Genomic DNA, 114,121 nt, shown 5'->3' on the forward strand with positions numbered 1-114,121 from the left:
GAGTCCTAATGAGTAGGTTGGATAATTGGCCTTATACATTGAGGAGACAATGGGATATTTTTTTTTGCAGTAATAGAAAAAAACTTTTTTATAGCATAATTCACAAAACAGAATAACTGGCAATTTGTTTATATCAACAGCTCTGGAACAAAAATAAGAGACCACATTGTCATGTCTGGTGCTGAAAGCACGTCTGTGTCTCCCACATCCAGCTCTATCTGCGATTCTCACAGTAACAACTACAATACCCAGAACGCACCACTCCATGACACAACACACACTCCCGATCACATGACACGTCACATGACGCCACCAGGAAGTCCCGAGTACTGATTACTCAGTGTATTTAAGGACCATGCTCACACTCACACCTCGCCGAGTATCTGTTTGGTAATCCTACAATACAAAGCGTTTCTCTTGCCCTTGCTATTTTCCGTGTATGATCCTGTTTTTGTTTTCTACCGACTTTGATTTTTGCCTGCTCCCTTGTGTTGGATTACCGTGTATGACCTGGACTGTTTATTGTACTCTGGATTTTTGCCTACCCTGTGATACTGCCTACCCGTGTATGAACTCTGGACTGTCCTCCGGTTATGGTATGGTTTCTCTACACTGTGCATTTTTGGTACTGACCCTGTTTCTGTTGACTACCCCTGTCTACTCTATAACTTTAATAAAAGTTATTTTATTGTATCTGCACCAGTCTCATTCCTGTCTGGCCCTGACAAGATACTCGGCCATAATGACAGAGACTGCGGATACAGAGTCTATTAAGTCTGGTTTGGCTAACCAGGGTCGGCTTTTAGGTCAGCACCAGCAAACGCTCGCTGGTGTGACCCAAGCTGTTGACGAGCTAGCACGCCACCAGGTTAACCAACAGCAGCAGCTAGCCGAGATTATAAGTCATCTCCGGGGTTTATCCACCCAGAACCCTAGCCCAGTGGTTAGTCCTGTAGCCAGCCATAACGAAACCACTACTCCCTTTTTCGCTGTGTGTAAACCCGAAGTCTATGACGGTAACACTGTGAAGTGTAATGGGTTTCTGCTCCAGTGCTCCGTGTTTTTTAGCAACTCACCTCCTGCTTCTGATAAAGCTAAAATCGGGTTTATAATTTCTCGGTTGTCTGGCAAGGCTTTGGACTGGGCTACAGCTATTTGGGAGAACATTTCTGAATCCAGCTACGACACTTTTTTGTCTATTTTTCGCAGCGTTTTTGATCATACACGCTATGGGCAATCTAGTGGAGAGATTCTGATTACCTTGAAGCAAGGTAAACTATCTGTGGCAGCCTTTGCTCTGGAGTTCCGTACGTTAGCCGCTAGCAGCGGTTGGAACGATCCTGCTCTCATCTCCATGTTTCGACACGGACTTAACCCCGAGATTCAAAGAGAACTTGCATGCAAGGACGATTCACTCACCCTGGATCAGCTGATCACTCTGTCTATCCGTCTGGATCAGCTCCTTTCCCGTAAACTCAAAGCTGTTAGCCACACGCCTGTGGTTCGCCCTGCACTACTCCAGTCCGGGAATCCAGTTCCGGAATTTGCACCTGCATCCATCTCTGAACCTAGGGAGATCACACGATCCAGACTATCCGTCACTGAGAGGCAGCGTCGCATTCGCCTTCATCTGTGCCTCTATTGTGGTGGTCCAGGTCATCTGAGGGCTAACTGTGAACTCCGGCCCAATTCTGCTCAAGCGTCTGCTCTGGGACAGCGCGTGGAGTGTACTCCACGCGCTAACGTGGTATGTACCCCTGTTTCTGAACTTAAAGAAAAATGTTTCGTGTTGCCTGTTATTATCACCACTCCAACGGATGTGTTTTGTGTCTCAGCGCTTGTAGATTCTGGGTCGGAGGGGAACTTTATCAGCCTGGATCTGGTGGAGGAGTACGCCATACCCACGAAGGATCTCCCTAGGCCTATCCCCATCCATGCCATTGATGGAAAGACTGTACGCTCCAAACCTGTGACCCAGCAGACTCTTCCTCTCACCCTTCAGGCCAGCTTTCTACATGTGGAACAGCTCTCTCTCTATGTGCTCCCACGCACGGAACATCCACTGGTTTTGGGAGCACCATGGCTAAAGACACACGACCCCGTCATTTCATGGAGCCTGGGAGACATCACTGCCTGGTCTCCTTTCTGTCGTGAGAACTGTTTATCTTTAAATTCACTCTCTTTGCAATCTACCTCTGTTGAAAGCCCTAATTCTGTAGATACCCCTGCTATTCCCTCCGAGTACTATGATTTTTCTGATGTGTTTAGTAAATCTAAAGCTACCGAGTTACCTCCGCATCGCCCCTATGATTGCTCTATTGATTTAATAGAGGGTTCTGTACTGCCCAAAGCTCGTGTGTACCCATTGTCTCGTGATGAGGAGAAGGCTATGGAAGAGTATGTTAGTGAAGCTCTGGCGCAAGGTTTCATCCGCCCATCCAAATCCCCTGTTGGTTCCGGTTTCTTCTTCGTGAAGAAGAAGGATGGGGGTTTGAGACCCTGCATAGATTACAGAGGCTTAAACGACATTACCAAAAAGTTCGCTTACCCGCTCCCGTTAATCCCAGCAGCATTAGAACAGTTACGTAATGCCGTGTACTTCACCAAACTCGATCTCCGTAGTGCTTATAACCTCATTCGCATCAGGGAGGGTGACGAATGGAAAACAGCGTTTTCCACCACCAACGGCCACTATGAATACCTGGTCATGAGTTACGGTCTTGCTAACGCCCCAGCCATATTCCAGTCCTTTATGAACGACATATTTCGTGACCTAATTAATCACTCTGTTGTCCTTTTTATAGACGACATCCTTATCTATTCCCCAGATCTCCCCACACACATACAGCATGTCCGCCAAGTTCTCCAACGCCTGAGAGAACATAGCCTGTTTGCCAAAGCCGAGAAATGTGAGTTCCACACGCAAAGGGTCACATTTCTCGGCTATGTTATCAGTTCCTCCGGTGTCCTGATGGACGATGAGAAAGTGACTGCCGTTACTAATTGGCCTGTGCCCCAGACCATTAAAGAACTCCAGCGATTCCTTGGCTTCGCTAATTTTTATAGGCGGTTCATCCGTAACTTTAGCTCCATTGCTGCGCCCCTTACTGCCCTCACTAAAGGGGCTGCTAAAATCCTGAAGTGGTCAACCGAAGCGGATCGCGCTTTCTGTGAGCTGAAAGCTGCGTTCATTTCAGCCCCTGTACTTAGGCACCCTAATCCCGAGTTGCCCTTCGTAGTGGAAGTGGACGCTTCCGAATCGGGTGTTGGCGCGGTTCTCTCTCAGCGTAGTGGGTCGCCACCCAAATTGTTTCCTGTAGCCTTCTTCTCACGCAAGCTTTCCCCTGCGGAGCGTAACTATGGGATAGGGGATAGGGAACTTCTTGCTGTGAAATTAGCTCTAGAAGAATGGCGTCACTGGCTGGAGGGGTCCGTTCATCCGTTTACTGTGTATACTGATCACAAGAATTTGGAATACCTCCGCACGGCTAAACGACTTAATCCGAGACAAGCACGTTGGTCTCTTTTCTTCTCTCGATTTAACTTCTCGATCTCGTTCCGTCCGGGAAACCGTAACACTAAAGCTGATGCGCTGTCCAGGGTTTACAGCACTGTGGACAGCGCATCCCAGCCCCAGGAGGCTGAACGCATTCTTCCTCCCTCTGTTCAGATCGCAACCATTCAATGGGAGTTAGACGATCAGATTCGCCAAAGTAACGCTAATCAGCCCGATTCTGAGGACTGTCCTCAGGGTAAAACGTTCGTACCCGTCCAGTTTCGAGACAGGCTCATCACCTGGGCTCATTCCGCTTTAACCTCTGGTCATCCTGGTGTCACACGCACGTTACAATTACTCTCTGCCCGTTACTGGTGGAATTCTATGCGTGCTGATGTTCACTCATTCGTTACCTCCTGCTCTGTTTGTGCGCAATGTAAAACACCTAAAACCCTTCCAGCCGGTAAGCTACTACCTCTCCCTGTACCTGAGAGACCTTGGTCGCATATTGCTGTTGATTTTGTCACTGATCTGCCTGTATCTGAGGGTTATACTACAGTTCTCACTGTTGTTGATCGTTTCTCTAGAGGGGTTAAATTTATTCCATTCCCAGCTCTGCCTACTGCCTTCCAAACTGCTCAAGCTATTTATATGCATGTATTTAGACACTTTGGTATCCCCGAAGATATTTTGTCTGACCGTGGTCCTCAATTTACCTCTCGTGTGTGGAAGGCATTTTTTGAACATCTCGGTGTACATGTCAGTCTCACTTCTGGTTTCCACCCTACATGTAATGGTCAATGTGAGAGGGTTAATCAGGAACTCGGGAAATTCCTCCGCACATACTGCTTCAAACATCCCACCGATTGGTCACAATACCTCGTTTGGGCTGAAATTGCACAAAACTCCCTAGTTAATACTACCTCTGGCCTCACCCCCTTTCAGTGTGTTCTGGGTTTTCAGCCTCCTCTAGCTCCCTGGACAGCGGTGTCCACTGATGTGCCGGCTGTGGATGAATGGATGAAGCGCAGTGAGCAGGTGTGGGAAGACACGCATCGTAAAGTCTCTGAGGTACTGCGTGTGTACAAGGAGCGTGCTGACAAGCACCGTGGTGACAGCCCAGACTACCAACCAGGAGATCGGGTGTGGCTTTCTACCCGGGACTTTAGGTTTGAGGGTAGTTGTAGAAAACTCCTGCCTAAGTTTATTGGTCCTCTTAAGATTTTGTCACGTATTAATGAAGTTACTTACAAGGTGGAGTTACCCCCTCAGTATCGTATTAATAATTCTTTTCATGTATCTCTCCTCAAGCCTATGGTCCCGGGTCCGCTCGCTGACGCTGCACCGGCTGATGTTCCACCCGCGGCTGTGGAGGGGGAGGGGTCGTCCACGTATGCTGTCCGGGAGGTGCTGGATTCACGCAGACGTGGGGGTGTGCTCCAATACCTTATCGATTGGGAGGGGTATGGTCCGGAGGAGCGTTGTTGGGTGGCTGCCAAAGACGTGCTGGACCCTGCCTTGCTCGTGGAGTTTCATGCTCGTTTTCCTGGTAAGCCTGCTCCTAGGCCCCGTGGACGTCCCAAGCGTCCTCCGACCTCCTCTGCTCCAACTCGTCGGGTTTCTCGCTCTGGTGAGCCCCGTCTGTCTGGCACCTCCGCTCCGACACCTGCACCTCCCGCCGGTACTCCCTGTCCGCCGGGTGGTCGTCGCCGGGGTCGGCCCCGTTCTGCCTCCGCTCCGGGCCCTCAGGGGGAGGGTACTGTCATGTCTGGTGCTGAAAGCACGTCTGTGTCTCCCACATCCAGCTCTATCTGCGATTCTCACAGTAACAACTACAATACCCAGAACGCACCACTCCATGACACAACACACACTCCCGATCACATGACACGTCACATGACGCCACCAGGAAGTCCCGAGTACTGATTACTCAGTGTATTTAAGGACCATGCTCACACTCACACCTCGCCGAGTATCTGTTTGGTAATCCTACAATACAAAGCGTTTCTCTTGCCCTTGCTATTTTCCGTGTATGATCCTGTTTTTGTTTTCTACCGACTTTGATTTTTGCCTGCTCCCTTGTGTTGGATTACCGTGTATGACCTGGACTGTTTATTGTACTCTGGATTTTTGCCTACCCTGTGATACTGCCTACCCGTGTATGAACTCTGGACTGTCCTCCGGTTATGGTATGGTTTCTCTACACTGTGCATTTTTGGTACTGACCCTGTTTCTGTTGACTACCCCTGTCTACTCTATAACTTTAATAAAAGTTATTTTATTGTATCTGCACCAGTCTCATTCCTGTCTGGCCCTGACACACATAAAAATGATGAGTTTCTTTGATTTTACCAAATTGAAAACCTCTGGAATATAATCAAGAGGAAGATGGATGATCACAAGTCATCAAACCAAGCTAAACTGCTTGAATTTTTGCAACAGGAGTAAAGGCATAAAGTTATCCAAAAACAGTGTGTAAGATTGGTGGAGGAGAACATGCCAAGATGCATGAAAACTGTAATTAAAAACCAGGGTTATTCCACCAAATATTGATTTCTGTACTCTTTTAAAACTTTATGAATATGAACTTGTTTTCTTTGCATTATTTGAGGTCTGAAAGCTCTGCTTTATTTTTGTTATTTTAGCCATTTCTCATTTTCTGCAAATAAATGCTCTAAATGACCATTTTTTTTTTTTTTGGAATTTGGGAGAAATGTTGTCTGTAGTTTATAGTATAAAACAACAGTGTTCATTTTACTCAAATATATACATATAAATAGCCAAATCTGAGAAACTGATTCAGAAACTGAAGTGGTCTCTTAATTTTTTGCAGAGCTGTATGCAGTAAGTAATGGATTTGTTTTAGTTAGATTATGTAATCCAAGTTACATTTGGAGACTATCCAACTCTGTCAACTGATGAAATCCTGTGCTGTTTCAGCCTTTATCAGGCATCTTAAATAGCTGTGGCTCTGATGGGACACCCCTGCTGTGTGTCGAGGTCAGATGGTATAATCTGATCTTCTATCACTTCCATGCTGTGTGTGTATGTGTGTGTGTGTGTGTGTGTGTGCTTGGTCGATCTGACAGCCTGAACACACATTTAGAGGCCATTCTTTCAGGAAAACCTCTCTCAAAGACACGTCAAGGACTTTAGAATGATAAAGCATTCAGCCATCACACACACACACACACACACACACACACGTACACACACACACACACACACACACACACACGTACACACACACACACATATGCACACACACACACACACACCTAACCCTAACCCAAGAACAAATAGAGAGCAAGCTCAAGGGAGTGATGAGCGTTTAGTCAGCAAAGCTGTGGCAGCTGCAGTGTGAAAAATCAATAGGGCAATCAAATGTGTGTGTGTGCAGATGTGTGTGTGTGTGTGTGTGTGCGGATGTGTGAGTAGACTTGATGTCCCCCAGGTACAGTGAGCCTCTTTCCATCACTTGCATCATCATCAAATGGTTATTTTACACAGCAGAATTTGTTCATTTCTAAGATCCCGTTCACATCCTGCATTACTTTGCATCCTGGGAGGCCTACTATTAAGTTATAAGCACAAGGTATGAATTCACAGGTGTGAACGGGCAACTACGAGACCGCACCATCCACCGTGCCGAGGAGTTAGCTCAGCATGCTACAATCAATTAGGACCCTGTCTGAAACCTGGAAGACTTTTACTGTAACCAGCCAGGAGAAATAATATAAGTAATATTGATAATTGTACTCGAATTGCCAGTGAAGTTTTTTTTAAGGGTTGAACTCTAAATTTGACATAATACACAACTAAATGAAATGTTCTATGTATCACATGTTTTAAACACATGTTTTTTTGCATGTAATATTTTTGTTATTACATGCCAACAATTGGATGATAACCATTAATTAATTTCATTTGATTTTGGTTTGGGGTGAATTGGGGCATCCTGGATTTGAATGCTAAATGGGCAGCTCTTCAATAGTTTAATAGTTTAATAATCCATCTAACTGTTTTTTGGAAATGTTTTATTATACTGTGCATGATATAAAAATGACATTTTATGATTTTGCAATAAAAATCTGATTTTTACCAGATTTTTCCAGATGTCAGCAATTCAACTTGTGATGAATACTGCACACTGTGTATTAAAGATTGGAGAAATCAAATATAGTCTGCTTTTGGTAGATATATAAAAAAAATGAAAACAGTGCAATATTGTATGGTTTAATTTAGCTTATGAGAAAATAAAATATCCTTTGGAATTAATAACATATTTTCTCAAAATGCATTTTATATTTATTTATTTATGCACTTATTTTGGTTTAAAATCCATTTTAAGCTTCAATTTGAAGCTGATTCTGTCTTTTTTGTGTCTTAGCTACATTAGCTTCATAGCTTTAGCATAAAATTCATGAAGTCTGTCATTGTAAGCTACCAGCAATGTTTAACTATATTAGCCTTATAGTTCCAGAGTAAAAACTAATGAACTTTGCTATACTGTAAGCTTCCTGAAGTATTTAACAAATATTTGCCTCATAGCTCCAGTGTAAAACTAAGCTACGTATTAGCACGTATTAGTTACTTTAGACTCAAAGCTCCCATTTAAATCTAATGAAGTCTGCTTTACTGTAAGCTTCTAATACTTATTGTCAGTAGCCTCAGCTAGCTACATTAGCTTCATTGTTTAAGTGAAAAAAACTACTAAAGCCTGCTATACCCAAAGCTACCAGCAGTGTTTAGCAATATTAATGTCATAACGCCAGTGTAAAACCAATGACGTCTGCTACACTGTAAGCTTTCAGCAATATTTAGCAACATTAGCCACATATCTCATGTAAAAAACTAAACCCTCACAAGCTCCAGTGTAAATCTATAATAATAATCTTATAATAAAAGCTACCAGACCTTGTTAGCAACATACTGCTAATATAAAACCAATGATCTTTGCTGCTGTAAGTTTTTAATCACTTGTTTGTTTGATTTGTGTTATTTGTTAAGCTAACCATGCACACGACGACTTTGAAAAGACTGATAGACTAAAGTCTGTCTGACAACCTCTCACATCTAAAGACAAGTCACAGACTTTTTACTCACAGACTAAGATTTTGCGAATACTGTGGATCTTTCAGGGTCACTGTTTGCAAGACTGTTTAGTACTAGATTCTTTGTATTATTGTATTATTGTATTTGTTATAATCAAATGAATGTATTTGTTATAATCAAATTAAAGTTTTTTGGTAGGATGTAGCTGACAGGTGGGTAGAAAATAAGAGTTCACGTCGAGCCAAAACTGATGGGAAGGGTCGAACTTTGGCAGTGTTTCTCTGTGATGGAAGGAAAGCAATTACTGCAGGACTGTTCCCTCGGCACATCAGTCTGACTTGATCAATGGATAACGACAGCGCTATGATTGATCACGTGGGAACATGAGCACTATTGCAGTAAATCTGCAGCGGCGGCTGTATTTTACCGCAAACCAGGCCGGCTGATGATGCAGGTAAGATGCTAAAGGTTGCTGGGTAATGCAGGCACTGCAGTGCTGGACGTGGAGGTAAAAGCATGCTGAGCCAGCCTGCAAACATCCAGAGCGTGTTCTGTTAGCTCTAGACCTGCTTCAATAATTCATATGAATACAAAAAGGCTGCAGAGTGTTTTAAAGAACTTAAAGAACCGTGTCTACAGCGTGAGTGTGTATGTGTGCACAGATGTCTGTACATGTGAGGTACAGCATTGCATTGCACTGCTTAGAGGAGTGAGGCTCTAAGCAGTGCCCACACACAGGTTGTCTTATTCCTTGTGAAGATTCCTTGTACTGCCAAACTGACAGGACTCTTTCTTGAGTAGATGAAATTATTGGCACCAGATCTTAAACAAGGAATGAGCTATAGGGGATTATACAACAGTTAGTTCTGAACTCACAATCTAAATGGTTAAGAAGTGTTCTAACCATGCTGATACTTGTGATAATAGCATATAGACAAAAGACATTTTTGTATCATCACCTCCAGCAGCGGCACCAGCAGCAACATTAGCAAGGCACGCTCTCCCGCAGCATGCAGCCCTGACTCTTCAATCCATCAGTTACCTTAGTCACAGTCTGATTGCCGGAATGGTAATCAGGCAGGATAAGCTAAGCTAAGTTAATGCTAAGCTAAAGCAAGCTACACTAACCTAACCACAGTCCTGCAGGTGCAGCTAGCTTGCCAACTAGCTAACCAATCAACACCCAGCCAGCAAACAGGCAGAAATGCTTGTAAACACACAGCTTTCACATGAATACGACTCCGCAGAGCAGGAGAGGTCAGTTTCAGCGTTATGTCCTAACATTTCCTAACATTTCTCAAACAACTTAACCCCCAATTTTGATTTCAAACTAATGTTTGTGGTGTTAGTCGGTATAAACCATACGCCGCTTTGTAGTTACAGTTCTGTTACAGTTCACTTGTTGTGGAACTACTTTTTGGCATAAGGCACAGTCTGTAATAAAGCATATTCATGATTCATTTTTGAGGGTCTTTTATTTCCTTTGTTCATTTTGTAAAAAAAACAACAGTTGTATATATAGAACACTCGAGGTTGTGTGTTATCATGAATATGCTGTGATTTTATTCGCGATAACACACTCCCTCTTGTGTTCTACTGCTAAAATAAAGCCCCAGCATTGAGGTGTGGAGCAATGGAAGAACTGTATTCTTCGAAATGTTGGTTGGGGCACCATCCAATACTTTTGGGATAAGTTGAACAGCTGGGACTTCTACTGACTCACTAATAGGATAAGACTTCCCGTTTCTACGGAACAGAATTTTTTTATACATTCCAAATTTCAAAGTCAGTTTCTGCAAAGTCATTCCATGTTTGTGACGTCATCATTGCAGAAAGTACCCTTCTGCAGACTGAAGCTCTTGGTTCGCGTGCTGGGTTGTGCCAGGCTTTTGGTAAGAAGCTGTTCAATAATTCAGCTGAACATTTTCTCCGAGCCTACAGTACCAAGGGTCTGCCTGCATTTCAGCAAGCATCAGTCTGCCATTATCACGCATCACTGAGCTAAAGGAGCCTCCATTCACCTCATTCATCTTCCACATTCAACCCCTAAATCTCTCCTGTACAGAGACTGAGAGAGAGAAAAAGAAAGAGAAAGAGAAAGAGAGAGAGAGAAGAAGCAAGATGTGATGGAATGGAAATAGAAAGCAAAGGAAAAAACGTGAGATCTTACATGATAAAGAGATCTCCTACAGTTAGAGTGGCACTAACATTATCATCCTGGTTTAAAATGCATGTTTGTGCATCAGCAAAATAGTCATCAATAGTGCTAGCAACTACCAGAGATGACATTATGCACATAATTACCCCTAAGGTAATCACTTTGCCTGACATATAGACGATGCCAGATAGTGGAGTGCCTCGGGGTTTAATTCTGAGCCCATTTTTATAACTTTCCTCCAGTGATTTCTTTCTCTTTTCTATTGGTTCATTTTCTTTGTGTTGGTGTCCATTTCTTTTTTAAAATTCTCTCTTCTTTTATCCCATATTCTTTTGAATCTATCTCTCTTTTTCTCTCACACTCATTCGCTCCCTCTCTCGCTCTGTGAGTCACACCTCATGAATTATTGAGTGTCTCTCCACAGTAGGGAGTGAACTGCACTTTTATACCATCTACAACTCAACAGAGAGGAAACGACAGAAATAGAGTGGGAGAGAGAGAAAGAAAAAGACAGAGAAAAAGAGATAGGGAAACCAATAAAACCAATGCACCTTACAAAACCTGCAACATATTTACTTGTTTCAGTACACAGAGCTATAGATGGTGTTTCCTGTTGTAAAATATAACTCTTAAAAATGATGAGTTTCTTTGATTTTACTCAATGGAATATAGTCAAGAGGAAGATGGATAATCACAACCATCAAACCAAGCTGAACTACTTGAATTTTTGTATCAGGAGTGGCATGAACTTATCCAAAAGCAGTGTGTAAGACTGGTGGAGGAAAACATGCCAATATGCATGAAAACTGTGAATATTCCAACAAATATTGATTTCTGAACTCTTAAAACTTTATGAATATGAAATTGTTTTCTTTGCATTATTTGAGGTCTGAAAGCTCTGCATCTTTTTCAGCCATTTCTTATTTTCTGCAAATAAATGCACTAAATGGGTCACATGTTCAGAAGGCCTGGTATTATAGCGTGGGGTGCAAGTTTGTACAATGCCAGATCACCTTTGTTCTATATTACAGGCACTTTGACAACCCAACAGTACTTTAATAAGGTCCTGCATCCATTGGCCCTACCTGTTTTGAACAGACACTCTGGTGCACTATTTCAACAGGATAATGCTCGTTCACATGCTGCTGCCAGAGCTGCCAAAGCTTGGACCTCTACAATTTCATTATGAGATATACTTATTTTTTTTAAATAATTCTTTATCTGTGTTGCTTATTTTTTGTTATCTACACTTTTATAATTTCTTTTTTTATTCAGTCCTATTCTTATGCTTAAAATGTTTGATATTATACAAATTCAGCTCAGATAGATAGCTGTGACTGGACGGATCATGAGTGTTTTTGTTGCTACAGGTCTGTGATGTATAATGTATGTCATGCAGTAAGTAAGAGGAGCATTAGTCTTTCATGAGGAGGAACTACATTATGGATTTATGATTGAAGACTAAACTAAGCTGATGTCTAGTTTGTCGTCTATAAGAACAGCAGTAATTAAATACACTGAACAAAAAAATCACTAACACACTTTTTTCTTTTCAATGCTTCTTTCCCACCTCCCTCCCTCTTTCTCACTCCCTCTCTCTCTCTTCTTAAGATGCAGCAAAGAACACACCCCACTTACAACAAAGGGAAGTGTTTATATATACAGTACACACACATATACAGCTCTGAAAAAAAATAAGAGACCACTTAAAACTGATTAGTTTTTTTTATTATTTTACCAAATTGAAACCAGGGTTATTCCACCAAAAGAAAAATGGGTTAGACTAGAAGGTTATATAAGGCTATGTGGGACAGAGATAATAAATATTTCAAAAACCATCAACCATGGCAAAATTGTAATTTAATTATTTATTTTTTATGCATTCTTGATTAATGGACCAGTCGACCAACAGAAGTCAAATTAAGTGTAATAAAATATTTTCACATTGACTCCCATTAACTGTTTTGCATGTTTTCCCTTAATTTTAATCAAAAGCAGTAGGTGGTGATCTTTCCATTGACCATTGCATCTCTTGTCACAGTTGGAGTGTTGGTAATTCTGTATTAAAGCAGAAATCTGGCCTCCATATCTCTCTTTAGCAGCTGCCCAAATCCCCTATCCTCCATCATAACAAATTTTAGCTCATGAAAGACATGCAGCCTCAACAGTCTGCTACAGCTTGTTATTTGAGATAAGCAATAAAAAAACGAATAATTATATAACATGATTCAAAATTGTGTACGTTAATCTAAAGCTGACTTTCAAACGATTTCTAAAACTGATTAAACCAAAAAATACTGTAAACTGCGGTCCAGTTTTCTCACCTACTATAAAGGATGGGATTTCATAGCTTTACATAAACATTTAGCTGTAGCATTAGTTTTAAAAAATATATTAGTTGAAAAAATATATTAAATATGTTAAATGTTTGTGAAGCATCCCACACATTTTCAATTAGGGATAGGTCTGGCATAGTATCTGTTTCTGTAAGGCAAGCTCTTGAGACGATAGCAGTATGTGGATGAGCATTGTCCTGCTGGAATAGCGCACCAAAGAGAGCTTACAGAAAGTGTAGGGCCACTGGTTGCAGAGTGTATAATGTAGAATAAAATGTAATGTAAATGTAATCTGTAGTACGTAAGTATGACGTTGGAAAAGTATGGCAGTATATCAACGTTGATTCATCTTTCAAAAGAACATTAGTTATGTACATACTTTGAAATAATGCATGGGTTTCTTTTTTTATTACCCTAACTGGGCAAGTCAACCAGCTGTTTTTTTCCATATTCGTTTGCCAAATGGTTCATCTGAAAAATAATAATAACAAATGTAAAGTCACTTAATTAGATTTCAGAAACATAATTCTATCAATTAATATATATATATAAATATTTTTTACAAACGTAATTCTTAGTGAGATGGTTAAATAGTTCTATCTGATGATTGTGTTTCCCAATATATTGCCCCTTCTCCACTTCTCAGCCCAGTCTATCACATAGGAAGCGGTGCGGGGTGTTTCATTGCCATGCTGGCAGATCAAGTCATGTTTCCTCATTTTCCATCAAGATATCCCTTCACCTGCAGCAGGATGATTTGAAAAAAAAAAAAACATGTTTAGTGAAATTTATTGATTTATATATCTAATAGCTATCTAATATTAGAAATGATTGCTTTAGTACATATAGTTTGCAAACAAATGTTAGAAAATGTATTTCATATTTTGGTATTAAACAGATTTGCGTGAGATTATATGTAGAGACTGCGCGTGTCTGAATTCAGCAGAGTGCAGCAGCCTCTGTCAAAGCTACTGGGTGCCACACCCTGCCCAGACAGCGGGGGTTACATGCTAAAGAGAGGGAGGAGGGGGAGAGAGAGAGAGAGAGACTGTGAAAGAGAGCAAGAGAGATAGAGAGAGTGAAAAAGAGAGAAAGAGAGAGAGGAGTGAAGAAAAGAACAAAGAGGTTAAGGAAGGGACTACAAGAGGATAGAAAAAGTGGAGGAGAGAGAAAGTGTGGAGAAGACAGACAAAAGAGAGAAAGAGATAAAAAGAGAGGGAGGGAGAGTAAAAGGGTAGGAGAGTGAAGGAGAAAAGGGAGGAAGAAAGTAAAAATTAAAGGGATGGACATGGAAGAGAAAGTGGGAGAGACAGAGAATATGCATAGGAAAAAGAAGAATGAAGGAAAAAAGACATTATGGAAAAGAAAAGGAACATTACAGGAGAGAAGTAAAAGGAGAAAAAAAGGAGAGAGTAAACGAAAAAAGAGGTAGGTAAGGTAGAGAATGAGCAAAGGGGAGAAAGGCATGGAGAGATTCAGAGAATCTGAAAGAGACAGAGAAAAAAGGTGAAATAAAAAACAACAGTATATAAGAGAGCGAGAGAGCAGGAAAGAAAAAGAGAAAGAGGGACGTAACGAAAGAGAGAATAGCAACATGTGTATAAAAGAAAGGGGGTAGGAAAGACAAATAAAGATAAAAAAGAAGGAATAGAAACATATGTAATGTATGAAAGAAAAATAGAAAGAAAGGGAGAGGGGGAAGAAAAATGAAAAAAAAAATCAGAAGGTAAAAGAGAGTAAAAGAATGAGAAAGAGACAGAGATAGCGGGGTGGGATGAAAAAGGAATAATAGCAACATGTGTGTGCAAAAGAAGGAAAGAAAACGACAGACAAATAGATTCAGAAAGTGGAAGAGAAAAAAGAGATATAAAAAAAGGAAAGAAGAAAAGCTGGTTGGGGACCTCCCAAATCTGACACTTACAGCAACAACAAACACACAACCACACACACACCAGACCGCAGAGCTTCTCCTGAATATTCATAAAGGATGTACATAGCTGCCAGAAACACTCCCTTGTGGATTCCCCCCTATATTACTGAACAGTGAAGCATCTGCCTATTGGCTTCTGATAGGAGTGTGTGCTGTGAGACAGGGGGTCTTCTGTTCTTATCTGATCTAAGTGTCTGCAGTAACTGACTGTACCACCCGGAGATTAGATTTAAACCCTCCAGTGCCCTGCTTTATTACTATTATTATCAATACTCTCAGCCCTCTATTGTATTTATTAATCAATGACTTCACTCCATCCAGACCACACACGCACTACAGTATTCCAGCTACAGTGCTGTTCAAACAGCGCAATGACTCCCCCTACAGGATATTCAGCGCATTCACCACTTACTCAGACCTTCACTTACTGATTGTCCCCAAAGTTTGTAGACATTGTTCGGAGATAAACACTGACGTGCCAAAAGTGATGGGACAGGAGTACGTAAATTGATCAATAAATCCCGCTACTTCCACCTTAAACGCTGCTGCTAGATTCACTCAAACACACTAGTTCCACCTTAAAAGTTGCCACTATATTCATGCAATCGTACTAGTTCCACCTTAAATGCTGCTGGTAGATTCACTCAATCACACTAGTTCCACCTTAAAACGTTGCCGATATATTCACTCAATCACACTATTTCCACCTTAAAAAGTTGCCGCTAAATTCAGGCAATCAACTTAAATTCTGCCGCTATGTTTACACAATCACACTAGTTCCACCTTAAAAAGTTTCCGGTACATTTGTGCAGTTACACTAGTTCCACCTTAAAAAGTTCCGGTACATTTGTGCAGTTTATATACACTAGTTTCACCTTAAATGCTGCCGCTATGTTTACAAAATCACACTAGTTCCACCTTAAAAGCTGCCGAACTTAATCACACTAGTTCCACCTTAAAAAGTTGGCGCTAGGTTCGCTCAATCACTCTAGTTCTACCTTCAATACTGCCGGTATAGTCACTCAATCACAGTAGTTCCACCTTAAAAACTGCCGCTATATTCATGCAATCACACTAGTTCCACCTTAAAATGTTCCCGCTATAACAGAGACTGTAAAATAGACTAGTGCGCTATAATCATGCAATCACACTACTTCCACCTTAAATGCTGCCGCTAGGTTTACACAATCACACTACTTCCACCTTAAATGCTGCCGTTAGGTTTACACAATCACACTAGTTCCACCTTAAAAAGTTCATGCAGTTACACTAACTTCCACCTTAAGTGTTGCCGCTACGTTCACTCAATCACTCTGGTTCCGCCTTAAATGCTGCGGCTACGTTCACACAATCAGGACTTCTTAGAATAGGCTTCTTTTTCTTCCATTCCACCTTAACGTTAACTGTCTCTCATCTTTAATAGACATGCATTCCCTCCACACATGATTTACAATGGGGATGAAACAGGTGTCTTTACAGTTCAAAAACCACGGCAGGTGCGCTATACATGATATAACAGATTAATAGTGAGTGGGTTGTGATAATGACCAGTGAAACTTATTTGAACTGCAAAATATTAATGGACTGAATCTCCATGATTCTAACACCAGTCCGATATTAGTTATGGAATGTGTGGTTGTCAATCTAGCTGTAAGGATTGTAATTGTTACAACATGTAATGTTAATGGTAGTTTAAAAGTGGAAAACAGAAGTGGAACAGCACACCCCCAACTGGTTCACTTTACCCCCTTAATTTCTCTGGTCTGTCTTAGTTTACCCCTGAGTTGGGGTAAAGTAAGACACAAGACCACTTTTTTTTAAAACAAACATATTTTCATTGCCCTTTGTCTTGAAGACATTCTGATAACTTTAATAGCTAGGAAACATCCTGAATTAATTGGAAAAATGTAAATTTTACTTATATATCATTGTAGCTCAGCTAGCAAGGGGCAAATGTAAAAAATGGCTCACATTACCCCACTCTCCCCTAGGACAGTTAAATGTTCACTCTTCAGAAATTGAATGTTCCATTTATCTGGCATCCACTCAAACTCTGATAATTCAAGCACTGTATTTCTTTCTGTTTGTACACATATATACATTCACAGCCACATGATATCTAAAAAAAAAAACTGTACTTAATTTCAGCCAATGGATGTGTGGACAAAGCTAAAGTGTTCCTTCTGTAGAGCTACACTGCCACCTGATGGTATATTTATTTCTACAGTAAAACAGTATAGAATATTAGACTTAAATCACAGTATGTCTCTGTGGATGCTTATGTTAAAAATGCCACACCTTTCAGCAGTGTGTTATCTCCGGAGCTCTTGTCTGATCATTAAACTCAGATCATGTTAAAATAATAAAGGCTGTCAACATTAACATATTAAACGTATTAAAGTGAATCACGTTGTCAAGTTCAGAAGGCAGATTTATTTTTATTTATGCTGAAACATGGATTAAATCTTGTAACACACACTTTCTTACACACACAAAGGTAAATTATGACTCACTCTATTATAATAAAAAAGGCTCTGGTCTGTTTGCAAGGCATTACACCACACTTCACAATTATATTTATCTTCCCCACAAAAATAAAGGGAGGTACGAGCATTTAAATCATTTTAAATAATAATGATTTTAATCATAATTTTAATTATGTTCATTTGTTCTCATATGATGTGTTATCACCAAATACAATATATATAGTACATTCAGATTTATTTCCACTAAATGTCCAATCAAAACACCTAGGTAAATACTTAATGTAATTTCTCTATTTGATTCAGTTGGCTGTATGTAAACATACAAAAGATTACAGTGTGTAATATGAGAAAGAAGAGTGATATACTGTATAATAATTATACATTTAGAAGGCTGCCAGTGTTGTTGACGAGAATACTGTCACGACAAATACAAATACAAAAACAAAAAATTAAGAATCAGTTTCTCTGATTTTGCTACATGTAGGCATATGTTTAAATAAAATAAACAGGTCGTTTTATTATTTAAACTAGGGGTAACCTTTCTCCCAAATAAAAATATTGTCATGCAGAAAGGGCTGAAATAACAAAAAAGATGCAGAACTTTCAGTCCTTTAAAACTGCAAAGAAAACAAGTTCATACTCAAACAGTTTAAAAATCAATAGTTGAATAACCCAGGTTTTTAATTCTCAGTTTCGTGCATCTTGGCAGGTTTTTCTCCACCAGTCTTACACACTGCTTTGGGATAACTTTATGCCTTTACTCCTGGTGCAAAAATTCAAGCAGTTCAGCTTGGTTTAATGGCTTGTGACAGTCCATTTTCCTCTTGATTATATTCCATAGGTTTTCAATTTTGGTAAAATCAAAGAAACTCATCATTTTTAAGTGGTCTCTTATTTTTTTCAGAGCTATATTTCTATTTTTTTATGTTGTGTTGATATTTTATGATACTTGAGTAATATATGAGGAAAAACAGCACATCAGTTGTATCTGGTCATGGTTATTTGAAAAGATCAGCGCCTTCAATGGTGACGTTCAGTGGAGGAACAGTGACCTTCATGATGATATTGTCCACCTGGTTAAAAAAGAAATAAACATAAGAAAAAAAATAATACTCTTTATCTTTATCTATCTTTAAATGTAAATCAAGAAATAAATACTAGCAATTGAAAAAAAAAAGATTCTTGCCCACAGGACAAATCAATGACCCTGACATGGTGTTGTGCTGTTACAAGTGAATCAGTTTTAAACACCTCAGTAGAGGGCAAAAACTGAAAGAAAAAAGGCTAGAATTCTTAATAAAAAACAAATATTGCTAAAAGATTTTTACGCTAAGGCGAGTTAGAATATCGCTAAAATTAGCCAAAATACCGAAAAGTGTAAAAAGGGTTTTCTCAGTTTTGCTTGTTTTGCGTCCACTCCCAGTCCTAATCTAAAATTTATTGTCATGACTGTAGTAAATTAAAACATGGCGTATTTTGCTTTTAAGAAGGACTTGATGAATGACGAGAACATTGCTATTACAATGTGTGCAGCAACAGATCAGAGAAGAGTTACTATCTCTGTGTACTATCTGCAAGGTGGAGCAGAGTTTAAAAACTCCAGCAGCACTGCTGCATCAGATCCACTTGTACAAGCACAACACACAGTAATACACTAATCACCACCATGCCAGTGTCACTGCAGCTCTGTTTTGTGATGGTCCTGACCATTGAAGAACAGAGTAAAAGTATAAAGTATGTAGTAAAACAGATACAGAACTACAATTAATTATTAATTACCATAGAACTACATAGTGTTCCTATATGATCAGTGGAGCTGATAAAGTATGTGTATGAATAAGAAAGACTTACTTCAATGATGCTGAAGGTGTTCATGTCCACGTTTCCTGTGATGTTCATTACAGACACTCTCTTCAGTGGTATACGGTGCTTAACCTTAGAGAACACCTGGCCATTCACAATCACCTGAAGAAATAAAAGAAAGACTTTTGTAATTATATATATAATAATATTGGATATATTTTACTCAAATCACTAATGCGTCCACACACTGTACCTCATAATGTTCTGGATGGATAACCATAAATATATTGAAGGTATTTCCTTTTCTAAGTGGAGCATTTCTGGTCTCCTCTGGTTTTCCCCGCTCTCCTTTTTTGAAGCTGTTGCAGACCACTGTGCATGTCTTAAATTGAAACTTGAACTGGAAAGCGATGTCACCATCTTCCCCTGACTTTGTCTTCAGATTTATGATAAAGCTGCAAGAGACACAACAACAGACATTTGGCTTTACTCTTAGAGCAATATACAATGTTTAAATTCATTGTTGATGTTAACAATTTTATTGGAAGTACACATATGTCCATATTGTCCCTAGTCACAGTAAAGAGATTGGTTTAAATGCACAAACTTGTCTAGTCCCTATAGAGAACTATTGCTAATAAATTAGGACTCTCTGGTGCAGGGCTAGGGGTGGGCTAGAGGGGTATAAAGCCACCCAGCACTAAACTGTGGAATAGAGGAATTGTGCTCTCTGGAATGAAGGCACAGGTGGTTGGATCTTGCAGCAAGACAATAACCCAAAAGTTAGGTTACTTTTCGTTTTGCATGATGAGGTATCATGATTACATACTCTTCTCCATCTTTGGGAACAACTCCTCGGAGGAACAAAGCCATTCCTGGTTTCAGCCCATCAGAAATTGCACCTTCATATGGAATAACCTGTGATTAAAATAAACATAAGAAATTCAGTCATGGACAATGTTTACACAGAGGAATATGGCAAATAGCTAAAATGTGATAACTTCTTTAATAAAGTAGAAGGCTCCATGTAGAATATCACTGCAATGGATGCCGATGGGCTAATACAAATTGGCAAACAATACAATATGTATAGGGGCATAGCAGAAATGTTCTATCACAAGTAAGGATGGCAACCCTGTACCTCTTGGCATTAGGATATTGGTAAAAATGCATTGATTTTCTTTTAGTACAACCCAAAATCCAAGCAAAAGTTTGGACAATATGGCAAATGCAAAAAAAATGCAAGGTTTCTTACATTTACTTTTACTTCAGTTCTGAGAGTGTAAACCCAAGATATTTTATGCTTTTGGAAAGTCTTATTAAAACATATATGGATTCCCCTTGAAAATATGTTGTTTTAAATCCAATATACATTGCCCTAAGATAGGCGTGCACACTTTCCATTTATGCACTTGAACTCCTCTCAGATCTTTGAATTGTTTAATAGTATTCTCTTGTTGACAAACTGGAGATCATCTGCCCATATTTGATCCTCAAATTCTCAGCCTTTTATGGGTACTGCTTATGTACAAAATCATCATTACTATCACCTGTTGGCGCCATCTGTTTGAAATTGCATGAATATATGTTGTTTTACTTTACTACTAGCGCTAAACTGCCCCTGAGACCAATTGTATTGGAATTTGATAGATGCCTGAAATGCAGAAAAGTATGTATGTACATGAACAAATGAAATGGGGTTGACCAGACAAAACATGAAATATTTTAGGTTCATACTGTCAGCAATTAAATAAAAGTTTTTTTCTCATTTGGGTTAGTAGATCTACCCCTTTACACACAAGAAACACAAAAGACTTCCTATACTATCATTCAGATGAAGAGAAAAAAAGATCACTGAACCAAGTAAGTTTTTTAAGGTTGCTACACATTTCAGCCTCACTATAAACGATGTTACTCACAATGTCGCTCACTCGATTGGTAAGCTCTGACTGGATAGTCGACAGACTCCACTTTGAAGTGCCCAGACTGGTCAGTATTCTATTCCTTAGCTCGATACAGAAAGAAGCACCGGGGTCACTCTGTAGGGAAAAGAACAATCACAAACTTTCCAGGACCAGTGTCTTTTTGTTTTTCATGTTCTCTTTGTGTTAAAGTCATATACTGACACATAACAAGCCAACCAAAACACGTACCTCTTCTCGTAGGGAGAAGACATCACTGGAGTCACTGGCTTCACTCATTCCCACATGACCAACTGCTCTGTACCGGACATGGTACTGGTTTTCAAACTGCAGTCCAGTTAGGGTAAAGGTTTCCTGTGCATCTGGGGTTACTCTGAATTCCCAGTTCTCACTATCAGCTCCTGAATCACCTGGTGGTTGTGTTGCTCTGTATTCAACTCTGTACTGAATGGTCTCTCCAGTCGGGGACTTCTGAAGCTTCAGGATCACATCCCTGTTCTGGATGCTCACACTGGGTTTAGCAGGTTTAGACACAGGCTGAAAGTTGTTGTCCTTCATTTGCCCGTTTCTGTAGAGACGGATGGAGGCTCCAGGATTGGAGGAGTCTGAGACTGGGTGTATGACAAATTTGGTTTTCTCATTTCCTTGATTGACTTCAAAAAAACTTTTGAAGAGGTAAAAGTTTCTTCTCATCTTCTCATATATTTCCGAATTCCTGAACCAGGCCTGAATGTCTTGATCACTTGTTTCTGAAATCAGGTTCAGATTTTCTAAGTCCTCTATCTTCAGGAACTCAGTTATGGTTGAGAGGTATGGGTCTTTATCCAGAGAAGTGAAGGAGAAGCATACTACTGTATCAACCATGGGATCAAAGATAACTTCGTCGAATTTAACAGAGGATGTTATTACTTGGACTGCACCAAGTTGGCTGGTGTAGGTATTCAACAGATTGAGTTCAGCGTGAATGTCGTCCAGCCACTTCTTCAGCTTGTTTGTGCTGAAGGGAGACCTTTGATGAATAAGCAAGATTTTTGTCAGTACCTCCATCTCCTTCTCATTTTGGCTACCCCGGATAGCAGGAAGGATTCTGCTCAGAGCTTTTTGGAACAACAATTTGTAGTCTTCCACAGATCTCTGAAATAACCGCAGCCTGTCCTTCACATCCTCAAAATCATTTACCATTTTGTTCCCGAATAAGTCCCTGACTTTTCTCTCAGCATTCCCCAGTTCCTCTAACACACTTTGTATATCAGATATCAATGTGGCACTGATTTCTCTCTCCAGCTTAGCAGCTCTACTGTCCAGATGTGTAAGAGGATAAAGCCAGACCCTCACTGGCACAGCATCATTCTCCTTTTGCCTTAGCAGAGTTGGCAGCTTCTTGTATATCTGCAAAGCTTCGATATATGTGGTGGGATTCTCTTCAAGCACACAGTCGCCGTAAAATGTACAGCTGATACTTTCAGCCAGTTCCGTTTCCTTCTCATTCATCTTCAGAGCTCCTTCTCCCTCAATGGAAAATGAAGGGATCTTCTTCACCAATACATTTAGATTTCCTTCAACCTCCTGTTTGTCTTCATAGTCTGCATTTGTACGATCAAACACCATGAAGACCTGACTTCCATACAGCACAGATGTAACAACGTGAGTGGCTGTCTTCTGCTCAAACACTTCAGGGTAGGTGATTTTGCCAAGCTGGGTCATAGTAAGCTGTTCAAATTTTGTTCTTTGGCTGTACTGCATAGTAACGCGGGACTGTTTTTCTGAGCACTTTTTGTGGTTTAGGTACTTTGCTGAACCTCCAACCTCCACCAGACCTCCAAAAAAGCTGGCTTTAAGTGAGGCACTCACGTCTAAGAGGCTGGCCTTATCAGAGAGGGAATCAGATGCAGAGAACTTTAGGTCTGTGTTGGGCTGTTTACGGATATCCAAATCTTGGGTTAATGATGCTTTATCCCAGAGAGTGACACCTGCAAGTAGTAGCAGACGACTTTTACTTTTAGACTTTTAGATCCACTGTATATCAAAACATCTTGAACTGCCACTGTGATTTTGAGAAATATATTTTCAAATTATCAATAATCCATGTTATTGTTTTTTTTAGCTCAGTTAAACTGACTCTGGTTTGTTTTAACACATGGTGTGGCACATAGAAGCACACTACAGGTTGCTTTGGAACTGTTGTTCTAATGTTGTAGCATCAGAAAAGATTGAAGAAGCTTTACCTGGAATAAAGGAATCGCTGCGACAGTCATACAACATGCCAGGGTACAGGGACCTTCCTAGGGCCGCCATTTCAATGGTTTTAGGCTCCATGACTCAAGGAAAAGGAACTGTCACATAAAAAAGCCATTAAAATGATTGGTTAGATTATTTCTCTCTTAAGAATATAATAAAATATTAACAGACTATAATGCAATAAATTGAGAAAGATATTTAGCATATTTTGTTAATGAATACTGAAGTCATTCAGTCTATGAGGGAACACATAAGAAATCATGTAGTACTCCTGATTTAAAGTGTTATATAAACTAAAATACTCTGTGAAGCATTTAGGTTCTGTTATCCGTTTCTGAGGCTAGCTACAAAGATGAACTATTGATGATCCTGTGCAACAGAGGTAACCTTTGCTCCTTTTTTCCTGGGGTGGTCCTGATGAGAGCCAGTTTCATCATTATGTTTTTGATGGTCTTTGCAACTGCACTTGAGGATGCTTTCGAAGTTTGTGAAATGTTTCGGATTGAATGATCATTATTCCTTAGTCATTTTTTCTTTATCTAGTTGAGTAGTTCTTGCTTCTCATAATATAGACTAGACCAGGGCTCACTAATAGGCGGACCGTGGTCCGGGTCCGGACCCAGACGTTGTCCAATGCGGACCCAAACCGATAAACTACTGAGAAGGATTTAAAGCAGCGGAACTTTTCTTGTCTTTACAGCATTCGTGCTTTTTGGCGCAGTAAACTCACAGACCAATCATGCGTTGTGTAAGATCACCAAACGCTCTCGTCAGTCAATAAGATCTGTACAGGCCGCTGACCCGGCTAGTGAATTGGAACGCAGCCGGGAAAAAAACGCCTTTATAAAAACATCGGGAGCCTGAGAACAGGCAGAAAAACGAGAACGGGCGGAAACTAAAGACACGCTGAGCGTGAGACATGGAAGAAATGTACACAAAATCTGGCCATCTGGCATTTTATTATTATTATTATATATTTTTTCATCATAGTTCAAACAACCTCACGGGTCAGATGTTTAATATATATAGTACAGGATATGGCACTGAATCATAACACAAGTTAAAAATGGCGACGATCCGGACCTTGGACTGACAAAATTTTCTCCAACTGGACCGTACTAACTTCTAATTAAATACCCATGGACTAGACCAACTAGGGCTACAGCTAATGATTATTTTGGTAGTTGACTAATCTGATTTTTTTTTTCACGATTAGTCGATTAGTCAGTGATTATTTCTGCCATGTTCTCCATCTTTAAAAAAGAATACAAACAACTAAAGATTTAAAACCCATTTAAATTAGTCAACAATGAAATATGTAGTCGACAAATTAAATAATCAACATTGTCGATTATATTGACTAATCGTTGCAGCCTTAATACCAACTCTACCCCTTCACAACTGATGCTCTCAAAAAAACACATTTAATTAATTTTAATGAACTCTTGACAAGTCAGCACAGCTGTTAACTGAAAGCTGAACATTCCTGGTGGCTTTGTCTGACAGCTGACTGAGAAAATGCAGCGAAGCCATCATCTAAACAAGAGGTTCTATTTTGAAGAATCTAAAATATAAAACATATTCTGGCTTGCTTAAATTCCATAGCTTTTTCTGCGTAGCTTGGATGACTTTGTTACTCATATACAATGAAGGAAATATTAAAATAATGTAAAACACTGAATTTAAGGTGTGTTCAAACTTTTGACTGGTACTGTATATCGCAGAAACACATATCACAATGTTAATGAACTGTAACATATGACTAGACATAATTACTTTAAGTTTATGTTGTGTTGGTAATATAAGTATAGTCAGAAATGTATTTTTGGGTGTGTAGAGCTGATAATATTACTATATATATTTGATATTATTATAGGAGAGTGAGGGTTGTGTAGATGTGCTGTATCACTGTATCAGGGTGTGTGTCCTGCTGCAGAGAAAGCCTGTACCAGAGAATCTCTAATAGAGAGGAGAATACCCACTCGAGATCCTCTTCAGGGTTTGCTCAGCCACCAGAGGATGCTACCGAGTGAGTCAAAAAATGAATGGGTTTATATGGAGCAACAAAGCAAAATCAGAGTTTATAAATGTTTGAGAGAGATAATTTTGAGGTGAGGTGCTGTTTGTTTGTTAGATCAGGCTGTAAATGAGAGATTTATAAGGGATAAGTTTGGTTAAAGTATTGAGTTTTAGGGTTTATAATTAATGGTGCTGCTGACAGAAAAATATTTTTATTTTGGTATCTGAACTGCTTCACTGAGCAGTGTTAGCCCTGTGTTACTGAGAGCAGTTAGCTAGAGTTATAAGACTTATTACAACTCTTCTGTGTTCAATACTAGAGTTTACTTATGCACAACAGCACTGTCTGCTGCTGCACTGCTGAGGAGCTGGGGCAGGTTTAATTTAGTACTGATCAGTCTGTATAAACTCATCTGAGGTAAAAAGGCTAGTCCATTTTCAACAAACGGACTGACTGCTAGGGGTGGGCAATATTACATTGTATACAATATATCGTGACACAGAAATATCGTGATATTAAAAATTCATATCGTGATAATAGGGCTGTTCTGTCTTAAAAGTAGTCTATTATTTACTGTGAAGCTTTAAGTGTATTTATTGTATAATTGTTTTAGTTTGCAGTTTATATGCATGCACTAAATATTCTGCAGTATTTTTTGCTGCATTATATTATTTTATGCTATATTATTTATTTTGCCTCATTATGATTATGCTGTTATACTAATATACTATATTCCTGAAATTAATTATTTTTCTGTTTTCCTATATCGGCGAGTATATCGCTATCGCAAAAATACCCTGAAATATCGTGATATTATTTTAGAGCCATATCGCCCATCCCTACTGACTGCCATAAATCACATTTATAAATTATAACCAAAATCTGACCATTTCAAAATATTTAGTTTTATTAACTAGCTAGCTAACAAGCCACGATGATGAACCGTTTATTTTGTATTAAATTATGTTTAATACCAAATCTTTTAAACTCTAAGTGCTTTAGGCTTTCCAGGTGTTTCCAGCATTAGCTCACCAACCAGTTCGTTATTATTAATCTCACAGTAACATTAATGCTAACGCTTTCCTGTTCAAAACAGTTTATTGTAGAAAACGCACGAATATAGGTATGTATTCTTAGCTTTCTAGGCATAATAAGCCATTATATTTTCCAAACATGAAAAAATATCCTGGTTTAGTAGTAAGTTGCTATTTTTAATTTGTGTTTTTAGCCGTTAGCTCCATTTACCCCTATTCATTGTGGACTCACTCGCGGGCTCCCTCTAGCGGTCTGCAGTAATTTTCAGTAATTTAATGAGATAAAATCTCAATACTGAAAGTAGTTATATAAACACGCATTTTGTTATTTTATACATTTTAAACGCAACTGTTAGAAAGATAAAACCGTGTAAAATCTGTATTGATTTCCCAAAATTATCAATTAAACTGTTTATTATGATAAATAAACGGAATTAATGGCTCTTCTGACCGAATGCGGCTGTCAGTAAGTAGCCATAGCTGGGTTAGCAAGTTTTTCCTGTTAAGCTCTACACGGGCTTTAACGTCCACTTTAAAAAAAAAAAACTAAGACTAAAGGAATGTAAGTGTCCTGAATTGATAAAGCTACTCGACGTGTGGAGTAAATATAGAGATAATTAAATTTCTTACTCTGAATCCAGCGTTTTCTCCAGATAATAAAAACAGCGTCAAGTAAAGCTAGAGCTGCAGCTATACTGAAAGTGAAACTTAACACTGGCCTCTCTCTTCCTTCTCTCTCTCTCTCTCTTTTACTGTCTCTCTCCCCCTGCCTCTCTGTCTCTCTATGTATGTCTTTCTCTCTTCCTGTCTCTCTCCTACTCTGTCTCTCTCTGTCTATCTCTCTCTCTTACTGTCTGTCTCTCTGTATACCTGTCTCTCTCTCTGTCCCTCACTTTTTCTCTCTCTTACTCTGTTTGTCACTCTTTGTAAATCTGTCTCTCTCTGTCTCTTACTGTCTCTGTTTCTCTGTCTATCTATCTCTCTTGCTCACTATGTCTGTCTCTCTCTCTTGCTCTGTCTCTCTGTATATATATCTCTTACTCAGTCTGTCTCTCTCTGTATATATATATATATATATATATATATATATATATATATATATATATATATATATATATATATATATATATATGTATCCGTATCTCTGTCTAGTTCTCTCTCTCTCACTCACTATGTCTGTCTGCTATCTCTGTACCTCTCTGTCTTACTCACTCTGATTCTGTCCCTCTGTATATATCTATCTGTCCCTCACTTTCTCTCTGTGTACCTGTCTCACTTTCTCAATCTTTTACTCTGTATATCTGTCTCTGTATGTCTGTCTTTCCCTGTCTGTCTCTATCTCAGCCTCTCTCTCTTTCTCTCTCTCTCTCTCTCTCTCTCTCTCTCTCTCTCTCTCAGTTCAGTTTGCTTTATTGAAATGACAGAATTACATTTGTATTGTCAAAACATTTTAGTCAAACAATACAGTACAGAAATATATTAATGAAAAAAAAAACAACAACATACAAATATAAAAGTGTATACAGCTCTGGAAAAAATACTTTCTTTGATTTTACCAAATTGAAAACCTCTGCAATATAAGCAATAGGAAGATGGATGATCAAACGCCTTCAAACCAAGCTGAACTGCTTAAATGTTTTATAACAGATAACAGTCATGCTGGCCAACCAGTATGGTATTGCTGGTCATACTATTACTCAACTTGGTCTTTTTGGTCATGCTTGAGTCACTAAGATTTGAGCTTAGAGCTGACAGAGTGATAGCAGGCAGTTGCTTTCTCAGAAACAGCTCAAAATCACATCCGAGTTACTATATACAGCCTTACAAAAAAAAAAAAAAAAGCGAATGAGACAACAGCATTATAGTAAGGAACAAACATGATATTAAGCATCTATTAATTCTAAACATTTAAAGGCTTATAGGCAACTATTTAGCCATTAGTTTATTTACATCTCTGTAAAATAGCTTTCACTCTGTATTGGTGCTAAGATTATTCAGTCTGTACATAGCATTGCTTAATAAAACCACACAGTCCTTTCTTTTGAACTAAATGCAAATCCCTGTAGAAACCCTGTAGCATCATGGGAGCACTTCTGTGTCTCTGTTTGAACATGTCACTGTGTGGTTCAATTAAATGGAATTGCAAGAATTTAAATTGTTACACATTAATTACATTTTAAACTGGTACATTTTATTTATCTGATTACAAATAACAAATCATGAAATTACAGTGTGGAGAATTTTTTTTTCTTGATTTTATTGCTTTAACAATTTTTGATTTTGCTATTTTATGATGACCAACAGTGCCATTCTGTCCAGAACTACAAAACACACAAAGCAGGGTTTATTCACACCCTTAACCATGCAAGTGGAGACTTACTGCCAACTCATAGCAAGAGCTGCGTGCATGCATGCACACACACACAAAAACACAGACAAACACACATTTACTGTTCCTGTTCATCACTCTGAGAGTAAGTTCTGGTTGAAGATCAGCATTCATTCATGGCGTCCTTTATCTTTCGGATCATCAGTGGATCAGTGTTGATACTAATCTTGCTAATGATAAGATGTGGAGACACAACAGGTGAGTTTACTTTTAACTTTGTTTAAGTTAAACTTGATGTTATGTTTAGTTTAATTTGACATTCTGTTATAAAACTATTAAAATGTAAAAAGTCCTACCAACTTAAATTGATAAAGTGTCCCATTACAGATTGTTTTTGATTTAAATTAAGTTTGTTTTCCTCCTTAACTCCTTATTCCAACCTAATTTCTTAGTTCTGAATCTCAGTTTAAGCAGCAATACATTTTGAGTTGAGCCTCACAAAAACAGATAAAACCCAGATGAAATCAACTGTCAATAGTGAACATGATCTTTTATAGGTAGTCTGTGTACACATAGTATCTTATATTTGTTTTAGTGTTTATTCCCAGCTGTAGGATAGAATTCCACCCAATTGTCCACAAAATGTCCCCAAACTACAAGGTTTTTAATAATGTACATAATGTAATGTATTGTCTACATTTGCCTTATAATGGTTTTGACTTAACCTGTTTTTTTAAGTAGATTCAACAGTAAATTTAAATAAATTGAACCTTGTAACTTTTGTTAACCTAAAAAAACTTGTGTTGAGCACAAAATAATGTCATTTTGACTTAGCACAGACTCAGTACTGACTTAGTACATTACTCTTTCAAATAACTAAATAATTTCAATTGCAATTTCAATGCACTGTGTAAGTTGACATCACTCAAATTCACAAATAAGAGTAGCTTCTATTTAGTACTGTAAGTTATTAATTAATCTCTTATAAATTTAACGACACAAACATTAATAGATGCCACTTGAGTCCTCTTGTCACTAACGCTCAATCAATGTCTATGGATAGTTGCTTTCCTTGGGCTTCCTTTTTTTAAATAATTTCAAATGAAATGTACTGAATGAAAGTGTTACTGCTCAAATTCCCAAATAAGAGTACTTTATTAGTTTGATACTCTCAGTATGGGCCAGTAAGCCTCTTAGATCTTGACTAAAACATTAACATTATGTATGAGTGGGCACTGTAGTCGTCAGCCAACATAAAGCCACACTCAATAAAGGGTTAACTTGCACTTACAGCCTGCAACACTGAGACCAGGGAGTCAACTATTACATAAGCTACATACAAATAAATCCTAAAGAAGGTAATCCAGGAGAAATGTCTGCACATTGCACCACTTAACACCATAGCAGCCCTCTGGGGTACCACATCAACTACCCAGCCATGCCTAATGAGCTATTAAGCAGCACCATTGCAACCACTTGAAATACCATAACAGGCAACTTGCAATAAAGCACACATCTAATGACAATCTCTCTCTCTCTGATTGTGTTTTTAAGAGCCTGAGTTGAACTGTATTCCGTCTATCAGAGTTCCTCGAAACACAGTGTGGACCTCTTCTGAAAATGAGACTCTGATGATCAAATGCACTGTTTTTACTGAACCCCACTGCTGGAAGAACTTACCAGTCTCATGGTGCAGAATTAATGATAAGAATGAATGCAGACCGATGACTGACTCCACCCACTTTTCAACAGCATGGAGAAATATTAGTGGGAGTCAAAGGATGTTTATTCTGATTTTCTGGAACTTATCCAAGCAGGACGCTGGGTTTTACAGGTGTCAGACACAAGCACCTGTATCCACTTTAGGACATGCTATCAGGGTGACTGTGACAGGTAAACAGTTAGTGTTATATGTATCATATGTATCATAAATGTATCATAAATTAAAAATATAATTCAGATTATTTATAATTGCTAAAAAAATATGATGTAACATTAATTAATTAATAATGTCATGTTTAGCTTCTGACACAGACTTTAAACATGTGAGCAAGAAAAACACAACAAAAGGTAAGTGCCCTATTTTTCAACAGTATTATCCTGAATTCCTAAAAAAAGGTTTCTCTGTTTTAAAATTATTAAGATATATTTGGTGTAAATTAACACAGAGCTTTAGCCATATTATCCATCACTGTAAAATAAATTAAATAAAATGCCTTGTGATGCAGTACTGTAATTTAATTAAAGCTAATTACTGTAATATTCTCAATTCAATATTTTACTGTAGAATGTAAAGTTTGCAGTTAACTACTCATAGCTGTGATGGCCAGTATTTTGCTGTATATTTACAATGTTACTATTATTATTTAATTATACTGAAATGTAAAATGTTTTATCAATTTAATGTATGTTTGCAGTTCTGCAACAGAATACATCAAATTCTAGGCAATTAAAACAAGTAATAGACCAAATAATTTAAACTGAACAATTATTTTATTTAAAGTGATATTATGCTTTGTTGGTATGTAGGCTGGGATGATAAACATGTTAAGTGTTCAATAAATATAAAAAAAATGTTTTTGTATATTGCATTTTTTAAATGTAGGTTATTTAATTTAATAGTGGTAAAAAAAAACAATAGAAACCTGTGAAAAAAAACGTTAGATGTTGTTCAGTTTCTGTTTCAGGCAAAACACGTTTTTTTTTTTTTTTTTTTTTTTTACAGAAATCAGAGACACTGAGCAGAGTGTGGTAAAGCAGTTCTTTCTGCTCTACTCTGTTCCGATTGTGGTGATTCTAGTGCTTTCTGTTCCAGTACTGATTAAAACCATCTGCAGGAAAGGTATTAAAATACAACCATTTTATATGATGTAATCCAATATAAAATCTATTATCAAAATAACATAAATGTAAAACGTAAATCACTGAAAATAAAATGTAAATAGATTTATAAATTATACTTGTATCTTTTTATTCTCCCCTATTATATTCAGAGTATTCTCTGCGAGACAAGGTAAGAATGAACGAACACTTGGTTCATTACTTTACAAATATTAATGTGCATTAAACTCAGTCACTGATTTGTCTGTAGGACACCCTCACCACTGTGTTTTATGAAGAAGCAGAAGATTCCAGTCTGCAGGAATAGAGCTTCCCACCGATTCCACTGCGAGAGCCTTCAACAGTGTCTTCAGTTATTCTATTTTATTAAATCAAACTAAAATCTTAAAAGTAAATCTTTAATTTAAAGAGAGATCATTTAATGTTTATCTTTCACAAACCAGTAATAATTTACATGTACGTCACATATGAATAAAGTGTTGTGTTAAATTGAAAAAGTACATTTTTATATATTTTAAAGATGTACGTTTGTGCAGTTTGTGTTTGAACGTCTTTCAAGTAATTATTATTTTAACAGCTTTTTTCACACATGCTCTGTAGAGTCTATCACACAGACTGGTGTGTGAAACTGAAGGCAGTTTACAGCGGATGTGGGTTTAATTCAGTCACTTCTTCCATTACAGACTATAAACAGGAAAACAAATAAAGGTCAAGTGGACAGTGTCAAGGCTTTGTCTCTTTTGGTTCTGAAGATTCACACCTTGAAAGAGGGGTTTGAAAAAACACATGTCAAAAATGCACACTCTCCTTATTACCTTTTAGATCTTGCATACAGAGCAGACACTCAAAAACTTTATAATGCACATAATTCTTTAAGCAAATGTATTAAACGAGTATAAAATTACAGTCATTATAATATTGCCTTAGTGAAAAAAAAATAGATTAAAGTACAATAAGCTTTGTTATGTTATAGTGCACTAAAGTGTACTAGTAGCCACATTATTAATCAGTATATTTAAAGAGTGCTAAAATGAAACAACTTTTTTGTACTTATTATACTTGAATTATATAAAAATAGTACAAAAGTATTACTTAAATTGTGCTAAGTGTACTTAACTGTACTAAAATTGAACTATTTTAAATATACTTAAGTAACCTTTAAACATACTACTTCATGTATGTAACCCCATATTTAAATATGCTTACAGTAAAATGATAATACATTTAAAAAGTATTACAACTGTATCACTATTTTACATCAGGTGTATTAGAAATGTACTAAGAGTTTATGTTAAATATATTTACAAATAAAAAGTAAAAAATATGCTTCTTGTTCCTGTCTTTTGTAAGTAGCACACTTCTAGTATACTTCATTGGGTATACAAATACATTTTAAATATACTGTACTTCAATTTTTAGTGTGTTAAATTTTATTTAACGCTGTATCCAATAATTTACTTATTTAAATTTTCCTAATTACATTTACAGAGCATTGGATTACATTTTAACTGTTATATTAATGTAATACCTAAATATATTTTTAAAACATTCTACCCATGTAGTAATTAAATTTACTTTCTAAAAAGTTACATGACACATTTAAGTGAATTAACACACTTTGCTAAAAATGTTCAAAAGCATATTAAAGTTTGGAGAAGAATACTGTATTACATTAAACTTAAACTGTACTACATAGTAGTCTATTTTTTTTTTTAAATACACTATATTGTACTTTTTAAGAAGTAGGATCAAAGTTTACTTTCAAACATTTGATGAAAGCATAATATTTATGTACTTTTAATATATTTTAAGTAAGTACATAAATCTGTTAGTATATTTACAGCATACTTAGACATTTCTCAGTATGTTTTAGGTACAATTATTGATTGACAACAATGATTATATCAGAATATTAAAACCACCTCCTTATTTCTGCATTCTTTATTGTTCATCTTATCAGCTCCACTAAATCACATTTCCAACCATAAATAGCCTGTATGGAATAAATAATCAGGTGCCTTCTTACTATTAATAGAGTACAAGAACTTAAAGGTACAGATTTTATAAGCACTACCAGATACCAGAAGATGGTGCTGAAGGAGCAGAGGCATCTAGCGTTCCATTTATATGTGTGTGTGTGTGTGTATATATATATGTGTATGTGTGTATATATATATATATATATATATATATATATATATATATATATATATATATATATTTATATTTATATACACACACACACACAACGGCTTGAAGAAATTGTTCATATATATATATATATATATATATATATATATATATATATATATATATATATATATATATATATGTATGTATTTATATCCCTTAAACCACATTTTTCATGTTACACTCACAGACTTCTATTTGCATTTTACTGAAAATATATGTTATAGACCATGATACAAATAAAAATCTGGAAAATGTGGTCTGCATTTGTATTCTGCCCCCTGAATCGATACTTTGTTTGGAGTATATTTAGAGTCTGAAATTTTTGGCAGAATAGCTCAAACTCAGTTAGTTTGGATGGAGAGCTTTTGTTAACAGCAAGTCTCACCACAGATGCTCAATGAAATGTAGGTCAGGACTTTGACTGGGCCTTTCTAACACATGAATATGCTTTCATCTAAAGCATTTCATTTTAGATCTTTCTGTGTGTGTAAGACCATTGTCCTGCTAGAAGTTGAACCTTTTGCTAAGACAATTTTAAGAATATGAGAAAACATTTCAGTAAAAGAATGATCAAACATTTAGAAACTCTGATTTTATTCAACTGCTCCATCTTAAAGTGGACATATTAGGCAAGACTCACTTTTTGAATGCATTTGTATTTCCACTTGGGTCTCGACTGCCCTACAAGCACTGAAAAAATCATCCAGTTTTCTGTGAGTCAGCTGAAAGAGTTTGGTGTCAGGATTCATTTGGGTCTGATGGTTGAGAACACAGCACACAGCAAAAATAGCCAGTAGACTTCGTCTGATGGAGGGATCTGTACCTACTGTCCAAAGCAAGTCAGCAGATGAGGAATATGTAATTACAGCAGTTAAGCGTAAACGTGGTATGACTAGCAACAGCTTATTAGCATAACAGTGACTGAATAGAGTTGGTGAGATCTCTTCATGTGAGATTGGTTTTGTGCAAAGAATTTCCTGAACAAGTTTTGTATCACTGATAAACCTATTCTAACTTGTGTAAAAAGAGGTCTAATATCTCCCCTTTAGGATCATTCATTTTTTAAAGCATTTTTAAAATTTGAACTGGGGATGGAGTCAGCTGACATCAATCAAATTAGTTACCCTTTAACTGGGTACTGTCCTGTCTGAAAGTTATCTGCTATTACTACTTTTTGTTTGCTAACAATTACTAATATGTCATATAATTAAGTGTTTTTTAATGAAGTTTTGCAAATTCTGTTGTGTTTTTTGTACAATTCAGTAAAAAATGAGAGAAAATAACAAGGAGCTGGGACAGGCGTTTGCATTTAATTAATTCAAATTATAAACTAATAACACTAATATAATATAGCTAGTATCTCTTTCTCTCCTATTATAAAGCTCTCAGAGAAGCTCTGTGGGCTGCTTGAGCTCCATATTGCAGGCCTAGCTTACCTTGCTGCCTGTGTCAGAGTCGAGCTATTAAAATATCCTGAATAAGACAGGCAGCTGAGTATATTTATCCAGGGTTTTCCTGCCGGCAGTGCTGGTAGGAATGCGCTGAAAGGCACTTAAAAGCGGTGGCTGTGTTTTCATACCGAGCAGAATAATAAACGGAGCTCCGCAGCGCTGCTGCTCCAAACGGCGGAGCTGCTGATTTTATGAATGACCGCTTTCATACCTGGCCCCGCCCCCTAACCGCCTCAGCCCCGCTTCAGCCAGGCACGCCCCTCCCTTTTGGAATGTGTTGGCACGACGCCTGAAGATAATTGGCCAGATCCATGGTGATGGGCGGGGCTTGAGAGAGCAGCGCGGGGTTAGCATAAATACAGTGTGAGCGCTGCTGAATGATAAGAGTCTGGAACTAACGAGCAGCACGAGGGACTGTCTCTCTCTCACCACGAGTTTTAAATACATTTATACGTTTTTATCCTTATTTAGCTTCATATTTTTCTTTTAAATATTTTTTTTTGTGTGGGAAGTTTAATATTTGGATTTGCTCGGTCTTTTGGAATTTTAATAAACGATTATGGAGAAATTGCTGTATTTCGTTGTTTTTGCGGTGGCGTCCGTTTGTTTGGTAAGTATGCCTGACTTTTTATTATTTTTTATTTTTTTTTTATTGTATGTATATTTTTGTTTATATTATTATTATTTTACTGTAATTTGTCCTATTGAGTCATTGGGTCAGTATTAGTACTTATAATAAAGTGCAAATAAAAGCTTACTACAAAACATGTATTCATTTATTGTAGTATAGCAGGACTATAAATGTAATAATAAAAATAATACATGAAAATAAATCAAACAAGAATTAAAAACCAAATAAACCAACCAAACCAACCAACCAAATAAAATTATTTAATATTAGGGGTGAATAAAATAACAAAAAAAGCAACTGTAAAACGAAATAAAATAAAAAGGGAAAATGAATTTAAATTACATAATTACTAAAATAAAAATAAACCAGAACAAATATGTAAAATTGATTATAATACATCAACTAAAACAGATGCAGGGTGAGTGAAGAGGTGGTTTAAAATGAAAAAAGAGCTTAAGAAGGTCAAGTAAACCAGTTAAAACACGTTTTGTTTTATTTCCCTTGTTTATATTGTGCATATATATATATACACGCACACACACTCAACACCACAACTCCCCAGTGGTCCATAGCTCCTCAACCCCTGAGAGGTTTATACCCCTCTGCACAGCCCACGGCTGGCATTAGGCATGATGCAAATAGATTCATGTTAATATGCTCCAGAGAGTCCTATTTTTTTGGCAGTATTTCTGTACAGGAACCAGACAGGCTGTGTGTGTGCATTTGCACTTTGTGTCAGCAGTTGGTGCAGTTTAAAGGGGCTGAATTCTTTTTTTATTTTCATGTCCACATTTTTCCACATCAACAAAGTTTTAAAAGATTGAGATTTGTTTTGCTTTGTACATTTCTTTCTCTGCCTTTTAGGATGAATGCTCACTGAGCACTCTTTTAGTGATACAAAATGTTGTTCAATTTTAGGAATTTAGGCAATGCATCATTTGGCTACAGATATATAGAACCTTTAAGATGTAATTACTTCTGACCACTGATCTGATTTTAACTGTGTCTCCACTATGTCTGGGGGAGGTGGCAAAAAGAAAAAGCAATATTTAAGTGAAGGTGGGGGAGTTTCAGAAATGATACTCTGTGTATTTGATTGAAATCATATACAGCACCTTTATGATGTAATTACCACTGACCTCTGTTCTGACTTTTGTATTGTCTCTGCAATTTCTGGGGGTGATGGGAAAGGGTAAAACAATATTTAATTAAAGAAGGCAGAGAGGGGTTTTAGAAATTTTAAATTTTAAAAATTGAAATCTCTGCAATGTCTGGGGGTAAGGGGAAAAGGTAACACAATATTTAAGAATAGAAAGCAGAGGAGATTCGGAATTTGTACTTTGTTTAGTGGATTAAAAACACTAAAAACATATAAAGCACCTTTACAATGTAATTACCGCTGACCTCTGTTCTGATTTACAATATTTAAGTGAAGAAGTTGGAGGGATTTAAACTGATACTGTGTATTGGACTGAAAGCATATACAGCACCTTCAAGATATATTTACCACTGTTCTGTGTGTACAGTATGTAAATTACCTCAGTTCTAGAGAAGGTGGAGAGTTTTTAGAGATAATACTGATGTTAATTGTGCATGTCGGGGCCAGGTTTAGATATCTACGCAATACATCTGTTAACCACAGTACTACAGAGGTCCCAGTAAATGGCCCACAAAGATAGGAATGTAAGTGTGTAATTGGCTCCTGGCGCCCTGATGTACTGTGACTCTAATCACGGGTCAGAGATAGAGACAGAGGCTTCAGTCAACCGCAGTGAACTCTAATCAGCACCATATCTGATCTAGACTGACAAAATAAAAGACCTCTCATTTTATCCACATCCACATTAAAACGTTCCCAAGCTTTGATTCTGTCCAAAACATCCATCAGCATGAATGATTCATCTCCTTCATTTCTTACTGCATGGCAGTTGTTGGTGGATTAGATCAGTGAGGGGGTTCTCTTTGGTGATTCATGAGCTATAGAGGGGTTTCCGGTCCAGCCTGTCCACATTTCTCTTCTATTCTGAGCTCCCAAAACACCTCATCCTGCTAATCATAGTTCTGCAGACTGTGATTACCTGATGCCTTCTTGGAGCTGGTGTACAATCAAACCACAGACGGCACTGGTGACCTCTGATTTTACAGTGATTAGTATTGTTTCTTTTTAGACTGTCTTTTTAACAAATTGTTTTATGTAACATATATTTTATTTTATTTTATTTCTAATTTTCTATAATTTTTTCTCAATTTAGCTAGGCCAATTCTTCCACCTCTTCAGCTGTATATCCCCCATCACAAGTGATGCTACAACACAAGTAGGGTGAAGACTAGAACATGCCTCCTCCGACACATGTAAATTCAGCCACCGCCTTTTTTTGAACTACTGCTGATGCAGCATTGCTCAGAGAAAAGAGCAGTGACCCAGTTCTAATCAGTCAGCCCACAGATGCCTTGTGTGGGGAAAAAGCGCCATCTACTCACCCAGAGAGAGCAAGGCCAATTGTGCCCTCTCGGGGCTCTGGCAGCTGATGGAAAGCTGCATGACCGGGATTCGATCCAGCACTCTCCCGATCATAGTGGCAGCGTGATATAACATTTCTTATTGACAAAAACACAGATTGCTGCATATTTCCCAATGTCCAATAAAAGGCTCTCAGAGGCTATTTTGGATAGTGTACCTCTTGGTGAAAGACCATTGAATGCTACACACAACACACTTAATGATATTTAAGATATTTTGCCCAGTTGACAGCTATTGAGAGGAGGCGCGTAAAAATACCACTCATTTTATTCACACACAAAAAAGGGGTTCTCACGCTTTGATTCTGTCCAAAACAGCCATCAGCATGAATGATTTATCTCTTCAGTTCTTTACTGTATGGCATTACAAGTGTGGTCTGATAAGACTCTAGATCCCACCAGCGCTTTTCCACCAAAAGAACTCTATGTAACAGTTCCATTGGTGCTTTTCACCGAACCAGCCTGTGTTTCCACCAGTTTTAAGGAAACTGTTAAAACGATGTCACAATTTGCACATAAGAACCTAGTATTCTTTGATTACCACCCAAAAAGTGACTACTGACTGCAACACACACAACACTTTAAGACATTTTGCCCAGTTGACAGCCTTTAAGAGGAGGTACATAAAATAATCTAATTTTACAAACAAACCAAAGAATTCCTCAGCTTTGATTACTGTCACTACTTCGTTTTGTAGAAACCTAGACACATAAGGACTGGAATCATTATTTTAAATTCGATTTCAATAGAATCTGTAAAAAAGCCAGTGTCCCAGTACTAGCAATGATAAAAGATAATGATACTGGGTGAGGTGGGTGTTGCTTAGTGTTTTTGTCTATGTATTTCAGAGGATGCAAGTGGACACTGCAATGGGTGTAATGATTGTTCCATGGGACCCAATACTAGACCATCAATACCCAATCCCCTCCCCTCTGTTTGCTTGTCTCCCAGGTCAATGCCTCCTGTCCAGCTGTGTGTAAGTGTCCTCCAGGTCAGCCGGTGTGTCCAGCAGGTGTGAGCCTGGTGTCGGACAGCTGTAGCTGCTGTAGGGTGTGTGCAGCTCAGCTTAACCAAGACTGCAGCGCCCACAAGCCCTGCGATCACCATAAAGGACTGGAATGTAATTATGGCAACGACGTGATGTTCGGAATTGGTGTCTGTCGAGGTGAGTGAAGGCCTTTCACATTAATTACATTATTGGCTTATTGTACAAAACATGGAAATAACTTTATTAACTTTTGCTGACCTCAGTATTACTCATTACTTATAGCAAGACGAGCCCATTAATTTGTCCACTTTACTTACAACACCAAATCAGAAAATTTTAGGACAGTTTTGACATTTATTTTATTGCAGCCAGTACAAACCAAAGATATTTAGACATCCCAAGTCTCCCGCATATAAATATCGGTGTGTAAATATAATGTGTTCTTTAATCTTTGGTTCAGAGGAGGTCACAGCATCCATTAGTTCCAAGAAAGATCAGAAATACTGACTTTGTTTGAGCACAATACATTTCAATCATTTTCTCAGGCATTTGTTACAAATGGGAGATCCCCTGCCCCTCAAAATCTCTGCCTTGATTCTGTTGATACTGTTGTTGTATCAAATCATTGAATTAAAAACACATGTTTAAAATCACATCATAATTAAGGTTTTTGTACCTCATTACTGGCCCTACACTGCCCTTGCCTCAACTTTTTTTGGAATGTGTTGCAGGCTTGAAACACAGGAATGAATGTATTATTTTAACAAAAAAAACTCATTATCTTGGGGTAATACTGCCTGCAATCAAATAAAAGCTAAAGGTAATGGAAAAAAACACTATGCTTTTAGTTTATTGGAAATTTCCATACTGTCCAAACTTCTTTAATTTTATTTCAGTTATGTTTTATTTACTGAATATTATAAATAAATGTTCATATTCAAATTCTAATGTCTAAATATGCTTAATAGTTAAGCATGTTAATGTTAATTGTTCTTTTAAAACTAATGTGTATCTGCTTTATTATGCTATTATTGTATGAATTTATTATATCAGCGACCTAAAAAAAACATTACCATTTATCACAGTTATATTCAAGACGATATATTGTCTAAAAAACAGAACAGTGACAGGCTCTAGCTGGAGTGCTGGTTTGGAGGTTGGTGTGCGTGTGTGGGAGCATGTGTAGAGCAGGTTGGGTCGGGGCCATGAGATGTAGTGACTGGGAAGTGAGCTGTTTCAGGACGTTATTTAAAGCCGGGTTATTTTTATGTGCAGCAGTATAGCGTGCTTCGAATAGGTAACACCAAGACGAATTACGGCTGGGCTTATTTTCGTCTACATACTCACAGCCCGGTACAATTCTTTTGAAAACTGACCAGTGCAGTCCGGGCTCCACCCATTAAAGTGCGCTGCTTCATGGGTCTTTTATTGGAAACATTGTTTGAACACTTTGAACTCTGGAACTCTGCTTAAAATCTCTATAAAATATAATATAGAGATGCTCAGATTTCCAGAGACCACTTTGGAATAGAGATGTTGGAGTCTGTAGAACATGTTAAAGATTTGTAGACCCTTTACTTTATATATAGTAAATCTTCAGCACATCTCTTTTTTGTAAATAACCATTTTTGTAGTACTGATGTTCAAGTGTAAAAAAACTTTGAAAAAGGATATTTACAGTACATACATACAATAATAGACATGTTATAACATATAATATAACATATTATAATAATAATGTTCCTAGGAATTTTACACCATTGGGAAGTTTCTGGTACCGTTTCTGTACCTGTATTGGCTTCAATACTGTATTTTATACATAGTATCTATATTATGCCAGAGATAGAACAAAACCTATGAAAAAGGTTAAATCATAGTTCTTTTTGTATCAGTAATCTCTACTGGCAGATACTTGAAAATCAGGCATTGTTATTGGAATTGAATGGGATGGAAAAAGTGGTATTGGTGTAACACTACTACTTGAATCCTTAGAAACCTTAGAATCCTTTACATTTACACAGTTTACAAAAATAATGGTTTTCTTAAAACTCCTTTTTTTTAAAGGGTAAAAATAAAGTTTTAGTACCTTAATGTTTGAGTGTTTAGAAAAATGATTGGGACATACTAAACTATGGTAGTAAACCCATCTTTGTCCTGTTGGAAGACTAAGATTTTAAACTGGAATCTCAGTGTTGTGGATATACGATCAAAGTTTGTTTGTTTTTTTGTCACCAGATGCTATACACAGACACATTATTGGGCGGAGCATGGGTAGTTCAATTACATTCCTATTCCTTCATTCCCACTCTGGGATCAAAGTAACAGCATCTGCTAATGGGGAAAATCACTCTGAGAGGATACACACGCAAATCCGTTTGCCCACAGTGAGCTCTGTGGACGAGTCGATTAGTCCACGGGGAGATATCTGGATGGCGCTGGTGGTCTGTTTTTGTCCAGGCCCACCAGAGACAGACGGAAATGGAACAGCATTCTACGCAAGTTGGGGATGCCAGTCTGATCTATGAATAGCTGCTTTTTGCATCACAGAGGGGATAGAATATCGCTCCCTCTCATCACCCCTCTTTACCCCTGCCCAGGTTTTCCATGGTCTTTGACCTTTCATTAACCCACAGACCCCTGTTACCGGCCTGCTTTGTGTTTTGCTAGTGTTTCTGTACGCTCGTAAAAATGCAGCTGCCCGGAAAGCAGTGCCATAAAAAAAATTTAAGAGAGAAGAAGTATCTGTCACACTTTTTTTATTATTTCTACATTTTTTTAAATCTAATTTTCTCACCAATTTACAAGGCAATTTACAAACCCACTCAATAGGACTCCCCCTATCACTAGTGATGCCCCAACACCAGGAGGGTGAAGACTAACACATGCTTTCACTGATACATGTGAAATCAGCCACCGCCTCTTTTCCAACTGCTGCGGATGTAGCATTACCGAGTAGCATCCGATACATCAGCTCACAGAAGTCTCGTGCTGCAGAAATCACCCTTTGGACTGATGTACAAAGAGAGCGCCATCTACCCACCCAGAGAAAGCAACGCTAATTGTGCTCTCTCAGGGCTTTGGTAGCCGATGACAAGCTACATAAACAGGATTCGAACTGGCGATCTCCGTATCTGTCACACTTGACAGACCTTCCAGATTCTAGGGGTTCTTACTTTCAGGGGCCAAAGAGCAATGTTTGTAAAAAAGACAAAACAATACACAGAAATGCTGGGTAGGATTGAAATTGAAGTGTATTATTTTTGGGTAGTGTACCTCCTGGTGAGAGATCATTGACTCCTAGTCAATTTGCCAAGTTAACAGATGTTAAAAGGTGGCACATCATTAGGCTAAGACTGTCTGTCAGCAGGACAGTCAATTCAACAAACTGCCTGCCGTCTAGGCCATCCATCGGCCAGCCACCACTGCCTTTATTTGCAGTTGTGTCTTAAAAATGAGAAACTTACAGACTTAAGTCATTTCATTCTTAGCAAACAACCTAGGTCCTGTTTTGGATCTGATAATAGTCGGATTTGAGTATGGTCATTTAGCATGACTGGCTTAAATACTGTTCGCTGTTATGTATGTGAATAAACCTTTAAATAAACACAATAGACAATATCACGATTATTAAATATCATTGAGGTCATGTCCATTTATTGTACGATAAGTCAATAATGTAATTATTGTGACAAGCCTACCTGCAGTATAAATCTTCATATCTTAATCTTCATAAGCATTGTTAGTTTCTCTGTTGGTTGCTTTACCAGTTAAAGATTTTCTTGAACATTAGATCTGAATAAAGGAGTGATTTGGAAAATTGTATCTTTTTGAAGTGTAGTGACTGTGACTGGTCCTGTGTTTGCAGCATGTTGCTGGGGAAAGGAGAGAGCCGAATGTTGTAATCAGAACCTTTGGAAAGTTCTGAAATGTTTCGGAATAGTCACAGAGTTCTGTTATATGTTATGCGGTCTCTTGGTCACACTCCAGCCACATCTGAGAGCGAGAAGGCTTTGTACGTACTTGTACTGTACGTGAGAGATCCAGACAGAAAGAAAAATCTGGTTTCCTAGCGTGCAAAAAGAACTTGGACATGTTTGTTATTATGAGAACGTGCTCCTTGTCCCCTAAGGCCTCACTTTGGTGTTTTGATGGTGTCAAGTCTTAAATAGCTCCTTTTCCTCACTGGCCTGAAAGAGCTGGACAGCTGGATGACTGTTGTTTATATCCTGAGCAGTGTCAGACTGTGTTGCTTCCACACACTTACAAGGCACCATGGGGGGAGGCCCCATAGGTCTGCAGAGGCAGGGAACACACCATTTAAACTCACAGCTCACGATTCACATTACATGCAATCGCAGGGTCAACACGTGCATGCATCTAGAATGATTAGCAGTGCAGTCCTATACTTTTTAAAGATCATCCAAGATGATAAAAAAGATGACTTTGACAAGATAACTGTCTAGTGCTAGGACTTCTGCAGATTTATACACAGTGCTACACTATATAGCCAAAAGTATCCGGTTGCCTACGTTGCATTTGATGATTTAAAGCTTGGATGGAGCTAATCAGCCATGAAAACCTATTTGATGAAGCACACTACACTCTACTGTTACTGAGCTAATCTAAAGGCTACATGTTTTTTTGGAAATAAAGTAAAGGTCCTCCACTAAGTCATAATTATGAGATGTTGAATCATAATTACAAGATCCCAAGTCATAATTATGAGCAATTATAGTAAGTCATGATTATGAGTCTGAGGGTATTATCTCATAATAATTACTTATTATGTCATAATTATGACCTACCATCTCGTGATTATGACTGTCAGCAATGCAACATAAAGAGCAATGGCCATTGTGTAAAGAAGTATAATGCTAATTTTACAATTAGCATACCCATGCACAGATATTAGTTTGCTAACCAAACGTTAATTAGCCAGCCACCTTGCTAGCTAAACGAGTGAGAAAATATGAACTTGCCATGCAATGTAGCTCCACAGTTTTCCAGAATTATTTATTTTATTCTTCTAAAGCTATTCTTTTAATACGGAATCAATGAAAATAAAACTATTGAACTAATGTTCCTGTACGACCCCATTCAGAAGCTGTTTTACAGATTAGGCTAATGCTAACTTCATGTGTAGCATGTCTTTAACCAAGCTTAACAACTTAATAATGCAAATAATTTTGTTTCAGTAGGAAACCAACAGAAATAAAACAAATTTTTTTTTGTCTAAATTTACACTATGGGCTGCTTACAAGAAGCAAAACTGCTGTTTTACAAATAAGGCTAAGCTAATTTTTAGCCTAATGATGTCTCACATGTGTCACACTGTTTTTAGAGGAAAAAATGCCTGTTTAACTAAATTGAACCAATTTGAATCCCTCCTCTGTCTTCTTTCTTTAGCCAAACTGGAAGGCCGCACCTGTGAGTACAATGGGCAAATCTACCAGAATGGCGAGAGCTTCCAGGTGGGCTGCAAACACCACTGTACCTGCATCGATGGAGCGGTGGGCTGCGCACCTCTCTGTACCACCAACCTGCCCGTGGCCTCACCTTCGTGCCCGTACCCTCGACTGGTGCGCATCCCTGGGCAGTGCTGCTTCAGCGTAGACTGCCACAAAGGAGAGATAGGACCATTTGAGCCGAGATGGAGACGAAAGCAGCACTGGACTAATGGACGACTGGACAAGGGGGACAACAGTCTGTGGAATGGGCTGTTGGAAAAGAAGAAAGGATGGGAGGATGAGCAGGGCTATAAACACTTACCAGGTCTGGGACTGCTACTGTATGAATCTGCTAGCTTAGTGCCTCTTTTATGGAGGAACTTAATTAACCTTCAGTAAATTGTATATATATACAGTACATGCCAAAAGTTTGGACACGCCTTCTCTTTTTCAATGCTTTTTCTTTATTTTCATGACTGTTTACATTGTACATTCTCACTGAAGGCATCAAAACTATGAATGAACACGTGGAGTTTTATGTACTTACCAAAAAATGTAAAATTCTAGTTTATATTTTAGTTTCTTTAAAATAAGATTACTGCTTTGCACATTCTTGGGATTATTCTCTCAATGAGCTTCAAGAGGTAGAGTCACCTGAATTGGTTTTCCAACAGTCTTGAAGGAAGGAGTTCCCAGAGGTGTTTACTAGCACTTGTTGCCCCTTTCCCTTCACTCTGTGGTCCAGCTCACCCCAAACCATCTGGATTGGGTTCAGGTCCGGTGACTGTGGAGGCCAGGTCATTTTTTTGTTAAGTACATAAAACCCCACATGTGTTCATTCGTAGTTTTGAAGCTTTCAGTGAGAATCTACAATGTAAATAGTCATGAAACCCCCCCCCCCCCCCCCCCCCCAAAAAAACGCATAAAATAAGAAGGTGTGTCCAAACTTTTGGCCTGTACTGTATATGTAGCTCCTGATTAGCTGAAGAACAGTATAACGTAGAGAGACTTATGGAATAGGTTTCCACAGCCTAGCAGCTGCTTTCAGGCCTTACATCTCCAAATGCAAAGGAGGCGAGCAGATACTTCTGGCAGTATAGTGCATCATTTGATCTGAAATACACTGTCAATATATTACTTTTTAAGTTTTTTTTTAAAGTGAGCATTATTCTGCTGAAAGATGTTATCTGTAATGTCATTCTGAGTTTTGCAGAAATCTGCCCAAGGTTTTATAAAATTTCAGTTCATTTCTACAATGCATAACTGATCTCCAGTCCCCACACAGTCATTTGAACCCAACATGTCCTTTTATGTTTTTTACTGTTTGACTGCTGGTCGTAGGACAAAGTGTGAAGATTCTTACTTTGTCCTGAAGGACAGAGAGAAAATTTACAATCACTCAACAGCGTTAAATATAAAGTTGCCATAAATCATTTATTTTAATTTCGGTGAGTGAGATCTGTTTTTCAAGTTGAAGAAAACTCACATACAAATTAAAATATTGAAGGAAGCTTTATTTTATGAGTATACCAACCATGACACCACGATGACTAGGCATAAACCAACATTGAAATCATGTACAAATGCCAATATATAATACTATAATTACTTCTTATAGTTAAAGTTATATCCATCACCCATATAGAGATTTAAGATAACCATAAGTGTTCTCCACTCTCTGTAAGTAGATCCTACATATAATTTCCACTCCACCACTTCTTCTCTTTCTGTCTCAGACTGGAGCCGGGTTCAGACGCAGTGTGTGGTCCAAACCACTGATTGGTCGTCGTGTTCCAGCAGCTGTGGAATGGGTGTGTCATCGAGAATAACCAACGATAACGCTAAGTGCAAGCTGGAGAAGGAGACTCGCCTCTGCAACGTACGGCCCTGCGCCTCCCTGGCTTTTCCTCCTAAGGTATGTTATAGTTTTGTAGCAGCAAATGTCCATATGCATTTACATTTAGTACCCTAGTACTTTAGCTTGTACATATATAAATAGCTTTATGATTGATGATTTGCACTCATCGCATAGGAGTCATCATTAAGCTGAGCACTGAGCTGTAGTAGAAAGCCTTCTATGAACATTAAAGGCAAAAAACATAATAACATAATAAGACTTCAGAAGCAACAGTGAATAAGCAGAGGTCCCAATGCTTTTATCCATATAGTGTATTTATTTAATCCTTACAAAGATTTCTAAAGAAGTAATGTCTTCTTCTGCCAAGCAGAGATGTATTGTAGCGAAGTAGAACTACTTCATTACAGTACTTTAGTACTAAAATGCAGTGTCTGTTAGTGTTGGGCGATATGGGAAAAATCATATATCACAATATTAAATGTTTTATATCACGATAATGATATATATCGTGATATACCACATTTGAGTATGTTTTTAGTTATTCTTCGAAAAATATGCCAAAATAATATCATTGCTTACTTTTTTTCCAACTTTATTTCAAAGTGACATTAAACCAAACTTTCACCTTTTTAAAGCAGCAATATATATGTATCAAATAAAAACAGATAAGGTAGATGCAGTAGCTATTTTGTTTTCAAGATTATACAGGTATTTAAATTGAGTTATCAAAATAAACTCAATCAACATTTTTTAAAGTGTCCGTCAAATAACGTAAAGCAGAGACATGTCGCAAAAGCACATAATGAAGCTTTTTTGCGAAGATTACTTTATTATCACTTATATAAACAGAGTTTCTGCAAAGTGATCATGACAATGCATTTCATCATAGCCTAATTTTTATATTTGCATGAATAATTGATGAAATTACTGTAGGAACGACACTTTTCTATCATCCCCATGATATTTATCGTATATCACACAGCACTAGTCTCTGTATCTACTGGAGTATTGTAGCTAAAGCTTTTTCTCTCACTTCTACTTTTACTTCATTACATATTTCGATGAGTTTAAAACTTTTACTTAAATGCATTTATTTATGTGCTACATTGATACTTGTAACATACTATTACTTTTACTACTTTAGTAGCACATTTTATTTGCAATACAATACAAGTACAAATAGGTAGAATACTTTAGTACTTCTATTTAAAGCCCCACTAGGTAGGATTTCCTTGATTTTTGATCTTTTTAAAGAAGTAAAATTACAGCTTGAAACTTACTGCAGCGCTGCGAGAACTGCGACCTGCTTTCCAACCTTTAGTTCTAATGAAACTTTTATTACACTCTGCAACTGTAGGGGGAGCCCACGAGCATAAAATCTCAATCCTACCTAGTGGAGCTTTAAGTGTGAAGCTTAAAGAACACTTCAACTTCTACTTGAGTCACTTTTTTGATATAGCACTTGTACTTATACTTAAGTCAAGGTCTTTAGTGCTTTAGACATGTCTGATGCCCAATTGTGGATGTATATATTAAATAACATGCAAAAATGAGGCACATGATTTAGGATTCAAGCCCTTTATCTTGGACAGTTCACTAATCACTTTTCTCCATTTTTTTATTATTTTGGTTCTGTGTTTCACTACAGAAAGGAAAGAAGTGTACACGCACTCACAAGTCTCCAGAACCCATCCACCTGACCTACGCCGGCTGCCGTAGCATTCGCACCTACCAGCCAAACTACTGCGGAGTGTGCACTGACGGACGGTGTTGCGTGCCACGGCATACGCGCACCATCTCAGTACCCTTCCAGTGCCCTGGAGGAGGACACATAGACAAGGCCGTCATGCTCATCAGGTCCTGCAAGTGCGGACAGGACTGCGGGCACCTGAATGAAGCAGCCATGCCTCCGCAGAAGTGGCTGTACGGAGACACGCACAAGTTTATCGACTAAGTTTGGGCTGTACTTTATCAGCAGCAGGAGCTGCAGAGACTTCCGACATGCCGCTTACTTAGTATTGGCATCAGCTGACTGAGATTTAATCTTTTTTTTTGTGACGAGAGTGCACAACGCAGTTGCACTGAGAACATTTGTGGGATTTGTGTGTTTTCAAGAAAGAAACAATGCTGACTCCAACATGTAGGGGTTCTGATTAGTAGCATTGACTGCCAGGCAGGTAGCTAACAAAAACATAAGCCATATATTTTGTTGCTAGCCTACCTGCTTATAAATTACACAATTTGTAGAGGACAGGTAGGCCTTATTTATCCAGTGTCTTCTTTTTTCTGGTCTTCGTCTTTCTTTCTTTCCTAGTTTACTGATGGATAACATTAACGCTTCATGATTTCTAAAGTTTCGTATTTTGCCGACTGCTGTAATCATGAACCTGGCTGGCTGGCTGCTGTCAACAACTAGTGTGGGAGGAGCTTCTGATTACAGTGTCATTGGATTTTTTCTACTTTAAACGTCACAGAATTTAAAGGGGCGCTTACACAGTTTGTTGTCTGGGAGCCCCAGGCCAGCTCGAGGCCTGAGGCAATTGATTGGTTTGCTGGCCTTGATGCAAAGGGCATGGTGGAGGTTGACTGCAACAAGCCTGGGCCAGGTTTTTTCATCATTATTATTATTTAACCAAATATGGGGTCTACAAAAACATTTGTTGGTGTGGGACAAGGACATTGGGATCTAACGATTGGCTAGCTGGATCTTGCTAACGCTGCAGTAGGCTGGTAGAGAACATGTTAACAATGCAGTAGCGATGTCTGTTGAGGTCGGTAGCTTCAGTGCTAAATCTGCTGTGTTGAGGTGGGATTCTGTCTGAAGCCTGTAACTGGCACACTTAAGCAGTGGTGGTGATGTTGTATGAAGCCTGTAGCCTGTGTGCTAGCCCTCCAGCGTGCTAAAGCCATTGTAGCAATGTGGGATGAAGCTGGTTGCCAGCTAACATGTGCTGGGAAGTGATGTTAGACGAAGCCAGTAGCTGACATACTAATGCAACGATACAAAGCCAGCGTGCTAATGCTGCGATAGTGAGGTTGGACAAAGCCTGAAGCCAGCGTGCTAATGCTGCGATAGTGAGGTTGGACAAAGCCTGAATCCAATGTGCTTATGCTGTGGTAGTGATGTTGGACAAAGCCTAAAGCCAGTGTGCTAATGCTGCGGTAGTGATGTTGGACAAAGCCTAAAGCCAACGTGCTAATGCTGCGGTAGTGATGTTGGACTAAGCCTAAAGCCAGCGTGCTAATGCTGCGATAGTGATGTTGGACAAAACCTAAAGCCAGCGTGCTAATGCTGCGATAGTGATGTTGGACAAAGCCTAAAGCCAGCGTGCTAATGCTGCAGTAGTGATACTGGACAAAGCCTGAAGCCAGTGTGCTAATGCTGCGGTAGTGATGTGTATGAAGCCTGTAGCTGACATACAAATGCTGAGATAGTGAAGTTAGACAAAGCCTGAAGCCAGCGTGCTAATGCTGCGGTAGTGATGTTGGACAAAGCCTAAAGCCAGCGTGCTAATGCTGCAGTAGTGATGTTGGACAAAGCCTGAAGCCAGCGTGCTAATGCTGCGGTAGTGATGTGTATGAAGCCTGTAGCTGACATATATAGTGAAGTTAGACAAAGCCTGAAGCCAGCATGCTAATGCAGCGTGCTACACATCACATAGTTCTCTTTCTCAAAGTTCTCCTTTTCGCATTAATTATAAGTTCTCAGTTTCGCAAGATAGCATGATAACAAGCTAACTCTGTGAATTCAGAACAGGAATGTGAGATGGAACACATCCAAAAACAGCAACTGTGTCACAATTATTACCAGACATCACACTCTTTCTGGTCCTCATTTAGCAACATAGCAAATATAAAAAGAAAATGGTCTAAACTGTCTAATAGAAGATACAACGTGGCCTTAGTAACTATTTGGCCCTGCATTGGAAACATGGCCTCTACAGCCTAAGGGACATCTTTGGACATACGTGGAAAGTCTGCTTTCGTTTGCTTTGCAGCTTTGGCTGACAGTTCTGCTGAGGATTCTACAGTGGATATGAATAGACTTTTTGGTTTTATGATAGATGTTCTGAAACTCTGACTTGCCATGTGCCAAATGTTCATTAAAAACGGTTTGAAAGGATTAATGTATCATTTAGTAATGTACTCCCAAGTATTTTGTAATTTGAGTGATCAAATTGTGATGCATCTTCGAGACACATTGAACTCAATTTACTACTGTCCTTATGCTGACCACTTATGATCAGATCATGTACACACGTTAATGTAAGGTGCCCTGGTGGGACCTGATTGTTTTTTCCAACAATTGTCCAACCCAGAAATAATTACTATAAAAGTACAGATTTGGGAGTGGAATACAGATAGATCTATTATTTATTTTTATGTGGAGATAAAAAAAAACATTGTATAATATATAATATACCATGACCTTTGATCACAGCTTGTTTTTTTCCATTATCATAACTTCATATTTACCACGAGAATGCTTATCTTGAGCTCACAAGAAAAGCTGTGATCATGAAAACTGTACAGAAAGATCTAGATCCCATGGTGTTTGTAGACTTTTGTACTTGTGTAAACTCTAACTTAAGCAGGGTTTGTGTGAGCAGAACCACATGATCTTTCTGAAGCTACAGATTTATGTGATGGAGGTTAAAGATAGAGCAGCCTGCTTTAGCTCAGATTCCAGGTTACTAAAACGAGGCACGGCATGGTGGGAAGAAAAATTGTACTCTATGCAGTTAAGATTTAAAAAAGGGTTAAATATGAGATCATATAGAACCAAAGAAAAATTTTGATAACTGAGCCCATATACAATATTTGATGTACCGTATTTTTCACACTAAGGCGCACTTAAAATCCCAAAAACCGCCAGTGCACCTTATAGTATCACTATATCATATAATGGAATATATATGCTATATCAAAAAAGTTAAGTGTTCTTTAAGCTTCACTAGGTAGGATTGAGATTTTATGCTCGTGGGCTCCCCCTACAGTTGCAGAGTGTAATAAATGTTTCATTAGAACTAAAGGTCGGAAAGCAGGTCGCAGTTCTCGCAGCGCTGCAGTGAGTTTCAATCAAATCATTCATCCAAATCATTATACTCGGGATCTTATCACTTTCATGGCCACAGGTGTATAAAAATCAAGCACCTAAACATGCACACTGCTTCTACAAACATTTATGAAAGAATGGGTCTCGCTCTCTCTCTCAGGAGTTCAGTGAACTCCAGCATAGTACCGTGATAGGATGCACTACCTACTAAATATTCCAGTCAACTGTCAGTGATAACAAAGCAGATCAAGGAGGATGCATTGTAATGCCAGGTGTGAACAGGGCACTGGTTTTTAAATGTTTTAAATGCCTGTTTTACTATGTACAGACAATCAAAAACCAACCAAACCAATCTCAACAAAACCAGGTTAAGACAAAAATTTCCAATTTGGGCTGGCAGTCCCAAACCTTACAGACTGAGTGCCTGAAGTGTATGACTTGCATTCTTTATATTGCTTTAATACTGAATAGCTCTTATGCTTTATATAATTATATTTTGAGATGTCAATGCTCATGCTTTATCATTTGCACTGATATATTACGTTGTCTATAAAAGTACTGAATGTACTATGTATTATTTATTCACAATAAAATTTGTAAATGGAAATTAGATATTTCCTAATGGATATGTGGCTGCTATACATAGCTTTCTGTATGTGTGAAACAGTTAATGTTTTTCCAATGTATGTTTTATTGCAGCAATGATTTCAACCTGTATTGATTTTTACTGTAGTGAACAAGGCAATATTAATTAATCAAGTGAGTTAAAGTATACCTCACTCATGATTAACATGATAGTCTGAAGAAATGAACATTTCCTTTAATAGAACCCCATTTTCTTTTTTTTTTTAACAATTACCGATTCTAGAAGGGCAGTGTCACTCATCATTAAAATGAAACTTTATCTACAGCTCCCTCTCCAGGTAAAAAAATGAGTATACACCATCAGTTAAAACATACACAACTTAGCCAGTAAAAGCAAGTTTGTGCACTTCAAATGCTCCTTTGGAATAATCTAGATGAACAAGCAACACAAGGAAACTTCAGTTGTATAAAAAAACGTTTAATTTTCAAACCAATAAACAACCACGATTAACAAGAAATTAAAAAAAGGACTTCCCCCAGACCACAATAAAATAAACAAGGAATACGTCTGTCTCAACGGAGAGAGGAGCCTATGGGAAGGTGAAGAGAGGGTGTGAGCAGGTACCAAAATAAAAATACGCAGGGCTCTCTTCCGCTGTCTTTCACACACAAAAAAGCCAAATGGACCACGATTTCTGCTGGATGACTGGAACGATTCATCTTGACTGCTCAACTGCAGAAGAAAGAGCAGAAGGATGGTGTTAGAATTATATAAATTTCACAATGAAAATTAGTTAAGAGTGCAATTGCATGCATAAAAAAATAAAAATCAATCAATCAATCAATCAATCAATCAATTACTTCATAATCGGATTACAGCAGTTATCGGATTATTTAAGGACTCATGTAAACAGCGTACTTCAAACAAATAAATTGCTTAAGAAATAGAGTCAGCTGGCTTGAGCTTAGTAACTATATGTAAAATCAGATTGTAGTACCAGAAATAAACAAGCAGCATTTATTAACCTTTATTATCTATATTTAAAAAAAAGTTGCAGCATAAGGTTTGTACATTATATGGTTACTTAACATATTTAGTTATTTTATTGTATGGTTTCAAAGCAAAAAATCTGATTACTGTCCAAAATGTAAATTACAGAGTTTTTCCTTTATATAATTACTCAAGTTCAAAATGTTCTGCAGTAATCCAATTATGAAGTGCCAATGATGAAATCTGATACATTTACAGGAGGAAAAAATATAAAATATAGTATTTTATAAAAATAAGTATAAAATGTAGTAAGTAAAAATAAGTATAAAATAAATATAGTATAAAAATGTCTGGGCCCTTACTGTAAGAAGAAATGTCGATTTCGTCTGGCAGTTCGGCCACGTTGACCTCAAATCGGTCCTGGACGTCGTTCAGGGTCTTGGCATCCGTCTCGTCAGATACAAAGGTGACTGCTAAACCCTTGGTCCCAAATCGTCCAGCACGAGCCACCTAGGAGCACAAAAGGACCAATTAAAGCATGCTGCAGAGTATTAATCACTAGATTGTGAAGAAAGTAAAGGCCATTTTATACTTCTACATCTACTTAATGTGTAGGCTATGGTGTAGGTTCAACAAAGAAGCATAACTTGGCCTTTGGGGTGAAAATCATCAGTGTGAGATATAAATTACATTAACAGTTCCAGGTGTAAAAAGTTTGCAATTTGTTAAGGTATTTAGCACATGCCCTCATTCAAAGCGACTTCTAACAGTGCCTTAATGTTTACTTTAAATATCTATAGCATCCAGAGCACACTTTGATCATAATTTCTCAGTCACGGCCTATTGGCAGAGCAAATATTAATTTCTAAAGGAAGCTGAAATTCTTGTAAAAATGACACCATTTGCAATCCTTTGTAAAATAGTTTTATATTTAAATGATTGTTTTAAGTCCCTAAATTAAAACCATCTATATTTTTATATATTAGTATCTACTGATACATTATGTAAACATATGTTCCACAACTTCATGTAATTTGTAAGGTTACCAATTGTAGTTAAGTACTTAAATATTTACCCTATGTAGATACGTGTCGGAGTCCTCTGGCATGTCGTAGTTGAAGACGATGTTAACACGCTCGATATCCATCCCCCTGCCAAACAGGTTTGTCGCCACAAGGATTCTCCTCTGGAAATCCTTAAACTGCTGATAACGTGACAACCTGTTTTTGAAAAGAGTTTTTTCTCCATCAAGAATAACTCATCCTTAAAATATACCAAGCCACACAACATACTACAAACTACATACGACAACAGTAGCAGAAACAACAAGTGGACCAGATACTCATAAACGACCACTTTCCAAAATCTGAAACCATATTTCCTACCTCTCCTCCTGGGCCATGCCTCTGTGAATGGCAATTGCTGGGAAGTTCTGCTCCACCAGAAGCTGAGACAGAGCGACGCAGCGCGGTACTGACTTCACAAAGATCACCACCTGAACAGAAACATTAAATTGTCAAAAAAAATCAAATAATCCACATTACTTTCATTTAAAGATGCACCGAAATGAAGTCCTTTTTTTAAAACTATAATTTAAATTAAACTATTTGGTACAAATGTATTAAATAAAATGATAAAAATCAATCAGCAACCAACCTGGTTGAACTCAAGTACATCAAGCAGGTCAAACAGTTTGCGGTTCTTCTCGCTGTCCTTCAGTTTGCAGTAGTACTGCTGTAGACCGTGTAAAGTAAGCTTTGTCTCGTCGTCCACAAATACCTCCATTGGCTGGAGAGACAGAAAGAGAGGCATTTAAGCACACTACAACTGTTAAGACATTTTAGCTCCATTTATTGAATTTAAACCAATGACTGCACAAAAGATGGACTTTGTGATTCTATTCCCATACGTTCTGTAGATACAAAGTCAAGAAGGCTTGTCATATTGAATTTGCAACCGGAAGCGAAGACCCACTCCCTGCTCTCCCAGATCAAGTGTCTCAAACTCCCTTTATTGGGAAATGTGGCTGACTAGCAAGTATTTAGTTTACACTGGCAATTTTACAGTAAAACACTTAACTGTTGATTGCATTAACAGACAAATTACACCACATGATCAACAATAGTATGATTAAATAGCCAGTGGCTCAACAGTTCAACTACACGTCATCAACTCTATGTAATGCAGATGGTCTGTTTAAGTCAAGGGTGCCAATCCCTTAATGCACCAATACTAGAACAGGATAAGCTGCTGGAATTACACACTGGAGAAGGAATGACTGTTTATAGGGTACAAATCATACTGATGACATTTTAAGAGACATTCCACTGTCCTTGCTTATCTGCAGTCATTTACAAAACAGACATTAAAAAGGAAAATTACATGTGAACTATTTTATGACTTACATCTTGCATGAATTTGCGACAGACAGGCCGGATCTCTTTGCTGAGTGTGGCGCTGAACATCATGACCTGTTTCTCGTGAGGCGTGAGCCGGAAGATGTCTTGCACATCTCGTCTCATATCTGAAATAAATTTGAGCAACATTACAATCAGTTTCAATTTTAAACTTCCCCAAGAGGCAGGAGATTAAGCCTGACCACTAGAACAGACATTAGATTATCAGATCACAGGAATACACCCCATCTACTCACCTAGCTGCTCCAACATCTTGTCACACTCATCCAGGATGAAGTGCTTGATGTTTTTGAGGTTGAGGGTCTTGCTGCGGATGAGTGCGAGGATGCGGCCTGGTGTGCCAACAACAATGTGTGGGCAGCTCTTTTTGAGCACCTCTTCATTATTCTTAATGGGCAGGCCACCGAAGAACACTGAGCACTTCACAGTGGGCATGTACTTGGAGAAACGCTCGTACTCTTTGCTGATCTGGAAGGCCAGCTCACGTGTGTGACACATTACCAGCACAGACACCTGAGGAGGGTAATGAGACAGCTCATGAATAAGAACAATTTTTAATAATAATAATAATAATAATAATAATAATACAATAAAAAGATAGTGTTTCAAACTACTTTATTTCAAAAAGATTTCAGCATTTATTTATTCAGCACTATAATTCCACTCATTCTGAAACTGAACACACCCTCGGCCAGATTACAATTCTGGGGCAGTGGCCAAACTTGGCAAAAAAAAAAGTTGGCAAAAGATGATATGCTTTAAAAACGATCTAAAATTATGTCAAACCACACTAGGTTTTACACATTACAGAATAGTACTATGTTGATTTTGTGTGTGTAAAAATACAGTATTGTTTTGAAGAAAACAGTGATTTGTTTATTGCAGAATAATATTCTTGTGACAGCCGCAATAAATGAACTAATAAGAGAGTAAATAATACATTTAGCGGACAACTCTACATTTGAATATGGCCACAAGCATCAATTGACGGAGCCTCCTAAATGTAGGTTTTAGCACAAAAAAAAAAATCTGTGAGTGAAGCTGCCTAGGTCAAACTGCAAAGTTGTATGTCTTCTGAGAATAGGCTTTATGGTTCAGAAATTATGGATCAAAATGTATAATGCTTTGCTATAGTGCCCCCATCAGGCCATTTAATGTAATTTTTGGTGGTTGAGTCATTTTCCCACCACTGTACCTGGTGGCCAAGTTTGATGCTTCTAGCCCTTACGGTCTTTGCTCCACAACACCTTTCATTTAAGAAAAATAATAGTAAAAGCCCTAGAATTACAATTGTTCTGACAAATATATTAACAGTGATTAATGATAGCAGAAACATGTGTTTTATCTGACAGATAATTGTTTAAAACATAGCAATACACGAGCCTCAGACAGATTTTTACTTTTAAACAATATTACTGAATATTAGCATCTGATGATTAACAGATGTAAAGGACTGGATCCCATTTTGCAGCATCCCTAATTAGCATGTGCATATCTTGCAGCTAAAACTACTTTTCAACAAAAGTGAATTCAGCAATGTGTCAAAACAGAACATACAATTCAGACAAAACAAGGAAACCCCTGCAGCATTTTCATTATCATAGGTTTTCAAAGACAGGAATGATCACATATTAGTAGATTAGAGGATTACTATACACTGAAACTGCTTTCACAAAACAAAGCATTTAAATAGTGACTCAAACCAGTTCATCAGGGAGTGTGAACTGCATACAAAACATTTCACTGGACCAACAGGTCTGAGGGTTATATGCAGCTACAACCTACACTATATTAACATTCTTCTTCTTATGATGATAATAATAATAATAATAATAATTATTATAATAATCTATTGTAATGCGGCTGTTACTGTAAGTGCATGCTAATACTTGCGTGTTTATATCTAAGAAGCAGCAGGTACAAATCATTCCACTCACCTGTCCGTCCACAGGCTCAAGCTGCTGTAGTGTGGCGAGCACAAACACTGCCGTCTTCCCCATACCAGATTTGGCCTGGCATAAGATGTCCATGCCCAGAATGGCTTGTGGAATGCACTCATGTTGGACTAAAAAAAGAAACAAAACAAAAAAATCAGATCAATACAAATCTCCCTCCAGTGCTGTGTGTATTCTAGTTTAGCAGTATGCTGTAATGACATGGCTACAATTCAAAAAAGCCAAACTGAATAAGTTACAGAAAAAAAAACAATGATAAGACTGTGGTGTAATATGACAAATAAATATGAATGTCTAAAAACAGAGAACTAGCCATCTGATTGTAATTAATTAAGTTGTTGCAATGCAGTCTCCAAATGCAAAAAGTAAAAACACTTTACATCTACTAGTGCAGAACTACTAGGATGGCACATTTGAACCTAAGTCAAGAAGTTTAATAAATTGATTCTTTGATTCATACTCTTCATATAAATTAGATTTTTTTAGATAACAACTAAGTTATTTAATGGAAATGCAAATATTTTAAAATATTGTAGTTTAAGTGCATTTGATTACACAAAACACTTATACAAAAATTATCGAAATTTGGCATATTTCGATAAATATTACTCGAGATGTAACTCTCAAGGCAATGGGCAAAACACAGATGCTTTGTGTGATCACTGCGACACTGCTGGTTTCTGTGTTTAAAATAAAGCTTTTAAACAAAGAAAACCATTGTAAGAGTGAACTTAAGAGAGTGATTTAAATGCCTTTGAAATGTAAGTTGTTAGTTAGCCTTTCATTAAAATATTACCTCAGTGTAGTAAAAGCTAAGGGCTATAAGTGTGGCTGGGGCCATTATCCCAAACATTAACGCCTTTAATAAGGACTGCTGAACCTAGAGATGGCCGAACATAACGTTCCCCCAGGAAGATACTAAAACCGCACCTATTCGCCAACACAGACCCAATGGTTTTTATTTTTGGAACTAAAAAGCTTTGTAATAGGTAAATGTTAGCAACAACAACACATTGCTTACAATAAGTATCTAAACAAGACCATCATGTTCATCCTTCCCCAAAGACTACTACCTCACAGGAAGAGAAACTGATAAAAACACCACAACACAGAACTGTATGTCTGATATATCTTTTCCTATCAATATCAAGGGTTAGAGAAGTGGCCTTGAGATAGGATGGGTACTGATTTGATTCACAACTGAGGTGCCCTTGAGCAAAGCACAAAACATTCACGGCTCCGCGACCCTGAACTAGCTTTGTCTTGCTCTAGGGAGGTGTGTGCTGTTTGCCCATAGTCGAGTGTGTGTGAACATGCGTGTGTTCACTGCTGTAGACGGGTTAATTGTGGAGGCTAAATTCTGTTGCACTGCTGTGCAAAGACCACTAAAAATATCTTCATCCTTATTCCGACTACCATCGTCATTTTTTGATTAAAATGAAATTACGTAAATTGCAACAGAATAAGTTATAAAGCTAATTATTATTACACACACACACTAATGCTAAATTACAATTCAACATAGTCCTGCACTACATAGAATTCTAAATGTAATTCTCATTTAAAGAAATATTTATCTTTACAAAAGGATTAATTGCTCCCTCAACAATAGCAGAAACCCAAATAAAGAAGACCATGGCCTTAAAAAAATGTACCGCAAGATATTGTTTATTCAGTAACAAAAACTATGCAGCTTCTGACCTTCAGACGGATGCTCAAAGCCACAGTCGACGATGGCACGGAGCAGTTCGGGTTTGAGCAAGAAGTCTCGGAAACCAGAGCTGTGGATGGAGACATAGGAGCCTTTCACTTCCTTCTTTACCGCCGGGACTGCGCTCTCCGGGGCTCCCTGTGGCTCCTCATCCTCCTCGTAGTCCAACAGCTCGTTGTCAACATCGTTCTCGGCCATACTTGCTCTGAAAGGGAAAAACAGACGCACAAAATGAGTTATCATATATTGTCAGTTACCAGGAATGCAAATACCAGTTGAACCAAAGCCTTTCAATGAGAATAAGAACATCTACCTTAACTCAAGCAACTCATTAACATGTGTTGCTTCCCAAAACATTTCTGAGGGAGGTCAAGTAAAGTCAATATATACACACACATATATATATATATATATATATATATATATATATATATATATATATATATATATATATATATATATATATATATATATATTTTTTTTTTTATTATTATTATTTTTTTTTTAACTAAAATTCATCATTAACCTAATATAAAAAAGTAAACTTAGCTGCTCCTACTATAAGGAAACTAAATATGGTCCGTACCCATAAAGTTGTACAACAAAAATTTTCTATCTATAAAATCAATGATATTCTTGATCGCAGTTGTATTTTGCTATTTTATTGTATTTAAATAATTATTTGCTAGTAGTTCACATACACTAAAAAAGCAGCACTTTAGTTTTGAGGTAGATTTTAGCTGTTACGTTATTATTTTATACATCAGAGTTACTGTTACTGCGTTCCATTATTTTTAGACTAGTTAAGTTACTGCTTACAAAAAACGTTTTTTTTTTGTTTGTTTCTACTGAAATGTATGAACCTATAAAACATTTAAATTCATACTAAATTCTAACCTACCTGTAAATAACACACATCACACACTATTGTAATCATGTACATATTGAAATTCTTCATATAAATTTAACATCAATTTAAAATTCATATTTAATCAGTTTATTACTCTTCGTGTGTTATACTTGGCGAGGGGCGAATAAATATTTAATTCCTTACTGTGCGGATGCCAATATACCAATACACTCTTTGAATCTTAAATCTAAATAAAACTTCAATATTTATTTTGTTGCAGTAAAATATTTTGAAATCAATTGTAATATAAATGGTCATATCGCCAGGGATGTTGTTAGTATTCGCAAAGCACACTAAAATATCGTGCTTATTTTAGAGCCATATTAACCACCACTTGTTTATGTATTATGGGTATATACACAAATAAATGTATTATTACACATATGCTTTACTGAAACTTTATATTGACTATTGACTTCATACTCTAATTATACAAGTTACTATGATGGATAAATAGAGCTTATCTACAACTAGACTTCTCTAGATTTGAGGGCGCCCATTCATACTTATAGTAGGTCAACTAACGCGAGTTACTTAACAGCACATTTAGAAGTTGTGCTAAATCATTTGAACCCTTATAAAGGAAATCATGTAATATTTTTTCTTTAGACAGAAGCTGAAAGCGCTCATTTATCCACGAGAAGCATGAAAACGCCGTGCTCCAACAGTAATACTGAAACTCTAGCTACCAGCTATTTTCCACAGACAGACAATGAACGAGTGGAGCAGCCTCGCCATTCAAACTTTGGTAGCTAGCTAACGCTATCTAACCTAGCGTTAGCTGGTTAGCACACCATTTATCCAGCTAAGCTCCACTTAAATTGACTTAACGTTATGTGTTTCAGAGATATGTACATTGTTTTATAAAGAGCACGGGTAGAAGGTTAAATCGCATTTAACGTGGTTAAGCAACACAAACAGCCACAAATACAACAAACCCCAATAGACAGCTGGCTAGTAATCTGAACAACGCTAGAGCTAGCCTAGCTTAGCTTAGCTTTGCTAACTAGTTAACTAACCGCGCTAACTAACAAATAACTTGCTGCTAAAAGAAAATACAAAAGGAGACAAACGCACATACATTACCACACGTCCCCACTTAAACACCGTCTTAAATATTAGTAAATATCATTTTAAACTGATGTTTTACCTCCCGCTTCTGTTCTCGGAATCAGGCTCACTGTTCTGCGCTCAGCGTGTCCAGGCCTCAAACCGCCTGATATTTCCCGGACGTTCGAAGCCTACAATGCACTCAAACTCTATTGGGCAAATTCAACGCCAATCAAAGCAGCACTCGACTGTGATTCGCCAGTTCAAATGACAATCGATTAGAGGGCGGGCACGGAGGTTCGAACCCGCCCACTTTACCCGCTCGCTTGCTCACGCGCTGTCCGAGAGATGTCGCCATACACAAGCTGGTACCGCTTCTCATAATTAACACTGCAGTATTTAAGATTTATAGAAAAATAGAAAGATATTCCAAATTGGTATACACGCACAGTACTAGTCAAAGGGGTGCACACACCTTCTCATTCAGTGTTCTTTCTTTCTTTCTTTTTTTGCACTCAGCTAAGCTGACCTCCCCTCCAATCAACACAGTACTGAAACATACACAGTACTAAATCAAAAACTCACATGCACTCACACACCCCATACCTGCACTACTGCTTATATTTGCACTATTTTACACACTTTAATTCCCTTCTATGACTGTAACATTTAAATAACTGTTTACACTTGAACTGTCATTTCCTCTTTAATCCCCCCCATCACTATTGCACTATTGTCTTTTGACAAAATAGACCTATAACTACTCGATTTGTCTTGACTTGACCTGACTTGTATGCACTCATTCACTTTACCAGCCATAAGCTTCTATACCTCTATATTTGCAATAATGTTTTAATGCTTTTTATACTAGTACTGTCATTCCTTCTTCAATCCCCCATCATACCTAACTGGTACACTCTCCATCATGTACATTGCACTATGATCTCGTGTCTCTTGTCTGACATGTGTCTCTCATTCTTTTATCACTTGTATTTTTATTTTGCTGTACCTGCTGTAACATTCAGGGACAGTAACGTAATTTCAATTCTCTGTATGTCCTGTACATATGCAGTATCAACAAAAAAAAACCTACTTGACTTGACTACATTGTAGATTCATATTAAAATATCAAAACAATTAAGGGACACATATGGAATTATGTAGTAAACAATAAAAAAAGTTTGTCCTCCCCCTGTATTAAACATGAATTAATAGAAACTAAAAAACATTTAAAATAATCTAAAATATAAAATCTAAATAAAAAATGGACTGATGGATATGATGATTTTAAACTATTCCAGCTTTAATGATAATTTAATTGTCTTAACTTGTCACAACAGGACATTATTTCATAATTATGTTTTAATGAGCCAATAAAACTGGTTCTGAATCTGGATCTAAAATTATATCACATATAGACTTGGTATTACCGAGCATATTCACACATTATTTTGCATTATTATTTAATTAAACCATCATTAATTTATGTGAGCACCTGTCCACTTTAACCTCTCTAAACTCTAAAACAGGGGACTGGAGAACTGAACTGTCAGTCTGAGTGAGGCTCTGATTCCTCCTCTCCTATTGGCTAAGGCTCCAGTCAATCAACGGGGTGCCTGTTGCAACATTTTCTAAAATATGAAGATATATAATGCACAGATTGTGTTAAATACATAGATTAACTGTGACAAACACAGAATGGATAGGAGCAACAAAGAAACAAAAACAAATAATTAATAGCAAATAACATACAGTAACAAAATAAAATAAAAGCATTCATAAAAACACAATAAATAAAAATTAACATACATAGACGTCACAGTTTGAATGAAGACACTTTTAAACATAAAAGCAGGTTTTGTTTAATGACAACCACAATATATAATATATAAACTTTTCTAGTTTTTATAATCTAAAATTCAAGAAGATTTTTTTTTATTCAAATTTTCTCAAATTTTGTAACAAATGTAGGTTGGGTCAGTATAATGATTATTCATTTAATTTTTTGGCCGTTTTAGGCTCAATGCAAAAATAGAATATTGGTTGTAAAAACGTATTATTTCATATTTTTAATGTAGTGCAGTGGACAAGAAATACGTTTTTTCATATTTTTTTTTCAATTTTAGTTTTTTCATCTCTGCACCTCACAATCGTAAAATAGGAGTCTTTTATTTATGATTTTTGTATTTTGCAAGTTGGTTCATACAATCAATTTTTTTTTTCTTGAAATTCTGTTTGCGTAAAGGCTGATATGAATTATTGAAAAATTGGATTAAATCTCATTTCTTCTTCATTTTGAATTTAGTTTGATACAGTCAGAAAATTAAACTGCTAAATGTTACACTGACCTAGGTTGGATATTAGCAACAGATTTTAGTTGCAAAAATGGAAAAATCAGAATTTTTCCAGACATTATGATTGTGAGGGGAGGAAATGCAAAATTGGAAAATTTGAAAAATGGGTTAAATCCTATTTATTCACATTTATTTACTGTACTATACTGAATGGGAAAAATAAATAATGATTTTAGACTCAAACGGTCAGTAAATTGAACTAATAAACCTTACACTGACCGGGGTGGTCCCGGTGGGCGGGACATAGGCGGGACTTGGGCGGCGCCCATGAAGAGGCATCCTTGGAGGAAGCTGGGCGCTTTGACAGCTCGCGTTTTCACCTGTTCTTTATAGCCACGACGCTCCGGAACGGAGAATATGGATTTTATGGATCGTTTTATGTCGTTAAATATGTTTGGTTTCATGTAAGGAGGGTTTTTTTTGGTGTTGCTGGTCCGTTGTCACGCTAATGGCGCGAGCCACGCGTCCTTTTCTTCAGGTGGGTAGGCTCATTTTCGTTATTTATAACGTTAAAGGCGGGCTTATTTACTGTAATATTATATTTATTAGACAGAGATTGTAGCTAGTTGAATGGCTGGCTGTTTTGGGTGCTTTAAAATGCAGCTGTCGGCTAGAAAATGTGGCCTCTGTTCACATTCCTGCGCATCCACGCTCAGCATTTGCAGGGGGAGCGCTTGGCTTGGAAATAGCGTAAAAAATTACGCTAAGAAATCTAGGTATCTAAGCTAGTTAGCTAACATTACTAGCTAGTTAGTTAGCTTAGCTAGGTTAGCCATTGCTCTTTACAAGCTATAAAATGTTCTCCACCGTAAAGAAAAAATAGACGAGGCGTAGCTACACACCATACATAGCTGGCTAATATATTCGGCCTAATTTTCATAACGTTACAGAAGCGTAACATAACGAATTGGTCGTATTTTAACGTTGAAAATGACCTAACTAGCTAGCGTTAGCTGGTTCTGCGCGCGCCCCCTTAGCAACCACCAACGGTTGACCAGCTAACTAACCAAGCTAACCTAGGTAATGTTAGATTAGCTAGCGTTATCTAACTGGATATAACGTATCCATCAGCGGTTTTGTAAATGAGACACAGGCTATATACTAGCGTTTGGCTATAAAACAGGCTTATACACATTTATCATGTGATTAAGGACTAAAACTAGCTTTTTGTAATGTGATTCAAACCAGCTTTCCACCTTTTTCTTTCAAAAAACAGCTAACGTTACTATACAACTAAAATACACTTAGCTGTCCCTCGCAGGTTATCCCTGTTTTCTGCTCACTGTCTGTTCGTTAGCTAACTAGCTTATGTTGATGTAACGTTACAGCAATGGTTGCTGTGCTCTGTTTCATCTGCAGTCTACATCTTTTCCTTGGAGGATGAGACAGAGAGAGAGAGAGAAAGAGAAAGAGGGAGAGAATGAGCTGTCTTCTGTTTTTTTTTGCTGACCACCCTTTACTCCATATTTAGCTAACCCTCCTATTATCTCATACATCTTTCAATGCTTCTATCATTTTTGCTCTTCATATTTAATTAACGCTATTCAGACAACCAATCAAACTGAAAATAACTTGATAATATGTCATAGTAATATTCAGTTTCGTGTACACATTTTAAACAAGCCAGTGTTTTTGGGGTCAATCAATGATACCATGAAAGACAAGGCAAAGGCAAATATATTAAACATAGTCTCAGTGTGTTATCACTGTTTTCTCCTCACTGTCTCTGTTTAAATACAACAAGAGCAATCAGGGCTGTATGAATGTCACTTGATCAATCCACTTAAATGTATTGTTTAGATCAGATTTGGCTATATTGATATTTCACATTCATACAGGTAAGTAATTTGTATATGTCTGTAATGTGAGTAAATTGCTGTTTTCCTGTGATGCCAGTTTAACTGTTGTGCAGGAAAACAAAAAATTAATATATACATAAAAATCTACTTATTTACATTTGAGATAATTAGAAATTAAGTCACTCCAGCCTGGTAATCTCAAAGTGGCCAAAGAAAGAGAGATGGTATTTTACTCTGTTCTGTCTGACCAATTTGAAGAGACTCTGTGCCATGGGCTAAAGTGCTTCTTCTCTCTCCTCCCTCCATATTTAAGTCTCATTTTGGCTCCCAGTTAAATGGATTAATTATCCAGCTCCTCTGCTTGTGATTAGACTGACAGACAATCTAATCGCTCGCTTTGCTTCTGGGGAGGCCTGCCTTGTTTTGAGCCGACAGTGCTGAATGAAAAGGATGAAAAGGCTGCGATTAAGTTTTCTGTCTGCCAGCAGCTGATAAACTAAATTCCATCATGTGCTCCTGGGAGCCCAGTGTCTGTCTGTTCAGGTGAGGAAAATCCCAACACGCTTGCCCAAGCAGGCCTTTCCTGTGTGTTGCATGGATGAAGGTCCATAAAGCGTATTGTTGAATAAAGACTGTTTCTGGATTAGTCTATGGTGACCATGGTTTATGAAAGTGAGGGGGAATAAAGACCTAGATTACCTATATGTCTAAAAATTTGATTAGATGTGGAACCTATGTTAGGTGACCAAAATTCAGTGTCTAGACAATGTCTATTCCAATGTTAGTTTGGTGTAAAAAAAAAAAAAAAGTGATGACAGTTGACATTGACATTTTGATGGTTTTAGTTTTTAATTGATGTAATCCAATCCCTTTGTTTTCCTGACATCACTTCAACATCATACTGGTTTAAAATACATCAGTACAATGTGAAATTTACAATGTGGAATTCTAATGTTCTAATGTTAGATATAGGTATGTTTTGGGTTTAGTCATTGACAAAATTAAATGTCTGTCTAATGTGGCACTTAAAGTGACAATTCAGTGTTGGTTTTCCAAATATGTGATGTTTCCTAAATGTTGTATCTGTACAACATTGTGTTTTGACATCAGCAAAATATCCTTTTCCATCCAAATAAAACATTTGTCTTGCGACAGAGTCTGGCAGATATATGACATCAACACCAACACCCTTTTCTAATATCACTTTATACATTCAAGATTGTCAGACATACAGCAGTGTTTTTCTCACTTCCCTTAACATTTTGAGTAATACAGATACAGAGTGGGCACCATAACAAGAAAATTGTATTGTGATTGTCAGACTTCTTGCCCAGGTTTGCTGTGGTGTGTTTGAAAAGGAATTAAATCCAATCTTCTACAAGAAAGGCAGCATTGTTATCCATTATTCACAAACAACCCACATCGGTTACTGAGAAATGCAAAATCATATACAGTCACAATACAGTTAGGGCTTGAGGTCAAGGTTAAGGCCAAGAAGCATGGGGCTAGGCAGGTTGATCTTAATTGGGGTAAAGCTTGGCAGGTTGAGGTTAGGATTTGCAGATTTAGGTTTGGCAAGTTGAAGGTTAAAGGGTTAAAAGGCTCAAATAAACTAGGTTTGGAAAATCTAGCCTAGACAGTCTTACAGGTTACTTGGGTTGATGCAAGGAAGATCAAGGTTAGAAAGGTCAAAAGCTATGTTTTAGTTTAGGCAAGACAGCCAAGGCTGAAAAGGTTAAGGTTATGTGGGTTGAGGACAGAAAGGATGAGGTTAGCTAATTTTGAGGTTAGGCAGGTTGAGGACAGGAAAGTTGAGCTTGGGTATAATGGGGCAAGAACAGTTGTAAACAAGCAAATTGAATTTAGTTGATTTGGGGCTAGACATGTTAAAGACTGTAAAGCTGATGCTAGCCAGGTTAAGTTTATTTAGGGTTGCAGGTTTGTTTGGTTGAGACTAAGATAGTTGAGACTTGGCAGTTTAATTCTAGGAAGGACGAGGTTTTGCAGGTTGAGGCAAAAAGTTGAGACCAGAGAAATTGAAGCTAAGAAAGTTGAGGTCAGAAGGATGGAGGCTAGGAAGGGTGAGGCTTTGGCAGATTGAGGCAGGAAAGTTGAGACTAGGAAGGTTGAACTTATGATGGTTGAGACCAATTAGGTTATGGCCAGGAAGGTTGAGGTTAGGAAAATCAAGGCAAGTATTTATGACAGAATTGAATTTTTACCAAAAAAAAAAAAATATATATATATACCTCTATTATGACACTATGCTGAAATTCAGTTCTAGTCTTAAATGTCTTCACCAGGACTAATGCTGCAACTAATCATTATTTTGGTACAGCGATTATTTGTTCCATGCCCTCCAGCTCTGCTTTCTGTGGGTACAGCTCCTGTTCCTAGTTTTCTCCATTACTTAACTCACGTTGTTGATCATGCTGACTAATCATTGCAGCCCTAACCAGTCCCCACACAGAGACACAATTGTGGTAAGATGGTAAATCCTCTGTGGAACTGTAAATAGTAGAATAAACACTTGTATGACCAGCATGCAGCATTGGGTCACGTGTATTAGACATTGGAGCCAGCTTCTGTCACTGATACAATTCTGAAGGATTCACTATGGAAAAGGAGGGTCGTATGTGTCTGTTACATCTCACTTTGTTATGTTCGTTTACATGGCTGTCCCATTCTGTTGTCCCTCGGCCTTGTGATGACTAGTTATAACTTCCCCTTTAGCGAGGGTGCATAGTGTCTCTTTCTTTTCCTGTGTATGTGTGATCCACACCAGTGCTCTGTAACACTCTCTGCTGATTTCTGCCTCTGGCTAATTCACCATTCCCACAGTGAGACAGCACAAGCACTGAATGGCAATGCTGGCAAACGATGGCAAATTATAGCAATGCCCCACTATGTTTCTTTCATTGTTTCTCACCAAAACCTGTTTGAAAACCTTGAAGTTGAAAATCTGATAATAACTGTACTGTAATTTAAATCAAGGCATGTTTTGGAAAATCAGTTTTATGGTATGCCATAGAATGAAAATGCATGGTTGTCAAATCGTGAATGTTTGCTTGTTATCAGTATTGATGAAAAAAGTCAAGTGAATTAAGAATTCATGCACATATCCTTCCACCTCATTTACCTAATCTTAGCAAAGCTACACTCGTCTACACAGTCAGCAATTGTCAGTAGTTAATCCAAGCCGTGCTTCAAGCCAGGTTTATAGTTAGAAATATATACCAATATAACACCATGGTGAGACAAATATAATGAGATTTCACGCTATGAATGTATATTTAGTACACTTTAGTACACTAGTTAATTTACCAATTACACAGATACCTGCCAGTTGTAAGAATTATTTCATACAGTCATCCCAAATCCTGTTAATTTCTATTTGTGGCTCTGTATCTGTATTGCTGCAGTGCTTTTCCTGTCCAGCCACTGCAAAGTACTTACTTGTGTTTTCCACTTTCCATCCAAAGTCTGGCTGCTACTATTTTTGGCATTTTTACTGAGCTCAGTCACATTGTAACATACCACAGCTGTGTTCCTAGTAAGGGCAGATGTCTTGGTTTTGTTTTTTTTAAGGGTCTTGGGAGAGTTTCATTTTAATGTTTATGTTCGTGTGTTTTAATTAAGTGTTTTTGTTCCCTTTGTCACACTCTGGCAATTGGAGATTTTTTAAACTCAAAATCATCCAGAAAAAACTATGAAAACTAGAGTTTCTTTAGGGCTGTTTGTGAGAGAAGATATTTAAGCCCTCTATATGTTACTTAAGGTTACTCTGTCCTGCATTTTACCTCTGTGCTGGCAGAAACAGTTCATTCAAAAGAAACCCTTCATTTAACCATTTGGGTTAAAGTGAACTGTAGGGGTCTATAAATGGCTACATTTGTATTCAAATATTCCTTGACATCCACAATAAACAATTAATTTAAAGCCAGATTGAGAGCAGAAAAATCCACAGTAGATCTTGCTGGCAAAGAAACAAATGCTAAGGCTCAGTTAATTCAGTTAACATTACTATCCTAGTCCTGTACAGCTTGTATCTTTCAGCTGGAAAACATTTTATTTCACCTAATGCCACCACTGCTGAAGAAACCTACAGGAAACAGTGTAAATATTTTATGCTTTGCAATTCATGATATTTTTACACACGTGTATTCCCTTATTAACTGTGTATAATAGGATAGTGAAACAAGTTGACCTTGAGTGCTGAGTAAGCCTAACAGCAGTGGCAGCTGACTAGTATAGGCACACCTGTCTTTTCCAGATGAATGGGTGATGTGTCATTCCTCCAGACGTATCATGTTGCTCTGCAGTGACTCACTCATCCATGTGTGATTATGTGTGGGAAGGGCAGGTCCATCATTTAAGACGCAGGGTGGAGAAAGGCTTGCCTGGAGTTGGATCTCTTTTGAGAGATTACATGTACTTCTTTATGACCCATAACGCCTGTGAAATTCCATAGCAGGCTGAGAAGTGTGCTGGATCTGGATCTGGGGCTATTGTGTGATGTCTAGGAGTGGCTTTGTGTTTTGTACAGAAGTTGACACACATTTGAGCTGATGTAGGCCTACTGCATTACACAAGCTGTTTTTCAAAGGATGTGTGTATGTGTCTGTGTTTGTGTTGTCTGTGTGCTCAGAGCTGAAATGTTTAAGGCCTAGTTTATGACGGATGGCTGGAATATACCGCAGGCCATGGTAACCAAAAATCTTTAGACATAATATCGCAATAAACACTTTTAGTGTTTAGTAAATACATAACCGTAGACAATTTATATGCAGTGGAACAGTGACTATTGCAGTGTTTTCTCTAATGCTAGGATTTTGTTAAGCAGCGGCAGCAGGCATACAATTTGCAGTGAGAGCCGACAAACAGCAGGTTTAAATTTATTTTTACACTCTGCTCACGTACATTAAATTAAAGGTTCACCATAACTTCTCACTAGTGGTGTCAGTTAATTAATCTAAATGAGTTGGATAAATCACAACAGTGTTTTGTAATTAATTGTGATTATTGGCACATGTTCTTCTTAAGACTAAATAGGTATGTAAATTGGTATGTAAAAGTAAAACATTTTTATTTACATAAAAAAACTTCCAGCCCTGTCTGACTGTACAGAAATCTCACTGAAAATTCATTTTCATACTGTCTCTGAGCCAGGAAAACTGTCCTTTTAAGCTGCCGTTTCTATTGTTAGCTCTGTGGTTCCCCTGTGTTTTAAATAAACAGATGATGCACTGATCTCAGACCAGTTCTGCAGTTTTCAGCTACTTAATCAACTAGGATCTGATTCAATGAGTCACTGTGATGCAGTGCAAGGGTTCTGTATACATTTTCTTAACAGTGCATTTAACAGTATTTTGTCGGCTTCACATTTTTGCATGTAACGATTTATTAAAATCGTTACAGTGCTTTTGAGGATTGATACAGAGTCATAAAACATAAAGCTGTGATACTTTGATATATTGATAGTTTCTTACACCCGTAATGGCTTAATCTAGACAGGTCATCCTATTTATTCAGGTGATGTACCTGGTCCCTGACTACCTCTGAATATAGTTTGGGAAATGGTGGTTTAAGCACAATGAATCCTCGGTGTGTTTACACCTGGCCTTTCATTAACTTCAGTGAAATATGAACTGTATAAATGGTCTCATTGAGCCCTTTTTAAGCTAAATTTAGCTACAGCTGAATGAGTCAGTAAACTCCCTGTCCTGAAGCTTCATGTATTGTGTGAGTTATGGAAGGAAGTATGTGGAGAAGGACGTTTGTTAAACCACAGAGTTTTGTTCATCATTCAGATTTATTTTTAATGCTGAGCAGCTAAGTAAATATCAAATTATGGATTTATTGTTGTCAGTTTAACAGAATTTCACAACTAATATTCTTTACTTCAGGTTTACCATATTAATTCGATTAGCATCACCATGTGAAGTAATGGAGCAGTAACTGTAGTGAGAAAAAGAGGGGGGGATATTTGACACCATGTATCAATATGACACAATCAGATTTGATATATCATTATATTGTCTCACCCCAAGTTTTAACTAGGGGTGGGCAATATGGCTGTAAAATAATATGACAATATATCAGGGTCTTTTTGCAATAGCTGCGATGTTTTGCTATTAAGCAAAAACAGAGAAAAATATTGGGACAATTTACTACTGCAAGAATATACGACTGCAACAAAATAAATCAAATTAAATTATTATTTTGAATAAATAAAAAAGTTTCATACAATTAGTAGAAACAAAAGAAATGTGAAATCTGTCTATTTTGTAAACAGTTAGCAAGACTCTAAAGTTAGTAAAGTTAGACAATAGCTAAAATGCTTTATTGAAGGCCACTAAGTGTATAATAATAAATGCATGTATTTATTATCATTTATTGCAGTATTTAAATGCAATATTTGACTAACTGATGTTTTCACTGGAATGTACTGAATGTTGTGATTTGCTTACCTGAATGAGTCATTGGACACACAGCTTAAACCACACAGCAGAAGGCTCTTGTTGCAAGGCTCTTTAGCGTATGGTATTTTTTTTGCAGATCTGCAGTATTAGTATTGTAAAGGTTTTTATTGCAGTACTAGTACTAAATGTTACTTATAAGTGTGTATGCCTTCTTTGCATACAAAACCTACTGCATCAACAGGACTGTTCCGTGATCATCCTTTCTTCAAGACTATCATTGATGTATTGGTAATTATTAAATTATGTGCTGTTTAGTGCACTTAACCCTGTACACATAAAACACAGCCTGTTAAAACACACTTCTTGATTCAATGGGCTTTTGCTGGTGTGCTTAATGCAGCCCATTTAGTGGTGCAGGCCTTCAGATCTGCTGGGCCTTCATTGAAGCTGTTATGGATTAATGTAGTCAGTGAGGGTTGGATTATGTCCAGGCAGGACAGTGTGGCAATTAACCGCTAATTTGTGTGGATGTGTGTGTGTGAGAGAGAGTGCAATGTTTGTCAACAAGGTTGTGTACATTAATACACAGCACACAGGAAGTGCTTTCTGTTCGGGGTTGTAGGCAGATATAAATAGTAAATCGCTTCTAATTCGCTTGCCAACAATAAACACATTTGCTTCCCTTGAAAAACACTCCTGCGTTCACTCAGAGTGTGCTGGAAAATCATGACCAGTGTAAACAGCTTTTTATATAATTGTTTATTCATATGAATACAGTCTATAGTCACAGTGTGCATGATGAGTCTGAGGTTTAGAAGATGCTGCACTATCAGAGACAGTGGTGAATCACTCACAAAATGAGGTCATTCATACTGAAATGCATGATGTCATCAAACGTCATTAATGGATGCAGCACATTTAAGTGTCCTTGGAAGTCACAACTAAAGCAGCTGACTCATTTGGCATTAAGGCACAGCTAACAAAAAAAATGTAAAGTATTGCGAATGGAATAGAAATTCCTGGAGCAAATAAACACTAACCTCCAGCCTTAAGCTGTGGATGAACTATGTTCTTTGGAATAATGTTTTTGGTGCTTCATCCAGTACTCATCCAGTGCTCATCCTGCATTCAGCATCTTAGCAACTGACAACTTCTGTTGTAAAAAGCGCTATATAAATAAAATTGACTCCTTTCCTGGACAGTACAGACAGTTACTGCAAAAAAACCAGGATAAACTCTTTTTATTATTCTGTTTTATATAACCTTTGCTTTCAGAAGAAACAGTGATAGATAGAATATATCCCAATATTTTTGTCTATTTTATTTTCCTAAAATTTTATTAGATTTTTTTTGTCTTGCTAATAGTATCCCAGTATATTGAATCACAATGTATTAAATTCAAACAAATATTCTGTTACCTAGTAACACTCAACCAACCTTGCAGTACAACGTAACCATACCATAGCAACTGCTTCTAAACACCCTAACAACATTATACCAACGCTTGTGATATGTTGAGCTATTGTTTTACATCCAAAACGAATAATGATAAAAGCTACTCATGGCCATTCCATGCTAGCGTTAGCTATTTATCTGTTTATTTCCAGTCTTCACTGGCTTTGCTTGACACCAGTGAGTGCACATAATACAATTTATGTTATCTGCTAAATTAAGCAATATATTACTGGTAATATCTGTAAAGTTGTAACTCCAACTGTAGTGTATGTATTTTTGTTCCAGTGGGCTTCTTTCGGTATTCCAGACTTGGCTTAGGCTAATGCAGCTTGCAGTGTGTAAAGCTAGCTAGTTAACTGCAGGCAAAGTTTTATAAAATCCACATGAGCTGGTTTATAATGTTGCTTGCCATGGTAGAAGTTATTGAACTTGTCTTGCACTCACTCGCGTAGGTTCAAAATAGCAACCTGAGTGAGCTTGGCATCTGTGGAGGGGCGGCGGGTGAGACAACTCCCTCTAGTGTTTTGAAATTGGACTGCTATAGCCATTTCACACGCTTGCTCTCATTTCCTACTAATTGCCTTTTTTAAATTACCTATATTCTCCCTATTGTTTGGATTGGTGATTTAGTTATATCTTTCAAATGTCATATAACAGTAAACAGTAAAGTAAAATAAGAAAAAATAAACAGAAAGGGGTCTAGATCTTTAATTTTAAGTAGAAAAGGTTAAATGAGATGAGATGTGATTGACAACATGTTGTAAGCTGCAAAACTGCATTTGTACTGCCGAGCTGCATGAGCCAAAGAGAGAGAGAGAGAGAGATGTGATGCGACCAGGCATATATACACAATGCCATTATTGTGACTAGAAACTGAGGTACACTTTGACTCACATGCACACTCTCTGTGCCATCTCCTGACGCCCGAGGCTCCCACCCTCACAACAGCTTTCCTCAGACATTCTCTCTTATTCCTGTATCCCCCATTTTCTTTCTCAGTGTTTATTTATTTATCTTAGTACCTACAAAAAGAGAAATCAGCAATCTTTTGCATTCAAGTCATATTATCTTCATCTTGTATCGTTTACTAGATGGCCGTTAGACAGCTTTGAATGCTTCTAGAACGAGGAACCACTTGGGAAAACAGATTTTCAACCAGCTGTTCACAGAGATGATGAAAAAGAGCGTCAGAAATGATTTGCATTCATGGGGAATTACTCATAACTCATGACTCATAACAGCATGCCGGGAACACTAGACCACTACTGACACAAGGTCAGCTGAAATTCTGTTCTCATAACAGAAACATTCATTTAAAATAAGAAAACGAGTATTATTATCATTATTATTATTATTATTATTATTATTATTATTATTATTATTATTATTATTATTATTATTATTATTATAATTATTATTATTATTATTGTGGTTGTTTTTGTTATTGTTATTGTCTGTAAGTATGCTACAAAGACCAGATGTAAAAGCTCAGTCTGTTTAGTTGAGTCACTGAATGTTATATCTTGCGGACATGGTTGCTGTTGTGTTTGGATGACATTCAAAAGTGTAGTGTTGGACTGACCTTAAAAATCTGGCACAGACTGCTTTTTACCATCTGCAGCAAAGTTTCAGGTAGGCCTGCCATGATTAAAAGACGGTTGTAGAGAGAATTGAAGCTGAAAATTATTTGCAGTATAAATAACACTGATTAAGTATTAAATCAGCTTTTTCTGCTCTCAAATCTATTAGAACATTTTCACTGGATGGTTATTCCACAAAAGCTGCCTCTTATCCTTCTTATCCTCAATTTCAGAAGCAACAGTGAATGAACACGTGTCCCAATACTTTTTACAGTTTTCTTTAAATTTGATTTAAAAACATTGATTTGTTAGTATAATTATTATCCATGTACTGTGATATGTTTTGTATCATCAGTTTCTTTCTTATAAAGAAAACTAGCAAAAAAATCATAAGACTTAACTGTTCTGTTGGCAGAAATTTTCAACAGGGACGAGACAAGCTTTGTGTTTGCATTTGCACATCTTTGTCAGCAATGGATGCAACTTAAAGTATCTAAGTTCATCAAAAGGAATTTCCACAGACAATTTTTGAACATGTAAGGATGATTTCCTAGACAGAGAGTAAGCCTAGTCCTTCTTTCATTGGAGAGTTTCTTTGGCTTAATCCCTGTCTGGGAAACCAGCCCACAGTGTATATATATACACTTACCATCAACAATTAGTTGCATCTAGAAGCAAGTGTTGGATTGCAGTGCTATTCAGAAGGAAGATAAAGGTTACTAGGAACAATATATTATTAAACATTTCGAATTATATGAGTTATAATGTAAAATAGCTATATGTGCAGATAAATGCAGGTTAAATAAATGAAGGATGGGCTCTAATGTTATAAGCATAATCTCCTGTATCCCCTTTTTCTCTGTAGCTTATTTCATTGTGCTGCCTTGTTGCAGTGCACAACTTGGCCAAGATTATGTGTGTGTGTGTGTGTGTGTGTGAGTGTCCTTTTAGTCTGCAGGGATTGGACTCGTGTGCTTGTTAATGGTTCTTTTGATGGGGCTGCCTTCTCTGGCTGAATGCAGGCCTTGTCTTAGCTGTGCGTTTTCTCTGTTCAAACGGTTTGTGTCCCCGTGCTTTATTTATTTGCCATGAGATATTTTTTCTGCTCACTGTGACCTCCCATGTGTGGCACTATCTTGTTTTTCTTACCATGTGTGGCGCTAGCTTGTTTTTCTTATTTTCTGTGAATTCTGCTTTGTTGTGTGATTAACTTGCCCACTGTATGTGGTACGGAATGCAGATTTGCTATATGTGTAAGATGAGGTGTGTGTGTTCGTGTTAGGGTGGGCGATATTGTGAAAATAATTATGTTATTTAATATAAAAAAATTTAATGATTTTCAATTACGATTTCGATGTTTTGTTCTTGAGTACTTTTTAATAAAAACAAAAAAAAGAGCTCTTTAATCTTACATACTGCTTTCATATTAAATATGGTGTAAACATAATGTCCTTGTATTTAAGGAAAAGATATAAAAATCACTGCCACATAAGAGTTCTATTTTCTGAGATTCATGCTGGCAAGATGTGCAGTCTTCGCATCAAAACAGTATTTGATTAATCAAATGCAGCGGTCTAAAGCGCTGCCACTATGAGCAGAAGGTTGCAGGTTCGAACCCCCGCTCATGCAGCTTTGCCATCAAGCTGCCGGCGCTCAGAGGGAGCACAATTGGCCCTTCTCCCTCTGGATGGGTAGATAGCGCCCTCTCCCCACATGACTCCTAGGGTGATGTCCACAACAATGGGCGTCTGTGAGCTGATGTACCGGAACCGAGCCGCTGCACTTTCCTCCAAGCGTGCTGGGTGCTCAGCAATGCTGCATCAGCAGCAGCTCGAAAAAGAAGCGGTGGCTGACTTCACATATATCGGAGGAAGCATGTGTTAGTCTTCACCCTCCTGGTGTGTTGGGGCATTACTAGTCATGGAGGGAGTCCTAATGAGTGGGTTAGGTAATTGGCCGTGTAAATTGGGGAGAAAATGGGGGGGAAAAAAAAGTGTCAATTTCAAGTCAGCAGCTTGTAACGCAGAAATCATTCAGTCATTCAGTCATTTATCAAAATAACAATTCATTAATCATAATAAAGCATAGTATGTGCATAGTATTTAAATAGGTAAATAACCTCTACATCCATGTGTAGGTGCACCTTACTGCTGCAGAATTCACTAATAAACAGGAGTGATTGTAATGCTTTGTATGGTATTCTCAACTGGCCTCTCTTTGTGTGAAAAAAAATAGTTATCTCGTATTGAATTAAATGAAAACCCCCACTCACCTAAACATTCCCAGCAACACTGTGTGAATTTGGAACTGTGATTGGATAAAATGCTTCCAAAGCACATTAAAATGCATTCTAATTGGTTGGAAGACTCACAAACTGCAGTCTCCTGCAGTTTCATTATACTAGTGGCTGCTCTATTAACAGTTAACTGTTAATTTAACAAATGATACGTCTCGCTAATCCTGTGTGTATATTATTACAGTGCCCTGTTTAAATATTGCTTATCCATGCATATGAATAGAAGGTGTTCTTTTTTTAATGCCCCCTGTTGTAACTAAGTGCTGCAGTTAGAAGTTCAGTTGAAGGTTCCCGAGTACAGTACAGCGCTGCTGAGTAAATCCACATTAAAGTTGGCACTTTCTGATTCAAACAGTCCCTTTTGACTAGGCATACCCAACATGCACAGCTCTCTGCATACATTATGCAGCTCACTGTAGCTGTAGAGCAACACAGTATGGGCATTATACTTCTGCTTTTTGAGATTGCTGTTGCGATATGTAGATTGTTTCCTTTCACCAGTTATTTATTGTATTTGACTGGTGAAATCTTTGTACTGAATAAGATACAGTATCGCCCCAGACAGTATTGTATAATGATCACTGATATAATGACAGTGGAATAACATAAAGCATTCATATCGTTTTTGAAGATAACAAAAGTTGAATTAATCATAGTTTGGGAAATGATTCTCTTTTAATTGGATGTTGTTGTGAGCAGTATCTACAAGTATTTAAACTTTCAGTTATATTGAGATCTGTCACTATTGATACATTTTAATTGAGATTACATGTTTATTGTTCAGTCTTAGGCTAATGCATTTGGTATTTTGCATGTGCATGTATTTTGCATTTGTCTGTGGTGATTTTGGTACAAGCATGTTTTTAAACTGTCAATGTCAGTGAAAAGTTAGGCATACATACACTGCATATACACTTTGTCTACAGTGCCTTACTTATCAGAAAATGAGCTTTCAATGTTTGAGTAATTTTCCACTCTCTCTCTCTCTCTCTCTCTCTCTTTCTCTCTCTCTCTCTCTCTCTCTCTCTCTCTCTGTAGCAGTGAGATTGCAGGAACTTACTGAAGCGAAAAAACACAGACCAATAAACAATTAGTGAATAAAGTGTCTATGTTCAGTTGCTTGTCTCCGTTAGCAGAGGTGAGGAAAGTTCGTCCAGCAGCTCCAGTAAAAGCTCTCTTGAGGGCTTGTTACACTTGTTGTCAGTTTGGTTCCTCTGTTCTAATGAAGATTAGTCGCAGTGCTTGTTTTCTTTCCTTCATGAATGTGGTAAGCTCTGTAGACTTAAAAGTTTCTGACTATATGTGTTTGGTTGTTAGAGTTTACGTGAGGCATATTTTGCTGACATATAACTTATATAGCTAAATCTGATAAAAAATCTTTTTTTTTGTTTGTTTACAGACAGAACTGCCCTTGATGCACACACTTCCTTCCAAAGTGACCTGCTTCTGTCCCTGACCTGAGTGTGTGTAAGCCATACAAGCAACCCTGACTGACCTCTGACCTCGAAACCTGGACCTGGACTTTACCTGGGCTTGGTGGCCATGTCTAGCCCCAGCAGCAGTCCAGAGAGAGATGGTGGGGTGGTGGGCTCAGTGCAGCTGGAGAATCTGTCCTCTCCTGCAGGTCTTGAGACGGACCCCCCTTCTGTAGGCAGCCCTGTGCTCAGTCCAGACTCCAGTTCCCACGATGCCGCACTATCTGCACCAGCAGCCTCTCCGGCTGACTCCGAAAATCTCAGTCCAGATGAACTGGAGCTGCTGGCTAAGCTGGAGGAACAGAACAGGTATGTGATCATGCACAGTATCATGCAGAGTATTGCCATAGTAGTAGACTTATAATGTACATAAACATTTTGCTAATAGCAGTCAGCATCGAATACAGTCTAACTATCAGCAGTTTGTGGTTATTGACTGGCACCTAGAATAGCAGCTGTTGCCATGTGGTGTTTAATAATAGATTAATAAGCTTTCACACTCTTGCATAGCTTCCTTAACATCTGAGCGGATGTTATGCAAATATGCACAGAGTGCACCATGCAGGGTTATCCATGCAAGACCTTACATATAAATCCAACTTATTCTGCCACAGATATCGCTGGCAAGTAGGCAGCACAAGCGGCACTAGCATTAAAAATAATAATAAACTCTATAATACCTTAGTGTCATGTTCTTTATATATCTACCATATATCAATTTTAGGTTCCATCTTTAATGGTGCAACACACAGCACCAGGCTGCATCATTTCAGGTGCAAAAGAAAAAAAAAGCTAATTTCAGCTACTCATCACAGAGGAATTTAGGAATTGACAATAATAATTAATTGCTGCATCACTTACCCCCTTTTTGAAGAAATACAATGTTAACTAAAGTCCAGCAGTTAAGTTGGACTGGTCCACTTATATCACATCAGCCCTGCCCATGTTCTTGAGGGGTTGTCCCAATTCTTAGAGGGAGGATTTCACCCCTTCCCTTTGTAACTCTATTCCAAGGGAAAGGGCTACACTCGAAAACAAGGGATAAGGGTACAAATTAAAAATGGGATTGGGCCTTAGAGTACGTGTACAGTGTACAGCTTGTATAGCAGTAGAGATTTACTCAGCTGAAGCAGTAAACATGTCCAAATTGTGCCCAATTTTGTCACGGTCCCTCCCTGGTATCATGTGACTCATGTGATTGGAGTTATGAAGTCTCATGTGTGAATTGGATGCAGTGTTGTGAAATTTGTTGTTTTCACTACTTTTAAAAGCTGAAAAAAAGTAAAAACTAGATCTGATTCATTCTGTACTGAAGTATATTTACAAGGATTCATGCAAATACAATTGAAATATAGTGATAAAATTAATAGTAAACAAAATTAAATGAAGCTCTGCAAAAAGGTGCCAGTATACTCATATTGTATAAATCATTAAGCATGATTTCTGCCACACTTTAGGCTACTCGAGGCCGACTCCAAGTCCATGCGATCTATGAGCGGCTCCCGCAGAAACAGTGGCTCCTCACTGGTGTCCAGCTCCTCCGCCTCCTCCAACCTCTCCCACCTGGAGGAGGACACCTGGATCCTCTGGGGGCGCATCGTCAATGAGTGGGACGAGTGGAGGCGCAAGAAAGACAAACTGCTTAAGGTGAGGCCATGTTAATCGCTTTTTATGATCTTATTGTTTTTGTGGACTGAGCTTCACTGTTACTTAACCTGGATATAACATGTAGTCAAGTTGTAGTGGTCTGTGTGCAGGACATTTAAATAAGTGTCCAGCTTAAAAATGATACACTTTCAAGCAGGACTATGTTGTTTGTTGTTGCTACTTGAAAGTAGTTAGACTGGCTTCTGTTGGTCCACATCACAGCTTTTGCTTTAGAGGACGAGCAAGATGAGTGTGTATAATGTAAACACATGTAAACTTGCTGCGGTCAAACTGGAATGCAATTGAAACAGAGCTGTCTTTCACAATTTAGATGCATTTCAGGTGCAGTGTCTTCTGTTTGACCTCCAAATTGTCCTTCAGTCATTTGAAGGGTTAGGGTTAGGATTGTGAAGCTTGTCCAATCTAGTAACAGTTGCAATTAAAGAACACAGTTATGTAAATTAGTAATATTAAGCAATGTAGGCTTGTATAAATACAATTACAAATCATGTCTTACCTGTTCATTTGCAGAGTTGGTACTAAAGTGGTACTCTGAAGTAATTTTCTTCTTTCTATTGTATTCTCTAATCTATTCTCTACTCCCAGGAGCTGATCAGGAAGGGCATCCCACATCATTTTCGGGCAATAGTGTGGCAGCTGCTGGGAAACGCCACAGACATGCCAGTAAAGAACCAGTACTCTGAGTTACTGAAGATGTCCTCGCCCTGCGAGAAGCTCATCCGCAGAGACATCGCCCGCACCTACCCTGAGCACGACTTCTTCAAGGGCCAGGACAGTTTGGGCCAGGAGGTCCTCTTCAATGTCATGAAGGTGAGAGAGAAAATGATAGAGAAAGAGATTGATACGTGTTTACATTTAACCCCTTTTTTTTTGGAAATAAATTCCTTTAATTTTTCCCAAAATCAACAGTGCACCTTGTGTATGAACTCTACCAGTCTGGATGTAAGGAGCAGTAAAGCCACTCTGCTGAAGTCCAGCATTAAAAAGGGTTTCAGTGAAGTTTCTCCAGCGCTGAGACTGAGTTGTGCAGCATTAGCATAATGTGGCTGGCTAACACTGCTAACTGGGACTGGCTAACAGTGGCTAGCGCTCATGTTTGGTCAAAATAGTGGAATTCTAAGCTTACTGTTAATAAACGGAAACGCTTTACTCACCCAAATAAAGGGTTTTCAGGAGAGAAATTTGTGTAGATTAATATCCAGTGCTTCCGTGAATAGTATCGCTTAATGTGCCTTGTAATCTGGTGTGCCTTATCTATTAAAATAGGCCAGACATTCATTGATCGTGCACCTAATAATCCGCTATCTGAGAAATACAATATATATGGTCTAAATTTTACATGCTATAGAATTTCCTGATGGACAACCAATAGAAAATGCTTTAAATTGACTTATATTAAAAGTTTTAGAGGTACATGGATGTTACTGTACATTAACAAAATATTTTCTTTAAACATATGCAGGCTTCTCTGTATACAATTTTTGTGCTGTTTGATTTTAGCAAGCAAATTGTGCATGTTTAAATAATATATATTTTGCTAAAAAAATGCTTAATCTGTTTTGATCTATACATTTGTCAGTATAAAAACACAATTTGTTTTTATGTTATTGTCACAGGCATATTCTCTAGTAGATCGTGAGGTGGGATACTGTCAAGGCAGTGCCTTCATTGTTGGACTACTTCTTATGCAGGTAAGATTATGCACTGTCTATAATCTATAAAACAAAACCAATCATTATAGTTTGCTATAAGCCTGTGTGTGTGTCTTTTGTGTGTTTTGTCTTCTCAGATGCCAGAAGAAGAGGCATTCTGTGTGTTTGTGCGGCTCATGCAGGAGTACCGGCTCAGAGAGCTCTTCAAACCCAGTATGGCAGAGCTGGGCCTCTGCATATATCAGTTTGAATACCTGCTTCAGGTAATACGTACACACATACTGCTTATTAGACATATGAAGTAGAGACACTGATATAGCATTGACACAGCAGTGCTGCTGGAGTTTTTAAACACCTCTGTGCCACTGCTGGACTGATAATTCTAGTTCACCAAGCAGAAATATCCAGCCAACAGCATCCTGTGGGGGACTAGATGATAACCAACACAAACTGTGGAGCAACAGATGAGCTCTGGTCTCTGATTTAATATCTACAAGGTAGAGCAGCTAGCTAGGTGTGTGTTATAGAGTGGAGAGTGAGTGAACATGGAGTTTAAAAACTCCAGCAGCATTATAGGACTACAAAGTGCTTCTAAATGATTAGTGAAGTTAAGAAAATAAAAATGGATGTAGAAACAATGAGCTGGTTGTGGCTGATCTGTAAATCGCTACCTGCAGTATATGCATTTATGTATAGCCTTTTACCTGGTTAGTATCTTCCAAACAATATTTCTAAAATTGATATTATGGGTGTGCCATATTGTATCGTACGTGATAATATCGCCAAAAAATTTGAATATTGTGAACGATATTATACCCTGATATATCGTGCCATATCACCCACCCCTAATTATCACATCAGGGTACTACTTTTTTGTCATTTTTAGCAAAACAAAAAATCACATTGTTCTCATTTCCCATTATATATCTACTAGAGACAGATTATATATTTCCAGTATTATTTAATTTTTTATTTACTTTAATCTTGGGTATATGGAGATATTTGGAGCGCATTATTAGTATCATGACATTCTGGATCATCATTGACTTCTGTTACAAATCTGATAAAAAAATGTTAATATCTTCTGATAGTAAGAATAAATTATAAGAGCACTGCACTGTATGATAATGATAATGACATATATTTGTCCACTAGGTGGCAGCAGATATTCAGTGCAGCTAAATATTGCTGGTCATATCAAACCAATTTCTCTGAACCCTGAACTTTTTTACCTCTCTTTTTCTAAAATGTTGTACTTCTCTCACTCTCTTTCTCTCTCTGTTTCTCTCTCTATCTCTCTACCTCTGTCTCTCTCTATCTATTTTTAAAAACAGGAGCAGTTGCCAGAGCTGAACGTCCATTTCCGCTCCCAGAGTTTCCACACCTCCATGTATGCTTCATCATGGTTCCTCACACTCTTCCTCACCTTCTTGCCTCTGCCCATAGCAACACGCATCTTTGATATCTTCATGTATGAGGTACATACAGCTGAGTGTGTGACTGAAGAAGGTCTGTAATTGCTTGTTGCTAAAATGAAACTGGTGTACATGCACGTTTGCAGGAGTGTGGGGTCTGTGGGTGTATGTGGGTGTGCGTGTGTGTGTGTGTGGGTATGTATTTGCACTGATTGAGAATAAATGTGATTAAATGTGTGTGCTTGCGTATTTATTGATAAAAGCGTACTTGTGTTCTGTCCTCAGGGTTTGGAGATCATATTCCGGGTGGGAATAGCTATTTTGCAGTATAACCAGACGGACCTCATACAGCTGGACATGGAAGGAATGTCACAGGTTAGAGAACAAAAAAAACACTTTTCTTCTTTCTCTTTCTCTTTTTCTCACTGTCTCTCACTCACAACCACACACACTCCCACACTATCTTCCCCAGTTGCATGTTTGATTCAGTACTACTAATTTACATTTTGTCACGGTTGAAATGAAACATTGTACCTGCAGAATGCTGTTAGTACAACCCCAAATCAGACAAATTTGGATAGGATGGAAAATGCAAATTAACAAAAGCTGCAGTGTTTCTTCCATTTATGTTGACTTCCATTACATGCATTTGTGCATTTCAGGCCTGCAGCTTTAAAAAAAAATGTTGTGATGGAGGCAAATTAGGGCTGGTAATGAGGTTTTAAAAAAAAACTACTCAATAAATATTGTGATTTCGAACATGTGATGTCAACAGCTGATTGTAATCATAATTGGGTACAAAGACAAAATCCATGAAGGGCTGAGATTTTAAAGAGCAGAGGATCTCCACTTTTTGACAAATGCGTGAGGTAATTATTGAAATGTTTAAAAACAATGTTCCTCAAAAAAAGATTGGAAGGAATTTTTCCTTCTATAGTGCATAATACTATTAAACATCATTAAATAATTCTGAAATCTGTAAGAATTTTAGTACGTAAAGGGCAAGGGCACATGCCTAAATTCTGATCTTCGATCCATCAGACAGCACTGCATCAAGAACCCTTATTTAACAAAACAAGGTATTACTTTATCAATCCAGGTAAACCTTTTATACAAATCACTTAAAACTTTATTGCGCAAAACAGAAGCATTATGTTAACCATGTCCAAAAGTGGCGTCGTCTTCTCTGGCCTGGAGGCATCTGTGATTGACCAGTACACAGTAGAAATTTGTATTAGGGTCAGATTAATCAGTATTTCACATTCTTTTTTGGAAAAACTGAACATGGTGAGCTCTAAAACAAAGATTGTGATGCTGATTTAGACTGTTATCAGCAACTAGAGCCAAAAGTTCATGTTGTCTTAAAACAACAGATCCTTCTTTTCAGACTACTTCTTTTTCAAAAGTATTTTTCAACTAGAGAAGACAAATGTAAAACCACATGCTGCACACATTACAAAGCATGGCTGTGGAAGAAGAGGATACCGGTAATGGAGGGGCCTGACTGCAGTTCTGACCTCTTAAAAATGCAACCACAACTTCAAGATGTGTTAGCAAAAAGAATGGGACGAAATAACTGAAATGAAAGTGAAACTCTTCATTATTTGGTGTCCTTATTACCTAAAATGCCTAAAATACAGGAATGGATGGATTTTCTAATTTGGGGTTGTATAAAAACAAACAAGAAACTGTCTAATGGGGTAAATACAGATTCTGATTTAGCCAAAAAAAACTGCAAAAAAGGTGATATAATTTTAAAATATTACTATTCAACTATTTGTAGTTTGAAGATTTTAATCATACACATTACAGTTAAGATTTTATTTTTTATTTTTTATTTTGATTATTTTTTACTCAGTGTTTATCCACTCACTGTACATATTTAAAATTGTAGCAATAATGTAATATAACGTGTCATAATCATCTTGCAGCATTTCCAGAAGGTGATCCCTCACCAGTTCGACAGCTGTCCTGATAAACTCATCTTCCGAGCCTACCAAGTTAAATACAACCCCAAGAAGATGAAAAAGTGAGTGATGGGAAGATGATAGAGGAGAGAAAAGATTAATAGCAACAAATCACAAAGCAACAAGCAATAAACCATCTGCATTGGTGTTCTGTGTGCAACATGATTTTACTAATCTGTGTATCTAAATGTCTCATTGTCGACTACAGACTGGAGAAAGAATATACCACAATCAAGAACAAAGAGATGGAGGAACAGATAGAAATTAAGGTAGGTATTTGGATGTAAGACATATGGAAGATATTGAATGGAAGGCAAACACTAAAAAAGTGATAAATATACCGTACTTTTATTCTTACTTATCTTAAATAGAGACTACGAACAGAGAACAGGCTGCTGAAACAGAGAATTGAGACACTGGAGAAGGTGAGAGCTTCTGTGCATCTGTGATCCAGTACCAGTGCCTTACTGTATGTACACTGATACATGCTTTTTACTCCCTTTGGGTCAGTTTCCCAGACAGCTATTAAGCCTAGTCATAGACTATACAGCATTTTCAATAAAGATTTTCCAATGAATTGAAGATATAGTATATGACAAAGCTTAATCCCTGTCTTGGAAACTGTCCCTTTTATGTACGATAATTAACACATCCCTTTTAAAAGGTGTACCTATGTGTACTGCATGATTACGTGAGTTTACCTTTCATCTAGCTAGGAATTTTAACAAACATAAAGTGAAATTCCCACTCACCAAAATCAGCAGGTGAAGAGACTCTGGATTTTGAATCTTGCTGACTACGCCAATTAGAGTAGTAGAGTTGTTTCCTTTTGCCAAGAAGTCATGTTATAATTTGTGAGGCGAGGGTTAAGGAATCTGTTTTAATGTGTTTTTTTTTTCCAAAGTCATGTCCATATGGCAGTAGTTATGTTTTATATTGTTTTTCTTTAGTTTTCACTATATACACATTAAAAAAAGCTGCAGTAACATTGCAGTAACCATCACATGACTTAACGAGGCTAGAGGTACAGTGAGGTAAAGATAGACAGAGTGAGATCAAACTACTTCTTAACTTGGGGACAAAAAACTAGTGTTGCCCAGCAAAGTGCTGAAAAATCATTGAGGAGCTTAAACTAATTTAGCATTTATATTTATTGTGTTTCACACCGAACATTGCATTTTTTTTTGTCCATATTGTACATCCGTATTAAATGCTGACCAAAAATGAGCCTTAAGTGATGTACATTTGTGTATTCTGTGGCCAGTGTTTAAGTTCTATTAATGAGATTAGCTCATTGTGTCTTCTTCCAAATGAAGATTTAAAGTTCAGGTCCTGTTCTGTACTTTTAGCTGTCCTTAACTTTTGTCTGGGGTTTTTTTTTTTCAATCTTTTCTCTCTCTATTTGTCTGTTTCGGCCCGGGCTTCTATCTTGTTTGATTTATATGTTCTACTCTTTACCTAAACCTTCAATTTGTTCCCCTCCTTCTCACTCATTATTTATATGTGATTTTCTGCCTGTATCCTCTGCCTTTCCGTCTTTCCCCCTTTTTTCTCTTCCTTCCTTCTATTCTCCCACTGTTGGGGTGTTGTAGGAGAGTGCTGCACTGGCAGACAGGTTGATCCAGGTAAAGTACTGCCATTATTAAACCTGCGGCTTACCTGCCTTCTTTTATTTATTTTTTTTTTAGAACTCACTTTCCCTCTCACCCGTTTGACCCTCAGTTTACTTCCCATCTCCCCCACTCACACTGCCTTTTACATTGTTCCTGAGAATGGACCCAGTGCATGAGGATATGTCGTCTATTTGTTTTGCTGCCGCTTTGACTGATTTGATCCATCATTCCTCGCACCTGTGGACGCACGCATTGCACAAGGCTAGAATGATGGCAGAAATATGTCTTGTGGATTTATTAATTTTATTAATTTTTTGAAGTTAACACATGACCAGTAATTACCACAGGCTTGCATGCAGAATATAGAAGTGCAGGTGTGCCTCTGGGTTCAATTGTAGGTCCACTGATGTTTTCAGGTTTGTGCATTGTGCAATATATGAAAGATCTGTTTTGTTTGATAATGACTGTAATGCTTGGAAATGCAGTCATTATGTACATTAGCATGCAATTTCGTTGTGCAACCTCTTCACCAATGACAGAAATATTAAAAATCACACACTAAAGAATCCTCTCTTACTGGTACTGTAGGGTCAGGTAACGCGAGCACAGGAAGCAGAAGAGAATTATGTGATCAAACGGGAATTAGCCGTGGTGCGGCAGCAGTGCACAACAGCCAGCGAAAGCTTGGAGAAAGCACAGGACACTATACGGGAACTGCAGCAACACGCGGTAAGACCTTGTTTATGTTTCTGTCTAGTTTATTTATTAATCGAATTGGACCACCATTAAATCCCTGCTAGAACAATTCAGCTTAAGACCAGCTTTTGCTTTTGGATGGTCTAAACTTTTTAAAAGAGGTGGGCCAGAATTGTTTTGGAGTATTATTAGAGGAAACATTTTAGTTAAAAATGATCGGCCAATCATATATTCACTTAACTTGTTCATAGTGACAGCTTTATTGTAAGTTCCAGAGGTAACAGAACTGGCTATTATTATATTATATTATATTGTTGTATTATTTCACTTGTTTTCGTCTAGATGAATGAAGGTACTTTTGAGTAAAAGTTCATGCATAAAACCAAAGTGTGCAGATTACTGAATGCAGGTAGGCAGTAAAACCACATCATGGAGACTTGATGTGAGATAAGGCACTTATGTAATGTAGGCCACGCCACAGTCTAGAAGCAGGTTTGCAGAACTCTCATTTTGCAGATATGTTACAATGGGAGGGACATTAGATGTGTTATTAACAAGTTCATGGTTTGTGTTATAGCTTGCTTGTCAGTTAACGCATCTTTTTAGCACCCTATGAACTAGGGGATTTCGCTTATGGTACAGGTGTCAAAGTGTGTGATTGGATGTGTGAAAGAGAGAGAGTGAGAGAGAGGGAGAGTGAGAGAGTGAGAGATGTATCACTCTGTAAGCCACGTTGGTTCAGAAGTTGGATGTAGCTATAAATTGTGAGATCCTGACTCTATCCTGGATACAAAACAAGATACGTTTGGGCATGGAGGCAAACAGCTTTTGTATGGGATTCTGTGAAACATTTGGCCACAGATGCTGCAGCTGGGCCTGTAGATCCTGCACACTCGTAGGTTGCCAAAACTGATGACCCAGCTAGTTTTAAATCTTTAGTTCCACCAAGATGTTATAGTTCTAGGTTGTAGCAGCCCATGTTCCTATCCTGCTTCTTTCAGTCTGATCTGAAATTCTTTCAACTGGGCAAAATGTCTTTGAGGGCATTGTGAGGCAAGTCTAGCAGTGACCGATCTCTCACTAAAAGGTACACTACCAAAAAGTAGCCTGTGAGAGCTTTTTTTTTTTACAGCAATAGAGAGGGAAACACTTTTACAATGTCATCTTGTGGCAAGGCTCAGTGTCTAACCAAACCACACCTGCAACCATTTATGTATCTGTCTGAGTTTTGTAGCCATCCATATGCATGATATTTGAGTGTCATTAAGTGTAGCTGATGCAAGAAAAGGCTAGAAGAAAATGCCAAAGCGTTTTCTGGTGGCCACTTCCTCAGTTTGTAATGTAATTAAGAAGTGGCTCTTAAGTAGAACAGCAGAGGTCATATTGTGGTCTGTGACCACAAAATCTTTTTAGAGGGAACTGCTGGATAGGTTTTCTAACCCCCGTTTGACTGCGAAAGACCTTCAGATCTTTTGCAGAATAGTGGTCCACCGGTGTTTCTACTGAAACATGATTCCTGGACTTATATGACCTTCATCAAGAAGTCATCGGAAGAAATCAGCTTTGGGCTGGTCTCTCAGGATTTTATCAGATTTTAAGGGCAAAACGGTTGGGGGTGATTCCCTTGTGTTGAATTTTTATTTGTTATCCATTCCTACCAACACAGTGTGCAGTATGTAGTCCAAAGATGGATGCAGGCAAAAAAGGCCATCACTAGGCTGGAAAAATAAAAGTCAAAACAAGAGCTGCAAGAGAGGTGGCAGAAACATTTGGCGTAGCCAAATCAACTGTGTGCTACCTTTATTAAAAAAAAAAAGTAAAGGAGTGATATAAAACTCAAATGAAAACAAATTTGAGTAGCATTGGACATATGGCAACATCTGGTGACTGTTTCCTATACTGTTAATTTGTAATGTACTGGTAAATAATGGTACATCCAACAATCAAAACATCCTGCCAAAGTTTCTCTAAGAGAATTTAAAATGTATTAATTGCATTGCTTTTATCTTTGTTGTGTGAGTCGAATAATTTTATTTTAGTGGTATTGCTGCTGACCACCAAATGTCTGATATTATGACATGTAGCGGAGTAACGATGCACGCTGCTCACGATTCGGTTCAAATACTATACTTTTTTCCATTTTTGGTGACTAATTTACTTTAATTCATCTTATTTTTTTTAGGTATTATCCAAAATCTATTGCTCCTTTTGGCATGGAAACCCTGGGGGGCTGCCGTCAAAACTTGTGGCACAACTGCCCGTGATGCACATGGGGTCCTTACAGGGCATTTTAAGTAATATTGTATTTTTATAGACACAGCAAAATAGTGTGATTATTGGGTGGAAAATACCTCAGTTATGAATAATCAACTATTATTCTATTCAACTATTATTTTAATTAATAAACTGACACGTTTTTTTTGTACTTGTACTTGTTTTGTAGCTGTATGTGTTGGTTAGTTGACTCAGTGTATATATGTGTGTGTGTGTGTGTGTATTTAAATACACATTTAGAAAGAAAGAGGAAAGAGGACTGATCTGCAGTTCACTGTGAGCATCAGATAATTCATTTTACAGAAGAGGACAGAACGTACATTGCAGTATAATGCTCCCAATTCTGAGTAAATGCCTTTCTGTACCCGTATATTTGCTCTAAATCAGTTCATCGTGGGTTTTCATTCTGAGCAAAGGGGGCCACAGTGGTTGGCAAGAAATGACAGACACCTATACAGTTGCGTGTGTGAATTGTAGTCCCCCTCAGCTTTCATAGAAGCTCATTTTGGTAGACAGAGAATACGGACTTTCATTGATGTCTCATGCTCGGAGGTGGGGGTTCGTCATTCTTCTTTCAAGTGGAGCGTTGATTCCAGTGACTCTATTGTAGTGTTAACCTTTTGACACTGCGCTGACAGGCAGGCCTACACAGAAAGAGAGGGCAGAGTGTGTAAATGTCTGTGTGTGTGTGTGTGTGTGTGAGAGAAAGAGAAATGACTGAAATATGAATGGTGAGGTGAGTGGAAAAGATGGAGGGAGGTGAAGAAAGAGAAGTCTAGGTCCGTGAGAACACAACGCTAGCGCTAGGCCACAGCTTTCCCACCAGGCCACAGTCTTACAACATGCACAGTGTGTCAGGCCACACACACTCGCTAGCACGAGCACACACTGCTGATCATGCTAATGCTAACAAAGGGGTCTGGTTTCCCTAAAGCCAAAAGCACAGCAGAGAGAGAGAAGCTCACAATAAGGCAGTTGAGCGAGTATCAGTTTGAACACCCATACTGACAGCGTGATGAACTTCACACAACAAGGCTTTCGGGAAATCGGGTTTGGCCAGCAGGGACCTGTTTTCAGTCAGGGGTGCATTTCCCAAAAGCAAAAAGCTTTTAAGCTTATCTTCAGCAGTCACTGAAGTTATTAGAGGACAAACCATCAAATGTTTCACTTTTTAGTGTACTCGAAACTAGCTTTCCATTTAAACGCAAATTATTCTTGTTACTGAATGTGTTCTGCTTATTTTCTGGAAGAGCTAATAAGTCATTTAACAAAGCAGGTGCTTGCATTTCAACTATGCCACTTTAGTCATTTATATATATTTTCTGTTTAAATCCACAATATTAAAGATATTAATCCTCTCAACATGAACCTAAAATTATTATTAAGCCTCCTGTTACATCTATCTGACCAAGTTAAACAAAGTGAATCAGGTTTTGCTGTTGGTTGATTAAAATGCAAACTTGCAGCCACACCTGCTGTTGTAAAATGTACAAATAAACAAATATATTATTTTACTTATAAATTTACTGAATTTTCTGAACACTGAATTTCTTTAAGTTAGAAACATGCTGTTCAGGTCATTCGGATTTGGGTTGACATTTCTGGTATATGAAAAAGAAAATATTTACAGAGGAAAATATTATTTTTATCTACTTTTGGATTATTTAACACAACTAAACTTTGCTGCTTTTCCTTACATCTGAAAAGAAGGGTTAATCCTTTTTATTCATATATGGAAGCAATATTTACACAAAAAAAAACATTTCACTGGGTCGCAGTTTTGGTCATTTCCATTCTAAACTTACTGTAGTCAGGGGGTTCCCAACCTAGCAGAGTTTGATTTATGTTATCTTTGCATTGATATCGTAGAAACCTGTTTACTGTTTATTTTGTGTCACAGGGTGTTAACACAGTTAACACAGAAGAGCTTCAAAAAAAAAAAAAAAAAATCTAAAGAATGTCAGAACTTGCCTTTTTTGTTTATGGCTACTCTAAATCAGCCAAATTTATTATTTCTTCTTTGTGATTTAAAATGATTTTCTAAAAATAATAATAATTTCATTACTATTATTTAAAAAAAAAACATTTTAAATTAGATATCTTGTGTAAACATGGTCACACATATAATCCTAAAATAAATAACACCTAAAAAGGTGTTACAAAGAATTCTATTTGGTAATATTTAATTAAATGTTCACGTTGTTCACTATATTTTAAAGTTGCTGACACAAATGCAGACTGCTTTCCCATTTTATAGGATTACCATATTTTAAATGTTGCTTTACACTAATTATCATACATTAACCATTTTTAAATTTTCTGAGAAATCTGTTATTTTCTTTACTATTGTAAGTTATTATTTTAAATTTGTATTTAATGAATACAAGTCCAAGCTTTAAAATCATGTCAAGGACCTTGGGGACCTATTCTTCCCCTTTACTAGTGGTGCAGACATGCTGTTGTTTACATAGTCTGCAGCATCTCTGTAATCAGAACGCATTAATTAACTGCTCTCTACTATTAGTGAGTCTAACCTCTTTCTTTCTAACTCTTTTCACTCTCTTGCCCTCTCTCTCTTTCTCTCTCTGTTCTCTCTCTCTCTCTCTCTCTCGCTCTCTCTCTGCAGTACACAGAGCAGTTTGTTCACGGGCTTCAGACGAAGTTGGAGCAGTCTCGCCTGCAGGAGGCTGAGCTCCTCGGTGCACTGAAGGAGATGCAGGACAAGGTTCTGGACCTTGAGAAGGTAAGGAACTTGAGAAGGAGTGCTCAAACCACTGGGAAATATGGCACTAATACTTTTACGTTTTAACTAAAATTAGGTTAACTGATAAGTAAATAACAGTTTTAGATGGTCATCACAAAATGTGCATTCTGCTAATTATGGTTATGCATTGAAATTCAGTTTTTTTCTATTAAGAATGAATGGAGTGTAAAAGGACTCAGGACGACACACACCATTTCAGATATACTATCCCCAAGAATTTCAGTTTGACCCACACTTGTTCATTTGTCATTTATTTTTACCTCCCTCATAACTCCCATTCTTTCCCATTCCTTTTCACCCATACCCAATTTCAATCTCCCCTGACCAACAGCCACCAAGTACATGTTCTCACTTGGTGCAGGTCTCTAAGTTCTAATCCAGAGCAACATACTGACCTACACTCATCTATTTCTTGTTTTTCATATCTTATTATCCCACCTCCTATTCACTTCCATTTGTTGTTTCTTTACAGACAAATTTCAGAGCTGTGAGACTCATACTCATCTAACATTCTTGTTATTTTTCTTTCCTTGTTCTGCCTATTTTAGCTTTTCTTTTAGGAAATTGAAATATGAAAATTCTTTTTTTTTCACCTAAAGTTTGTTTGCTTGCTTTCCAACCTTTTTATCATTATGTATCTAGTATATTAACCACTTGACCAGTGTGCAATGCAATATTATTGTGTGGTAACTAGTGCGGGGTAACTTATTGGTAAAGAATGACACACAATTTTCCAAAAAGAATTATTTCTGTAAACATTTAAAATAAAGGTGCTGTAAAAGTTTCTTTAAGCAATGCAAAAGGAAGAACAAATTTTGGAACCTTCCCTTGATGTAAAGGTACTTACATTATAATATGTTCTCTGTTACTTTTCAACATGAATCTTTATGGAACCAAAATAGTTTTTTGTATGGTATTGCTCAAATTACCCTTTATAGCGCCTTTATTTTTAAGAGTGTAGCTGCCAAAGCAGCATGAAATGCTTGTTCAGAGCAATCTAAATATTGATAGTATCAATATTTTCGTTTTACTTTTGTCTATTAATATAAATCTATTAATATTAATAAACAGTCATGTATGTTGAATTTGAAAGTGCTTAAGCTGTTTTTATTTGGAAGAAAGTATTAGTATCTGTATCACTATCAGCAGTGCTGGTTCTGTATTAACTAGCAGTGTCACACACCACTACTACATTTCTGTTCAGCCTGTACTGATATGTCCTGTGTGTGCAGAGGAGCAGTTCCCTGCCTGATGAGACTAATGTAGCGCAGCTGCAGGAGGAACTGAAGCAGGTGAAGCTGAGGGAGCTGGAGACGTTGCGCTGCTTTAGAGAGCTGCAGGACACAGTCACTGAACTCAACCAGCGCTGGCAGGTAACACGATACTGTAATGATTCTCAAAAACACACAACACGTGTTGATTTCTAATAAATTGTTTACATGCAAACACTGACTGGTGGCAGAGAGTGGATAATTTAGTGTTGTTCTTAAACCCAGAGTGTTAGATCTTCAAATATTCCCCTTAAACTTTTAGAAAAATCATATACATATTTAAAAAGTTCTCTTTCTCTTAGCACCACACATCCCGAGGAGGAGGCCACTGGAAGGAGTCTCCCAAGAAGAACGCTCTGAATGAGCTGCAGGACAAGTTGATGAGCCTCAGACTGAGAGAGGCTCAGACCCAGGCCGAGCTCAAAGAGGTCAAACTCAAAAACCTGCAGCTGGACAGCCAGGTTAGATAGCATGTCCCACACATACGTCTATACACACCAAAGCAGAGTCTCTTCTTGTTATTTTGAATTTTGGATGACTTTTAGCTTAAATCTTATTTAAAGGTCATTTTATTATATACTTCAAACATTTTTTATAATGATGAAAATATATAACATTTATAAATAACATTAAAATGTATTAAAAAAGATTTAGGTAAGGAAATAATTTTTAATGTGTTGAGAATTTAGTCACTTAAGTTGGAAAATGTTACAAAAAACTTTTAAATCTATTAAATTAAGACAAACGTTTACTTTAAATTATTTAATTAGGCATGGATGATTTTGTATCCAATAAAAATATATACTCTACTGGTCTAAAGTTTTAGAACACCCTATTTTTATTTTGGCCAGGGAATAACCTGAAATGATACAAAGTTAAGGAAATTAGCAGGAAAAATTGTAAAAAGTGTACAGTGTACAAAATATGTATATTGTAAAAACAAAATAAAAAAGTGTATATTGTAAAAAAAGGGGAGGCTCACTTTTTCAGAAACAAGTAATTGCTTACCAGCTTACAGCTGGTAATGGATTTTAAAATATATAATTTACAAAGCCTTTTTCTGTAATAAAGCAGTGCTGGAACAGAGGGTGTTGCTCTCTCTACTGAAACATTTACTCACTTACACACAGCACATTCACACTTTCATCATAATGACTAGAAAAAGACACAGAAACTCAGAAAACTCTGTAACTATTAAAAGTAAAAGTCTCTTTTTAAGAGAAATTGGAGAAGAAGTGTTGAGTACTTTTTCCTACATATATTAAAGAGTCTTGAAAACTGGTACAGAAAGAGATCTTGGTCTGGCTGACCCACATGGCAACACCAACCTTTAGCTCAGTTTCAGCAGTGAAGAGAAGAATTAGAGGTCTGTAAGGTAAAGAGAGACAAGATGTAATAAAGTAATTACTAAGATGAGAAAATAAAAAGCTGATTATCTTGATCATGCAGCTCTGCTACTGGACAACTAAAAAAACAGGGTGTTTTAAAACTTTTGACTGGAAGTGTATATGATTGTAGTTCTTTTTTTGTTTAGCTTGTTTATAGAATAGCTCACCTCTAACTGAAGAGGTATAAAGATGATTGCTGGCATTAAACATATATTATATTCCTTATATTACTAGATATCAGGCTTTCAGTGTTTATATGAATTACTGTACGGGCACTGCAATGAAATAATAATTCCTCCACAATGCTCAGAATGTGCATCATTGATTATGGTGATCAAACCCTGATCAGTCATGCTGTGTTTCTGTGTCTGCGTCTGTGTGTGGTGTAGAATCAGATTTACAGTAAGGCGGCAGGCCGTCACGAGCAGGAGAGCGCCGCCCTGCAGGAGAGACTACAGAACACCTTATCTCACAACAAAACCCTACAGGGCCAGCTCAACGAAATGAAGCGGAAACAGGCTGAGTCTGACTGCAAGGTACTGCAGTGCTACTGTATATCTCACTGAATTAACTGATGTATAGATTTACACTTAAAAACACCAAAACATTAGTATTGCACCAACACAATTTTTTCCTTTAGTTGTCTTACTTTTGGCTTATATTATGGTTTAAATCACATTTATTTATGTATTTAGTTAGTTAGTTTGTTTATTAGTTAGTTTAATAGAAATGGAGTATTCTGTCTCTACTACAGAACTACAAATATAGCTCTATAGATCTATATTATCAACTATTAACCAAAAAGAGCCAGTGGTGACATATATGTGTGTCACAGACCCTTTAAAAGATGTAGATGTAGAAAGTAATTTTAACTCATAGAGCCCCCTACCTGACATATATTGAACATCCTGACAGTGTGTGCATGAGTGTCTGTTCATCTGACCTTATTTACAGAATGTATGAGTGCTGGAGATAAAGCTAGCTAATTTTAGTGTATTTTATTTTTTTTTTCAGATCTGTTACAACCATTTATCCGTTCGAATGCTTTAATTAAAGATTTACAGAATATATAAAAAAATATATATAAAAATAAAAGCAAAAATATTTACACAATAAAAGCATGAAAGAGCTGCTCAGTAAATTTCAGATAAAATTTTGGCTTGGCTCTTATAAGTTAAGACACTTTTCTATTTTTTATTTATATTATATTAGCAGGGAAAAACATACTTTCATGATTTTACTGTATTTTTTTCTCTGCTTTCGTAGTAATATTATTTGCATGGTTAGGGTAACTGAATATCCTTGTTTACCTGCTCAAATAAAAAATAATTTACTCCTTTTACATATGGTCATATTTGATATTAATAATAATAATAGTGTCTGGCTTGCTTATGTTTACTCAGTGCTCTCACTATATGATGTGAACAGTACAGATTTAGTTGAACAGTGTTTGTCTTACTGTGGCATAGATAATAATGATCAATATTCAGAAATCAATAATCAGAAATGTAATTCAAAAAGCTTCACTTACTTTTTCTAGCCTGCACTGTGAGCGTTTATTAGATGTGCTTAATAAAAAGAATATAAGGAGTACAGCTGTGTATTTTATAAGTTGGGTAGATTGTGTGACTTAGACTATGATCAGACCATATTTGCTTTAGTAATCAGTGTGAAAATTCTAAAATATGAATTAACTTTTTCTTGCACTGTGGATGTTGTACTTAATGTACTCATCAAATATATGAACTGCACAGCTGTTTAGATAGATTGGGGTTTTCTATCACTGTGGCTTAAGATATTGATTAGACCTTATTTTTACTCATCAGAACAGAACTGCAAATTGCAGAAAAGTGTTCACTTACTTTTTCTAGCATGCACTGAATAATTATTCAATGTGCTTAAAAGATATGAAATTCACAGCTGTATGTGTCTGTTGCTTTCTCTTTCTCGTTCCTTCTCTCTCTCAGAGTAAGGAAGAGGTGATGGCCGTGCGTCTGAGGGAAGCAGACAGTATGGCTGCCATGGCTGAACTCCGACAAAAAATAGCTGAGCTAGAAATTCAAGTAAGAGCACAGGATTTTGTTTTTGTGGGCGTGTGTGGGGGTACGTGTATGTCTGGATGTTATATTGTAAGCAAGGATGTGTGGTTTAGAGGTTTATTGCAGATTATGTGCAATACTAACCAGTGTGCATGTATTTGTATTTGTATTTGTGTGTGTGTGTGTGTGTGTGTGTGTGTGTGTGTGTGTGTGTGTGTGTTGCAGAAAGAAGAGGGGTTGATACAGGGTCAGCTGAACCACTCTGATTCCAGACAGTACATCACTGAGCTGAGGGACCAGATCGCTGAGCTGAAGAATGAGGTGACACACTCACACACACACACACACACACACACACACACTACAGCTTTATACACTATTCATAAGCACTTGAATGGTATTCAAGGTATCCCTGTCCTTATATAGAACTCATATAGAAGTTTTTCTTTTTACTTTAATTAAAAAGTAATCAAAAGATTTTAAGTCTATACCATAGTAAATAAATAAAAAAATATACCAGGCTCTATAGTTTAAAATGTAAATCTAAAAGAAATTAATTCTATAAAAATAACTCTAAAAGACATTTCAAAAAATGTAAAAAGTCTGGGAAAAATTATGTATGTAAAATAAAACAAAAAAAATTATAAATTTGGTCCAAGTTTAAAAAGTAACTCTAATAAAAAAAAAACAGTCTATAAAGTTTAAAAAATAAGTCTGAAAGAAATCTGGTTTGTAAAGTTCTGAAAAACAAAATTTGGTGTGTGTTTTAATAAGCAAATATAAAATATAAAAAGAAAATTGAAAATTCAAAAAACTTTTAGCCTTGTTTTGGAAAGAAATTCAGTCGGTATAGTTAAAAAAAAATAAAAAAGAAAATTAAGTCTGTAAACTGTACAATTGTAAAACGTACAAAAAAAAAAAACTGTAAACTAAAAACTGTGTCTAAATAAAGTCCATCCGTTCAGTCTGAGTATATTAAAAAGTGACTTCTGCATTGTCTTTATGCTGATTTTTTTTCAAAATAAAGACTTTATGCAAAAAAAAAAAAAAAGATAATTATAAAGAAAATGATCAATCTTTTAGCCTGCATTGCTGACAGTAACAATACCTTGTGTGCCGGAAAACAATCTGCAGTCATTTCTAGTATTCAGCATGTCGGTTATTCCAAAGTCAGCAAACATAGAGCATTCTTAAGCTCTTAAGATTTACACTGGAAAATCGTCACTCAACCACGAAATTAAACGATTGAGAAATGCAGTAAGAAAATGGTACCTAAAAACCACGGAATAGACCACACTACAACCTATTTCTCCAATTTCCCAAATGAACCACACACCTAGATATACACAGTGGGCTTTTGATGTGTGAGTGTGTGTGATGCTGATGACACATTTACACACACTCACACATACACACACATGTTTTGTTGATTGGAGCAGTGCTTGCTCATCCAGAGACGAGCCTTTCGTGACATGGGGGCGTGAGAGTATGTTGACATTCTCCATTTTCTGTCTCTCTGTCTCTTACTCTTTGTGTATTGCTCTCTGACTGATTCGTTGTCATCCTCCTTTTGGTTTTATCACTCACCACGCTCTTGTTCTTTCTTTCACTCACGGTACTCATGCCCCTCATTCACTGTTTACATACAGATCTGTGCAAAGTGAAATTGGCAGCGTTCAGTAGTTCAATGGAACCCTATAAAACTAAAGCTATCCATTTTCAATCTGACTGACCGAAACACAGTTAGATATGTATTCGGTATACATCATGTTTCCGAACACATCAGTTTTCATCAGAATTCCCTATTAATTAAACCACCATGCCACAGCTGTTGCTGGAAACCCATAAAAGCATTACTGTAACAGTAGCCAGTGCAGGTGTCTGTTAGATAAAGTAACACAATTGTGCAGTTAATGTTCTCCTCCAAGCATGTTGAGCTGTCCAATGATGTTGTGTTAACAGCAGTATAATAATAAATTGGGAAAATTTGTAAAATTTATATTAAATAAAATTTATAAAAAATAAATAACCTGCTCATGAAATAATATTTAGTGTAAGGTATGTGTTAAGAGCAAAGAACAAACTAAAGTTTGAAAGTAATACATTAAAATATATAGTTTTAACAGTTTGATATCATGTCAAGTTCTTCTTTACATTGTATTATAATATTAACCAATATCAGACCAATAAAAATACTCCTAAAGGACTTGAAATAAAAACATTTAATACAATCAGCTGATACAACCAAAAGTGTGTCAGTACAATGTGTTGTGCTGTATTGGCATATCATATGTTAATTTGGAGTTAAGATAGTGTTGCATTTTTATCAAATTAAAATATCTTAAATTACCAATTAAATAAAACTATTGCAAAATATGAAAAACATTAAAAATGGATAATCATGATTTTGTTTTGACAGCAATAATTTGTAAAGTAAATAGTTTAGTAACAAGTTTGGGCAGTATATATTAGTATGTAATATATAATAATATAATATTATGTTATACTGCTATTAATATTTAGTAATGTATAGTTCATACTTGTATCCCTGTCATTCAAAAATTAAAAGCATCATTTACAGAATTTAATGTAAAAAATATTTTTTGTATAATTTCAAGTGCTCCATTCATTGTGAAACAACTGCCAGATTAGGATTTTGTAAAAAGTTGAAAAACAAATAATACAAAGTGATCAATATTATATTAATACAACATTATATTAATTAATAATATATTAAGTATTATTAAAAAAGAAAAAAAAGAACAAAAATTGATTTAAAAAGAAACAAACTGTCTTTGTACTTATGTTGTACTTGTATAAGAACTAATTTGACAGTTACATTGATTTTATTATTATCATTATTCAATAACACAACAACAATGTATGTTATGTAAATACAGATTTAACAGATTCTCAAACACTTCCACAGAGCGTCAGAGTAAGAAAAGACCTTAAAAGAAGAAGAGGGGGGGGGGTGGTGGTGGCGGGCAAAAAAAAAAAAAGTGAGATACATCTTGTTTAACTGCTCTAGCAGGCTCTAGTACTGGTAACTCTGAGTGAGAGAAAAAATAGAAACACCAGAGCACATGGAAACTCAATACTAATATAATTTAACAGTCATTATTAATAGCTGCTTAGAGACCCCAAATATAAGATGTATGGAATGATTTATTGAGGACTTGATCTGATGCTTGTTAGTAGTGCTTATAAAATGCATATAACATGCTGATAAAACAATGTTAAACAGTGTTCCTTTTGAGGTCTTAAGCATGACATTAGGATGCCATTTTTTTCTGTTTTAATCTAAGATTTAAAATCAGTTGCAAAATCCAGACATCTTGATAAAAGTATTTCTACAGATGGTATCAGTGAACACAACCTTAGCCCAGCTTTTAGATAAATCTTTTTAGTTGGTTTCATGTGTAATCAGCAAAATAGGGAGAAAATTTAGAAAATTGTAAGTTGAGATTTAGGTTGATTTTTAGTTTACTACATAATTTGAACAGATAAACTGCCCCTTACAATGTGCCAACATTTCTTGATAAAAGGACCAATAGGAATAACTCAAAATGATCTTAAATAAAAAAAATTACATTGACTTCCATTGAAATTCTAGAAGATTTTTTCTCTCTCCTGTAAAGTTGCTGTTTTGGAGACACTTGTTTTTCATTGGACAGCGATGATATTCACAAAGTGTCAAGAGTATAATATATAGTATAGTATTATTTAATTATGCATTTAATTTAATTGTGGCTTATCAAGGCATTTTTATTATGAGCATTCAAATTGTATAAGTTGGTAAGCAACATTTTGAACTGAAGTAAATTGACTGTCAAAATGTGTTTGTTCATATTTATATATAAAAATATAAAAAGTATGTTCTGATATTCAGTATCTGATTGCTGTTCATTTTCTAGCTCAGATATGCAGGTAAATCTCGGTGGTGGCCTGTTTCGTGCGGGTGAAGCAGAGACTTTTGCTTTGTGGTTTTCACTGAAACCCGAGACAGAGGAAGTGAGAGGCGGAGTCTGTACCGATCACTGTCTCAGGAAGCTTTTCCATTGGTTAACCACTGCCCCTCCCCCGTTTGCTTGTTGGGAAATCCATGATGTCAAGTCTGAGATTTTTTGTGCTCCCTACCTGTGACATTCTCTCATGCATACAAATTATACACACACACACACACACACACACACAATGTGTTTAATGAGTCAGAATGAGAGAGATTTGAAATGAGACATATAAATGTGGTCCACTTCAGTCACGCAAGGGTATCCACTGACTAAGCTATTCACACGCACATACACTCTGAACAAATACACAGTAACAAGCTGCATCAAACATTCCATGAAAAGTACAGAAAATTATGTCATATCATGTTGTTTCTGCTTTAAAACAGTTAAACTTAAACTAACAAGCATGGAACATTTTATAACAATAGAACTGAAAAAAAGTTTTTAAAAAATCATTTAATAAAATATTTTATTTGAATATAAAATCAAGTTAAGTTTAAATCATAAGTCATTACATTTAACTGGTTTATATGTAAACAAATGTAAAAGAATACAAGAATCAAAAGTACAATAATACAGATCAAGAACCAAATTAAATCAAGATTATAGTCACAAATTTAAGCTGGTTTAAAACTGTGAAAATAGTATAAACAAAGTACAAAACAGTCAAATTAGGTTCATATCATAAAAATTGAACCGATTAGAATTTAAAATAACAAGCATTAAATGTTTTACAAACAAAGTACAGAATATGTTCAATTAAGTTCATTTTAAAATCAGATCACTAAATGTAATCTGGATTTAATGTAATTTAGTAAAAACATATAGATCATGGTGTCAAATTAGATACAGATAATAGAAAATCAAAAGCAGTTTATTTTTTACATCAATAACGGTCAAACTTCTAATGATCAAAGTACAAAACATTGGAGTAAGAGTAAATTCATATCCTATAAACTTAATTTATTAATTAAACCATTAAAAAAAACATATAAATTAAGTCAGTTTCCTGGACAGCTATTAAACCTAATTAGATACTATGTTTTCCTTTCAGTGGAAGATCTTCATTCAAAATGGCTTAATCCCTTTATAAATAAAGTGCAGTGATTAAAAAAGGATTAAATGTAAACTAACAAGAATTTAGTATTTTATAAACAAAGTACACAACATGAAATCAGATTAAGATTCAGATCATAGAAAGTCACTAAACTTAAACCAGGTTAATGTTAACCAATAACACAGAAAATTGGGTCAATTTAAGTTCAGATCATAAGAGGCAGTTTCCCAGAGAGTGATTAAGCTTCAGTGCTCTCTCTTGAAATACATCAATTCAGAACATTTAAACAGACATCAAATATTTCAATAATAAAGTACAGAGCATGATTGAAATTAAGTTCAGGACATAAGAAGTCACATAATTTAAACCAGGATTGATGTGAACCAACAGGCATTGAGCATTTCAATAACAAAGTGCAGAACGTGAGTCAGATTAAGTCCAGATTACAGGAAGTCACTGAATTAAACCAGTTTAAATGTGAACCAATGAGCATCCAGCTTTTCATAAACAATGTACAGAACATAAAGTCAAAGGCAAAAAGTCACATAATAGGAAGTCACTAAATTTAAACTGTGTTAGATGTGAACTGAGAAGTATCAAGCATTTTAATTACAAAGTATTGAATATCTAGTCAAATAAAGTTCTGATTATAGGACGGATACTACATTTAAACCAGTTTAAATGTAAACCAATGAGCATCCAACTTTTTTTTATAAACAAAATACAGAACATGGCATCAAATGCAAACAGTCACATTGTTTAAAATGTAAAGAGTCAAATGCTTTACAAACAAATCACATAAAATAGAATCTAATTAAAATGTAGTTATCATACAGATGGTACAAAAACAATACCTACATTATCTACAATATCTACATTTTAACTAGAAACAACATAAAGAATAAAAGAAACAGATACATTAACTAAATATGGTGTCAGAGAAAGTGCAGGTCAGTCAGTGCAGTCAGCAAATGTAAACTGGTTTAAACACCTCAAACGTCATGTACACGAAATATATACTACATAATTCTGAGAAGCATTTTAGAGCTAATAAATCCACAGCACCACAGCCTCATTCCCCCTGATTTACACAGAAGTACATCAGCCAGTCCAATCATAACCAGTGTGTACGTGTGCGTTGAAGTGTATGAGCGTGTGTGTGTGTTCTGCTCTAACCTCACGCTTATCGGCAGAGCTACCTAAATTCCTCTTCATGACACGTATTAGACCACCATGTGTATCAAACCACACGTGTTGCTATGGCAACAGACCACGGGCCTGAAGCCAGCGATCTAACAGACTCTCCTCGAGTCTGGCCTGAACTAACGTTTACCAAATGTCACAAGTACAGAAAAGGAAATCTGCTGTGGACTTGGATAAGGTTTCCTAGCATTGGTTTCTTTATACGTATGCTGACACACTTTGAGCTTCGTTTAAAAATGGGCTGCAGATTTTGAACAGGAGTTAATTATTGAGTGACTTTTGTACTGAATAGTTGTTGCATGAACAGCTTAAGTAATTGAAGCCTCTGGAAACACTTTTTGATGTATTGCTTTTTTGTACAACCCCAAATCAGAAAATGGACAGTATATGAAATGCAAAAAAATGCAGACAGTATGAACCCAACATATATGATGTTTTGATTGATCAGGTTTAATTCATGTATTAATAAACATCCACTTTTGCATTTTAGACATGCCAAAGCATACCAAATAAAGTTGGGACAGTTAAGATTTTAACATTTAAAGTATAATGCTGCCATTCCTTTCGCAACACGTTTTGCGCTGTTTTGGCACTGAGGATACCAAGTTATAAAGTGTTAAAGGTGTTATTTTGTTCCATTCATCCTGCAAACAGGTCTTAAGGTATGCAACTGTATGGGATTGTTGTTGCATTTTTTGTTGTAAAATGCATGGATGACCATGAAAAAGATGTGGTTGAAGGCATATTAGAGCATATGGTGCTCTAAGATCTTAGTGTACCTTTCCCTGGTCATTTGACCTGATTTGTGCTGATAACAGACTGGATTGACCTCATCTTTTTCTTCCAAAGAAGATCTAGAATACTGATTTGTCTGAGCACAATACACATAAGGCTTCTGTTTTGCACAGTTAAGGTTTGCCAAAGTAATCCCTTGCCCATGTGGTTATTGTTAAATGAAGGTTTTTGGAACAGTACCATCTGAGTAGCAGGGCTGAAATCAAAGTTCAGGACCCTCTTTTCTCTCACCGGACCTCAAGCCCAGAATTTACAGTAAGGCAACTTTAAACAAACAGCAGGTGACCCAAAAGTGGCCCAAAACCAATTTTCTCATCAAATCCAATATTTATTTTAGGTTTAGAATTTACACAGTCTTCATAATGTGACCCATATCTGACATTTGTTAGATTTGAACAGTTCCAGCTTTGTAGCTGATGTGCATGTGCAAAAAAGCAGGGCTTCACATGAAGTTTCGGTTTCACTTTTCCTGATACTTTGAATGGTTTAATGAGATTAGCGATCCTCGGTCCAGCTTTGCTCCTTGGAGACTGTCTCAACTTTTTTGGAATGTGTAGCAGGGCTGTAATGACTTGACCAGTCAAAAAAAGGAAAAATCTTGTTCATTTGGACATAGTCCATCTCCTAAAAAAAATAGATCAGATTGTAATCGCTTTATCTTCTTTTTCTTTATCTTGTACTCACAGATCAGGCAGCTACGAGGTCAGCCTTCTAAATTCCAGAACTCTGGAAGCGGGGCCTATCAGGACCTGTGCTTGGCCAGCCCGGCATCTGCAGAGGGAGATTATCTGAGTTCTGATGAGGATCTCTTGCAGAGCCCCCTACCGGCTACAGCTCTGTACGCCCACCATCCATCTCCACGGCTGGACAGCGATGGCAGCACCGACAGTGAGGGCGATGAGAGGAACCAGCACCAGGACCTGCGACAGGATGTCCTACCCAACCAGCAGCAGCTTTACCCTGGTATGGTTTGCCCTGAGGCCCTGGAGAACTGATGGAAGGAGTGTTGGAGCAGAGATGGAAGGCAAATACATTTAGAGAACATGGGAGAGGAGAGAAACACTGCTTACACACTTACACAAAAACACACACAACCTTTTTCACACCCATAAAGACAAAGATTATGTTACAGACGAATACAATGAGCAAAGGTGTAACTATGAACTATGAGTGCAGGTGAAGGACTACATGTACAGAGATGTATGTGGCAAAGGTACAGAAGCACAGACTGCATGGTTCTTTGAGGGATGCCATATATACAGAACCATGTACAAGAACCTTGGGGACCATAGAAAGCAAATATTGTGAAGAGCCTTGAAATTTTGGAACCACACATTGACGTCCAGGATCTCTAAGGAAGTTTACTCCCCTTCTTTCTCTCTCTTTTCATGCCTCCCCCACCTCTTCTTCACACAACATTAAGGCCAGAACTTAGAAAAAAGGCAACGTTCAAACAAACAGCAGGTAAAAGTGGCCCAAATCCAATTTTATCACCATATCCATTGTAAATTGTCTGTTTAGTTTTCACACAATATTTGTAATGTGACCCATATCTGACATTTGAACAGTTCCTGCTTTATAGCTGACGTGTACAGGGCTTCACGTGAAGTTTCAGTTTTATTTTCGCCAGTAGCACAAGAGCTATCAACAGGTTCCAGTGGTTGACAGCTGGACTTTTTTTGCAGAGAAAGTGTTTGGGTTTGCTGTAAAAAACGGCACATTTTCCGTTATATGTCCAAGCCCAGTTGTTTGTATTTTAATGGTTTTTATTTCCTTTTTTTTTCTACTAAAACCCTCCCTCGCTGTTGTTAATTTTTTCCCTTTTCCACACCCTTTTTTTCTTTTGAATGAATGAATTCCAAACCGGCTCATTGCTGCTTATAGGATATGCATTGGAATTTGATGCTACATGACCCAAATCTGAATTGAAAGCGTTAGATTCAGCATGTTTTTGACACATCTGTGTCACATGACTAAAAATGATCAGATTTGGGCCACTTTTACCTGCTGTGTGAACATATCCCCAGATTCTCACGCACAAGGATGTTCAGTGGCAGACCTCAAGATCAGCATATCATCTACTACATATATTCAGCATATAAATACATTCTTTCATCCCGCACATTCGAGAATTAGATGATTTGTGGTACAGACGCTGGTCGTTTTTTTGTGTTTTTATGTTTTGGGGATGTTTTTTTTTTTTTTTTTTTTTTTTGGCCCTTTGGATAGCCTGCAATGTCCTCGAGAAGCTTCGAAGGTTCGGCCTAAGGTTCTTTAACTCTTCACTTCTGAGACTCTTCGGGGGACACTGGGTTCTGAATCTGTAGCATCCCAGCTCCGGTAGGTGGAACAGACGGTGGATTTATTCACTGGATGTTGAAGATACTTCTCATACTTACTACTCAATGCAGAATGAAGGTGCAGGAGGCAAAGGACGTGAATTGTGCCCCCGTACACTGTTGCTGGTCCCTAGTAGCAGTAGTTTGTCTCTCTCTGCTTCTGTCTTTCTTCCAGAAGGCACCTTCCCAGACATATCTCAACCCCCGCAAGACACTACAATCACTTTATCAGAAAGACGAAGAAGAAGGCAAAGGAGAGGCTGGTGAAAGGAGAGCATGGACTTTTACACATACAGTATACAGATACTATAGGGATGTTAATAGATAATGCATAGCTAAAAATATTAACAATTTACAGTAGCTAATCCATGTGTTTGTGTGTGTCTCGATGCCTTGCAAAAAACAAGGAAAAGCGATCAAAAGTGTTGGACGTTGAAAAAAAACAACAAAAAAACACAGTATCTCAAAATTGCCAAATCTTAAGTTGTTTTGCTGTTATTTATATGTTCTTATTTATTTTGATATTTTTTTATTTTTTATATATATATATCAAGATATAAATACTTCATAAAAAACGGCAGCCAAATTTTTTATTGTTTTTAAATTTTTCTCCTCTGTGCCAAACCATGAAAACAGCAAAACGTGGCATTCAATCTCTTCAAGATGATAAAACGCCATGTTAGAAATGAGCTGAAAGGACAGAATACTAATTTTTACTGTGCTGCTACTATAATGTTTTTTCCCTTCTGAGATATTCCTCATGTTTTTTTTTTTATGCACATTTATCTAATAGCCCATCATCCCCTGTAGAGTAGGTCATAGCAAGACATACTGTGAAGAAATATGACTTGAAAGAGGGTATATTAAGGACTGCAGGGTTACTTGAATTCTATATTTACTCATGAGTAATTGTTGTCGCAACCTTTTTGTTTTGTTTAGCTGTTCAATAACATGCGAACCACAGGTCCTAGCTATTTACAGTTCAGCTTTTCACAGTTGAGTTATTCACAGTTGAGTTATTCACAGTTCAGCATTGGGGTTTTTGGGTAAGCTGATTCTTCTATAACATGAAGTGGTTGCCATATAAGCTTTGATGACTAGTGTCACATTTTTTTGGGGCGTTTTCACACCTATAGTTCAAATCAGTAGGCGAGTTTGCAAATATGGAGCATTTTCCCCCCTTGGATTGTTTTAGTTTGTTTTCACACTGTTAATTATCCAAGTGCACCAAAATGTGTCATCACGAACCAGTTCAGAACATTCTGTATGCTGATTGGTCGGAGCTGTCTAATATGTGAGTAAGAAAGTAAATACAGTTACAAGGTCCTGAGTTCCAGACTAGGCCTGTCAGTGAAAACTACAATTTTTTTGAAGTCTCCGAAATATTTGTGATCTTTTGTCTGCCTACTTGGGCTGTTTTTGTATTTAGTCTTTAATTTTTTTTAAGGTACAAGTCCACGATTGAGCACTAGTGGTGATCCTTATAAAAGAAAGAAATCTTGACCTAAGCAAGAGACATTTAATTTTATGTCATTTTAAGCCAAATTGTCATTTTAAGACAATAATAATACAATTGCACCCTTATCAAAAGCAATGAATTTTTGGTTATTCTTACTACTAATGTAAAAGTTGAAAGCATATTTTCTTGACCTTGAATAATATACGTTTCCTGTCACAGGAGGAGGAACATGCCTGAAGCACCTCCCCTTTCCAATCTAACATCTTATAAATACCCTAGACCAGGGGTCTGCAATAGGTGGCCCGCAAGCATGAAACATCTGGTCCGTGAGGTTGTTTGAACTATAATGAACAGTAATGAAAAATAAATAAATAAAATGCTTCTCAGGCAAGCTTTTGTTCACATTCCTCACCTGTCATTCTGTCACGCTTGTGAATGACTAGTTTCTGCCCGTTCTTGTTTTTCCGCCCATTCTTAGGCTCCCTATCTTCTTATAAGGGCGTTTTTTCCTAGCTGTGTCCCAATTCACTAGCCAGGGCAGCGGTAGTGTTTTGAACCACGACCCTGAGGACACGGGTTCGATCCCGCGTGAGGAGAGGTGTGTTTATTTATTTATTTTTTCCTTTCTTTTTGGGTTTCCCTGCTTTGAATTAAACTGTTCTGCAATTGGGTTCAAGAACCCTCTGGGCTGGAGAGCTACTAGTCTGTAGTACTCCATCCTATTACACTTCATTTTCCAAAACAGAATTTTTTTTTGTGACCCGCCGCGTAATGTCTTGGAAAACATCTTAATTACCAAACTTAATTACCCCTGGCCTAGACTTCTCTTACACATCATGACTCCTCCCTTTAACTGATATCTCTTCTTCTTGACTCTAATTACTAAAGAGAGGGGGGACTCACTTTCTATGACAAGCTGAAACTGCCTGAACTTCAGGCCAAAGTTCTGAGTTTTCTTCCCTCTCGTCTTTCTCTTCCCAAATAGCCATAAACTGATGACATGTTTGAAAATGGCCATACAATGTTGTACGATTAATTGATAATGTTCATTTGGGACTGAATCAAGACCACCTGATGTGTGCTGGTGCTGTTGTATAGTTTTACATTTGATTTAAATTACTGTGTTCACATTGGACCAAATGAATCTCAAGATTAAAACCGATTTAACACGTGTAAAAAAGTGCAGGTGTGAAAACGCCCTAAATTTCTTTGACTGACTTTTTAAAAATGCTACCGTGTTTGAAATGCAGGAGTATGTATTTTGTTTTGTTTGTTTGTATTTATTGATTTTATTGTTTGTTCATATTTAATTAGAACCATGCCACTGCTATTGTGTTCTCCATCCTGTTGCTTATCAAGGCATTCCTGAACTCATTTTTTTCTTCAAAATGTTTCTGAACTCACATACAAATCTTTGTCTTGATCAGACATCTGTCTCTTCATTCCATCACTGCCTTGTTTATATTCATACTTGGAAAATTATTTTCAGAAATGAAATGTACGTTCATATGTTCTTAAAGCGCATCCCAGCTGTTCTCACTTTCTGTATGGATGTTTATGTACAGGATGAATATTTAAGGACAGATAAAAAGATGACTTACATGAACAAAAGCTTAACTTTTTCACATATGTGTATAGGACATTATGTATGTGTAGAGTAATGTGAGAGGTGTATTTAATGTATAATTATATAGAGTAAATTGTCGCTGTCTTATGAAAAAACCTGGAAACTTTAAACAAAATGGTACACAGAATAAAATGTATAAAGTTCTCAACATATTTATTTTTACCACAAAACCCGATAGAGGCCATTTTTATTCTGGATGTTAAAAATTTAGCTTGGACTCAGAATTCAAATGTAGATTAAATTTTTTTTTATTAAATATAAAGTGCGTGAGCAAAACTGAAGGATTCTCGGCCAATCCTGATATCCAGGTATCGATATCAGTGCTGATACATTGTGTAAAGTCTAGAAATTCAGACTAGAATCATGGTCAGCATTACAAATGATTTTACTAGAATAAAACAAAGACTGACGACTAAATTAAAAGATGCTGGTCAGATCCGATGCAGCAGTGCTGCTGGAGTTTTTAAGCACTGTGTTCACTCACTGTCCCCTCTACTTAATACTCCTACACGGCAATGCCCACAGGACGCTGTTGGTGTACTGTTCTCAGTCCAGGAGTAAGGTGTTTAAAAACTCCAGCAGCACTGCTGCCACTGTGTCTAATCCACTCCTACCACCAGCACAACACCACCCTAATAATAATACCTCCTGATTAGTATTAGTATTCCTGATTAGTATTATTCCAGCACTACCATTCCTCATGCCTCCTATACCCCATAGTGTTTTCCTATGACAGCGACAACATTTTGAGTGTGTTCAAAGCTTGTTACAGCATATCTGTTCCGATCTGTTACAGCGCAGCCACAGCGTGCGACCTTGCTTTTTTTTTTTTTTTTTTTTTTTTTTTAATATGTGCAGATCGTTTTTAAACTATCAGCTTCAGGGTTGGTGAGATTCATCAAAAGTTTCAGTCATAAACAGTCATATCTGATAGGATTACATGCTTTATCAAACACTAAAATCATTCACATTATACGAAAGAAGCTAGAAACTAGATGTACTTAATAGGGCTTCATATTTATTGGCAAGAACTTGGCGATACGATACAATACGATATGTATCATGATACAGGGGCTACGATTAAGCATATCACTAAAAATATATTGAGATTGTTCAAATTCAATTTGAATTTTAGGAAAAGTGTCATAATATAAAACAGACTATGTATCAAACTTATAAAATCTGAATAAAAGAAAAAGAAAACGTCAGAATATAACACTGCCCTCTAGTAGGTGGGATTGAAACAACACTAAATAAACCACTTCTGACACCAATCTTTACATGCAAACTACTTCTTAACTAAAATTAAAAAAAGGATACAGTATTGCAGAACAAAATATCGCAATACGATACAAGATGATATCAATATTTTCTTAAACTCCAACTACTTAAACGTCCTAGAACTACATTTCTCCTACATCATGTGGATATTAAACAGAATGCTTGGATTGTATTCTGCTCTTCTGCACTACAGAAGAGAAGCTCAACCTGTGCAGCATCAACAAGGAATAAAGCAGTTTTGAGCACAGCAACAAAAAAAAGTCCAGTATTACTTCAGTATTACTACACAAAAACACAGCAAACAGACATGTGGCTTTACGTACCAGGACTGAGGCCAAGGTTACATATCAACTGAATCCCACAGTGTTGGTGTAAGGGATCAATGTAGCATTTTCTTGCCATTTTCAGAGGAAGTTGTGCTCATACCTTGGTGTTCTTACTTCATTTGTAACTGCTTTGTGGTCGACGTTGGGACTTCCAGAGAACACTGACCAGTTGGCAAATGCCTGTTGCAGCGTGGACGTGGGGGAAGAGCGTCAGTTTGGTCACTGCTCAGTTACGCTCAGTTAGGCTCAGTTAACCTGAACCGATATCACGTTGCTGCTGTTGCACTTTGTAACTGTGGTGTAACTTAGAAAGCCTGCTCTGATCTGTTGGGATGTTCTTGAGATGTTTATACATGTTTATACAGAAGAAAGCTGCTGTTTTATTCCACAAACCTTTATCAAAGTCAAATTATAGAGGCCTGTTGCTTGTATCTTTAATCACGGTGTCAGTTTTACTGTAATATAGAACATGGTGCTTCTCAGTATAGAGTTTCTCAGTATATTTAGCTTGGGTTCACCTGCGACGTTCATCACTGTGAAATTGGAACGGAGCAATCTCTCCAGTGTTGTTTACATACGGTTATGTTTTTTTAAATGATTTTTTTGTCTTACAGTTTGTTTAGTAGGGATGCATCAAATATTTGGCAACCACAAATATTTGTAAACTGAAATGGCTGACTAATGTATTCCAGACAATAATAAGTTTTGGATGATATAATCTCAAATCTAAACCAGCGTGGATCATAAACAAAAATTCAGTGTACTATATATATAATTTCTTGTATTTTTGTAATTGTTTTTTTTTCTTTTCTTAAAGCCATTCAAAAATACATTTAGACTATTAAATTCATGCTAAAAAAAAAGTTGCAAAATTGATGCAAAAAAAACAAAACAAAAAAAAAACGAACGTTCACTATTTGGAATTCATTTTTGTTTAGTTTTCAGTTTTTATTTTGGTGCATCCCTATTGTTTAGGGCCCTAAGATGTCCAAAATGCAAAGAATACAGATATAATTGTGTTATTGGAGCTCAAAACTATTTTTGCATACAAAGAAAACTACAGCTCTGGAAAAAAATAAGAGAGCACTTAAAATTTTACCGAATTGAAAAACTCTGGAATATAATCAAGAGAAAGATGGATGATCACAAGCCATCAAACATCAAACTGCTTGACTTTTTGCACCAGGAGTGACATAAAGTTATCCAAAAGCAGTGTGTAAGACTGGTGGAGGAGAACATGCCAAGATGCATGAAAACTGTGATTACCTATAAATAGTAAAATCAGAGAAACTGATTCAGAACCTAAAGTGGTCTCTTAATTTTTTTTTCCAGAGCTGTATGTGATTTTAATAAATCTTATTAATAATTAATAAGATTTTAATATTCTTTAATATTTATGTTTAAATATCTTAAGGAGAAAAAACTAAAATGAGAAAAAAAAAACGGATTTCGTAGGGCCCTACGATTTGTTGTGATCATGAAATCAATAGTATATCAAGTGCAAGTTGAACTTGACTGGGGAACTGACCCCAATTTGGTGCCATAACAAGTGTCAAAAGAGACTTCTTTCATATTTACTGCATATATTTGCATACATACATTTTACAAAATGTACAATTTTCACTTTTTATCATACTAAACACATCTTTCAAACTCACAGACGCCACCCACCAAAGACCGCAGCAGCTAATTCAGCGAAGTTAAAGAAGATATAACATGATATAAACAAGAAATAAGAAAAAAGACCTTGTCACATTTCATTACTAACTTGTGCTGCACTTCAGTGGGTCCCTTGGTTTCTAATTCCCTTTGTGTTTCTTACTTTGTACTTCACAACCAGACAGAATGGTGGCATCCCATACACTTCTGAATCCGTCCGTTTGCTTTCTACCCTTGTTTCTTTCCCACTTTTTGCCTGTTGTGTTACACTAATGGTCTTCTAGGAAAACGGTGAAGTATGAAGGCCTTCGGAGTGGTTTGGAACGGGCCCAGTCTAAACCCCCTCCCTTGCTGACTGCCCTGCTTTATGATTTCACACTTAACACTATAAAATAATGGTTTGGTTCTCTACTATGCCCTCCAATCTCTCTCTCTCTCTCTCTCTCTCTCTCTCTCTCTCTCTCTCTCTTTTTCTCACTCTCGCAGTTCTACTGATGTGTTGTCACGTATAATATAAATGACAGTAATAAAGATGATATGAAATGAAAATATTATTAAATGATGATGATTCTGTGTTCTGTACTTAATGAATGATAGCAAGAAAAAAAATGAATAAACATTTACACTATTCTCAAAGACCACATGCTGGATGTTGTGTTTTGTTTTGATTTATGTGAATATAGAGATTTATAAAAGTGCCAAACATTGCAGCAATTTAAAATCATTAAGTACAACCTCGGTTCCAAAAAAATTGGGACACTGCGTAAAATGTTAATAAATGTATATAAAAACCCATTTTATTCACAATACAACATTGAACAAA

The 114,121-nt window shown here is 37.1% G+C and overlaps 5 protein-coding genes across 6 annotated transcripts; 3 read left to right on the plus strand and 2 right to left on the minus strand.

The window, feature by feature from the left end:
- Positions 1-17,393: 17,393 nt before the first annotated feature.
- Positions 17,394-27,380, minus strand: LOC103040348 (verrucotoxin subunit beta). Its single transcript, XM_007253124.4, has 8 exons — positions 27,109-27,380; positions 23,412-23,519; positions 21,418-23,156; positions 21,184-21,303; positions 20,094-20,182; positions 19,518-19,719; positions 19,313-19,426; positions 17,394-18,534 (listed from the first exon to the last, which is right to left on the minus strand). Exons 2-8 carry the CDS (start codon positions 23,500-23,502, stop codon positions 18,460-18,462), a joined length of 2,430 nt encoding a protein of 809 aa, XP_007253186.3. The 5' UTR covers positions 23,503-23,519; positions 27,109-27,380; the 3' UTR covers positions 17,394-18,459.
- A 1,405-nt stretch (positions 27,381-28,785) lies between these two features.
- LOC103040670 (uncharacterized) lies at positions 28,786-32,565 on the plus strand. The gene is made up of 6 exons (XM_049470022.1): positions 28,786-29,065; positions 30,362-30,700; positions 30,830-30,877; positions 31,533-31,649; positions 31,801-31,820; positions 31,899-32,565. Exons 1-6 carry the CDS (start codon positions 28,984-28,986, stop codon positions 31,953-31,955), a joined length of 663 nt encoding a protein of 220 aa, XP_049325979.1. The 5' UTR covers positions 28,786-28,983; the 3' UTR covers positions 31,956-32,565.
- Positions 32,566-35,665: 3,100 nt separating this feature from the next.
- Positions 35,666-50,859, plus strand: LOC103040868 (CCN family member 1). The gene is made up of 5 exons (XM_007253125.4): positions 35,666-35,902; positions 39,395-39,608; positions 44,838-45,203; positions 46,615-46,793; positions 48,385-50,859. Exons 1-5 carry the CDS (start codon positions 35,852-35,854, stop codon positions 48,688-48,690), a joined length of 1,116 nt encoding a protein of 371 aa, XP_007253187.2. The 5' UTR covers positions 35,666-35,851; the 3' UTR covers positions 48,691-50,859.
- A 1,980-nt stretch (positions 50,860-52,839) lies between these two features.
- On the minus strand, positions 52,840-61,620 carry ddx39aa (DEAD (Asp-Glu-Ala-Asp) box polypeptide 39Aa). Its single transcript, XM_022674691.2, has 10 exons — positions 61,512-61,620; positions 59,442-59,656; positions 57,723-57,850; positions 56,022-56,298; positions 55,774-55,892; positions 55,025-55,156; positions 54,754-54,863; positions 54,444-54,588; positions 53,731-53,878; positions 52,840-53,110 (listed from the first exon to the last, which is right to left on the minus strand). Exons 2-10 carry the CDS (start codon positions 59,647-59,649, stop codon positions 53,094-53,096), a joined length of 1,284 nt encoding a protein of 427 aa, XP_022530412.2. The 5' UTR covers positions 59,650-59,656; positions 61,512-61,620; the 3' UTR covers positions 52,840-53,093.
- A 2,393-nt stretch (positions 61,621-64,013) lies between these two features.
- Positions 64,014-111,553, plus strand: evi5l (ecotropic viral integration site 5 like). Of its 2 annotated transcripts, XM_007253128.4 has the most exons (20): positions 64,014-64,243; positions 78,717-79,101; positions 80,250-80,439; positions 81,046-81,270; positions 82,077-82,151; positions 82,250-82,375; positions 83,447-83,590; positions 83,813-83,902; positions 85,459-85,556; positions 85,703-85,763; positions 85,866-85,919; positions 87,087-87,119; positions 87,696-87,836; positions 92,704-92,820; positions 94,074-94,214; positions 94,415-94,573; positions 95,890-96,036; positions 97,468-97,563; positions 97,765-97,860; positions 105,294-111,553. In XM_007253128.4, exons 2-20 carry the CDS (start codon positions 78,860-78,862, stop codon positions 105,600-105,602), a joined length of 2,544 nt encoding a protein of 847 aa, XP_007253190.2. In that variant the 5' UTR covers positions 64,014-64,243; positions 78,717-78,859; the 3' UTR covers positions 105,603-111,553. The 2 variants fall into 2 exon arrangements, with proteins under 2 accessions (XP_007253190.2, XP_007253191.2); XM_007253129.4 differs by lacking the exon at positions 87,087-87,119.
- The last annotated feature ends 2,568 nt before the right edge of the window (positions 111,554-114,121 follow it).

Source organism: Astyanax mexicanus, chromosome 21 (genome assembly GCF_023375975.1).
Source record: "Astyanax mexicanus isolate ESR-SI-001 chromosome 21, AstMex3_surface, whole genome shotgun sequence".
NCBI classification, from domain to species: domain Eukaryota; kingdom Metazoa; phylum Chordata; class Actinopteri; order Characiformes; family Acestrorhamphidae; genus Astyanax; species Astyanax mexicanus.

Bases quoted from the DNA above. Each gene is read 5' to 3' on its own strand.
- LOC103040348 (XM_007253124.4), bottom strand. From the start codon at position 23,502: ATGGAGCCTAAAACCATTGAAATGGCGGCCCTAGGAAGGTCCCTGTAC. The intron at 20,183-21,183 runs GTGAGTAACATC...TTTTAATCACAG, and splicing joins CCAATCGAGTGAGCGACATT to GTTATTCCATATGAAGGTGC. The intron at 18,535-19,312 runs GTAAGTCTTTCT...TTTTTTAACCAG, and splicing joins ACACCTTCAGCATCATTGAA to GTGGACAATATCATCATGAA.
- LOC103040670 (XM_049470022.1), top strand. From the start codon at position 28,984: ATGGCGTCCTTTATCTTTCGGATCATCAGTGGATCAGTGTTGATACTA. The intron at 30,878-31,532 runs GTAAGTGCCCTA...TTTTTTTTACAG, and splicing joins CAAGAAAAACACAACAAAAG to AAATCAGAGACACTGAGCAG. The intron at 31,821-31,898 runs GTAAGAATGAAC...ATTTGTCTGTAG, and splicing joins AGTATTCTCTGCGAGACAAG to GACACCCTCACCACTGTGTT.
- LOC103040868 (XM_007253125.4), top strand. From the start codon at position 35,852: ATGGAGAAATTGCTGTATTTCGTTGTTTTTGCGGTGGCGTCCGTTTGT. The intron at 35,903-39,394 runs GTAAGTATGCCT...CTTGTCTCCCAG, and splicing joins CGGTGGCGTCCGTTTGTTTG to GTCAATGCCTCCTGTCCAGC. The intron at 45,204-46,614 runs GTCTGGGACTGC...TTTCTGTCTCAG, and splicing joins GGGCTATAAACACTTACCAG to ACTGGAGCCGGGTTCAGACG.
- ddx39aa (XM_022674691.2), bottom strand. From the start codon at position 59,649: ATGGCCGAGAACGATGTTGACAACGAGCTGTTGGACTACGAGGAGGAT. The intron at 55,157-55,773 runs GTAAGTCATAAA...CTGTCTCTCCAG, and splicing joins GTCGCAAATTCATGCAAGAT to CCAATGGAGGTATTTGTGGA. The intron at 53,879-54,443 runs GTAAATATTTAA...TTGTGCTCCTAG, and splicing joins CCGACACGTATCTACATAGG to GTGGCTCGTGCTGGACGATT.
- evi5l (XM_007253128.4), top strand. From the start codon at position 78,860: ATGTCTAGCCCCAGCAGCAGTCCAGAGAGAGATGGTGGGGTGGTGGGC. The intron at 82,376-83,446 runs GTAATACGTACA...TTTTAAAAACAG, and splicing joins AGTTTGAATACCTGCTTCAG to GAGCAGTTGCCAGAGCTGAA. The intron at 85,764-85,865 runs GTAGGTATTTGG...TATCTTAAATAG, and splicing joins AGGAACAGATAGAAATTAAG to AGACTACGAACAGAGAACAG.